The sequence below is a fragment of the Brachypodium distachyon genome, chromosome 1, assembly GCF_000005505.3.
Source record: "Brachypodium distachyon strain Bd21 chromosome 1, Brachypodium_distachyon_v3.0, whole genome shotgun sequence".
Taxonomy (NCBI): Eukaryota; Viridiplantae; Streptophyta; class Magnoliopsida; order Poales; family Poaceae; genus Brachypodium; species Brachypodium distachyon.
Genome location: NC_016131.3, coordinates 71611167 through 71750637, shown reverse-complemented (window position 1 = coordinate 71750637; position 139471 = coordinate 71611167). Strand labels below are relative to the sequence as shown.

At 46.1% G+C, this 139471-nt stretch overlaps 16 protein-coding genes, 1 non-coding gene and 1 pseudogene across 26 annotated transcripts in view; 9 read left to right on the top strand and 9 right to left on the bottom strand.

Moving 5' to 3' along the window:
• Window positions 1-8661: 8661 nt before the first annotated feature.
• On the top strand, window positions 8662-12222 carry LOC100835770 (3-ketoacyl-CoA synthase 11). Its single transcript, XM_003558706.3, has 2 exons — window positions 8662-9560; window positions 11126-12222. The coding sequence occupies exons 1-2, from the start codon at window positions 8844-8846 to the stop codon at window positions 11993-11995; spliced, it is 1587 nt and encodes a 528-aa protein (XP_003558754.1). The 5' UTR covers window positions 8662-8843; the 3' UTR covers window positions 11996-12222.
• Window positions 12223-12774: 552 nt separating this feature from the next.
• On the bottom strand, window positions 12775-15247 carry LOC104582428 (F-box/FBD/LRR-repeat protein At1g13570). Its single transcript, XM_010231961.3, has 4 exons — window positions 15113-15247; window positions 13720-14556; window positions 13457-13615; window positions 12775-13234 (listed from the first exon to the last, which is right to left on the bottom strand). Exons 1-4 carry the CDS (start codon window positions 15215-15217, stop codon window positions 12914-12916), a joined length of 1422 nt encoding a protein of 473 aa, XP_010230263.1. The 5' UTR covers window positions 15218-15247; the 3' UTR covers window positions 12775-12913.
• A 168-nt stretch (window positions 15248-15415) lies between these two features.
• LOC100823346 (probable carboxylesterase 7) lies at window positions 15416-16744 on the top strand. Its single transcript, XM_010230861.3, has one exon. The coding sequence runs from the start codon at window positions 15591-15593 to the stop codon at window positions 16572-16574; it is 984 nt and encodes a 327-aa protein (XP_010229163.1). The 5' UTR covers window positions 15416-15590; the 3' UTR covers window positions 16575-16744.
• A 147-nt stretch (window positions 16745-16891) lies between these two features.
• LOC100836385 (senescence-specific cysteine protease SAG39) lies at window positions 16892-18296 on the bottom strand. The gene is made up of 2 exons (XM_003558708.2): window positions 17747-18296; window positions 16892-17654 (listed from the first exon to the last, which is right to left on the bottom strand). The coding sequence occupies exons 1-2, from the start codon at window positions 18192-18194 to the stop codon at window positions 17062-17064; spliced, it is 1041 nt and encodes a 346-aa protein (XP_003558756.1). The 5' UTR covers window positions 18195-18296; the 3' UTR covers window positions 16892-17061.
• An 80-nt stretch (window positions 18297-18376) lies between these two features.
• On the bottom strand, window positions 18377-22287 carry LOC100823030. The gene is made up of 3 exons (XM_010231960.2): window positions 22033-22287; window positions 19608-21780; window positions 18377-19246 (listed from the first exon to the last, which is right to left on the bottom strand). Exons 2-3 carry the CDS (start codon window positions 21777-21779, stop codon window positions 18821-18823), a joined length of 2598 nt encoding a protein of 865 aa, XP_010230262.2. The 5' UTR covers window position 21780; window positions 22033-22287; the 3' UTR covers window positions 18377-18820.
• Window positions 22288-25106: 2819 nt separating this feature from the next.
• Window positions 25107-30764, bottom strand: LOC100836075 (ARF guanine-nucleotide exchange factor GNOM). Of its 2 annotated transcripts, none has more exons than XM_010230860.2 (2): window positions 29868-30764; window positions 25107-29123 (listed from the first exon to the last, which is right to left on the bottom strand). In XM_010230860.2, exons 1-2 carry the CDS (start codon window positions 30561-30563, stop codon window positions 25581-25583), a joined length of 4239 nt encoding a protein of 1412 aa, XP_010229162.1. In that variant the 5' UTR covers window positions 30564-30764; the 3' UTR covers window positions 25107-25580. The 2 variants fall into 2 exon arrangements, with proteins under 2 accessions (XP_010229162.1, XP_024312292.1); XM_024456524.1 differs by having other exon boundaries at window positions 25107-29137; window positions 29868-29977.
• Window positions 30765-33676: 2912 nt separating this feature from the next.
• On the bottom strand, window positions 33677-35972 carry LOC100822712. Its single transcript, XM_024459207.1, has 2 exons — window positions 34512-35972; window positions 33677-34117 (listed from the first exon to the last, which is right to left on the bottom strand). Exons 1-2 carry the CDS (start codon window positions 35949-35951, stop codon window positions 33677-33679), a joined length of 1881 nt encoding a protein of 626 aa, XP_024314975.1. The 5' UTR covers window positions 35952-35972.
• An 18056-nt stretch (window positions 35973-54028) lies between these two features.
• LOC100822094 lies at window positions 54029-56401 on the bottom strand (annotated as a pseudogene).
• Window positions 56402-60544: 4143 nt separating this feature from the next.
• LOC100821783 (pentatricopeptide repeat-containing protein At3g23020) lies at window positions 60545-68036 on the top strand. 4 transcript variants are annotated; one of them, XM_010230859.3, is made up of 4 exons: window positions 60545-63328; window positions 63738-63831; window positions 63971-65601; window positions 67469-68036. In XM_010230859.3, exon 1 carries the CDS (start codon window positions 60679-60681, stop codon window positions 63100-63102), a length of 2424 nt encoding a protein of 807 aa, XP_010229161.1. In that variant the 5' UTR covers window positions 60545-60678; the 3' UTR covers window positions 63103-63328; window positions 63738-63831; window positions 63971-65601; window positions 67469-68036. The 4 variants fall into 4 exon arrangements, with proteins under 4 accessions (XP_010229161.1, XP_010229159.1, XP_010229160.1 ...); XM_010230857.3 differs by having other exon boundaries at window positions 63738-63872; XM_010230858.3 differs by having other exon boundaries at window positions 63708-63872.
• A 242-nt stretch (window positions 68037-68278) lies between these two features.
• Window positions 68279-73258, top strand: LOC100834653 (glutathione reductase, chloroplastic). Its single transcript, XM_003558703.3, has 11 exons — window positions 68279-68705; window positions 69552-69777; window positions 69881-70159; window positions 70244-70420; window positions 70522-70575; window positions 70678-70826; window positions 71423-71486; window positions 71557-71727; window positions 71808-71945; window positions 72060-72117; window positions 72872-73258. The coding sequence occupies exons 1-10, from the start codon at window positions 68344-68346 to the stop codon at window positions 72093-72095; spliced, it is 1656 nt and encodes a 551-aa protein (XP_003558751.1). The 5' UTR covers window positions 68279-68343; the 3' UTR covers window positions 72096-72117; window positions 72872-73258.
• Window positions 73259-73429: 171 nt separating this feature from the next.
• Window positions 73430-77582, top strand: LOC100835266 (exocyst complex component SEC15A). Of its 2 annotated transcripts, none has more exons than XM_003558705.4 (3): window positions 73430-73837; window positions 74303-76678; window positions 77308-77582. In XM_003558705.4, the coding sequence occupies exon 2, from the start codon at window positions 74310-74312 to the stop codon at window positions 76674-76676; it is 2367 nt and encodes a 788-aa protein (XP_003558753.1). In that variant the 5' UTR covers window positions 73430-73837; window positions 74303-74309; the 3' UTR covers window positions 76677-76678; window positions 77308-77582. The 2 variants fall into 2 exon arrangements, with proteins under 2 accessions (XP_003558753.1, XP_024318250.1); XM_024462482.1 differs by having other exon boundaries at window positions 77297-77582.
• An 11250-nt stretch (window positions 77583-88832) lies between these two features.
• LOC100834138 (2-dehydro-3-deoxygluconokinase) lies at window positions 88833-92143 on the top strand. Its single transcript, XM_003558701.4, has 5 exons — window positions 88833-89201; window positions 89736-89983; window positions 90236-90527; window positions 91225-91377; window positions 91491-92143. Exons 1-5 carry the CDS (start codon window positions 88884-88886, stop codon window positions 91881-91883), a joined length of 1404 nt encoding a protein of 467 aa, XP_003558749.1. The 5' UTR covers window positions 88833-88883; the 3' UTR covers window positions 91884-92143.
• Window positions 92031-96445, bottom strand: LOC112268583 (probable myosin-binding protein 4). Its single transcript, XM_024459204.1, has 6 exons — window positions 96138-96445; window positions 95495-96046; window positions 94761-95404; window positions 94493-94683; window positions 93399-94309; window positions 92031-92896 (listed from the first exon to the last, which is right to left on the bottom strand). The coding sequence occupies exons 2-5, from the start codon at window positions 95749-95751 to the stop codon at window positions 93968-93970; spliced, it is 1434 nt and encodes a 477-aa protein (XP_024314972.1). The 5' UTR covers window positions 95752-96046; window positions 96138-96445; the 3' UTR covers window positions 92031-92896; window positions 93399-93967.
• On the bottom strand, window positions 94300-95483 carry LOC100821470. The gene is made up of 2 exons (XM_024457412.1): window positions 94761-95483; window positions 94300-94635 (listed from the first exon to the last, which is right to left on the bottom strand). Exons 1-2 carry the CDS (start codon window positions 95380-95382, stop codon window positions 94469-94471), a joined length of 789 nt encoding a protein of 262 aa, XP_024313180.1. The 5' UTR covers window positions 95383-95483; the 3' UTR covers window positions 94300-94468.
• A 2189-nt stretch (window positions 96446-98634) lies between the features above and the next one.
• MIR166D (microRNA MIR166d) lies at window positions 98635-98799 on the top strand. Its single transcript, NR_126865.1, has one exon. It is a non-coding gene; the product is annotated as a microRNA MIR166d (primary transcript).
• Window positions 98800-100601: 1802 nt separating this feature from the next.
• Window positions 100602-118981, bottom strand: LOC100833828 (DNA topoisomerase 3-alpha). 5 transcript variants are annotated; one of them, XM_010230854.3, is made up of 25 exons: window positions 115352-118981; window positions 113890-114068; window positions 113755-113827; window positions 113043-113165; window positions 112838-112959; window positions 112695-112767; window positions 112464-112580; window positions 112251-112334; window positions 111559-111738; window positions 111298-111426; window positions 110477-110551; window positions 109800-109889; window positions 109582-109686; window positions 108864-108898; window positions 108651-108780; window positions 108482-108534; window positions 108303-108399; window positions 108184-108222; window positions 102535-102613; window positions 102351-102422; window positions 102171-102254; window positions 101941-102069; window positions 101659-101823; window positions 101469-101589; window positions 100602-100980 (listed from the first exon to the last, which is right to left on the bottom strand). In XM_010230854.3, the coding sequence occupies exons 1-25, from the start codon at window positions 115652-115654 to the stop codon at window positions 100728-100730; spliced, it is 2910 nt and encodes a 969-aa protein (XP_010229156.1). In that variant the 5' UTR covers window positions 115655-118981; the 3' UTR covers window positions 100602-100727. The 5 variants fall into 5 exon arrangements, with proteins under 5 accessions (XP_010229156.1, XP_010229157.1, XP_014752846.1 ...); XM_010230855.3 differs by having other exon boundaries at window positions 113043-113130; window positions 118480-118979; XM_014897360.2 differs by having other exon boundaries at window positions 113043-113130; window positions 113890-114073; window positions 115352-115477.
• Window positions 118982-130792: 11811 nt separating this feature from the next.
• LOC100821174 (ATP-dependent DNA helicase PIF4-like) lies at window positions 130793-131524 on the top strand. The gene has a single exon (XM_010231956.1). It carries the CDS (start codon window positions 130793-130795, stop codon window positions 131522-131524), a length of 732 nt encoding a protein of 243 aa, XP_010230258.1.
• A 7192-nt stretch (window positions 131525-138716) lies between these two features.
• LOC104581868 overlaps window positions 138717-139471 on the top strand; it is a 1275-nt gene continuing 520 nt past the window's right edge. The window contains exon 1 of the mRNA XM_010230853.3: window positions 138717-139471. This exon is cut by the window's right edge and continues 40 nt beyond it. Within this exon, the coding sequence (XP_010229155.1) occupies window positions 138746-139471 (726 nt within the window). The 5' untranslated portion in view covers window positions 138717-138745.

Here is a 139471-nt window from a genome sequence, read left to right as displayed (position 1 = left end):
GAGATGACGGAACCACGGCAGGCCGAGCCTTGTGCTTCCGAACGAGAGACGGAGCGAGTCCATTATTACGGTACGGGCCAGGCGCGCCACGCATCAGAATATCAGATATTCGCATGGGCTGGATTGCTGGACCTGCCCAAGTGTGGGCCTGGAACCAGATCTCAGCCGAGTTCCAAGTCGCGCCGCCTGACATACGATTGCGCCCATGATGACAACAGATTCAGGCAGGGCCGCATGCAAACGCGCGTGGCAACGAGCATCCGTGCAAAGAGCAGCCCACGTGCTGAGAGCCCGTGACAGCGGGCCGCGCCACACCAGCACAGGCCGTTCCGCGTAAAAAACTATCGGCTCTGAGGTAAACAAAGTTGGGCCTACGGGGTGTACGTATGATTGGGCCTTGACACGAACGTCCTCTTTTCTTTTCTTTCCGTACGCGGCTGCGCATGGTTCGATCGAAAAAAAAAAGGAAAATGCAAAGCAACGGTAAATAAAAGAAAAAGAAAAATGCAAAACAGCATTCCTCCGTAGTCCGTACCAGTGGTCGCCGGTCGCCGTCGATTCAGCAATTACTCCCATTCGTTCGTTGTTAGCTGCTGCGTCAGGTCCAACTCGTACGTCTTGCCGATGGGAACACACTCGATCCAATGCTCGCAACACATAAGTGACATAGAAAGTCACATATAACGTGCACGTAAAACATGCAAACTAGCTTAGCTTGCTGCACAAAGATCATCACCCCGAAGCTAGCTAACCGTGTACCGAAAGAAAACGGGGGTGGGCACGAAGAACAAAAAAGTCACAGCACATATAACTGCCGGCAACGTACCGTACGGCAGTGCTTGGCATCGATCTCGTCAGATCCAAAGGAATTAAGACACAACTCATTAAGGCGACTGGCCGGCCGGACGGCCATTTCATTTCCAGGCTACATGCATGCATATTCATGAATTGAACATTGGTACGTTGTGCGTGTGCAAGTGCAACAGCACATGTGTTACATTACACACCCGTCTGTCATTGGTCGGATGAACCCATACGTGTCGATCCGTATACGGAGTATTAGTAGATGTCTCGACCGGCCGTTCCATCGATCCATCTTAATTAAGACGGTATCACAGGAACTACGAGAGTATATATACGTGAGCTCAGACAATGTGGATCCAGGGAGTCTGGTCAGTCGTGGGCATGCCCTGCTGCCTGCACCGCCTACAAACTCCGCATGACTACATGCATGCATCTGTAGACATCAGATGATGTGCTGCAATATGTCAACACGGAGCATGTGAACTGTGAACGGTCGATGCGAATTGCATGTGACTTGCAACTGTGTGCACGGCCGTATAAGTGGATTGTCGTCCTTTCCATCCGATCAGATCGGATTTTTGGTTTCGTTGGCTTCAAATTTTAGTTACACTACTCTAGCCATTTTATGTCGCAAATTTATTAACTGGGACACATCCCTTTTTTTCTTGCGAGGAAACTTGGACACATCCATCTCTGAGTTCAAAGTTTATTTAGTTCTGGGGCCAGACCACCCTCAACTTTATGGCGGTGCAAAAGGTCGATCCATGTGTCCTCGAGTAATGGTTCTTTATGCCTTAACCTAATCTTGACATAAAATGGCTGAACGAATCTAGACTAGATCTCATCCATCTAATCCATGTCCCGTACAATTATTCAGACACATTAATATATCCTGATTATCTGTTGGAGTGCCCCTTCTACTCCCCCAAGTCGTCTCATATTAAGTGACTTTTTATTACATGTATGTAAACATATTTTAGTATATAGATACGTCCATATTTAGACAAATTTAAGTCACTTAATATGGGATGGAGGGAGTATTTTTTTTCCCTGGCTAAGGAAATATTACTTCACTATTATTGTAGTTTTTTTTACGAATATTGAACTGCCTTGGAGTAGTTTAGATCCTCCAACATGTAATGTGAAGTCATCCCTGTTCCAATTTCCTACTCCCCCAACATGTGTACTCCACTTAATTTGTTGCTCCGAAGAAACTAGGCATAGAACACATGTTTGTGTCCTTTGCAATTTGTATGCATGTTTTACATCGAAGCACAGACCAACACGTACTGCCGTCCAACCATATCTGATTATACTTATTAAAGTCAAACCCAAAGAAAAATGCCATCAATATTATCAGTGGCGTGGAGGGATCATATCACGTCAGAAATCATATATAGCACTGAATTTGCTGCCATCAATAATATCGCCCAATGAAGAATTGGTGGTCGATCATCAATTTCCTGCCACAAGACCGGCCCAGAACCACAATTCCTGCAATTTCCTTTTAGACACTCGGCAGTTTTTTTTTATTTTTCTCCAAGATCACTTAACAGAAAAAAAATTATGTCTTTTTTTTGCGGGAAAAAAAATACGTATCTATCATTCATTCCCCGAGGTACGAAACAAACGTTTTTGCACCGATACTCCGATTGGACTGGTGTAGGCGCCTGTGCTTGGGGTGGGCTGACCGTAGGTCGCGGCCTGTAAGGAGAGAGGAGTCAGCGATAGGCGAAGCGGAGGAGTGTATCCCAATTAGTTCCAAATTCAGGGATCCGACATCCGAGATTCTGAAGATCCAGTGCACGGATTTGTCTGTCCACTCGCACATTCCCCCGATTTGACAGTGCATGTATACATATCCTACTCTTCCTTGAAAGCCTCTGAATCCCCGGCTTAACTGCACCATACAGATGCTGCCAAATCACCAACAAAGACAAAAAAAGAGTTGTTAATTAGCATACTACTCCCGCTACAGAACTCCAACCAGCTGTTACAGTAGTACTCATGTTAATTTCAGCAGTCTCAGATTTTCTTTGGCTGTCAATTAACAATCTTACTCCACATGCATGTCGTTTCAGTAGTCTGAGGCGGCCAAACACATGGACACGAAAAACTCCACTGTGGCTCCACATGTTTCAGTAGTCTCATGCAGCCAAACACATGGAGGGAAAAACTCCACTGTGATTTCTCTCCTCCTGATCCCTACCAGTCGGCCTCTTTCTTCTTCTGAAGAAGAAAATCTACTCACTGTCTCTCTCAGAGTCATGGTCGAGGATGTCAGGTGAGAACATGCTGCATTTGATATGGCAAATTCAGAGACCGGCCGGCGCGTCCATCTGGGTGATCTGGCCTGCGCATGGATGGATGCCTTGGATGGGCTGGACACAGGTGCCGTGCCTTGCCATGCGCCGACACAGTCACGCGGCCGGCGCCATATATGCTGCTGCCCGTGGCATGCCCCGGCTGGCCGGCTGGAACGAAAATACAGATAGACGTATCAGCGTCTCGGGGCGGGGGCCGTTCCTGGCTGTGTTTGAACGGTCGTTAATTCTCGGCTTCTCGCCCGAACGGCTGATATAGTCATATCCGGACCGGCGCAGCGTGCGTTACTACTCAAAATGTGATGTGCGCGCGGAGGAATGGGATGGGAGCCGTGAGCCCGTCTTGACCGTGTCCGCGCGCCCATGGATTCGACTCTCCATGGATATGGAACCGCCCGAAATTCCTCCCCATGATTGGAAGGGGTGGGTGCGCCACTGCGCCGGCCGGCCGGCAGGCTCTAGCTGCATTTACGTACGTTTACGCGCGTGCATGCACTGCATCTGCATCTGCATCGACCGGCCTGCATGCCACGCGACCTCGAGTCAATTCAATTCGAGCATGCATGGCATGGGCACAACGAGCCCGCCCGGATTAATACGCCATTTCGTTTCGCATGTTCATCGGATCAAGCTTAGGTTAGCTAGCTGTAGGATTTAGTACAAGGCCGGCTGCAGGGTCATGGCTTCATGGGTCGCGAAAACGACGTACACGGCTTGTTTAATTAGTTCGCGGTTCGGATCCATGCTGCAATCTACTTACTGATGGTCGACGACTCATCGGTCTCTTCCGGTGGAGGACAATTCGTACGCTAGCTGGAGTATGGCCGGAACGGGGGTCTGCATGCATGCAACACGGGACGGATGGACCATTGCCCAAGATGGGCGTAGAATTGAAAAGTCTACGGTCGGCTTAATTTACACGAGCGAGTAAGCATACTCCCTACCGAGTGTACTCTTAAAATTCCGGGAACCTTAATTTTGGTCCTCGATCTCGCAACGGCGTTGCATGCACCGCTAGCTGCAGGCCTGTACCGTACGTACGTACTATCACTTGTGGCATCGATCGGTCTCTCCTGTACACATTATGTCTGAAAATCAGTCGCGTTTGTTCATACTTCAATGCACGCACGCGAGCATGCATAATTAAGCTGGACACGTATACTCCTTGCACGCGGCATCAACAACAATTCTGCGGTTAACTTGTGATACACGACGGAGAGAGAGAGAGAGAGAGAGAGAGAGAGAGAGAGAGAGAGAAGATCGATACACATTGTTTAGGCCCGGAGTAGCTAGAGTGTACGATATGGCCGGCTAGCTTGCAAGCGTTTGCATGCATCCAAGTTGTTCGATCGATCGATCTACCTAGCTTTCAGCACACTCGACGTACCCAATTAAGCAAATTAAGAGCAATAGTAGCAGCTGCTAATTGAACACTGAAACGCTGGCTGGATGCTAGGGCCGGACGGTGATCCCCTATCTATCTAACAATGCGGTACGTAGGGGCCGGTCCGAGGGAGATCTAGAGACGTGTGCAGCGGGCGGCGGTAGGGGCCGGCCGGAGATGAAGCGGAAACGCGTCGCAAGCATTCAAGGCCTCTTTCTCTGGGTTCAATACTTCGATCCGGAGGAGGAGTACCACATGTGCTAGACTGCTAGCTCTTGCTCTGGCTCTCTTGCTGTCTTCCATGATATATGTACCCAAAAGGAAAGGAAATTAAGCGTGCAATGTAGTTAATCAACGACCATTTGAAAACGGGGAGCAGCTGCTTTACTGTGTGCGTGCAGATAGCTAGCGGTCCAGGGGCTCCGGCCGGTAATAACGCGCGCGGCCGCCTGCCGGCCGGCCGGCCCCCGGAGTATTAAGGTGTGAACATGTAGCATGACTCCTCCATCACCTACATGGCTACATGCAGCATGTGCCTAGGTGCCTGGAGAATTGAACATGCGTGTATGGAGATGCAGGTGTGTGGACAGTGCTGATGCTAGTACATCGATCGGTCCATATCTGCACCGAAACTTGTGTCTTGTTTAACTACTAGTAGTGTATTCCATGCACATAATATCTGCACTGAAAGTTGTGTTTTGTTTAACTAGTGTACTAATTTATTTGGAAGGAAGGGGAATTCAAGTTCATCAAGGTCTCTGGCTTCTGAAATTAAGGAGCGAGAACCACCATACGACTATATTGTAGTGCATGACAAAGTTTCTAGTGCATGCATGAGTGCGTCGCAGGATCCAATATTAATTGTGATGGGAAATTCTAAATTTGTGTACACAAAAAAAGGGAGATTTGATTGATTGGAAAGTACACACGACGTGTATTGTTTGGATGTTAGCAGGACTCAAAAGTTGCCCAATCCTCCTAACTGTCCGCGCGCAACCCGGCGCAAGATACTGAACGCGAGACGCATGAAGCTTGAAGTTTTCCTGGGCAGAGCACTTGTGATTGGTCTCTTAGCATGTTCATGTTTTCCTTGCTTACGTAGCTCTCATGACGTAGAAAAGCACACATTTCTGATATTGGGTGAATTCGTGTTTTCAGTTCTTGTGACGTGATGAATTGATTCTGGGCTAATTACTAGTACGTGTCGCCGCCAGATTAATAATCGGACTGTCAATTCATCATTTCTCTGAGACATGATGGCAATCACGATAGCGTGCATGCATGCATCCTTGATTCAAGGGAACCTCAGCAAGTAAAGACTCATAGACACTGCTCACCTTTCTTGTCTTGGTCCATCGATCGTCCATGCCAAGAAGAACGAACGGACGTGGCCAATGCGGAAAATGAGAACTTAACGCTCTTAATGTGAGGGACGGAGCCAGGATTTCAACATCTCTTATACAAATAGCTATCAAGCTTATCCTTCTGATATGCATGTATAACAATTCTGCATCATTGGTACTTAAAATTATCTTGTTTCGGACATAGGTGCATCTTTCAATAAAACGTTGACTAGATTAAAATTGAAAGGTTGTGTTTTTTCTTCCAGTTTTGCTAATTAACAGGTAAGCTGTTCTCTTTTATGTGTAACAGTCGTTTCTTCGGCCGTTGATTTGCTTCGAGCCGCACGTATCTTGACGTTTATTCCTTCAGGCCTGTATGTCACTACCGCCTTTTTTATGGATCTGCTTGGTTTCCAGCGTCCTTATTATTCTTTTGTTTTCGGGTGGTGTTTATCAGTCTCTCAGAGTCGCAACGGGGACATCATATGTAAATCAAAAGACATAGCTGATTCTGCATGTTATTACCTATATACTTCTGCGGCCGTTCTTTATGTACTCCGATGCAGAGATAAAGCATATGTAAATCAAGAATTCTTTTGTGATGAGTTGCTTACCTCATAGTCTACCACTTGAGAGGAATAGTGAAACTTGTTTGTGCCCTTGGAAAATTGTCACCTCGCTGCCATTCAATGAGTCTATGTTTGCGGCTTTGCATCACATTGTGTAATGAAATATGGGGTTCCGACTACCAAATATGGTCGTGAGATATGAATCTCGAGGACTTTGATTACTACAATTTGTGTGTGGGTGTTTGCACATTTATTACAATGTATATATATATATACACAACAACGTCATATACAACCCGATGAGCGAGGGGGCTGTGTCGCTCGGAAGCGGTGAGAGGAGTCGGGGAAAGGAGGGGTGGGACCTGCTGAGGGAGTTAGGTTTAACGTTAAATTGGAAATACATATTTATATGAGTCAACTATTTGATCAATGGACCCACATGTTAGTAATTTTTTTATTTCCCTAAATAACCGGATATCAATTTATCTCAGGGCTCCTCGAGAATCTCGCTCTCTGCCGTAGCAGTGCTCCAATCAACTAACTTTCTCAAAAACTTTTGTACAGATCTCTTCAACTACGCTAGCGAGATCTAGTAAAAATGCACATGAGAAAAATCATGAATCTAGTACAAAAATTCACGAAAAAGATATTTAGACGAAGATTACTTGTATGCAGAGATGGAGACAGGGGGGCGCTGCCCCCCCCCCCCCTTCTTAATAACTACTCCGTCCTGTTTGTGCGGATTTGTGTAAATTCCCGGATGAATCTGCATTGCATAAATGGTTGTAGATTTTGTTCATCCAATTATACAACTCAAAGATAAGGAGGGAAGAAGGAACCTTGTTACTGAATAATATATGTGCAGACGAAGAGTTGTGGGAATTTGAAAACAATGCTGATTTTAATGGGAGAAATTGCATTGGGTAGATTTGAGATAGCCCTTGATCTTTCAATCCGTTAAGAGGTGTCGGATTTTGAACTGGGCACGCCATGCTCAACTGATCTTGAGCTCTCATGATTATGATAATCTACTTGTTTATAAAAATAACTGCATAATCTATTGCGGTTGCTATCTTTGTTAAAAGGAGGTAGAAATGCCTAAAACTTCAGTTAAGTTACTAAAGCACACCGACACAATTAGTTCATAGCTTTTTCTCTACTAATCATTTTCTCTGTTCAATAGTTGAAATTCTAAAATTCGATGGCTATATTACCAGTACCACACTTGAAAGACCGTCGTCAATTGGTATATTGTTGATGCATGGTTGTGTAGTTATGCAAACTGAAAAAATTAAAGATGAGAAAGTTTGTGTCAGAATTTGTTTATCTGATTTGCCAATACTAGGAAATTGTAATCCCTGTCTACCAAACAAAATTGTGTTCGATGTCAATTGTCATTGGCCAGCTTCCATTATTTCAGTCTCTGACTCTATATGCATGTTTTCTATGCATGTCTGGCACTTTTACCACTACACCTGACAAATATAAGGTTCCGTAATAGTTCGTTTGGGCTACTATTTCCATTCATAACTTTCTTTTGATGAAGTACTAAAGAGGGAGAGATCCAGGCCCAACTTAACATGAACATATGCATTTTGGTTTCGGTTCCTAGACGGCCACACAAGAGTGCACCTAGAGTTGATGCACATGAACGCCTTCTCGTTGTACTATTTCATCTCAACGCCATTCCGCTGAAACCAATCCAGGGCAACCAGAAAGCACACCTGACACTGTCTTCACAGTCTCTACACAAATGCTGATCACAATAAAGACAAAAGCAAGTCGAGTAGTAGTCGTACTAGCTATAGTTGCACTGATGAGCAGTATTTTTTTTTGCAGCTAGGTGTTAATACTAGCTATAGTTGCTAGTAGCTTACTCAATACTCACCCAACACAGGATCATTGATCAGATCAATGGATATATGCACGCAACAATTTATATGTGCTGCCTGAAGAAACGATCAACCAATGGCCCAGCTAGCGCCCGCCCATTAACTAATCGTCTCGTCCATCAAAACGACGGGCGGCACACAACAAAGGCTCCTGCACGACCATGTACACACTCTTAATCTGTTTCTTTTGTCAATGCTGTGGTCTGGGATCTATACATGGCAAGGCAAGGTCGACGCATGCATATGGGTTGGCACCTCTTTTGCTCCATCGGTCGGTTCCTCCCTCTCCTGCTCCAACCATGGTGCATGCACTTGAACGTGCCATGGGGCCGCATTAACCCCTCTCTACCTCCTCAACCAGCCTGCCGCCATTAAACCTCCTGCAGCCCTCTCGCTCCCCCCTCGTATAAAATCCCCCGCGCTCCCCGCTGCGAATTCCAACATCAGAGAACTTAACAGTGCCTGGCTCACTCTCAGCTCTCACTGGTTTTTGGACTTTGGACGACGTAGGCATATACCGGCCGGCCATGGACAGCAGGGAGCTGCTGAGGACGGTGAAGCAGGCGTCCAGGAACCACGCCAGGCTCCTCTACCACAGCCTCCTTTCCCGTCTTCCTCACATCCTCTTCGTCACTCTCCTCCTCGTGGTGGCGCCGCCGCTGGCATCGACTCTCTCCTTGGACGCGCTCTGGCAAGAGGCGCGCGCCAACGCGGCCGCGCTAGTGGCCGCGTCCGCGGTGCTCGCCGCGGCCACGCACGCCTACGCCGCGTCCAGGCCGCGGCCCGTGTACCTCCTCGACCTGGCGGGCTACAAGCCCGGCCCGGCCCACGAGCTCACCCGCTCCCAGGCCCTGAAGCAGTTCGGGCTCGCCGGCGGGTTCGACGACGAGAGCATGGCGTTCCAGAAGCGGATGATGGAGCGGTCCGGGCTAGGAGAAGCCACGCACTTCCCGGCGTCGCTGCTCAGCGTGCCCGTCGACATGTGCCTCCGCACGGCGAGGGAGGAGTCCGAGGCCGTGGTGTTCGGCGTCGTGGATGGCTTGCTCGCCAGGACGCCCCGGGTGCGTCCTGCCGACATCGGCATCGTCATCGTGAACTCCAGCCTCTACAGCCCTACCCCGTCCTTCGCGTCGCTGGTCGTGAACCGGTATGGGCTGCGGCATGATGTGGTGAGCCATAACCTCAGTGGCATGGGCTGCAGCGCCGGGATCATCGCCATTGACCTCGCCAAGCACCTCCTTCAGGTAATAATGCTACTCCCGACGAGTAATTCCGGCCGGAGGGAGTAGTACAATTTTCATATCGCACCATAATCGATCGTTCCCGGGCCGCAAGTAGCGTATGCAAAATAAGTATCGGAGAATCACCTTAATTCTTTCTTTAATTTTATGATGTATGAACCTGCAATGCCATTAACATCGACATGGTGTGTGATGTGACACACTCACGCACGTACGTCCGATAAGGCTTGATATAGAGAACAAAATCATTCATGACAGTGTCTTCGTTGTCAAGTAGGTATGGGAATAGGAATAGGATTGCATTTCCAGCTGGGGATTTTCGGACATTGTTTAGGCAAAATCATGAAAGTATACTCCATTCCTGCTCAACGTATTTAGGCCCCGCCGTCTGGAACACTATTTTCTTCATCACACTTGTGGTGTGAAATCAATTTTCTGTTTTTAAGACATCCTAGAAATAGTTGTTTTTCAAGTGCGTACCATTTTTAAAATATGGAAAATGTAAGTCTCGGAAGTTTGCCCAGAGTGGCCTACGCAGGAATGATTGTGAACCGTCGGATCTGAGCGAATATAGTCACAATCTAGTTTTTCCTCTAAAATACTAGAGTAAAATTTGTGCCCACAGCCTGTAGGACATAGAGCTAGTACTGGTTTGGTAACTCTTGTTGGTGTCCTCTGTCCTGGAAACATCATCCCTGGCCTCCCTAATTGGCCAAATGGAGATTTCCCGTGCTAATCGAACCACCATGATCAAAGCCACGGTGCCATAAAATCACCAGGCGATATCCGTTGGAAAGCTAAGGACCGTCCTTTCATTTACTTTGAAGATGGTCCAATTAAACATACGATGGTCCAATAGAAATACTACACGGTCCAATTCAGGACAACCTATAAATCGGCTATACACTAGTACTCCGTAAACTGCACCTAGCTAGGCATCATTTGACCGTCTTAATCTCGCAAAAATTGTCATTGCCATGAACATAAACAGTTGCCATGTACTACTACGACAGTGCCCTGTTTAATTAGTTTGTGGGGATTATCCTGTGCACCCCACATTGTAGAGCACTGTGGCATTGTAACACGTATGGTGACAGACAACGTACATGTGCACCTGCTACTGCAATGCAGGGCACGGCGTGCTTAATTAGGAGTGATCGATGATAACTGCGGGCACATGCCTGTGCTATGCAGACGCAGCGCCACGTGATGCCCCTGCCTGCAGCGTACATAAACATAAACTCGACTTAGCACGGCTTTAACTGCCGTAGCAGCATTGTCCGCAACGAAGTCCGCTCCGCCGAAACCAAAGCTAGGCCCCCCCTGACCGTTGGATCGGCAGAGCAGTAAGTGACTAGTAATAACTAACTTGCAAATGCATGGCAGGCACGCAGTCCCTGCACAACCAGTGCTGCCTGCCTGCCATTGCCGATGCCGATGCCATGTTAATCACTGTGTTCCACACATGTTCAGATTCAGAAGCTGGCCATGCCATGACCTGAACTCTGAACTTTGTAATTAGCCCTGATGGAGGGTCCTTAACTGGTGAATTGGATGCATAATTGCAGGTGCACAGGGACACGTACGCGCTGGTGGTGAGCACGGAGAACATCACCCTGAACGCCTACCTGGGCAACAACCGCCCCATGCTCGTCACCAACACGCTCTTCCGGGTCGGCGGCGCCGCCGTGCTGCTCACCAACCGCCGGTCCGACCGCGCCCTCGCAAAGTACCAGCTGATCCACACCGTCCGCACCCACCGCGGCGGGGCCAGCGACCGGAGCTACGGCTGCGTGACGCAGGAGGAAGACGACACGGGGCGGCACGTCGGCGTCTCGCTCTCCAAGGAGCTCATGTCGGTCGCCGGCGACGCGCTGCGCACCAACATCACCACCCTGGGCCCGCTCGTGCTGCCGCTCTCCGAGCAGCTCCGGTTCCTGGCCACCGTGGTTCTCACGCGCGTCTTCGGCGTCCCCCGCGCCGGCATGGGCGGCAAGCCGGCGCGGGTGCCGGACTTCGCCATGGCGCTCGACCACTTCTGCATCCATGCCGGGGGGAGAGGCGTGCTGGACGAGCTGGAGCGGAGCCTGAGGCTCAGCGCGTGGCACATGGAGCCGTCCAGGATGACGCTCTACCGGTTCGGCAATACGTCGAGCAGCTCGCTGTGGTACGAGCTGGCATACTGCGAGGCCAAGGGGAGGATCAAGAAAGGGGACCGGGTGTGGCAGATCGCCTTCGGTTCCGGGTTCAAGTGCAACAGCGCCGTCTGGAAGGCGCTCAGGACCGTCGACGCCGAGGAGGTCCGCGGGAGCAGCCCCTGGGCGCAGGATCTCCACCGGCTCCCCGTGCATGTGCCCAAGGTCGGGCCCATCGACGACGACGAAGACGAAGACGGCACGTCCTGCAAAGTACCGAAACCTCAGGGCAACGGCTATTAGTTTCTGGATTCTGCTCTATGATATATAGCCATTTCAATTTCTTCTGATACCACTACGTATTGCCGTGTAAATCTGAATGTACCGGAGGATTGATTAATACTCCCTCCGTTTGGTCGACCAAGCCTTTGACCAGAAATTACTTTAGGAAGATGTGACTAATGTGATCAAAATCATAACCATAAGCAAATATCCTTGAGTAATAATATAACAGATATGAATTTATGTCATATAATTATATATTAATAGAGTAATTTGTAGTCAAAGTATTGGTCAAAGAAAAGCTAATACACCCCTTATTGTTGGACGGAGGTAGTACTACTGTCAATCTCTGTTGATGAATCGTGTGCCAGGTAATTCAAGGATTGGTCCTTTCTGAAGAAAGAGGCACGCATGGAGGAAACATGACATTTTTCTGTTACACATCTTTCCTTCGAATTTTTGAGCAACTGTGCAAAATTGGGTCAAAGTGTCAAACATACGGAGCTACATATAAAATGACTTGCTTGCAAAATGAAATAAAATCACATGACTTGCAGTTTCTGTAGAGTTCCAGAGACCGCAGGCTTAATCCTGAAAATTCCCGCGATGTGACATGGCTCTAGTTTTGTCAGCACGAGAACTTTTTTGCACTTACATATATGCACTTCTCCGGAAAATTTTGGACTCCATCTCACTTTGAATTTCAGACAACACACATTGACTTAGAAATTTCTGTGTTATATCCGTATTGGCACCAGAATGCGCACGGCACAGTGTATCCAACAATAAACATTATCATCTTCACGTTAAATACACTATCTTAATAACATAATAGCCTATCAGTTGTTAACATCACACTTGCAACTCGACACACAAGGCTGGTTTTACAATTGAAAAAAAAGCCCAACACAGCAGGAGCCAGGAGGAACCGCCATCAGGTCATCGGTGCATTGATGAAGGTGTCCTGAAAACAGTTAGGACCTCTGGAAACTGGCCAAAAAACATGTTTCCTGCCAGTAGATCCTCGAGCTGTTGCCTGACCCACACCGCACGACAAGAGCCAAAATGAGTCTTCTTCACACCGGGATCGATGACCATGCGCTCCAGAGCGGTGGCGTGCTCGAGGATATACCGAGCCAGCTCCAACTGGCCACGAACATCAGCAAATCCTGACATGTATACCCTCTCGAGATGACTAAGTTTGCGCCCTGAGGTCTTCCTCGGATAACCACCGCACCGCAGGTTAGAATTAAACAGCACCTGCAAGGGCAAAACAAAATTCTCAGTACTATGTTCGATCGCTTCCTCAAGATCAATAGATGATAACTACCACGCCCTTGATTTTCTAGGGGAAATCTATCTATTGCAGATAAGTGGAATTGTGTATACTCAAATGATCAAGTAATAAGTAACATTGCACAGAACAAAAAATCATGTCGAGTACTCATGCAACTGAAGGGAATGTAACAGTGCGTTACTCACATGCAAATTGAAAACTTCCAAAACAGGAGTTAGTTCCAAAAGGGAAGCCAAACGAAGAATCCCACTTGAACAACCTGGATTACCATCCACTAAAACCTCCATATGGAGATGCCTAAGACAAACAAAATCACATGGGTTGTTTGTCATGAACCATCGTGCCTGAAAATAAAGATGTATATTAATGAGGGTGAGAACACCGGATTTCAACAAAAATCTGTCTATCTACGCTAAAATTACTTGAAAATTTGTGAAAATTAATGTACCTCAGTTTCAATATGGAGTCTAAGAGAGATCTCCTCCACATTGGGCATAGCACTAACAAGATGACTAAACGCATAGTCTAGATCGTCAGAATCTGATAAAACTTCGATATTTGCTTTTGTCAGTTTGTGAGATTTGTCAAGCACAACCGGTATCTCCTGCTCTGAATACTCAAATACTGTGAGATTTGGTGCATGCAGTTCCATGCTTTGTAGGCTGCAATTCTGAATACAAACATACTGCAGGTGGTCTAGTGGCTCAGACATAGTGAAGGAAGTTATGAAACAGTCTGTCAGGCTTAAACACTCAAGAACAGTACAGTGTGAGAGCATGCGGTGGAGGCCCTTTGATACATAAACTCTATGCAATTTGAGCGATCGAAGGTTCGCAAAGCCACCAAAGTTGGGAATTGGCCTTAGGCACACTAGGGCAAGTCGGAGGGACTGGACAGAGGAGCTGTTTTGATCATCAAAAAGATGCAGAGGGAAATTGTAGACGTCATTGGGGCATTTTGGTGCAGGGCGTAGATCAAGAACAACATTCCTTGCCTTCGAAAGAAGAGCATAACTGAGCCATCCATCAAGATCATCACCGTGTTCTTCAGAGAGTCCATAATTCACCTTAAAGTTGTGCACGGCAGTGCAATAGTGATGCTTCAGGATATAATTAACACAATTGACAAATTCTTGGTCCCCCTTATCCTTGCCATCAAACAATTTGACAAGACTGAAGATTAGATCTGGGTGGTATCTCCAGATTTGTTTCCACTCACTTGACAGCGTGCTAATCCGCGTAGCCTCCTTCAGAGTCAAGCGCGATATTATGTTTTGTATTACATCCTGTAGAATACAGTATAGATGAGAAAACAGTGCTCTGAATAACAAAATTTCAGCAAACTGGGAATCGTGCGACAACAGAATTGGTAACACTACACCCTTCTCCCTAAAAGATACATGTCCTACATAAGAATTCAGATGGAAAATACCTAGAAATAGCTTATTCTTAAAGTAACAACATAGTCTGAAGTTAACGACATTTGGATGAAAAACCTTGATCATTCATACTTCCAAAAGAGTAGATTCGTGGTTTAAGAAAGGATACAGAAATATGAAAATATGAGCTCCCGTTCGTAAAATTTTGTACAAAATGCCGACTCATTCGTAGCATCAGTCATTTGCTCTAATCCGAGGCACAAACAAAGACCATTTTACCATGCAGATTCTGGGTCTGTCATTCCAATTTTACCATGCAGATCTTATCGATTTACTGTATTTTCTTATTCAAGGGCATCAAGATTTTGCAGATCAAACCAATGTCAGGTAGGTGACCATTTTTCTCAGCATTGTAACACCTTAATCGACCTATCGTACCACAGGCAAGCAAGCAAAGCCATACCTCCGGGAGATCGTGCAGCGGCGTCTTTGGTCTGCCGTTGAGGCGTCGGAGCTTGAATGTACATGCTTCTTCAGGGCTCATCTCCGTAACCCATCTCTTGCCCATTGGATATCTAGATTACTGACCAATCTGATTGCCGGACGGGGTTCAGACAGACAGCAGCCCCTCGCCGAGTCAGGCAGCGAGGCGTTGACGTAGAACGGGAGCGGCGACGACGAAGGTCGGGGTGCGGGGGGCTACAGGATGGAGTATTTCAGATCCACGTTAGGTCGGATTGGAGCTCCGATTTGGGTAGGTCAGGAGTCAGGATCCCGGGGAGGAAGAGAAAAGGGTGACCGTATCTCTGATTCCCACTTCAGACAGTCAGACTCTGGCCCCTGTGGGTAGGTAGCTCTCCTCCTCGCTGCGCTTGCTGCTTTGACCTTCCACCTCTCGATCCACCGGAGCCAGAAGGCCGCCGCAGTCTTCCGAAGCCGCCATGGACCCAGCCTCCGAGGTCGAGTACGAGATCCCCACCATGCTGCGCGTGCACAAGAGCGGCCGCGTCGAGCGCCTCGACGGCACCGAGACAGTCCCGCCTTCCCCCTCCGGCGACCCGGCCACTGGCGTCGCCTCCAAGGACGTCGTCCTCGACCCCGCTTCCAACCTCTCCGCCCGCCTCTACCTCCCCACCGCCGCCGCAGTCGCGGCGGGGGAGAAGAAGCTCCCAGTCGTCGTCTTCTTCCACGGCGGCGCCTTCATGATCCAGAACGCCGCGTCCCCGCTCTACCACCCGTACGCGGCCTCCCTCGCCGCCGCCGCGCCCGCGCTCGTCGTCTCCGTCGACTACCGCCTCGCGCCGGAGCACCCGCTCCCGGCCGCCTACGACGACGCCTTCGCCGCCCTCAAGGCGGTCGTCGACGCGCTCCTCCGCCCGGGCGCCGACGCCGAGCTCAGCTGGCTGGCCGCGCACGGCGACGCCTCCCGCGTCGTCATGGCCGGCGACAGCGCCGGCGCGAACATGGCGCACAACACCGCCATCAGGCTGCGGAAGGAAGGCGGCATCCATGGCTACGGCGACAAGGTCAGCGGGCTCGCGCTCCTGCACGCCTACTTCTGGGGAAAAGAGCCCGTGGGCGGGGAGCCCGCGGACGCCGGGTACCGTGGCGGGATCGAGCAGGTGTGGGAGCGCGCCTGCGGCGGCAGCTTCGGCCACGACCACCCGCACATCAACCCGGCGGCGGCGCCGGAGGAGTGGAGGCGGATCGGGTGCGGCCGCGTGCTGGTGGCCACGGCGGAGCTCTGCTTCTTCGCGGAGAGGGCGCGGGCTTACGCGGAGGGGATCAAGAACTGTGGATGGGAGGGCGAGGTCGAATTTTACGAGACCAAGGGCGAGGGGCACGTCTACTTCCTGTTCAAGCCCGGCTGCGACGACGCCGTCAGGGAGCTCGCCGTCGTCGCCGACTTCGTAAGGCGCTGCTGATGATCCAGGTTTCACTAGTACTCCTATATACTCCGCAATAAGGGAAGGAACAACATGTACACTTTCTTGTGATCTTTTGATGGACAAGTGCAAAATTCGATCGAGAAATGATGCAATGATCTTGTTGATCCTGAATTTCTGATCAAGATCGCTAAAGAATTCTGAACCTACTGATCTTTTGAGCATCTTCTGTAGCTGCAAGGTCCTACTTGCGTTGCGTCCCAGGCCTTTTGATCGGATCTTATCATTTACAGACAGTGCTGAGCTTAACTGAACCAAGTGGATCTTAATTCAACACTACTCCGTGCAATGAAACATTCAAGTAAAAAGTTGACGACCCTTTCTTCATCCAACTGTGATATTTACATGATGTTCAAGAGTTTACAGAATGATAAACATAATAGTATTGTGCACAACGGAATACTTCCATAAGAAGATTATTTGATGACGTGGACAAGTTTGTGGTAGTACTGTACTTTTTGTAATACTACTCCGTGGGGTAGGAAGGCTTCATGGCGAGGCCACACATGCCCCTCTTGTCGGGGATGTCCTTCGCCATCCTCAGGAACCCTTTCTCGCCCCATGTTGTCCCCCATGAGTTCTTCATCAGCCAGTATTTGGTTCCGTTGCTCGTCGCGCCATACCCTATCGCCGCGATCCCATGGTCCATCTCAACTCCACACGAGCCCGTCATCACTCCACCGGCGTAGAGCTGGAATGTCATGTCACCTCCGTCCACGACCACCGAGACAGGTTGGTGCGCGACGGCCTTCATCAGGGCAGACTCGTCGTTGGCCGGCACATCCTCGTACCCCTTGATGGTGGCGGCGACATTGACGGTCTCGTTGCTCTTGCACTTGTCATCTTCTCCGGTGTACGGGTAGTTGGCTTCGGTGGTGAGGCCGCCGTTTTTGATGATGAACTTGAAGGCGTCGTCCATCCAGCCACCCATGCAGCCCTGGTCCACGCCATGGACGTCGCAGTCAACGAGCTCTTGCTCCGACAACGAGACAAGCTTACCGGTGCTCAGTTTTACCACGCCTTCTGTTGCAGCCACGGCTGAAAACGCCCAGCAGGAGCCTGCGCAACCATGCATGTTCAATGTATATATGAACACCATTAATCATACAATCATGCATAGAATTGAACAAGATGTGGATAAATATGCTTACCACATTGCCCTTGGTTCTTGATAGGAGTGACGGCTCCTTTGGTCCTCCAGTCAACGCTCGCCGGAAGCGCATCGATGCTGACATCGCTGTACTTGAACCCCGTAGGAGCGTCTCTAACTCCACCTTGTTTGATGCCTTTGTTGGTCTTGCTGGCCCTGAACTCGTCGTTAGTAAGGTCAGCAAACTGGTTGGCACCGAGCCAGAACTCATGGTTTTCAGCATTGAAGGACTCAATGAAGGCGACGTTGGCCTTGAACACCTCCAGCCGGTGAGCCTTCTCTGCCGGGTCCTTGTACACGCGGCCGAATTGCGCCATCCACTGCTCGTGCCTCGCCGCCATGGCGTTGTCGGCGTCGCCGAGCTCCCGAGCCGCTAGAACAGCAGTGCTGCAGAGGCAGAGGCAGCCCACGATTGCAACAAGGAGCAAATTAGCCTTGCCATCCGCCATGGTCGATCTGATAGGTGCTTATTACTTGTACACTTTGTAGTTCTGCTAGCTCGTGTCTGCTGTGTAATGATCAGTGGATCGGGTCCTTATATAGCTAGCTAGTCCTGCACATATATATTATGCATGTAATGTACGTAGCAGATACGGTGGTTCGATCGGCCAGTATATATGATTGTTTTTTTTTTGTGGAATAGCGTAGCCGTGAAGGTAGTTCATCACCAGATATATAGAACACAAATTTCTCGATCGTACAGGTGCATTAGCTTCCCGCTGAAAGGAATTAAGGAAGAAGACGTACGTTATGTTCATGAAAGCAATATATAGCTGAGTTGAGTATTAAGCTGGTTCAGGTTTTTTTTTTCCCTCACGGACAAGCAGATCTATTGCAGGAAGAAATTAAGCACGATGTGCTCGGTACAGTACTATATTTGACATGGGCCGAACTAAAAGAAAATGAAAACAGACTTGGCACAAGCCCACTCCACCCACAGGGCCTATGTGAAAGCAGCGTTTCTGGAGCAATTACGAGAAGGAGGTTGTGCTGCTGTATCATTTCTCTGCTCAAGTTGAGAAGCGGCTGCGGGCTCAATGGGCGCACATTTTCAAGGCACACCGCTGATGCCTTATTACAGCCACCCACGGCCCATCAGTTCTTTAGCCCTCGCCACAAGAGCAGGGAGTGGTACGTTGTGCTCCATGACTCCTGCATCATCCAATAAAAACCTATAGTTTTCAGCCCTCGAGGGTGTACGCTCCACCATTAACAGTGTTTCCATCATCTCACATTGTTCGAAACAACTGGTGTAGCTATGATTTCCTTCCATCATGGATATGGCGTGTTCAACAACCACCCTCCTAATTCCAGGACATTGAGACGTGGGTATGGCAGTTGCATTAAGTACATCGACAAGCCTCTGTATAAATGTTTCCTTAATCTGATAATGTTCTAGTTCTTGGGAAAAGTAGTCAGGAAGGACATTGCATATTTGTGAACTAAGGCCAACAAGGATCTCTAGTTCTGCCCCTTCTGTATCCATTATTCCTTCCCACACCTACAATGGAAACAGTAAGTGATCATGTTCACGCGAGCTGTGATAGAAGAAAGAAGATTTATGAACATCAATTTCATTTGCGCTTACTTAGTCAAGTGGTAGTGTAGGATGATTTCCATCTATTTATTTTATTGTGTTATATACATCAATTCTTTTACGCAGGCCTTAACTTAAAATTGCCATAAATATTATTCATGTGTACATGCAGGAAAGGTCCATAATTAGAAGAAAAATGTATTACATTTCCTTAACAATTTCTTTGGGATAAAGGAAATGTTGCATGAGCATCTAAAGATAATACGTTATTACTATATCCACCTCTAATAGTGTACATCATTTAACTTAATTTTTTTGGACTCACCTTTGGCAAAATTTGTGAGAGGTCCTTCAAATCTGAGCTGGTGAGCTGAGGTCGAGCATGGACACACATATACCGCAACAGGCTTGCTGCTATGTATTTGTACCTCTCACTGTGGATCATAATTGTGAGTTCCTTGATGAACACATAATCAGGTCCAGCTAACATAACCAAACAATTATTGGTATTCTCCATTGCCAGCAATGCTAGCGCTTGCCCGGCGATCTTCCCTAGCAGATGATCTGAATTTGTACTAGAGGGTCCACCTTTGCTGATAAATGCATGCATCAACCTGCTAATGATATTTCGGATGTGTCCAATCTCTGCCCTTGTATTTCCATCCATGGCAAGGTTTCTAAGGATTTCTGCCGTTAGTTCCTTATGCTCTCGGCTACTGCAGCTATCATCCAAAATCTGTGCAAGGTTACTCAGTAGGAAGGGATGCTCTGAAATCTTTTGTCGCAAAGTTACACCAAACTTCCCTTTAGTGCCCACAAGTGTTCTCAATAACTTCAATGAGGAACCTTTCAACATTATTTGTTGTGCCTCATCAATATTTTTCATTTCAGTTCGGCTTCTTGTGTAGTCTATGATCTTCGAAATAAGGCCAGTTGCTCTACTGATTTCCATGCAGTTCTCAAGGTCAAAGCTAGCAAGCTTGTCAAGAATTGACATGGCCAGTACAGGAAGGAGATCCTGATTTGTCGATGGATTTTCCTTTGGAATGGACCAACATTTGGCTATCCACTTCCAGCATCTGTGCATATAGGAGTTTGGTTCATCCCTATTAGATGAGTGACGATCCTCTGTTGGAATCAAGCAATATATTGCCAACTGTTTCCACCATGTAAGCATCATAAATTTGTGCTTCTCCTTCCCAACTGGTTGGCTCGACGTATCTTTTTCTGCCTCTGGGATATCAATGTCCAGAAGAGGATCAATTATTTTCTGTCGGTGACCAATGTCCAGAAGTGAAGCTATGAGTTGCATTGCCCCAGGGATAGAGACAATTCGCAGGCTATCAGCTATTTCAGCCATAACCTTTGTGGCATAAGATCTTATATCTTTGTCCCCTTCACTTGTCCGACCCAACATGTTGAACAAGGAGGTCATTGTCTTCATGGAATTGGTGAGTCTTGAGATTGCTTTAGTCTTGAATGGTTCATTTTTCAGAAGGTTGTGCAATATTTGAACCCCATGGAGTTGCATCTTGGGTGAGTCTGACTTCATAGAATCCATAGCAAACCTGATGAGACCGATCTTCTCTGGAGTAAGCATGGCCCCTCGCATGCATTTCTCGAAGGCATATGCATAGTACAAATTGACATGTTCAACTCCCATGCGACCTCTAAATTCAGCACGACGGACTAGGGATCGCCGGGGGATGAATGAAAAGACCTCGAGGATGCAGGCAGCAATGTACAATATTCCTTGAGCAAGCACCATTGCATAGAAGATATTAAGAGATGGCACAAGGTTTATCTTCTCAGGTACCATTTGATCATCATCACCAAGGTAGTTATTGTCTCTAATGCGTGACAACGCAAGTCCGATGCGCAATCCGGCTGCTGGAATCTGAAGGTTCCCAAATGACACTACCACTAATGCAAGTACTTGGAATATGATAATCCCATATTGAAATCCAGTACCAGAAGTGAACACCAACGTCACCATGGCAGCAAGCATGCACAATCTTATAATGACTCGACGCCAAGGTAATAATTTGTCGCCTAGAGTAGAATCTACTAGTTTGACGATACCTGGGAACTGCAGCCTGCTGAGTGTCACTAGGAGCACAACCACAAGTAGTATCATGTGTGTCGTCAATACGATATTGCGTCTTAGAATCCAGGAATCATCATCCAAGTTATATATTAGTGTGGGAGCCATAAACATCGACACCAGGATTGCAAAAATGGGGCTCCATAAAGATATTCCATGCTGTAGCAGATCGCATAAGAGTAGTCTTGCAACTTCTACACATATACATGGGCTAACGAGTAATAGTCCTATTAACTGTGGTACCCAATCTGATTGTGATGAGGTGAGCAACCAAACCAAACAATTGGAAACACATATGATTAAGACTAATCCATTCCAGCCAATGGACCTAAAAGCACCTCTAGTGCGGAAGAACAGTTGGTAATCTAGTCTGTTGTTGTCGCGGCTGAACATCCTGAAGAAGTATATACATATATGTATAAGGTTTAGTTAAACAAAAAGGGTAGCATGGCATCCAAAAAAAATAAGGGATCGTGTGCAACATATAATAGGTTTTCAAATTTTCTTCTTCCGAAATTATGTCAATTATTTTGGTAGGAAATGGTTTTGCCCAAACAAAATGCGGTAACAATCTTATGTTCAATGTCGCTATTTAAAAAAAAAATGATGAACCAAAAAAAGAGAGCTAGTGGCATACTACTAGTACCTGGCAGCTTCGAGGAACACTATGGTTGTGGCAAACCAAAAATCATTGTTAGGATGGAGCACCGTGGGGTAGCCGCCGAGCAGGACGACGGACGCCCATGTGAAGGCCAGCGTGCCCAGGGCGTTGCCCAGCTTCTCCACCAGAGTGATGAAGTGGACGAAGCTATTCAGCCACTTCTCCGGCGGAGCGGCCTTATTCTTGCCGCCGCCTGGACATACTATCTCTATCTGTATATCTGGTGCTCCGACACGTCCACGGCGGCGCTGTTCGCCATCGGCGCACGGAGAAAATGCAAATGACATGACTCCGGGCTCCGGATGTCCGTTTAACCAAAGGGCATATATATTTATTCATCGATCGCTAGCAGAAAGACTTTGGTGCTTGGACTCCGCTACCATTCCGAGGCGTAAGTGTAACCGGCCGGCCATTTGAGTGAAAACGACGACAGCATATTCTAGACACTCGTTTGAATAAATCTCTAGCGTCCAAATGGCCACATGATGGAGGCTCTGCGTCATATTCCCTCCATTCCATGATATAAGGCACACACGTATTTTAAGATTTTGTTTTGACCACCAGTTAGAGCAACAAAATGTGAACTATATCTTATAAAAATTATACCGCCGGAAACTTTTTTCAGATATGAATCTATTGGTATAATTTTTATAACACATAATTTACATTTTGTTAATCTAATTGATGGTCAAAGTTGGACCTCGAAATACGTGGACGCCTTATATTATGAATCAGAGAAGACTAAAATTTCCTGCCATGTTCTGTACTTACTTTGTTGGCATGATTCCACTCCATCAACGTACAAGGGAGTCATGCCAAAGCAATTACTACTCGCATGATTCCACTCCCTGGGCCCTGGGGAACGAAAATAACTCGCATATATTAGCTCCTCTCGGAGAGGCAACATTCCTCGCCCAAAGCAACAACCAACTGTACGATATACTTTAGATTTGCCATCGGTGAGATCAACATCTAGACAGAAGTAGAGATTGCCTTTGTTATATTATTCATGTACTGGCAATCATCTAAAACATCACACCCATTTATTTATAAACATTTGTATACATACAGTTAACCATCTACGGTAAACCATTTAAAAAAAAATCCAACGGAGTCCCTCAGAAAATTTTCGTACTTTTGTTGCCCTCCAGCTTTCAAAACCGGACACTTTTCGCCCTCCCGTCGATGTCCACCTGACGGATTTTACTTACCGGGTTGACACGCTGACTTTCTTTTCCACTGTTTCACCTTCTTCCAATCCGGCAAAGTCGCTGCCGCTGCTCTCCTTTCCACTGTCTAGCTTAAGAGGAAGTAGCAACGTGCAGTGAAATATCAGTGCCACGGTCCATTTACAACAATATCATGGGTTAGCACACTTGCATAATTTGACTTTACCCCCAGTTCAAAAATAATAATAATTTGACTTTACCCAGCGTGAGCAGGCTGCCATTAGAGGCAAGCAAAGCTAAATGGACAACTGCCGATAGCAGCTCGTGCTGTAAACAGTACATGAGGAAACGCAATGATCTGTCCTCAGGAGCAAAGATTAGCCAACCGGAAGGAAAAAAAAACTGTCTCAACTCTGCCCCTGTATCTTTTGACACAAGGATTTGTTGCTCGCTATAAAAAGATGTTGTTAGTTACAGTAGTTTGGATCATTGCTCATTTCGCTGTCTCTGCTGGCCTGCTGGGGGAAGTTGGGGTTCTGCATCTGATTCTGCTGGTTCTGAAGGTCCACCATGCCCTGCTGTTGCAAGTTCTCACCACCTCCTTGCATGTTTCCATACACCCCTTGGCCCTTGCTTCTGTTGCTGCTGCTGCTGCTGCATTCCCGTCATGCTGCTAGAAATTTGTGGATCCCATACCAAACACTGCAGCAGGAAGCATGAATTGCCCAGAATGATGTGATTGAAAATTAATCCCCACGTATCCTATCCTTATGTATAGTGACTAATATGCGGTTTGTAGAACACCAAGTAGTTTCCCTAGCAGTAGTCCAATATACATATCTTGTGATTTTAGCACCAACTATCCTAGGAATGGCAAAAGTACAACATATAGCGGTACCCAGAATAATATATCTCGATTTCATGACATGTAGAAGTACATTTTCATCCATTTAACAATGATGAAAGCTTAAAAGAGCAGGAAAAATTACATACTTTTGGTCATTCATCATTTGGGTCGGATGACTGAGGATGCCCACGGGTCAAACCAAACTGATTAACAATCATAAGAAAACAGCATTACAAATACAACAAAAGATTTCATATGATAAATGTGCAAAGAATAAGGCATAGCAGAAACGAAATGGCAAAGGGAATAAATTACGAATTCTTCATGCCATGCTGCAGAGCATTATCATACTGAAAGTTGTGTGAAACATGGTGAATCTCTGTTGCCAGTCCAATTTACTGTCCATGAGCACTGGCCTTATCATCCAAGAGCCCAAGCCAATCAATTATGTGTTGTATTTGCAAAATTTGTCTGGGGGTCTAGGTCTAGCCTGCTTCTGACAATCAGTAAGATGAACCAAGGAAGTAACAAAAAGAATCACATCTAAGATTTACAAGGGAAAAAAATTACTATATATGTGTGATTAAATGGTGATTATAGTACACCATCGTGTTTCAACAAACATAACTGTAGACAAAGCAACTTGGGATAATGAAAAAGAAAGGCAGTGACCTGCATTTGCGGCAAGATTGACTGTGATTGCAGTGATTGCATTGTCCCAGGTATGTTTGCCATATAAAATGAAAACACAGGCAATTTAATCAACCACAAAGTACGTTCAAAATATCCAGCAGATAGATTGACCCCTGAAAAACTTGAACCTTTCTTCATGAGCTCATGAATGCATGTACCCTGAGTCGAATTATCTTCTCAGAACAAGAAACTTATTTTTATTTTTACACTACTAGAAAGAAAGGCATTATCTAACCAATTGCGAGTTTGAAGATGCCTGTGCAGCAGTAAACATTGCACTGTTTTACTACTTGGGAGAACATCAGAATTCAGATGGCATGTGTATCTCCCAGCAAGCAAACAAGTCTCACTCAACTCGAGTATGTTCCAATCCAATTCACTCACAAGGCAGTCCAAGGATTGTACAGAATGATCTTTTGTTTCACTACTCATTACAGCTTGCAATGGATACAGAAAATAGTTCACATGCATCCACACCTGCACAGTATAAAGCCATGGTGCCTTGCTACCTCATCACCTATTCACATCTGTAACAAATGTAACAATGTGGTGTTGGGGGTAATGTTGTGTAACTGTTGCCACATCTTACCTATGATACAACTTAGAATTTGCAATAATAAAGCACAAAGGCAACAACCTTGTCAATATAACCCAAAAAAAGCAATTATTGTAAACTAGAAAAATTACAATGTACCAGCTTGCTCTCCCTCCCTAATGTCCACCAAGAGCATAGCCAGTCATTTTTGTATAGCTCCGGCAAAAGATTGCTGAAAGATCTGGTCATCCGGCTTTCTCACCCAGGTAATTGTAGATTGTATCACGACCTATTGCACAGCAATTTGGCCCTCCTGTGCTGGACTATCCGACATGCTTTGCTCGCCTTTCGCTGCGGCTTCGCCCTCATTGTCAGGGAAAACTTCTGACTGCAGCGATGGTGCAATCTTGTTGACTTGAAGCCATGTTGCTTCCCACAAAGTGTTCTCCCCACTGGCACTCGTATTCGACAGGACACCACTTGCTTTCATCACCAGCAGTATGTTCTTGAGTAGCTCCGGGATAGCCTCATGGAGTTTCTCGGTCCTCCTCCCTCTCAGTCTGACTTTCGCGTACTTCTCTATCATGTCAAGGACTTCCAACCACAGCTTACTGAAACTGCTCTGTGCAGACAAGTCTTTCAGCGACTGCAAGAACACCTTGCACAACAGTTTTACGGCATGCAAGAGGGACACTTCCATGTTTCTGAAATCCTTTGGTGAGTAACTCTGAGAAATCTCCAACAACTCATCAAGCAACTGGAAAACAATATCAAATGACATCAACCATGCTGAAGAAGAAACTGATATCCCATCAACTACTAAGCATCTGTGTAAAGATAACAGGGCATGGTTCCTCACTTCCTCCCTCTGATCCGTGCACACCTTCCGTAGTGCCTGCACTAGCCGCAACCACATCTCTGCAATTCCTTCCAATATCCTGTCTGCCTCGCCACCGGCTTCCTTGACCTCACGTGACCAACGTGTAAGACAATTCACCGAATCAGACATTAGGTTCAAAGCATGGATGGATCTTTCTGCAGACCCAAGCCGAGATTCTGCAAACTGCCTTGAGGCCTCCACTGAAAGGATGAAGTTGGCAGGTGAGAGGTGTGCTCCCTCAGACATGATGAAAACCAGCGCTTCAAAACCAGCATCAGAAGCATCAGGATGGCGAGCTGTGATGCAGAGCAAGGAGATAATAGTCCGCCAACCCATCTGAGATTTGATATGGGTTGCATTGGCCTTCACAAGCCGTGTGACCTCCAAGGTGATGTTCTCACAGTAAGCATCAGCTACACGGGCATCAAGTTTCAAAATTAGCTGCAGTGATCTCAGTAAATCATCTACCAGATTCTCCTTATAAGGAAGCAATCTCTGACAGATGTGCAGGAGCCCGAAAACAGCCTTTTCCACCAGATTGCAGGGCATTACTGTGGACTGAACAATATGGGTTATGTGCTCATAAACACCCTGCCACAAAAGCACAATCCTGTCCCTGTTGTTTAAGGTGACAGTAATTAGCAGCTCTAAACAAAAGACTGATGTGCCTTCGTCATCAAGTGAGCTGGTAATCCTCTGAGGTCGACCTGCTGCCTGAACGAGGGCTCTTGCTAGATTTGAGAGCGAGTCGGCTTGTAAGAATTTGCTCTCGGTGAAGATAGTACCTATTTGGCACTTCTTTACGGTCTCCGAAGCATTCCTCTGAGCTGCAAGTTGCTCCTCAGTTGGCTGAGACCCTGGTACATCCGTGTCTAAATACAGCAGTTGGCTGAACCTCCCCATCAGCCCATATGTTTTTTTAGTAGTGTTGATTCGTACAAGTTGAGGTACGACTGCAAGCTTGCTAGGCAATGAATCTGAAGAGGACTCTTGATCATCACCTGTATCACCAGTGAGGCGACCCGGAAGAAGGCCTATCTTGTGCAATCTTAAAATGCAATCTACTACATTTCTCCATCCGCTCAGTATGTGATCACCATACGTAGTTGCAATAGTGAAAACAGCCTCTGTTGCCATTCTAGCCTTGGTATCCTCCCCAAAAGCTATTACAGGATCATCGCTGTTAGAAGTGTTCAACAAAGTGGTGAACTTACATAGTGCCACAACAAGGTCATTCAATACATCATCCAGATGATAGAATGCAGCCAGTTTTGCTACTGACAGAAAACCATCAATGCAACCAGTAAGAACCTCCTCATGCTCAACATTATCAAAAACCACTGAGATAGCAGCAACTGATGGTCCGGCCATGATAGGAAATATGTCATTATCAAGAAAAGGGTAGGAGTCACAAGCAATGTACGTTGATGTCCTCTTTGACTTCCACATCAGATCAACCCAACGGCTATAAGACATCTCCGAACATCCAGCTCCTTGCTCAGGAATGGTTTTTATTTCGTTCCGACATATAGAGTAATACAGCTCCGCCAAGAACTCCCTTGGAAGATCATTCCCACCATTGATACGGCGGTTGTTCCTAATAAAATCTTCTTCAGTCATCTTCTTCTTTACCCTTACATTGTGTTGATCTGTGTTGAGCATGATTACTGAATATGACAGCACCAGAGCAGCATCTCTGTTTACAAACATGTGTGGCGACTGTTCATAATACCTCTCAGAGAAGGCCTCAAGAATCCGCTGTATCTTCTGTGACTCACCAGGCAGACGAAAAGTTTCCAAGAAGAGTCTTAGGGCAGCATCCAAGTTCATCTCCTTGAAGTCAAACGTTTTAGCAAATTCATGAAGTACTAGAATTGAGAACTCATCATGATTCCCCAGATAGTCCCCAAGAAGGTTCTTGTCCAACCCAGGTGTGTACCGAAAGAACAGAGCAACACTACATGGATCAAGTTTTTCAGGCAATAGGTGAACACCTTGCAGGTACTCAAAACCCTTCTTTTTATCCCTATTGAAATGTTCAACACCAACCATTAGCTTCCTCTTGATGCCTTTTTGCTGGTGAACAAATCTAACCCATTGATCAGGATCATCACTGCTCTCACACTTCAACTGCCAGAACGGAAAATATTCACTTATTTCTGGAACTGCTTGATCATGGTGCTGATGTGCATTATCTGTCCTCTCTGCTATTGCCTGAATGACAGCAACCAACCCATCCAATGCAAGCACATTCAAGGCAGACAAAGGACTGTTCACAGGGAACGCACTTTTAGACAGAAGGTTAGCTAGGTCTTCAAAAACATTAGAGCACTGTAGATCGCAGTCCATGTTGGCATACATCTCAGCCATAAATTCTTTCTGCCGACAGAAATCCACTAGAGCCTCCAGGGCAACTTCCTGCTGCTGATAACTAGCTCCATATCTACCCTGGGCTAATCTTAGGATCACACACGAGAAGAAAGCCTCGACTTGCAACTTAAGTTCCTGACGTAAGTGGTAGAAGAGCGTAAAAACAGTACTGCACACTGTTGACAGAATCAATGGGCTCATTGACAGGCCAAACTGCATTAGATTGCGGAACAGCTCATCCTGTACAAAAGACATCAACTTTGGGTGCCTGTGTATGGACGAAGCCGACAGCTCAATAGCAGAATTGATCAACCCCAGAGCAAAGAGTGGCACGTCCTCATCAAAATCAATAGGATTCATCCTTTGGCTCACATCCATGTCTTCGGCTATATTCAAGAGGGAGCACAAGAACTGCAATATCTCCACCATGCACAGAACCCCAAATGGCTCCATCATGGCCTTATCTTGCACAACACTAAGTCCACCTCCGACCTCATCGCCGGAGCTATTCAAACAAACGTAATCACTCTTCCCATTCCCCATCTCCCCAGCACCCAAAGCTTGGTTCTTGCTACCAGCAATCTGCAGGACAAATGCTACAACCACATTAATGAACCAAACTTAGTAGACCACCAAAACACTTCTTTCCAAGCTAGCATCATACAAATTGCAATAGTGTTTCAGTGTGCGCAAGGTCAAATTGTTGGAGTGATAGCATTTAGAACTAAGAAGCCAATTAACTCTCCAATAAAAAACAGACATGTTTAACCTACATGAGCACTCATATTGAGTGAAGGCAGTGGCGGAGCGCCCAGTATGGCGAGGTGTGGCCCTCGCCACACCTTAATCCTGGCGCAAGCATCTTAATCTATACTTCAATTAACGAATTAATTAGCATAATCCTTTATTCAAGCAATCACCTGGACATCTGGTGCGACGCCAACGGAACAGCCCCAGTGTTTTGTATCTTTGGACAGGACTCAGGAGACTAACTAGGTTCGAGTTACGTTCTTTTGTGGGATATATGGACCTTTTTCCTTGTAGAATCATAGTGATAAGTTTTCCCTTGTACTATTCACTAATATGGATTTTTTATGTTCTAAATATTCTTTTGTCATGAAAATACAGATTAGATCATATAATACACTTGGTTTTACATCTTCAAAATCCACACTACTCTTGTTAACAAGTCCGCCACACCAAAATTTTGTTCCGTCCTCCGCCACTGAGTGCAGGAAAAAAAATGGCGGCAATAGCTATGACTATGATCATGTACACAACTAAGCAGATAATTCAGTAAGCTGGAACCGTGAGAAACAATCCTACCTGCTCATTGACAATCGTGATGGCATCAATATCAGGAAGGCGGCTGAAGACACAACGGATAACCTCCTGCATGGTCTGGCGAGAGACGCGTTGTAGCAGCTCCCCCTTGGTGCCAGCCTGCTGCACGACACGGAAGCACGTGCTGACGATGGCGCAGACATGGCGGTTGTCGAGCGCGGTGGCAGCGCGGCCACGCACGCAGGCGAGCAGCACCTGCAGGACCCTGGCGAGGACGGCCTCCTCGGACGCCGGGTCGGTGACCTCGAAGCGGCAGCCCGTCACGGCGTCCACGACGGCGCCCATGGCCTCGGCGACGTTGGGCGCGCCGGGCGGCACGAGGTCCAGGGAGAGGATCTTGTGCAGGGACGAGAGCGCGGCGCCCGTGATGGGCGCGCCGGTCTCGTCGGAGCGGACGACGTCGAGGAAGGGGCGGAGGTAGAGGAGCGGGTCGACCCCGCCGACAGGCCAGCCGTTGCCCCAGGAGGCGGCGGCGCGGCGGAGCGACTTGAGCCCCGCGATGAGCGGGTGGTCGACGTGCTCCTCGTCGTTCCCGCCGTAGCGGACGCCCGCCCAGCGGACGTTGCGGCGCATGACGGCCAGCACGGTCGCGATCTCCGATGCCACCACGCACGCCATCGCCACGCGCGGCGGAGGAGGGCTGGGCCGCGTCGGCGACGCTGCCCTGAGGCCGCCCATGGAGGCGGCGGGTGCGGGGCGGGGCGGCAGCTACGACGAGGGCATTCGGGAATTGGGATCTGATCTGCGAGACGAGATTGTTGGTGGTGAGATCTGGTTTTGGTCTTCGGGGTGTTGCTGTTGCAGGGGGGTTGGGCTCTCCTGGATCTGGAACCAAAGCTCAGCTCCCCTCCCCTGCTACGACTACGAAGAGTACGAGGGAATGAGTTTGGGTGGGTTTTGTTTGGTCCCTCCCGTCTGGTTTCTCAAATTTGTGAGCCTCGTCGATGCAATTGACCTTGGAATCCAACTTCCTTGTGTCAAATTTCTACAAATCAAATCAAAGAGGCTCGAATTCATTCATGCCGTAAAGTGGTGGCGTATATGTTATTATGATGATATAAAAGGTGTTGAGAGTACATTAGACATGCGAAACACTTTGAACGACTATTCTAGTACACTCTTCGGTTCTAAATGTAAAAAGTCATAACTTTGTCCTAAATCAAACTTAATTTCTATAAAGCTGGTCAAACTTTAAAAAGTTAGTGCTTCTTACATTAAGAAAAGAAGGGAGGTATACCTATGTTGTTTGCGGAAACAACTTAGTCAAAACTCTATCTTAACAGAAGCATGAGATATTCACAAAAGCCGTGGGTGAAACTGGGTTGGTATGGCCATTGGCGATTCAATTGTCGATCCCGTCACACAGGATGATAAATGTGTCGTATTTTTTTGTGTGTGATAAATATGTCGTTGAGTAATTAGTCGGTCATAAGTGACCATTCACTTGAGAACGCTTCCCAAAACAGGGGTCGAGAGATGTAAATTTTCCATTTTTGCTCGATTTGTCTTCATTGTATGTGAAAGAAGATTAAAGTACCAAGCACAATCTTCATGTTCTTTTCAATCATGTGAAAAATGCAAGACTGGCCATGTTTTCTCTCGCAAAGAGAAATGTAACTTTGTTTGCCATTTAGTTGGAACAATTCTAAGAAAACTCCTATTAGGCTATTACCGAACTAGTGCGTCAATATTTCAGAACTATGAGGGCATGTAGTTGATGCATTTTCGATAGACACGAAACTTGGTCAGTTGGGTGCACCACATTTCGAACCGTCTTGAAACTTGGATAGTCAGGTACACCAAATTTGGAATTGTCTTTCAAAAGTATGCTCATTTGGTTAGATTCTTTGTGATGGAACATACCAAGATCTACTTCATCAACCCCAAGATCCGTCGGCGCGGGTAGGATGTCCGTACGCGCGTCGATAAAGTAGGATGTCCTTACGCGCGTCCATAAAGCTGAATGTGCATATGTGTTTTGTGAGTGTCTATAACGCGTTTAAAGTTCACAATTTCCATGATCCCATCTGATGATATTAGCTAAAAAGACAGGGTAAAACTTTGCAACACAATTTTTTATTAGGTTTGATCAGAAAGAAGAACTTGTTTCGGTGCAAATGAAGCGTCACATTGTCTATAGCTAGCGGTTGGAGAATGATGGTTGACCATCAAAGTTGTTGGACAAGCAGAATAAAAAGCATTTGAGGACTGGGAACAGGAAAACGAGGCAAGCTTGGTGCTACCAATACTGTATTTACAAGTAATGGTCAGCCATGGCCCCGGTCACCACCAGTCGATCGGATCGAGTACTGCTGACGGGAAGAGGCAATGTCGAGCGTACTGAACATGGGATAGCCCTGCACGCACTTGGACACTCACAGGCCAATCAAAATACGGTGCTTCTCCTCTCAAAATCAAAATAAAAATAAAAATAAAAATACGGTGCTTCTTTTTTTTTGCGAAGAAAATACGGTGCTTCGATCGGCCAGTATGTATGCATGATTGTGTGGACAGTGTAGCCGTGAAGTTAGTTAATCGCCAGATAGAATAACAAATTCCACGATCGATCGTAGAGGTATGTTAACTTTCCTGCAAAAAAAAAAACTTCCCGCTGAAAGGAAGTATGTTTCATGAAAGCAATAGCTGATCGAGTTGAGTATTAGTAAGTTCGTTCAAATCTCTTCGATTTCAGCTTGCAACTATATTTTTCTTCTTCTCCTGCACGCAGATTTTTTTTTTTTGAGAACTCTCCTACACGCAGATAGGATACTGCAGGAAGAAATTACGCACGATGTGCACGGTACTGTATTTTACATGGGCTGAAAAGAAAATTAAAACAGACTTGGAACGAAGGGCCTGCTTGGACGACCGTTTTCGGCCTGTTTACCGGGGCAACATTGGGGGCCCATTATTTTTCCGACCAAGGTCCAGAAACACACTTGGACGGTTGTTTCCGTAAAGGAAACCCCTCGTTTTGATCCCCGAATGATACGCCGGAAAAAAGAAAACACACCGAGGGGTTGGAAATCGATCGAGAGAACCCATGGATAGCAGGGAAATCGATCGGCGGGGAACCGGCGCGTCGACGAGTGGGCGGCTGGAACCACGCGTCGAGGGGACATCATCGATGGGAACTGCGCGTCGAGGTGACCGCACATCGAGGCGACGGCGGCGGCGGCGATGCGGAGCACTGAGGCGGCAGCGACGACGGGAATCAGCTGCACAAGGTCAGCGCAGCCACCTTCTTTCTCCGGCTCTTCTTGCCGCCGGTGTCTCGTCGGTGTCCAAACAGTTCATATACCTTGCCATCCAAACAACACTTCACAACCTCAAAGGAATACTCCGCTTGTAAAGTTGTAATCAAGGGTTTTGTGGGGGCTAGTAAAATCGAATACCTCAGGATGTGATTACTGGGTAAATATTTCCAGGATTCTCTAGCGGGGCCTTATAGAGATAAGTGACGCGCGCTTCCAACTTCACCTCGCGCTGGCCTTTGGCCTGTTCTGAATACTCCTATAACAAATGCAGAGCTGCTACTTTTCGTCCAAAATCTTACAAGACTAATATAACCATCATTTGTGTTCCTCTCAAGTCTCACCATGGCGCACATTGCCATCTACACCAAGCAATTGTTCCATATCAGCTCCAATGAGTCTAGATTCATGGAATCTCCTTCTTGGATTGCAGTGAACAACTCACTACTGTGGCATGGACATTGAGCATGCTTGTGAATGATGAATCCCAGCATAGACTAGTAGTCCAATATACCAACTAAAAGTCTAAATACACTTTCAAGCCACACTGTTGATGCCTTGGCCCATCAGTTCTTTAGCTCTTGCAACAAGAGTAGGGAGCGGTATGTTCTGCTCCAAGAACCCTGCATCACCCAAGAAAAACCTGTAGTTTTCAGCCCTTGAGCATGTACGCTCCACCATGAACAGTGCTTCCATCATCTGACATTGTTTGAAACAACTGGTGTAGTTAGGATTTCCCTCCATCATGTATATGGCGTGTTCAACTACCACCCTCCTGATTCCAGGCCATTGAGAGGTGGAAATGGCATTTGCATCAAGTACATTGACAAGCCTCCGTATAAATGTTTCCTTGATCTGGATGTGCTCTAGTTCCTGGGAAAAGTATTCAGGAAGGACATTGCATATTTGTGAACTAAGGCCAACAAGGATCTCTAGTTCTGCCCCTTCTGTATCCATATCCATTATTCCTCCCAACACCTCTAATGGAAACAGTAAGTCATGCTCATGCAAGCTGTGATAAACAAGATTTATGAACATCAATTACATTTGTACTTGCTTAGTCAAGTGGTAGTGTAGGATGATTTCCATCTATTTATTTTATTGTGTTATATACATCAATATTTTTTTACGCATGCCTTAACTTAAATTTTTCCATAAATACCATTCATATGTACGTGCAAGAAAGGTCCACAATTAGAAGAAAAAATTATTACACTTAAAGGAAATGTTGCAGGAGCATCTAAAGACAATAAGTTACCTCCTCCGTCCCATAATTCTTGTCGCTATTTTAGTTCAAATTATGGGACGGAGGGACCGAGGGAGTACTATATATCCACCTCAAATAGTGTACTTGTAATTTTTTAGGACTCACCTTTGGCAAGATTTGTGAGAGGTCTTTCAACTCTGAGCTGGTGAGCTGTGGTCGAGCATGCACACACATATTCCGCAACAGGCTTGCTGCTACATATTTGTACCTCTCACTGTGGATCATCATTGTGAGTTCCTTGATGAACACATACTCAGGTTCAGCTAACATAACCAAGCAGTTATGTGTATTCTCCATTGCCAACAATGCCAGCACTTGGCCGGTGATTTTCCGTAGCAGATGTTCTGAATTTGTACTGGAAGGTCCACCTTTGCTGATAAATGCATGCATCAACCTGCTAATGATATTTCTTATCTGTCCAATCTCTGCCCCTGTATTTCCATCCATGGCAAGGTTTCTAAGGATTTCTGCTGTTAGTTCCTTATGCTCTTGGGTACTGCAGTTATCATCCAAAATATGTGCCAGGTTGCTCAGTAGGAAGGGATGCTCTGAAATCTTTTGTCGCAGAGTTACACCAAACTTCCCTTTAGTGCCTGCAAGTCTTCTCAATAACTTCAATGAAGAACCTTTCAACAGTATTTGTTGTGCCTCATCAATATTTTTCATGTCAGTTCGGCTGCTTGTGTAGTCTACGATCTTCGAGATAAGGCCAGTTGCTCTACTGATTTCCATGTTCTCAAGGTCAAAGCTAGCAAGCTTGTCAAGAATTGACATGGCTAGTACAGGAAGGGGATCCTGGTTTGTCAATGGATTTTCCTTTGGAATAGACCAACATTTGGTTATGCACTTGCAGCATCTGAGAATATAGGAGTTTGGTTCATCCCTATTAGATGACTGACGATCGTCTGTTGGAATCAAGCAATATATTGCCATCTGTTTCCAACATTCAAGCATCATAAATTTGTGCTTGCCTTTGCCCACTCGTTGGCTCGAGGTATCTTCTTTTGCATCTGGGCTATCAATGTCCAGAAGAGGATCCATTGTTTTCAGTCGGTGACCAGTGTCTAGAAGTGAACCTATGAGTTGCATTGCCCCAGGGATAGAGACGATTCGGAGGCTATCAACAATTTCAGCCATAACCTTTGTGGCATAAGATCTGATATCTTTGTCCCCTTCATTTGTCCGACCCAACATGTTGAACAAGGAGGTCATTGTGTTCATGGAATTGGTGAGTTTTGAGATGGCTTTAGTCTTGAATGGTTCCTTTTTCAGAAGGTTGTGCAACATTTGAACCCCATGGAGTTGCATCTTGGGTGAGTCTGACTTCATAGAATCCATAGCAAACCTGATGAGACCGATCTTCTCTGGAGTAAGCATGGCCCCTCGCATGCATTTCTCGAAGGCATATGCATAGTACAAATTGACATGTTCAACTCCCATGCGACCTCTAAATTCAGCACGACAGACTAGGGATCGCCGGGGGATGAATGAAAAGACCTCGAGGATGCAGGCAGCAATGTACAATATTCCTTGAGCAAGCACCATCGCATAGAAGATATTAAGAGATGGCACAAGGTTTATCTTCGTCTCAGGTACTATTTTGCCATCATCACCAAGGTAGTTGTGGTAGTTGTTGTCTCTAAGGCGGAACAACGCAAGTCCGATGCGCAATCCGGCTACTGGAATCTGAAGGTTGCCAAACGACACTACCACTAATGCAAATACTTGGAATATGATAATCAGAACTCGATCAATATAATCAAAAGTGAAGACCAACATCACCATGGCAGCAAGCATGCACAATCTTATAATTACTCGGTGCCAAGGTAATACTTTGTGGCCTCGAGTAGAATCTACTAGTTTGACGATACGTGGGAACTGCAGCCTGCTGAGTGTCACTAGGAGCACAACCACAAGTAGTACCAGGTACATCATCAGTAGGACATTGTGTCTTTGAATCTGGGAATGAAAATCGAAGTCATATAGTAGTGCAGGACCCGTCAACAGAGACACCAGGACTGCAAACATGGGGCTCCATAATGATATTCCATGTTTTATCGGACCACATAAGACTAGTCTTGCAACTTCTACACATATATATGGGCCAATCAGAAGTAACCCTGTTAACTCTGGTATCCAAGGTGATTTGGAGGTGAGCAACCAAACCAAACAATTGGAAACACATATGATTAAGACTAGTCCATCCCAGACAAGGGACCTAAATGCACCTCTAGTGCGGAAAAACAGTTGATAATCTAGTCTGTTGTTGTCGCGGCTGAACATCCTGGAGAAGTATATACATATAAAGTTTAGGCAAACAAAAACGGTAGCATGCCATCCCATTAAACAAAAGATACCAGACATGCAAAACAAGCATTTTAAGTACAATTCTAGATGCTTTTAAAACACGGTTACTTAATACTGCCTAGGATGAAATGAAATGGAATATGAAAATATATGTTTGATTTAGTTATCTTTTTTACCCACGGTATCATATAGTAATGAGATCTAGCACCTGACATATATTTGAAAAGGCTAATGGCATATATACCTCGCAGCCTCAAGGAAAACTATGGTTGTGGCGAACCAGAAATCATTGTTAGGATGGAGCACCGTGGGGTAGCCGCCGAGCAGGACGACGGTCACCCACGTGAAGGCCAGCGTGCCGAGGGCGTTGCCCAGCTTCTCCACCAAGGTGATGAAGTGCACGAAGCTATTCAGCCACTTCTCCGGCGCCGCCGCCTTATTCTTGCCGGCTGGAGCTGCTATCTGTATGCAGTGCTCCGGGACGTCGACGGCAGCACTGTTCGCCATAGCTCCAATGCAAACTAATGACACTAATTTCGTGAAGAGAATGTCCGTTTAAACAAAGGGCACATATATTCATCCATCGCTAGCATAGCAGAAGGTTTTAGTGCTTGGACTCCGCGACCTTTCCGAGGCGTAGGCATATAACCGGCCGGCCATTCGAGTGAAAACGACGACAGCATAATCTAGACCCTCGTTCGGGATAAATCTCTAGCGTCCAAGTGGCCACATGATGGAGGCTCTGCGTCATATCAATCAGACTGAGATTTCCTGCATTGTTCTGTACTTGCTTTGTTGGCATGATTCCACTCCCTCAACGTACAAGGGAGTCCCCCCCGGGGATGAACGAAAATAACTTGCATCTACTAGCTCCTCTCGGAGAGGCAGCATTCCTCGCCCAAAGCAACAACCAACTGTACGACATACTTTAGATTTAACATCGGTGAGATCAACATCTAGACAGAGGTAGAGATTGCCCTTTGCTATATTTTAATGGTGCTGATTCATGTATTGGCAATCATCCGAAACATCACAACCATTGATTTATAAACATTTGTATATATACAGTTAACCATCTACGGTAAACCATCTAAAAAATAAATCTAACGGACCAAATCTCTACTGGATAAAATGAGTAGTATTTTTTTTTAGAAAAGTCCTTTTTCCTTTCCTCAATTTGTTGAATAGTTTGTTTCGTCCCTTAGAAAAATTTCGTACTTTTTTAGCCCTCCAACTTTCATGACTTTCTTTTCCACTGTGTCACCTTCTTCCAATTCGGCAAAGTCGCTGCCGCTGCTCTCCTTTCCATTGTCTAGCTTAAGAGGAAGCAGCAGCGTGTAGTGAAATATCAGTACCACGGTCCATTTACAACAATATCATGGATTGCCACACTTGCATAAGTTGACTTTACCCAGCGTGAGCAGGCTGTTACTAGAGGCAAGCAAAGCTAAATGGACAACTGCCGATAGCAGCTCGTGCTGTAAACAGTACATGAGGAAATGCAATGATCTGTCCACAGGAGCAAAGATTAGCCAACAGAAAAAAAAAGCTGTCTCAACTCTGCCCCTGTATCTTTTGACATAAGGATTTGTTGCTCGCTATATGAAGATGTTGTTAGTTAGTTTGGACCATTGTTGATTTCGCTGTCTCTGCTGGGGGAAGTTGGTATTCTGCATCTGATTCTGCAACTGATTCTGCTGGTTCTGAAGGCCCACCATGCCCTGTTGTTGCAAGTTCTGAAAACGACGAAAGCATAATCTAGACCCTCGTTCGGGATAAATCTCTAGCGTCCAAGTGGCCACATGATGGAGGCTCCGCGTTGTGTTAGACTATGAAATTTCATGTGTTGTTCTGTACTCGCACGTAGTTTGTGACTTTGTTATGTACTCCAACCCCAGCTCCACTACAGAAACCGATCGAGATCATTACATGGGCAAAACAAAAAAGAGCAAAGGAAAGGAGAAGTGCGTGTGAACAATGAACAATCACAGCAGGAACGGGAACAGAGCAGTGTCAGAGGTTACTGAAGGAACAGAGCACAATCTGTGTACTGTCCCTGCAATCTCTCTCAGTAATTCTTCCTTCCGGTGTTTGTTGGGCTCGCCTGACTGCCGCCAGAGCTAAAAAATAAAGCCATCTTGTCGCACCAGTGGCACCGGGATACCACCGTTGCTTGACGCGTGGGCCACCTCGCTTGCTTTCCCGAAGGACCGCACTCTGGGCAGCACTGCAGGAGCTGCCCGGCAAGTCACCAACCCCGAAGAACTAGCGGGGCTGCGGGGATCGCCCTGGAGGGCAGCAAGGGAATTCCTGCCTGGGCGCTCCCCGGGAGGCTCCTTGCCGGGAGGGGGCTCCCGGGCGCAGGCGCCCTTACAGGAGCGGGACCGAGCGGGCAGGACAGCGGCGCCACGTGGCTGCTCGGCGGACTCCTTGTGCGCAGGGTTCGTCAGGACGAAGAGTGAAGCACACGCGAGCATTTAATGCACCGACAGAAAGGGGATTCTCCGTCCAGTCAGCCTACAGTGACTAGCCGGGTGTAATTTTTAGGCGCTTAGGCCCCTAGTTGCAGGGCTACTCCTTGTGCATGTAAGCAGCACACCGAGGGGGAGCTGGACTAGCTCCCTGCTCACCATTTGTCACCCATGCACCGTGGCACCTGTGGTATCCCCTTCGGTATAAAAGGAGGACCCCCGCCAACGGTCAAAGGGTCGGGTTGGGTTCGGGTTGGTTCGTTCGGATCCACACTAGCTTTAGCCAAGAATAGCAAGTAGCACTTAGCTAGAAAGAGAGAGCACCCGGGGACTCCCCCCTGGCACCTTGTAAACCCTTGTTCACTAGTTAGTAGAAAGGCTTAGAAGCAGGACGTAGGGTTTTACACCGCAGCGTGGCCCGAACCTGGGTAAAAACGTTCTCGTGTTCTTTGTGCTTTCATGCCTCGCATTGGCCTCGTCGGCAATCACCGAAGCGATCCCCGTCGCCCTCTGCCAAACCTAAAGGAGGTGCTTGCTCATCCCCGGTGTCCGAGCCCCGTGCTACGATAATCTGGCGCACCAGGTAGGGAGCACGTGAGGAGAGCTCGCCGGTGACCGCCGGTGCCGTCGACTACAACTGCATCGGCTCCATCTTCCCCGACAGCCGAACCGGCCATCATGCCCCCCAAGCGGGCTGGTGACTCGAGGATCGACCCGCGTGGCGCCCCGGCGGCGCGCACGCGGTCGCACGACGTGCAGCGCACGTCGCAGGATCAGGGCGATCCTGAGCCTGCCCGGGTGCAGCAGCCGCAGTCGCAGCTGCCACCACCACCCCCTCGGCCGTCGGCGGACAACCGGCTGAGGGGGCCGGCGGCTCCTAGCGCCGGAGCCAGTCGCGCGAGCGGCCACAATGCCGCACGCGCCGGGCAGCGAGCACTCTCGTGGGCTGACGACCCGCAGCCACAGTTGCGCCAGGAACACGGCGCGTCGTGTGCGACGACTACCGATTCGCGCCCTACTCACCCGAGGGCGCCGGGGGACAGGGTGGAGGGCAGCCGCTCCGAGAACCGGCAGCGTCCCGCTCAAATCCCGGCGGAGGCAATCATCGCCGCGCGTGTCATGGTGCGCTACGAGCCGCCGTAGGGCACGCCGGCGCACGAGGCATGGAGTGCGGAGCTGGAGGCGCTCCTTGCGCTCGCCGCCCAGCAGCCGCAAGGCGAGGGCGCCCTGGCTGGCTCAAGCCGCAGGCAGAACCCGGGATGTGGAGACGCGGCCCGTGCCTCGGGGCAGGGAGAAAACCCTCCCCCGCAGGGAGGGCAAGGAGGCGGGGATCCTGAGGGGTCATCGGATTCGTCACCAACCGTCACACGGGGTGATGCGCGCGGCGTCCTGAACGCCCGCCAACAGGAGGATCTCCGCCAGCGCCTAGAGCACCAGCGCTGGCGCGAGGCAGAGCACCGGCGCTGGCGCGAGGCAGAGCACCGGCGCTGGCGCGAGGCAGAGCACCGGCGCTGGCGCGAGGCAGAGCACCGGCGCTGGCGCGAGGCAGAGCGCCAGCGCCCGGAGGAGCAGGAGGATGCTCCCATGGGCACCGAGGACGGCTGCACCGCGTTCACCCGCGAGCTGCGCCGGGTAACATGGCCCCGCAAGTTTCGAGCGCCGGCGCTTGGGACGTACGACGGGACTATGAACCCGAAGGATTTTCTCCTAACCTACACGTTGGGGATGCACGCCATCAGCGCCGACGACAAGGTCAGGGCTAACTGGTTCTCGATGGTCCTCAAGGGATCAGTGAGAACGTGGCTGCTCAACCTGCCTGCCGGGTCCATAGCCACCTGGGCGGACCTGCACGAGCAGTTCGTGAGCGCGTTCCAGCGCGGCTACAAACGCCCGGGAACCATGTCGGAGCTACACACCGTGGTGCAGAAGTCGGGAGAGACGTTGCGAAGCTTCGTCAACTACTTTTTCAGCCTTTCCTACTCCATCCCGGAGGCGGAGGCCGCCGCCATCGTTAACACCTTCACCATCAACGTCCGCGACCCCAAGATGCGGGAGAAGCTGAGCACTCACCCTGTGCATTTGGTTTTTCGGTTCGGTTCGGTTCGGTTAATACGGTTTTTCGGTTAATACGGTTTGTATAATTCGGTTTAATACGGTTACGTATAAAAATACGGTTCGGTTTCGGTTATAACCATTTGATTTCGGTTTGGTTTCGGTTATAACCCAATTAACCAAAGTTGACGCGAATTTTTGAGCGACACATAAATTTTTGGCATGACCTATACTAAAATTACCACAAATGGACAAGTCATAATTCATAACACAAATACACAATTCAGTTCAAGGCTTCAAGCACACACAGCCACACACATAGTTCACTAGTTCAGCACCCAGCCGACAGCCACACACACAGACATAGTTCAGCACAGTAGTCAGTAGCACACAGCCACACTCAGTTCATAATAAAGGTTACATGGAGCAGCAGCAGCAGTCACCCAGCCGGTCACCCTAGATGGCCAGATCAGTCTAGAGAGATTATGTCATTGCCATCAACTTGGAGGCATCCAAGTTCTACAATTACACAGAAAAAAAAGACAAATTGTACGAAAAGTTACATGATCAACAAAATAATGAAAATACACAACCGTTTATTTTAGTACCTTCCTCTAGTTTGGTCAACTCCGCAAGATTAGCTTCAATGTTGATACACTTACGGCACAACAATCTTGCGTACATATCAAGGCTTGGAGTGTCATTGGTGTCAAAGAGCTTCTAAAGTCATCTAGAATACACCCACTAGTACTGAAAGCTGATTCAGAAGCAACCGTTGAGATTGGTATTGCTAGTATGTCACGGGCCAATTTTGAAAGGACCGAAAAGCGAGCGGAATTAGCCTTCCGCCAAGAAAGAATGTCAAAAATCAGAAGATAGCTCCTCTGTATCCTCCGCTAAGTACTTGTCTAATTCAGTTCTGGTATTTGTACTAGAATCTCTATTACCAACTCGCATTCTCTTGTTGTACCGTGATCTCATAAGAGAATTTTCAGATGCATTTACACTAGCTTGAGATTGTGATATTGATTCACTAGCACTAGCAGTAGCAGTACCATATATTGCTTTGTATTCTTCAAACAAAGAGACAAATTCTTTGTGTGATACTGCCGTACGTGTCTTCAATTAGGCCCCTAAAGAAATGAGATTCCTTGGTCCTTGCATCAATAATTAAGAGAATCAAACTGAAGTTAGAGCCTTAGAGGGCATTAAGAACAGCAGATATATAGATATTGACAAAAGAGGTAACAATTTAATACCTAGGATCAAGGATGGTAGCAATGAATATATACTTGTTCATCTTCTCCGGATCACCCCAATACTTCTCATACTTATCTTTCATCTTGGTAGCCATGTTTTTAAAGATTATATCATCACCATAGATCACACGATCACTCCATTCACCCAACAGAAAATTCACAGCAGCAATCTCTTCCAAGAAGGTATTTGCTGTAATGTACTTGGTGCCAGAAACCTTATTCGTGAGATCATAGAAGTGTTGAAGGAATTCTTTAAACTCACGAATATACACTCAATCATCATAAGTTGGAGGACCCCGCTCGTCAGGAGCACCACTACCAGCCTTAGGTCCTGGACCAAACTTTTCTAACTCAGTTTTGTAGTTGGGATCATGAAGTGCATATTGCTCAAATGCCCTCTCAAATTTCTCAGCGGTGTTTAGCATTACAAATGTAGAGTTCCATCTAGTGGACACATCAACATTAAGCAAACATTTGCTGTCTACCTTACTGAGTTCAACACACTTCTTAAATACTTTCAGCCTCATTGGGGAGGCTCTCACATACTTGATAGCATTTCTAATTCTGTTTACAGGATGGCACATTATCTTTAGCCCATCTTGGACCACAAGATTAACAATATGTGCCACACACCTCATGTGAAGATGCTGACCTCTTGCAACAGTACAACCCCTATTGGTCAAAGACCTCTTCATGTAGGCTAAGCAAGTGTCATTAGAGCTTGCATTATCTACGATAATAGTGCAGACTCTATCAATACCCCAGTCAATCAGCAGTTTATCTAATGCTTTCCCAATTTCATCCCCTTTGTGTCCATCTACCAAGACAAAGCTAAGATTTTTTTTCTTAAGCCTCCACTTTGAATCAATGTAATGTGCAGTAAGAACCATGAAGCTTTGCTGTTTTTTTTATGTCCATGTATCAGTGGTGAGGCAAACAGTTTGATGAGAATCCCTGAAATATTTTCTAAGCTTAGTTTTCTCAGCTTCATAGAGTGCAATGATATCTCTATACATTGTTGTCCTAGATGGGACAACAAACCTAGGGCAAGCTTTCGACATGAAGTGCCTAAAACCTTCTTTTTCTGCAAATATGAATGGCAGCTCATCCACCACTATCATGCGAGCAAATGCTTCCCTAACCTCTTTCTCATTATATTGCCAAGGAACCAAAGAAGCAGAATTACCATCAGGACTAACTTGGAAGTTAAGCTCAGTTTGGTTGCGAAGTGACTTCACATGATTTTTTGGCAACTCTTGAAATGGTTATTTAAAGTAGCCGTACCAGCATTTGTGGAGTTGCAGCCCAGTTCTTTATTGCAGTACTTGCAGTTAGCATGATCTGGATTATCTTCCTGAACTTTGAAGTGCTTCCATATCTTCGGCCTCTTGATCCTTGCTTTCGTGACAGCCTTACTCTCAGGTGTAACATCAGGTGCAGGTTGAGAAGCTCCATTGCTTGCATCAGTACCAGTGGCACCGGCACTATGTGGTATGTTGTTAGTCTCGGACATCTGAAAAAACACAAAAATGTACATGCTTGTGGTCAAGTGTCCACTCTCAGTCTTATGCAAATTAGATCCTAAACATTAAACAAGAAAGGAAGAGATTACATTGCAAGATTCAACCGATTCCGTCTTGCTTGCACAGGTTCCACGCTGCCCAGTTGCCGCGCCTGGCTAGGACTCGGCGGCGCCTCCCGGTCGCCGCGTCTGGCGCTGGGGCTGGTGGCGGCGGCTCGGTGGGAGAGAGGGAGTGGACTGGGCCACTGGGTGCTTGGGTTTGGTGGCGGGCGGCGGTGGCTCGTTGGGAGAGAGAGAGAGGGAGTGGACAAGCGCAGGAGTGCAAAAATTTCATCAAGCAAGAAGTGGACAAACTCAAAGCTGTGGGAACTATAAGGGAAGTACCGTACCCCACTTGGTTAGCCAATCCTGTAGTAGTACCCAAGGGGGAGGATAAACTTCGCATGTGTGTGGATTTTACTGATCTAAACCGAGCGTGTCCTAAAGATCCTTTTCCTGTACCTCGCATTGATCAAATAGTAGATTCCACTGCCGGTTGTGATTTGCTGTGTTTTTTGTATGCTTTTTCTGGCTACCATCAAATTAAGATGGCAGCTGAAGACGAAGAAAAAACGGCGTTCATCACCCCGGTTGGCTGCTACTGCTACACGTGCATGCCTTTCGGGTTGAAGAATGCAGACTCAACATTCCAGCGTGCATTGCACGAGTGTTTGGGGCCCCAGCTAGGCCGGAATGTAGAGGCCTAGATGGACGACATCATCATCAAATCAAGCGCGGGGACTCGTTGATTGATGACCTGCGGGAGACGTTTGATAACCTCTGCAGGATCAAGCTCAAGTTGAACCCTGAGAAATGCACCTTTGGTGTGGACTCGGGTCAGCTTCTGGATTTCTTGGTTTCGCACAGGGGGATTCAAGCCAATCCAAAGAGGATAGAGGTTATCGAGAAAATGGAGGCTCCCCGCAAGGTGAAGGACGTTCAACGCCTCAACGGCTGCATTGCCGCGCTGGGGCGCTTCATCTCGAGGCTGGGCGAACGCGCCCTGCCCTTCTTCAAGGTGATGAAGAAGAAGGGCCCGATCGATTGGACCCTCGAGGCTGAGGTGGCATTCCAGGATCTCAAGCAGTACCTGAAGTCACTGCCCATCCTCGTCACCCCCAAGCCGGGCGAGCCGCTGCTACTCTACCTAGCGGCGACTGACCAAGTGGTCAGCTCGGTGCTGGTTGCCGAGAGGGAAGAAGACCACCCGGGGGCTGAGGTTGCGGGGCAGGGGGCGGAGTGGCCCTCGGCAACTGCCTCGGACCCATGGATCGCCGCTGAGCCCGCGGCATCAGCACCGCGCAAGCGGCTCGTGCCGCACCCTGTGTACATCGTCAGCACGGTGCTGCGCGACGCCCGCACGCGATACCCACAAGTGCAGAAGCTCTTGCTGGGGATTCTGCTTGCATCACGCAAGCTGCGCCATTACTTCTAGGCGCACCGCGTCACGGTGGTGTCGGGGTTCTGCCTCGAGCGGGCCCTCACCAACCGTGAAACCACCGGAAGGGTGGCCGAGTGGAGGATGGAGTTGTCAGAGTTCGATCTGCACTTCACCAACACGAAGAGCATCAAGAGTGTGGCTATGGCCGATTTCGTTGCGGAGTGGACTTCGACGGGTATAGAAGAAGAGGAGCCGGAGACCAGCCTGCCCGGCAAGCTGGACGAAGGCCACTGGGTCCTGTACTTCGACGGTGCGTTCAGCCTGCAGGGGGCTGGCGCCGGGGTCGTCATCGAGTCGCCCACGGGCGATCAGCTGAAGTTCGCCATTCAGCTCGACTTCCCCAACTCCACCAACAACACGGCCGAGTATGAAGGGCTGCTCGCCGGGTTGCGGGCGGCGGTCGCCCTGGATATCAAGCGCATGGTTGTTCGCAGGGACTCCCAACTCGTGATCAACCAGGTTAACAAGGACTACGACTGCCCGCTGATGGCAGCGTACGTGGATGAGGTCCGCAAGCTGGAACGCAAGTTTAAGGGCCTGCGATTCGAGCACGTCAAGTGCGGGGATAACTTCGCGGCTGACGAGCTGTCAAAATTGGCAGCAGAGCGCCGGAGGGTTCCGGCGGGGGTGTTCTGGCACAGACAGACTGCGCCTTCGGTTGCCCCCAAGCCGGCTGCCGGGGAAGCCCCTCCGGCAACCGAAGGAAACCCCACAACGGCGGAGGTCCATGCCGCTGATGTAGCGGCATGCATGAGCAGGGAAACCCTGCCTTGGGCGATGGATATCGCCCACTACCTGAAGGGGAAAGCCCTCTCGGAAGATGACCGTGCTGCAGAACGCGTAGCCCGGCAAGCCAAGATGACGCCCTGGTGCACGGGGACCTCTTCCGGAGACGTGCAAATGGAGTGAAGCTCCTCTGCGTGCCCCAAGACGAAGGGTGCACGCTTCTGGAAGAGATACACCGAGGCACATGTTCCCACCATGTGGCCTCCCGGGCTCTGGCTGGCAAGGCTTTCCGGCACGGCTTCTACTGGCCTACGGCACTAGCCGATGTTGAGCAGCTAGTCAAGACATGCAAGGCGTGCCAGTTCCATGCAAAGAAGAGTAATTAGTCGGCGCAGGCCCTGCAAGTCATTCCATCCTCCTGGCCGTTTGCAGTCTGGGGGCTGGACATCGTCGGCAAGTTGCCAAGGGCGGCTGGCGGCTACGAGTACTTGCTCATGGCCATCGACAAGTTCTCCAAGTGGGTGGAAGTGGAGCCAGTGCGGAAGGTGACCGCTCAGGCAGAAAGGCATTGTGTGCCGGTTTGGTGTGCCTAACGGCATCATCACCGGCAACGGCACACCGTGTTCCAAGGTTACTGCGAGGACATGGGCACCAAGATCGGCTTCGCTTCCGTTGCTCAGCCGAGGAGCAACGGACAGGTGGAGTGAGCCAATGCAGAGGTGCTGCGGGGGCTCAAGACGAGAACCTTTGACAAGCTCAAAGGCCACGGGAAGCACTGGGTCGAAGAACTCCAGCCCGTGCTGTGGTCGATAAGGACTACACCTAGCCGGGCAACGGGTGAGACTCCTTTCGCCCTTGTCTACGAGGCAAAAGTGGTGCTGCCCCTTGAGCTCAAGCATGGATCCCCTTGAGTACGCGCGTACAACAACTATAGCCAACACGAGCAGAGGGTTGACGATCTAAGCTTCATCGAAGAACTTCGATGCCGGGCTGTTGTGCGGGCTGCACGCAACCAGCAAGGACTCCGCAGTTACCATGACAGGTGGGTCCGTTCCCGGGAGCTCGAGATCGGAGACCTTGTCCTCGTCGGATACAAGGCACGAAGGCCGGGAACAAGCTGGCTCCGAAATGAGAGAGCCCCTTCCGGGTAGTGCAGGTAACCAGGCCGGGGGCTGTCCGGCTAGAAACCGAAGAAGGCTTGCCGGTGCAAAATAGTTGGAACCTTGAGCACTTGCGTAAGTTCTACCCATGAAGCGGCGGAGCCCGACCCACAAGTGATGCTCCGGCAGCATGCCTCTCGAGCTAGTGTAGTCGGGCAACCCCCCGATTGTAAACCACTAGCTTTTATGAATAAAGATAAGTACTTTCCTCTGGATTTCAAGCTGCCTCGATTATTTGCATGTTTTTTCTCCTTCTGTCTCCTGCTTTAGGTGCACAGAAGTCTCTTTCCATCCTTGGTTGTGAGCAGGGGGCTGCCGGAGCCTCGAAAACGAAAACCCCGCTGCCAGATTACTCCGGCACGGGGCCATGCCGTTGCCGGGCTCCCCGCAATGCGCATCACGCAAGAGCTGCGTCCAGGAACAGAAAGGTGCTCACACCCAAGTTTGGTATCGACCCTTCTGTGCCCGGGGGCTGGGAGGCAGGAGGGTTACCCGTGCTTTACCCATGTTGCGTCTTTTTTCGTGTATTTCGAAAAAAAATTGCAGTATCTGGGGCGCGGCAAGAATCTGACATGCAGGGCAAGGACGGAGTTGTGCGCACTGTAATGCTCATGGGTCGCTCACGGTCTGTGTCATTTAGCGGTGTCCGGTTGTGCGTAGCAACTGCACTTTGAGGTTCTCACTGCAGTCCGAGGTTCCTGCAGTGGGAGGGAGCCGCCAAGTGTGCTGCGGCAACTTGGCGCGTGCGGTGGTAGGGCCCTTACCGCACTTCAAGGAGTGTGGCACCACGGGTGCCGCGGTGGCTCGGCGCACATGGTGGCAAGATTCTTCACCGCGGCTATAAAAGGGCGCGGTGGCCAAGGAGCAGCTCAGAGCGAAGCCAAGAAGGTGGCTACAAAGGCGAGGGAGGCCGCAGAGATGCGATGGTGGTGCATGCCATCAGCGCTCAGTGCCGACGGGTGCACTACCATCGCGTCCTTTTCGCATCCCTCCACCGGGCAGTTTCGAGGCGAGGGTTGCCGCGGAGACGCTGTGGGGGTGCATTCCATCAGTGCTCACTGCCGATGGGTGCACTGCCACAGCGTCCCTGCCGTACCCCTCCAGAGGGCGTCTCCAGGGCGAGGGTTGCCGCGGAGACACTGTGGTGGCGCCGCCACCGGTGCTTGGCGCCGGCGGCGGCCCCGCCACAGCGTTCCTGCCGTATCCCTCAAGCAGGCGGGTCCAAGGCGTGGGCTGCTGCGGCGGTGCTCTTGTGGTGCATGCCATCAGTGCCTAGCGCCGATGGGTGCACTGCCATAGCGTCCTTGCCGCACCCCTCCGGCAGGCATTCCGAGCGCAAGAACGAACAGCTAAGTGCATGATCTTGGACGCTTCTTTCTGATGCTTAACGTTGGCTCGCTGGTGTGGCTCGAGCCCTCCGTGTGGCTGGGGTGTTAGAAGGACGCTTGCGGGGCGAGTGTGCTCCTCGTGCGGCTTGCGGGTCCGCCCCGTGAGCACATGCTTGGGAGTAGCTATCCCGCGAGCGGAGTGGCTCGCCGCTGCCGCTTGACCCCAGGTCGGCACTGCGGGTCCGTCCCGAGTCCCTGGTCCGGTTAAGTGGGTGGCGTGCGAGTCCCCGGCAGCACAAGACATAACACACGAAGGCCGGGAGATCCACCCCGCGAGTCAACCCCGGGAACAAGAAACAAGCACCAAGTAGAACCAAAGAACAAAATTCATAAAGGCAGCCAACAATTACATGAACTAATAAAACTTGTTTGAACGGCGCCAAGCGCGAAACTTGCAGGAATCAAAGACAAAAATACGAAGATAAAACGAGGACCGGCAGAGGGCAGCAGCGACTAGGTGCCGGCGTCTTCCGCTGGGGGCTTTGGCTCCGGCTCGGGCTCCGGCTTCCTCTGCATCCGGTCCACCACCTCGTCGACGAACCTGCGCACTGCCTGGCAGTGGGTGGGGCCGTCCTCGCTGTCAGACCAGGTGTCCAACAGTGTCTCGAAGGGGAAGTCCGGGTGGCGGAGGTGCACCCGAGGAAGGATCGTCCCGGCAATATCCCTAGCACACGTGGCGATCTCCTCGTCGCAGAACTTGGAGATCCACACGTCGAGCGCCCCGAGCTTCCCCACCATGTCGGAGAAGAACAGTATCAGCGTGCTGACGTCCGTGCCGTCCACCTGCGCGGCCTGCAGCTCGAATCGCGGTAGCAGGTCGCACACTGCCTTGGCGATCTCGAGCAGCTTCAGGGACTCCCTCCGGTGCTGCTCCACCAGCGTGGCATGGTTGCTGCACGCCAGCACCACAGCGTGCTTAGATTTGCGGAGAAGGTCCGCCTGCCGCACGATCTCTTTGGCCTTGGCCACGTTGTCCTCGCCTGCCTTGACGAGCTCCTCCCAGGCGGCGGCCAACTCGGACTCAAGCTGGGCGCTCTTCTCCTTGGCGGAGTTGAGCTCCTTCTCCCGCCGTACCGACGCCGCTGCCGTGTCTTCCGCAGCCTTAGCTTGATCCTCCAGCTTGGTGTGCAGCCCCTGGAGTTGGGAGAGGTAGCTGCAGACCAACTCGCTCTTCTCATTGAGGCGAGTCTAGGCCGTAGTGAGCACCTCCTCGTGCTCCTTCCCAGCCTTTGCGTGCGCCGCGACCAGCAAGACTAAAGCTTGCGGGGGCTCAGCGCGCTGGGCCTCCAGGTGCCAGTGGAGCTCCGCCTCGGGGACGACCGACGCTGCGGCTTCGTCCCTGGCCTGCCGAGCCAGGCGCGCCTCTTCCCGCAGCGGAAGAGCTCTTGCCGCTCCCTCTCAACAGCCTGCCGCCCCTAGCCAAGCCGGCCCTTCGTGAGCTCATGGCGCTCCCTCACTTGGTTGAAGGAGGTGATGAACGCCAGCTGCTGCTCCTTGATCGCGTCAAGGAACTGGTGTCCCTGGCCGTAGATGCTTGGGTCCCAGGTGATCGGGTCCCAAGTTGGCCTGGCAAGGATGCCGAAGTCCGGGCCGAAGGCAGCAGTATACGACGACGAGGCCCCCGCCGCAACTATTTGGCCGGGAGGGGCGTCGTCTACTTGCGGCAGAGCCTCCTGCTGCTCCCCTGCCGCAGCCTCCTCCATGCCCGCGCCCATGGGTTGCGGGGGTGGCAGAGTTGCCGTACCCCCGACAGGAGGCGCCTCCTGCTGGGTGACCACGGAATCCGCGTCCCCGGCCCGTGCGGCCCGGAACGCGCCGCCGAGCTCCCCCTCGGTAGCGACGGCAGGCGCCGCCACCGTTTTGTCTGCCGCGGAGGAGCTGGGCGCAGGAGCCTCTTCCGGCTCCTCCCTCATCTCCGCGTCCTCGGCGTAGGAGCCGAGGTCAACCACCACGTCGCCCGCTCCCGTTGTGAGCACAGTCGGGACTGCGACAAAGAATGAAATTAGAATCTGGAAATAAGATGAGTTGCCCAGCGGTGAACGCAAGGAAGCTCTGAATGAGTACCTTGCGGGGGGCCCGAGCTTGCGGGGGGAGCTTCCTCCTCTTCCGTCCCGGGCGCTGTTGCCGGGCGGCCTGCCGCGGGTTGGACTTCGCCTGCGAGTCAAGAAGGCGGCACGGTTGCAAGTCAGCAGGCGGGACTAACACGTGCAATGGGGTCAAGGGAGGGTCAGTACCTGTTGCCGGCTCCTCCACTGGGATTGGGTCGGCGGCGGGCGCAGTGGCGGCGTCACCGGCCCCCGCGCCGGCTGGGTCGGTGCGGGTGCTGGCCCAGATGCGCGTCCTCTTGCACGGCGCGGCGGGCAGCGAATCGGCTCTCCCCCTCTTGCCGGCTCCGACGGGGCGCCGTCCTTCGGAGGGTTGAGCTTGAACTCGAAGCCCTGGAAGAGCCCCCGCTTAGGCGGGGCCGTGGGCGCCCGAAGGGTTGCCGCGCCCCTGGTCGCCGTGGAAGTCGCCGCGGAGCAGGCGCCCTTGATCTTCGCACGATCAGGGGCGCGTCGTCTTCGTCGTCCTCCTCCTCCGCCGCCGGGAGAAGGACCGCTCGGACCCCGGCAACCTGGCCCGCCTCATCGCCGGAGGACTCTAGGTCGGGCCAGCTGAGCTCCGATTCTCCCCCACTCTCCACGAGCGCCCGCTTCCAACGGGTTGCGGGGCCCGGGCAGGGGAGTCGGACATCAGCCCCCACTCGTCGCAGGGGGGTAGGAGTTGATGATCTTGTGCAGCCCCAGACGCCGGCATGGAGGGAGGGAGCCCCTGGCGGCACCTCCGTGACGGGGGAGTTCTCGCCGGTGATCCCCTTCACCCACGCCTGGATGGCCTCCGGGGCCACGTCCTCGTGCTGGAGGCGGGTGGTGTCCCCGGACCCCGTGTACATCCACGCGGGGCGGGAGCGCAGCTACAGCGGCGCTATACGCCGGCCAATGTAGGTGCGCACCATGTCGAGGTCGGTGAGTCCCGCTAGCCGCAGGGCCTTGATCCGCTCGACGATGGGGAGGAGTTCGGCGTCGCGGCTGTAGCGGTTCTGCCAGGTGTCGTTGGGCACCGGAACCTCGGTGGGCGTGAAGATGAACTCCTCCGGCTCCTCAACGTGGACCCAGCACCAGTCCGCGCGCCACTCCTTCTCGATCTTCTTCTCCGACCGGACGATGAACTCCGATTTCATCCGGTCGCGGGCGCGGAACACCACCCCCGAAGACATCGCCCCCGCCTGCTCGACGCACGGGTAAAAGTACTGCCGGAATAATGCCACCAATGGCATTACCCCGACGAATACCTCGCAGAGGAATTGGAAGACAGCGAGGAGAAAGAGGGAGGTGGGGTGGAGCTGCGCCACCCGGAGCTGGTATGCCTCCTTGAGCGCGTGGAGGAACAGAGAGTACGGAGGCACCAACCCGGCGAGGATGAAGCGCGCGAACACCCGGAAGTTGTTTTCCTGGTGGTCGGCGCCGGCGGGGAAGATGAGGGTCTCCCCGTACTCATTGAACCGCGAGGCGACGACGTGCCGGACCTTGTCCAGCGCCTCGCCGTTGTAGCCGGGCCGGAAGAAGGCGCACGTGGCCCTCAGCTCCCTCCTCTTCTGGTCCTTCTCCGAGGCGGGCTTCTGGGGAGCCGTCTCGCTCCTGCTGGCCGCGGGCCTCTTGGAGCCTTTCCCTTTCTTGGGAGCGAGGGGTGCCATGAGGAATGCGGGCGGAAGCTGGCCGGAGTCAGGGGCGCGAGGAAGATTGGAGATGAAGGGGAAAAGCTGGGGGGCTAAGTATTTGCTCCCCAACACAGCGGCGGGGTCTTATAACACCCCGGCGCTAAGCAACGGTCGCATCCGCACCCTACGAGTGCGCTGGGATAACTACGCTCCAAAAGGGTAGTGCGGAGCGTGGCCTTAACCACCCTTGTTTAAGGGGAGGTTACGGCGGAAATCTCCCGACCACCACTCCGCCCGTAACGGTAGAGTCCTTGAAGCGGCGGAAAGACGGGGGCCCGAAACGGCTCGGGACCCACGCGTCGGTTAAGGGCGTACCCCAGCAACCGACCAGGGAAGGTTCCATCCGGGAGCAGGCATTGCCGGCCCACGCCTGGGGGCTGCAGTCGCACCAGTGGCACCCGGGGTACCACCGTTGCTTGACGCGTGGGCCACCTCGCTTGCTTTCCCGAAGGACCGCACTCTGGGCAGCACTGCAGGAGCTGCCCGGCAAGTCACCAACCCCGAAGAACTAGCGGGGCTGCGGGGATCGCCCTGGAGGGCAGCAAGGGAATTCCCGCCTGGGCGCTCCCCGGGAGGCTCCTTGCTAGGAGGGGGGTTCCCGGGCGCAGGCGCCCGTTACAGGAGCGGGACCGAGCGGGCAGGATAGCGGTGCCACGTGGCTGCTCGGCGGACTCCCTGTGCGCAGGGTTCGTCAGGACGAAGAGTGAAGCACACGCGAGCATTTAATGCACCGACAGAAAGGGGATTCCCCGTCCAGTTAGCCTACAGTGACTGGCCGGGTGTAATTTTTAGGCGCTTAGGCCCCTAGTTGCAGGGCTACTCCTTGTGCATGTAAGCCAGCACACCGAGGGGGAGCTGGACTAGCTCCCTGCTCGCCATTTGTCACCCATGCACCGTGGCACCTGTGGTATCCCCTTCGGTATAAAAGGAGGACGCCCGTCAACGGTCAAAATGTTGGGTTGGGTTTGGGTTGGTTCGTTCGGATCCACACTAGCTCTAGCCAAGAATAGCAAGTAGCACTTAGCTAGAGAGAGAACACCCGGGGACTCCCCCCCCCCCAGCAACTTGTAAACCCTTGTTCACTGGTTAGTAGAAAGGCTCAGAAGCAGAACGTAGGGTTTTACACCGCAGGGTGGCCCGAACCTGGGTAAAAAATGTTCTCGTGTTCTTTGTGCTTTCACGCCTCGCATTGGCCTCGTCGGCGATCGCCGGAGCGATCCCCGTCGCCCTCCGCCGAACCTAAAGGGGGTGCTCGCTCATCCCCGGTGTCTGAGCCCCGTGCTACGACACATCTGTACGTCATTTTGCCGATGATAATACTTAGGCAACTACATTGTACTCTCTCCGATCCTAAATTAGTACTAAACTTATTCTATGATCTACTGTGAGAAAATACAAACGAAAACAGGCAAATATTGGTTGGCCAAACGGAGAAATATACAACAACTGACTGAAAAAACTGCATTGTCATAACCCACCTCCATGCCAAACTCACCCTTATAACACAAGTTACACAATCATCATTTATGTTAATCACAATCGTGGCATACAACATCAACATGCACATGCGATAACAAAGCAATTGTCTAAATATACAGACAAATTAATTGTATTAAATACACACACAAAGCAATTGTCTTAAATACACACACATAAATCCACGGGGTCTCCCCTTCTTGGACTACAAAGAATAACTCACTACTAATGTACGCAAACTGAGTGTTTTGCAAGTCCCACACCATAGGTTAGTACTCGGTAGTCCTGTACCATGCATTCAGGTCTTGGCCACTCACGACACACCCATCAGTTCTTTTGCTTTTGCCACGAGAGCAGATAAAGGTATGCTGTGCTCCATGAGTCCTGCATCACTGGAGAAGAATCTGTAGTTTTCAGCCCTCGCGGTGTGCACTCTACCATTAGCAGTGCTTCCGTCAGCCGCCATCTGTTGAAAGAGGCGGCGTAGCTTGGATTGCACTCCAACATGAATATAACTTGTTCAACTATCACTCTCCTGATTCCTGGGCAGCAAGCTGTGGGTATCATATTTGCATTAAGTCCATCGACAAGCCTTTGTATAAATGGTTCCTTTATCCCACCATACTCTAGTTCTTGGGCGAATTCTTCAGGAATAACATTACATATTGATGAACTAAGGCCAAGAAGGACCTCTAGTTCTGCCCCTTCGGCGACAATTATTCTTTTCAATAACTGCAATGGAAATAATCCATGATTAGTAAGTTTAACTTACATTTTCCCTCTATGTTCTAGAAATCCAGGAGGATTAATTGCATCTACTGATCACTATGCTACGCACAATTAATAGTTGTTGTCATAATTTATAGAGAGATTACTCCATCGTATGACAAAAACATAGGATGGCAAGCAACTAAGAGAAAAGTGCATACACAAGTACGAAAATGGAGAAAAGAAAGAATTGTGTAAGTTGTAAATTACAACATCCATTTGCATTTGTAAATTAAGTTTACAGAGCTCACCTCCTGCAATATGCTTGAGAGATCCTTCAGGTTGTAACTGGTGAGTTTGGGTCGAGCATGGACAGATATATTGCACAAAAGGCTCGCTGTTATGTACCTGAACCTATCTCCATGGATCATATTTGTGAGCTCCTTGATTATTAAATACCTTGGTTCTGCTAACATAACCACACAATTATTTGCACACCCCATTGCCAGTACTGCCAATGCTTGCCCAGCTATTTTTCGTAGCATTTGATCGGAATCTGTACTTGAAGATTCATCTCGGTTGAGAAATGCATCAATCAACCTACTAATGATGCCATGGATGTTCCCAATCTCCTCCCTCATGTTTCCATCCAAGGCAAGGTTTTTAAGGATTTCTACTGCTAGTTCCCTATGTTCTTTGCAGGTTCTGCTATCACCCAAAATATCTGCGAGATTACTTAACAGGAAATGATGTTCTGAAATCTTCTGTCGCAGTGTTACACCAATATTCCCTTTAGTGCTTGCAAGTCTTCTCAACACCTTCAATGATGAACCTTTCAACAATATCTGGTGTGCTTCTTTAATGTTTGTGATATTATTTGTGTTGCTTGTAAATTCTATGATCTTGGATATGAGGCCTGATGCTCTGCTGATTTCCATACAGTTTTCAACATCAAAGCCACCGAGCCTATCAAGAATTGACATGCCCACTACAGGAAGAAGATCCTGGTCCATAGGGAGATCCTCGTCTGAAAGCTCATTGTCTGGAATAGAGCAACATTTTGTAACTTCCCTGCAGCATCTGCTGAGTATACAACATCTTTTTTCATCCATGTTAGGGTCCTCCTCCATCGGAATCAAGCAATACATTGCCATCTTCTTCCACCATTCAAGCGTCGGAAAATTCTGCCTGACCCGACTAACTTGTTGAATCAGAACATCTTGTCTTGCCTCTTGGATATCAATATCCAGAAGAGGATCCTTTACTACTAGTTGGTGAGCAGTTCCCAATAGTGAGGCTATGAGTTGCATAGCCCCAGGGATAGGAGCAACTCGGAGGCTTCTAGAAAGCTCTGTCATGACCTTCGCGGCAAATGATCTAACATATATATCTTCTTCACTTGTCCTGCCCAACATGCTGAACAATGAGGCCATAATCTCATGTGAATTGTTGAGTTTTGAGATGGCTTTGCTCCTGAAGGACTCCATTTTCAGAAAGCTATGCAACATCTGAAGTCCATGGAGCTGCATCGACGGTGAGTCCAACTTCAAGGAATCCATGGCAAATGTGACGAGGCTGATATTTTTTTGAGCAAACACAGACCCTCCCATGCATTTCTCGAAGGCGTATGCATAGTAAATGTTGACATATTCCATCCCCATATGACCTCTAAATCCTGCACAACGGATGAGCGATCTCCGGAGGAAAAACGAGAAGGCTTCAAGGATACATGCAACAATATAGAGTATTCCTTGGCCAAGCACCATCCAATAGAAGATACTAAGCGATGGCACAAGGTTTGTCGTCCCGAGGTCCGCATGACCACTAATGTAGTCATGTCGTTTAAGGCGCACTGCGGCCAACACGACATGCAGTACTGCTGCTGGGAACTGGAGGTTGCCAAATGACACCATCAATAACAAACACACTTCAAATGCGAAGACGGAAAAACCATAAAGAAAAAATAAAGTGACCACCATGATCACCATGGCAGCACACATGCACCAGTTTAGAATAACTCGGCGCCGAGGCACTAGTTTGCGACCCAAAGCAGAATCCAATAGTTTGATGATACTTGGGAACCGCAGTCTGCTGATTGTTGGTGGGAGCACAAACAAAAGCAGTACCAAGTATATCGGCAGGAATGCTTTACCCCATTGTCGTAGTGAGGGAGCCATTAATAAGATTGCAACCACGGGACTCCATAGTGATATCCCATGTCGTAGCGGACTGCATATGAGTAATCTTGCAACTTCTGGACATAGAAATGGGCTGATTGCAAGTATTGCCATTAATATTATGATTGCACTTACTATCCCAGACCCAGAAGAATTCAAGGATAGCCACCACGCCATAAGAGCGGAAACATAAATGATCAAGACCAGTCCATGCAAGCCTGTGGACCTAAAAGCACCTCTCGTGCGGAAGAACAATTGGTAGTCCGAACTGTTATTGTCACAGCTGAACATCCTAAAAAAAGGGAAGCATGCAAAGATATATTTCAGATAATGAGAGTGAGAAGGGAAGGGAACAAAACTCAAATTCAGCCCGAGCGTGGAGTTGGAAAGAGAAAAGACCATCTCTCGATTCAAGGTGTGCTTCTAGTCATGTTTTGTTTCATTTCGCTTTAGTTTCTGCTCCAGGGTGTATGGGCGTCCCCAATGTATGAGAAAAGTGGGTCTTAAGCAAATGCATGGACCTTATGACCCACCCTTCTACATTGGGTTTTAAGGAAAAAAATTCTTAAGAGTTAAGATCCACCCCATAGCACTAATGCTAGGCCCATAAGCCAATAAAATATAATAAACTAACATTGTACATATCTATGACATGTGGACGAGGTCTAAAAACGGTATGATAGATTGGACCCATCTTAAAACTCAACATGGGTCAAGCGCTTGTAGAGATTTTAGTTTGCTATAGTACATAAAGTGGGACCCACCTTATGACCTAGTTGTGAAATAAGGATCGGAGATATACCTAAGGGCACCTGGTGTCTTCGTCAATAAATGGTCTTCGAGATTTGGGTTTGAAAGATATATATGTGTGAAAGAGTGTAATCTTGTTAACTTTTGAAGAAGCCAACATAACATTTCGCCCAAATCCGATCTGAGAAGAGCGAGACCACTGAACAAAATAATGTGCTATTTAATTGAGCAGGATATTGGCTAGTTGACAAGCCATCCAAGTTACTCCCCAAATCCATTTTCAGGTGATGCACAAGCCTTTCGACCGAGGTTTAACTTTGACCATCGACTAAATCGTTACATCTTAAAAAAAAGCTGTTGATTTATATTATGTGACAAAATGGTACTTCCTCCGTCTCATATTAAGTGACTCAAATTTGTACAAATATGGATGTATCTATGCCTAAAAAGCGTCTAGATACATGTAATAGAAAGTCACTTAATTTGGGACGGAGGGAGTAAAATATTAGGTGTTCTCTGGTGCCCGGGCTTCATGTTTTCAAATGCACAAATTGAAAGCAAATCTGTATAATTTTTGAAACATACTTTTGGTATATAGCCAAATGGAAAACATAACACTGAAAAAAATTAAATTATTTGGATATGGTTGAATCACATATCCTGAAATCTGTATCTGGTGTTCCATACTCATTGACCTATACTGCAGTATTTCATCCGTTTCATAGTTTTTGTCGAAATATTACATGGATCTAGACGTTATTGAAAAATAGATACATATATTTTTTTGACAAATTTGAGACAAGAATCATGTAACGGAGGGAATACTGTATATGAGCGGGAGTAATTAGCACTCTTATTAGTCGCGTACCTTGCGGCTTCCAGGAAAACAATGGCCGTGGCGAACCAAAAGTCATTTTGAGAACTGAGCACCGTCGGGTATCCACCGAGCAGGATAACGGTCGCCCACGTGAAGGCCAACGTGCCCAGCGCGTTCCCCGTCCTCTCGATCAACGCCACCAAGTGCACGAAGCAATTCAGCTTCCTTTCCGGCGCGGCCGTGGCCTTGCCGGCGCCGGCGGGGGCTGACGGCATTTGCAAGCGGTGCTCTGCCGCGAGTACATTATTCGCCATTGCTTAAACTAACCTCACAGCAGCACGCCGTCGTAGGGAGTAGGGGCAGCATCATCCAGTTCTGTTCTGCTCATCTATTTAAGGCTAACGCAAGCCCGGTAGTCGCGGGAGGCATGAGCACTGTGCACGCAAAGACACGATTCCTCGTGCTGTTTTACGCGAGCCAGAATGAAGAAAAGGCCGACGGTGTGGCTCCGATTCCATTGCAAGTCTTTTTTTGAGGGACCGATTCCATTGCAGGGAATGCATCAAGTTTGCTCAGGTTCCTAGGGACCTCCTGGCTGAGATTCCTGCTGGCTTGGCCTCCCCATGAAATTAGTTTCTTTCGACGGAGGGAACGGTTTTATTCCCACCGCTGGGTCCGCTACCATCCTTGGAAAATACTACCCCACGTGACATGAAAAGCAGGACACATGGCTCATGGCTCACAAAAAATGTACTCGCTTCCATACATGATAAGTGTTGATGATTTACTATAATTCTAGTATAAAGTGTACTAAATTAGCGATATTTATTATGAATCGGAGTGAGCAGTTGATTTCTATAGTGATGAGCACAAGGGTTTCAAACTTTAGGCACACAAATATTTCGGTAACCATAAACATATTTGATTTTTAGGAATTTTGAAAAATCATGAATTTTATTGAATGACCAAGTCTAAGTTTAATATGAATTTAGCGTGCATCTAGTGTTCCCTTGTATTTTTTTATAGGGCGTAGATTGTTCCGCGAAGACAAGTCATCGATGAATAATTACATTATTAATGTAATATGTGTGCCGTAAAATTGAAGTCATAATTTTAGTGATTTTGTATCACATAAACCACATACTTCCTGAGTAATTGGTGGTGAATGGTTTGTGTTAAAAAAAATTACACTAGATAAAAGGAACATATGAGCACATATTTTTGAGGTAATTTTTATTCGCTACACACTAAAATTACCAAAATTTTAAGCCATGATGGTTGCTTCGAGGTGGATTAGATATTTTCTACTCCCTCCGTCCCGAAATAAGTGACATGGATTTGTAAGCGACGTGGATTTGTATAATAATCTATACAAATTCACATCACTTATTTCACTCATTTTGTGACGGAGGGAGTATCATTTCTCAAAGGCAGATGCTCATTTTCTCACGTCTTGTCGTTGTTGGAGCTAGCTAGTCACGGACAACGTGCAACTCGACACGTGTAGCGATAACCTCGTGTTGTTGGTCCCATAAGCAATAACATATAGGATAACAATTAGGAAGAACACCACTTTGAGATAACTAGATGGATATGTCGTAAGGCACACCAGTTCTAGGGTTGGCCACACCGCGTTTGGGTGCTTCTTCTTCCTCCCATTCCTTCTCGTCGAAAGCATTTTTTTGCCCTATTTATGTTAAATTTTGCATATCTTTGTGTTGAAAGTGATGGTCTATTTTGCATATATTTTTTCTTGTATCCAAAAACGCTGGTAGATCCTTTCTTATTATTTTTATCGGTTTTGCTATTGAGAAGTCACCTGTTTTTTAGTTAGAGATCAGTTGACGGGTTTGACCGTCAGATCTTAATCCAATGACAATATGTGAAAAAGACAAGAGTGAAATGACATTTTGATCTCAATCCAACGGCTATGATGAGTCGACTGATATACCAATTTGCTTAGCAAGGCGTGTGACATATAGTCACATTCTATTTTTATTCCTCATAAATTATAAGACAAAAATACCAATAAGCTGTACACTGTCTGGCAACGTACAGTGAAAGATTAGCGCCATCGTGCAGTTCACTTCTCACGCAGTCACGCTCCATTCTCTAGTCTTATCTCAGCGCGAAGCCACCTCTCCCAAATCGCCGCCGCCACCAACCTCTCACCTCTCTGAAACCGCCGCGCCCCTTCATCTCAACCGAGCCCCCAGCACCCCATGGCCTCTCCACCTGCCCCTCCCCTTCCCAGCACGCGACCGAGCCCCCCCAAACTAACCCTACACCGCCGCCCCTCCCCTGCACCGCCGCAGCTCCATCTCTCCTCGCCCCGTCGGAAGGACCGACCAGGAGATGGTCCACCGGCGGAAACCTATCCCAGTGCGGTGGTTCAATACGCTGTTCCCAGACAGCATGCCCAAGGGAAGAAGAACAAAGGCAAGCCAATCCACTACGGCGGGTCGATTCCGGCAATGTTGGACGCACTGGAGCGTGTCCAGGACATCGGGGAGGCGCTCTGGCCTTGGAAGGACACGCTGAACAGCCGGGAGAGAACCATTATCCTCAAGGAGCAGAAGGATTGGAGGCGAGCGGTTGAAATCTTTGACTGGTTTCGCAGGGAGAGGTGCCATGAGCTCAATGTGATTCACTACAATGTTGTGCTCTGTGTGGTTGGGCGGGCGACGAGATGGGACCTTGTCGTCGGCCTATGGCATCAGATGCATTCTTGCGGTGTGGTGCCTGAAAATGCAACGTACGGTACGCTGATTGATGTGTATTGCAAAGGGGGTCGAGAGAGGGCCGCATTGCTGTGGCTAGGGGACATGTGCAAGCGAGGTTTGGTGCCTGATGAGGTTACTATGAGCACTGTCCTTCAGGCATATAAGAAAGCTGGAGAGTATGAAAAAGCCGAACTTTTCTTCAGAAGATGGTCGTCGGAATCCCATAAAAGAAAGGAAGGACATCGTTGCTATAACCTCTATACTTATAACACCTTGATTGATACTTATGGTAAGGCTGGCCAGCTTGAGAAAGTATCAGATGCGTTCAGCCAAATGTTGAGAGAAGGTGTTGTGCCGGATATTTTTACATTCAACACACTGATTCATGTTTGGGGTAAACACCATAGAATGGAGCAAGTGTCTTCCTTGGTGAGGATGATGGAGGAGTTCCAGTGCCTTCCTGACACTAGGACTTACAATATACTTATCTCACTGTATAGAGAAATCGATGAAATTGATGTTGCAGAGTTCTATTTTTGTAAGATGAAAGCTGAAAATTTAGTACCAGATACCGTGAGCTGCCGCACACTCTTGTATGGATACTCTACCAGGGGCATGGTCACTAAAGCAGAAGCCCTTATTAAAGAGATGGACGAGAGTGGCCTGGTGATCGATGAATACACACAGTCAGCTCTGACTAGGATGTATGTAAATACTGGGATGCTTGAACGATCGTGGCGTTGGTTTGAGAGGTTTTGTCATCAGATGGGCTCTGAGTGCTTTTCTGCAAATATTGATGCATTTGGGGAGAAAGGGTGCATAATCCTTGCAGAGAAGGCTTTTATGTGTTGCTTGGAGAGGAAGATGCTTTGTGTTTCTGTGTGCAATGTTATGATCAAGGCATATGGGTTAGTAGAGAAGCTCGATGAGGCGTGTGAGGTAGCTGACTGCATGGAGAGGTATGGCGTATTACCTGATTACTTGACTTACAGTTCTCTCATTCAACTTCTGTCAACTGCTAAACTGCCAGAGAAAGCTCTCTACTACTTGAGAAAGATGCATGCAGCTGAACTGCCGATTGATTGTGTTCCATATTCTGTGATTATTAGTAGCTTTGCTAAGAAGGACAATTTACACATGGTTGAGTGTCTATTTAGAGAAATGGCCACCTCAGGGATCTGTGCTGATGCATATGTTTACTCTATCTTAATTGATGCATATGCTGAAGTTGGAAATGTCCATCAAGCTGCTGCATATTTTGGTTTAGTTACAAAAGCTGGTTTATGTGAGAGTTCTACGATCTACAATTCTTTGATCAAGCTCTACACGAAAGCAGGGTATCTTGCAGAGGCTCATGAAACATACAAGCTTCTGAAATCATTAGATACTGACACCAACCTTTATGCATCGAACTGCATGATTAGTCTATACAGTGATCATTGTATGGTGAACGAAGCACGCGAAATTTTTGAGAGTTTAAAGGCCAGCGGATGTGCAAATGAATTTTCACATGCGATGATGGTATGCTTGTACAAGAAAGTTGCTCGCTATGATGAAGCTCACAGGATCTCTAAGGAAATGCAAGCTTTAGGACTTCTAACTCAAGTATTAAGCTATAATTCTGTGATTCAAATGTACATATCTTGTGGAAAAACGGAGGAGGCTGTGAAAATATTTCAGAACATGTTGGCATCTAGCACACCACCAAATGATGCAACTTTCAAGGCACTAAAAGTGATTCTAGTGAAAGAAGGAGTTTCAAATATTGAGATTACGAAGTTAGAATCTCTCAGAAGGAGTAACACTCATGATTGCTTGAATCAATGGTACAAGGTACTATGTTTGGTTGTAAGATCAGATGGTAGTATGTCTCGATGTATTGTTGATCATTCTGGTACAAGGATAAATTCCTTTTTACATTGACAATTTCTAGAGTAGCTGAAGGATGCCAGAAAGCCAGTATCCAGTATGGATTTTAACTGGTTGTAAATCTTTGTTGATACACCACAGTGATGATCCATCTGTATACTGTACAAGGAAGCTAAGTCATCGCTATTCGCTAAAACGAAAACTTGATTGCTGATTGATGCACTGCAACTTTGTGGAAATATAGTCCAACATGGATCCCACTACATTGCTTCAGATGCAGGTCAGTGTTGTTATTTTTTAATGTAATGTACACACTTTTCCAATATCAAGGTTTTATGCTATTAGATGGAACCTCTACAGATTTTCTGACTACTGCATTCATCTGCAACACTGTAGTGGCTCATGTAACCATGAGTCGTGTTACATTTCCTTTTTTTATCATTATGCCACAAATTACTTGCAGTGACTAGTATTTTCTATGATGGTATTGCTTCTTGAAGTGTCCTATGCATAACATAACTTGGGCGATGGAATCAGTAATTTCTCTTATTGTATTAGAGATTCTTAAGTTTTTGTTCGTGTGGTGGTGTTCCTTGAGATTTCTACATAACTTCTTTCTTTCCTGGTGGATTTTAGACTGTTTATTTGCATCTTCACAGGTCCTAAACTGTCGATTTACTTCTTCACAGGCCCTAAACTGAAGATTTGCATCTTCACAGGCCCTAATTTGCATTTTGAAATGCCGTACCGTGGATGGTTTCCAGTATTTTTGTGATAACCAAGGTTATTGTCAATGTCTGCTTTCAGCAACATCTGCACATGGGGTATTACAGCCTTTTTTGTTTACCAATTCTTAGAGGCCCTATCTGCAGATGGTACCATTTAGATATCTTGTGTTTACCATCTAGCTTGCTTCCTGCAGGCATGGAGTATACCTCCATTTTCTCTTCTTCAATTTCATCAAGAACATGGATTGCATTGGAAATGGACAGCGACCACCTCAGGTTAGTCAACAAGCTCGGCAGCTGTGTGGAGGAAGCACTGCATTTTCAATGCAGCATTTTGGACGTCCTAGGTACTGGCAAAGTGCAAGTTATTGGCATGCTTGACAATCAAGAGGAAATGCTTGAGAATCATTTGGGCAAGAAGCACTAGCCTGGATACGTCACTGGTCAAATTTCACACCAGGCAGCACCGCATCAAAACATTCGGGCACCTTCTGATGAAATACCATTACCATCTGAGATGCTTTATTCTTGTCTTTGATCAGGAAGAAACCAGTAACCCTGTCGTTGAAGAAACCACACAGCTAGTCCTGAATCTTTAGTGGCAGCGTCTGCCCGATTACAGCAACAAGAAAACATTTTCAGAACTTCTGGAAATAAACTGGGAAGTCCTTGTGAGATCATCTGGCATGTATGTTGACAAACTGCGCAACCGGTGGATTGCAGCATTTGTGTCCCTTGTCGCCTGTTGTTATCATGAGCTGTAAATCTTTTTCGCACGCCCTTCTCTTCTTGATCTCCTCTGCGAGTTATCCATCCAAAAAGTCATTAAAGCGCAAGCAAGATTGCCTCTCCTGACTTGTAAATATTTATTGCTCTCTTCTTAATGAAAAGTCAGTGCTTCTGCCGGTTTCTAAAAAAAAAAACAGATTGCCTCTCCTGTACTTCAACAATGCCAGTGACATATAATTCCTGCATGCTCTTGATTGCCTATCTATTTGTATAACAAGAACGTCTGCGCCATCACGCTAGCAGCAGGCAGAGAAAGAAGAGCAGGGGAAGGAAGGAGGCATCATTGCTGCCTTGCTGGCCTGGTTCTCACGATCACATCAATGATGGCTTCTTGGAAGCTATCCATACGGATGGGTGATGAATGCTCTGCCACCTCCCACGTCAAGCTGACCTCCCTTGCTTCTGCTCGGCGCCATCCAGCAGAGCTTCAAATCATCACGAGCAGTGGCAGAAGAAGCAGTAAACCCGAGACGAGACGTGGCCTGGCCCGGCTAGCCGGCGGCGCCTGGAAATTACCCTTCTGCCCCCCCTCCCCCCGTGTGGCACGTCCCGTCGTTTCGCGGAGGGGCAGGAGGGTAAAATCATGGCGCCGCGTTCGCGCGGGAAATCCGGAACGCAAGCAAGGCAAGGGCAGTAGCACTGCTCTGCCTCTGCTGCGGGGTACCCTGCGGCTGCGAGTGCCAGCCGGGTAGCACTAGCGCGTCGTCCTCCCGTCTCAAAACGTTTTAATACTGTACTGCTGCCATTGCATTTTCTTTCTTGTGCAGGGGTTAGGGTTTCGTGGGGGCGTGCGTGCCCTCGCCTCGCTCCGGGCCGGGGGGAAGGGACGGCCGCCTCTTGCTCGCTCGCTCGCTTGCTGCTGTCCGATCACACGCCGGCACGCCGCCGCTTGCTCGCAGCTCGGTTCCAGATCCGATCGGGTCTCGCCGACCACGCCGTGGGCCCAGGTGCTCCCGATTGGGTCGGCGCCGGGCCTTCCTCCTCGCCGTTGACATCTCCGGCCGGCTCGCGCTTGCAGGATGCGATCGGTTCCGAGGTATGTATGTGAAGTACCTACCTTCTCGCACTGCCGTGTGTTGCTTCCTCTTTTAGGGGTCCTCCGGAATGTTCGTATCCGTGTGCTTATTTGAGGGTGGTTTCGTATTCGTGGTGCCGTGCGGGTGGTTTTGGGGGCCGTGTGCTTTGCAATGAACTTTCGAGTCGAGTGGTAGAATCTTCCATTCCTGCAAGTTAGATACCAGGGAGCTGCCACGTTCGTTTCAGAGAATGTTGGTGCTCTGATGGTACTTGGGCGATAATAAGCAACTCGAGCTCGTTTGTAGCAGCTGGATTTGTGGCACATGCTTGTCTCTGTAGTGAGTTCTTAAGTTCCTAACAGAGCTGCTGCAACTAGTGTTTTTTAGTGATCCGTGAGCTATACTAGCAGTGGATTATAACGTCACAAACTGCCAGTTGTTGAGTTTGGACATGTTCATTTTGCAATGCACTCCTCCTAGGAGGTGGTGCGCTGTGGATATGTTTGTTTGGGGAACAAAACTGATGTTTGCCTTATTATAATCCGGTAAAACCAAGCTTCCAAAATGGGGCTTGCAAAGTCCTGCCAGTTTTTGTGAGTAAATATGTCATATGAGCAGGGTGTACTCTTGCTGTCTCTGCTTTGCTGAGATTCCGTAGGATGTGCATCAGAGGCTTATGTTGTCCTGAACTACTGACGCATAATTCTAGTGCTGGTTCCACGAGCGTACTCTGAAGTCTGAACCTCCCTGTGTTGTATGGATCTATAGCACTTCGTGACACCATCTCACTTAGGTTCGTATCTGATATGTGTAGTTAAGTAGGTCAGCAAGGTGGTTCACATGATTGTTTCTTGGTGATGGTGGTTGGTGTTGGTCAACCAACCATCAAGGCCAATCTTGCTTATTGTTCCTATCTGAGATAAGGTAGCATCATATGGCCTTCGGTACACTTGCCTCTGATAGTTTATTGCAATCTCACAAGTTAAACAGGCACTAGACTGGGATGGGTGGGATTGATGATGCAATTGTAAAACATTACAAGCAATTGGCCTTTGTTAATGGTAAACGTTATAAAGCAGATCATGAGACTTGAAGAGAAACAAACAAGTGGTTAACTTTTATTTCCGTAATCATAAATACAAGCGACACATATGTCAACATTTATTTCTACTCTATTTGCATTATGATGATGAGAGTTAAAGCAAGTACTAGTAACACCAGCCTTGTTCCCATGTGAATCATGTTGCATTTAACCATCCACTTGGCAATTCCAAACTAGAGTAAGAAATGAGGTTTAAATTAGGCCATTATCCACTAAGAACCTAGCCCTTACCTTATAGTGAGTTGTTGAACTTTTTGATTGATCGCATGGCGTGGGATCCTTGCAAGTCTTGTGAAGTGATAAATGGTGAACTTAACAAGTGAATTTCTCAGGCCATGCTTTTCTCCTGGACCTTGGCTAAGTTTGATACTGTTAGTTGTTACACTGACTGTTTGCCTGATTTTGCAATAGCAGCAGAGTCTCTCTGTTACTCTATGCTGACTCACATTTGCAGATGAGGTTACTTCCTTAAGCTTCATAAGAACTTTGTCCGTGTGCTGTCCATGTATCATACAGTCCAAACTATCATGATGCCTTTCAGATTCCAATAGCACAAATATAATCATGATCACTTTGACTGTCAGCATAAGTGGCCTCAAGTCCATCAGAATTTCTTCTATCCCTGCCTTTGAATTATGTGTACCTGCTTATGTATCCTTGTGTATCAACATTATTCCTGGAGCTGCATATTGCAATTGTTGTGCCGATTATGTTTTTGCACTAGAATTGCTTGCTATAGTCTTTTACCGACACCATTGTGTTAAGACATATCTGCTGTCTTGCAGGATAGGGCAATGGAGAATGGAACCAAGGCTGCTGATGATGTTAGGGAAGGGCAATTCAAGCTCATGGAGCAATATCGTGCCGCAACAAGCCCAGCCTTTGTACATACTGCTCTTCTCTCTGGCTTGGCGGACATAACCTGAGGCTCCTCAGGCCAAGCCTCTGCGCAGCGACTCCTTGTAAGAGGAAGCATTCGTCTGCACGTGCCCATCAACAACTCCTGCAACTGTTCTCCACTCTTGAACACCGATGACCTTGTCCGGGTGCTACCCAGTCCTGGATGAGCTATGGTGATACGAGTACTTACCCTAAGTAGTAGTAGTAGTAGTACTATATAGCACTAATCTTGTCTCCCTTGGCTCTATTCCATCTTTACTGGGTTTATTTGTTGCTCCCTTCTGCCAAGGTGCATTGCTGTTGAATGCTACTATGTCAAGGTTCATTTTGGTTGTCTGATGTGAACAGATTTCGGCTCTTTTGCAGCTGCAAGTTGTGTACTTGCATTGTTGTAGCAAGTGAAGTTATTTGCTGCCATATGAGGATTGCCGATTATCTTTGTTGTGAACCTAAGAATTTGTGATGCCTGTGTTGAAAGGATTTATGCTACGACTAGGAAGGATTACACTTACACCCCGCCATTGCCATTGGCTTTCGAACTCCTATTTTGAGAAATGCCAAAAAAAATGCGTGTTATACACATCTACTGTTCGTTTACGTAAACATGGAAGTACGCCTTCAGTCGGCTGTGTGCATGGTTCTCATCAGTACGCCTTTCCAGCAAAAGGAAGACGAATCAAAACAAACTCGTCCTCCACATATCATCCATCGTCTCTCCCCTCCCCACACTCGGAACTCGAGACCTCGGAGGAAGAGAGCCATGGCGACCACCGCGGCGCTCCCCTTCTCCTGCTCCGCCACCCTCCAAACCCTAACCCGCACCCTCTCCCCGCGGCACCGCCTCCTCGTCCACCGCCGCCGCTTCCACCGCCTCCCCTCCCTCGCCGCCTTCCCGTCCCCACCGGACCCTCCCCGCCTTCGCCGCCCCGTCTCAGCGTCCGCCGCGCCCAACGGATCCTCCTCCGCTGGGGAGTACGACTACGACCTCTTCACCATCGGCGCCGGGAGCGGCGGCGTGCGGGCCTCGCGCTTCGCCTCCACCCTCTACGGCGCCCGCGCCGCCATCTGCGAGATGCCCTTCGCCACCATAGCCACCGACGATCTCGGCGGCCTCGGGGGCACGTAAGTGGACTCTTCTCCTGCAGTCCTGCTCCTATGGTTCGTTTATCCGCAGGAATGTTTGGTTGGGTTGTGCGTTGCTGAATACGTGGGCTTCGCCTTTTGCTTGCACCACTTGCTCAGTTTCATGAGGCGTCTCGTGGGATAAAAGGGACTAACGAGGAATGTGCAGCACAGTTATGTCACTTGCTGGATTGGATCGTTATTGATGTTTGGCGGGGGGTACTGTATCTCTGTAGCTGCCAACTGGAATGGCTTTGGTAAACGTTTTTTTTGTTTTTGTTTTTTGGAGAACTGCATTACTGCGAACCACCTTTTGGGGATAGCTAGATTGCTGCTATCTTAGGATATTGATCTGGGTGCTTAGAGTGAAGATTCATAATAGGCAGATAGCACTCAGTCACATTAGCATGGAGTGGAATTTTTGCCATTTAGGGATGAGAGACTGCAACCTTTTGCGGATGTTTGTTCCTGGTGATGTTATTGTTACATGAGTGGTTCTGTCTGGACAGCTGCTCGAAGCTTTTTGGTTTCTAATTTAGTGCTAGTGGTGGAATTTGACCGCACACAAGTTGTGTACTGTTTCATGATGCACCAGCACAATGCCTATTTCAGTATTGCACCATCATTTACAGTTTGATTGATTATGCTCATTAGAAACTTTGAACTGTGCCCATGTGTTTGAGTTACCTCAAGTTAAATCTAGGACTCTTTAGCACATGACAGTCAGCACCAGTTTTGCCCTTCAAAGTGTGCAAATGCTTGTTCATTTTGTTATGTATATGGAATTCCTACCTTGCCTCAATGTTCAAATGCACCCATAAGAACTCTTATCTGTTTGTATCACAGATGTGTGCTTCGTGGGTGTGTTCCAAAGAAATTGTTGGTGTATGCATCCAAGTTCTCTCATGAGTTTGAAGAGTCTCATGGTTTTGGGTGGACATATGAGACTGATCCAAAACATGACTGGAGCACTCTGATAGCCAACAAAAATACAGAGCTGCAACGCCTAGTCGGTATCTACAAAAATATTTTAAACAACGCAGGAGTTGATCTAATTGAAGGCCGTGGAAAGGTTGGGTGATGTTTATAAACCAGGTTAAAGTTGGATAGGCTGTTTCCAAAATTAATGATGTCGGAAGGTGCAATTACTGATATTTTTTGTTCACTTAGTACAGGTGGTCGATCCGCATACTGTTAGCGTGGATGGCAAGCTTTACACTGCCAAGAACATACTTATAGCCGTTGGTGGTCGACCGTCAATGCCAACTATCCCAGGAATAGATCATGTTATAGATTCTGATGCTGCACTAGATCTACCTTCAAAACCTGAGAAAATTGCAATAGTGGGAGGTGGATATATTGCTTTGGAGTTTGCTGGCATTTTCAATGGCTTAAAAAGTGACGTTCATGTTTTTATTCGGCAACCCAAAGTTCTAAGAGGGTTTGATGAGGAAGTGAGCAGATATTAAGAAATACTAACAAATAGTAGCATTTACACAGATGAGCAGAGTTATTCTGACACTTGCTGTGGGTTTCAGGTCAGAGATTTCCTTGCTGAACAGATGTCCTTAAGGGGCATCACATTTCATACTGAACAAAGTCCTCAAGCTGTAACCAAATCAAGTGATGGTTTGCTATCACTGAAGACAAACAAAGAAACTATTGGTGGGTTCTCACATGTAATGTTTGCAACAGGTCGCAAACCAAATACGAAGGTTAGTACCACCTGAACCTTTTGTTTTTGCTTAGTTACGTATTGCATTCTATTTACCAATCCATGAAACATAGATTCCTAAAATTGTTGTTGCTCTTGTAGAACCTTGGGCTAGAAGAGGTTGGGGTCAAAATGGACAGGAACGGTGCGATAGTGGTACGTAAAATAATACATTGATTTCAAGTTCCTCTGTCTTTTATTGTCACCATAATACTATATGACGTCTGGAGCCTTTTGTTATAACTTTGTGCTTGCTAGGTCGATGAGTATTCTCGAACCTCAGTGGATTCAATTTGGGCTGTTGGAGATGTTACTGATAGGATCAATCTGACGCCAGTTGCACTGATGGAAGGTGGGGCATTTGCGAAAACTTTATTCGGTGATGAACCTACCAAACCAGATTACAGGTATTCAAAAATTTATCAAGTCATTATCAGGGGTCTTGAAAACCATTTTTGAGGGAATAGTTGTTGTAGAAACACTGTATATTTGTTATTCTACCATGAGTGGTTGGTTGCGCCTGGTGCATCTTAGCGGAGAAAAGGGGGACTCAGCTTGAGCTGTGGGAAAACTTTTGTTAGTAGTTACTTTGTGATATCCTTATGATAGCTCGCAGGAGTTAAGTTTGATTTATTGTTTCTTTACTGCCAACTCAATCTCTATTTCCTTGTTCGACACCATGCAGAAATTTCTGTATAATTTTAGAATTATGGTAGCCTATTTGGCTAATTGGCTATAATGTTGAGGAGTAACTTTCATGTATGATCTCAAACAAGTTCATAGGATTATTGGGTTATCTGGGTCCTCTTGTCATTTGTCACTTTGCTGTTTTGATCTTCTCATTTTCTGATTCACCAGCCTAACAAGCTCCTGAAGGCTGAAACTGTCATATTTACTGAATTCATAATTCAATTTCATCGTTGCTTAAATATCTTTTTCTCTGGGAGACTGGATATTGTTGTGTTGCTGAATTCTCTTTCATTGTGAAATGTTTTTTTGACAGAGCTGTACCAGCTGCTGTCTTCTCCCAACCACCAATTGGGCAAGTTGGTCTTACGGAGGAGCAGGTGATAATATATGGCATGCATCAAATTTTGTAGCACACGAGGAAGGTTGCTTAAATGCATATTTGTGCAGGCTATTGAAGAGTATGGGGATGTTGATGTCTTCTTATCAAACTTTAGACCTCTCAGGGCAACTCTTTCTGGATTACCTGATCGTGTACTGATGAAGGTTATTGTGTCTGCTGCTACAAACAAAGTTGTAGGAGTGCATATGTGTGGTGATGATGCTCCTGAGATAATCCAGGTTTGCATGCTTTTGTTATTCTTCACCATTGTTGCTTCATTCCAGACTATTTTGTTATGTTTTCTACAACTTTGTGGCAGGGAATTGCGATTGCTGTTAAAGCTGGCTTAACAAAGCAAGATTTTGATGCCACTGTTGGCGTTCACCCAACATCAGCAGAGGAATTTGTCACAATGAGGAATGCAACTAGAAAAATCCGAAGGAGTACAGCAGCTGAGGTCTGCCACAATGCTATCCTTTTAATTTCATTCCTGCCTTTGTTCTCAACTAAAATTGCCTGTGTTCTATGTTTTACTCTGTGCAAAATTTAAAACTTCTACTTATTATTCCAGGTAGAATCGAAGGATGAGATCGTCACTCAGCAGTAGGTCTTGCCGTTGTACATAGAAGGTAAGCGATTTCTATTCTTTTGAACCTGCTATTCTAAGTTATAGTATTTACTTAGCATGTAAATTTATGATGAAGCAATGGTACTGGCACTGTCCTCTTAAGCTTGATTGATCAAATTAACAACAATAGCTGGCACCTCATCACTGTTTAATTAATTAGCATCGTAGTGGTGATAAGGATTCAATGCTTCATGGCTGGTTAATTTGAGATACTAGATGATGCCCCGCTCGTTGTTGCGGAAATTTTTAATTAAGATACGTGAGTAACGAAATTGAGTAGTAACGAAATAGTATCCAAGATTGAAAACATATGGGTAATGAAATTGTATTGTAGATTCTTCACTTACTGGGGATAGCTTGATGAAAGATGAGTGTCTCACTAAATAGGTGTGAGCAAATTAATGATGTGATGATGTGGCATGCTTGCATGTTGAGAAAAATCAAGTAGTGGGGTTCTCCTAAGATATAGAAGATTGGGCCCTTTCAAATGCCACTAACTGCAGCTTTCAGGTACAACAGAACTCACTCGAATATTGTCTTGAGCACATCTTGAGGGGGAAAAAACGTCATCTTGACTAATTGACGCTCTTTTTGAGTATTTATTTATTTATTCCTGCTTGTCTGAATATTAGATATCATGGTTGCAGTTTAGTGATTCACATGGATTTTTAACTCGCACATGCTGCCTGTTAGTAAGAAAATACTATGGTCAGGGTTGTCATTATCCGTCTGGTTCTTATTTGGTTCTACTGCAGGCATATTCTTGAGAACATATCCCTGCTACCGGACTAAACCTGACTGGAACTGCACCATGGTCTGCATTATCTTAGCAACGTATCACCATCACAGGGAGACCACCGAAGAAGTTTTCTGGGGGAAGAAATGGAACACTGAAGATGTACCACGGCTGTCTCTGTTTTTCCCTCCCTTCGCGTCTTTCTTTCATGCTTGAGGCTTGAGCACACTGATAGTTGAGTTATTTTTCTTAATCTGCTATTGGCAAAAACAAATTTCGCTTCCACGGGCATCCTTAGCCTAGAATTATCAGAAGGAATCCAGTGTAGAGTTAATTACTGACCTGGACGTTTCCGAGTGTATTTTGTCGTAAACCTTTTTGTAGCATTCGATCCAACTTTAGCTCAGTGATCAATCATCAGTCCGTTCTTCCTGGGTTCCACCGCCTCTCCACTTCATTCTTCCAACCTGTAACTGACACGGCACTACATGTTCTCATCCCAATAACAACTCGTGTATTCGCGCACCCGCACACACGTGGAACAAGCACATCGCGAGTTGAACACAACGAGAAGTCTCCGGGAAATGAGATTACCAGACAAAAATACTAGTACTACCATTGTTTTTGAATTTAATCCACCAATGAACAAAAATGAGCCTGAAATTAGGGGATATCGTTGCGCCCACCTACACTAGGCGGTTTGTATATGGGCCAAGAAAGCGGGGGCGCTGAGCTGAGATAGCGAAGGGCCAGGGCATGGCGCATGCAATCACCCGATCCATCTCCATGCCCGTCTGTTCCACCTCTATCTCCCTCCCTCTCAACCGATCTCCCCCCTCTCCACCCCCAAATCGCACAGCCCTAACAGGAACTAATCTCTCCCAAATCCCAGCCCTAGCAATTGCCTCCCAATGGTGGCAGCAGCCCAAGCGTGAAGCGGCAGGCCTGATCGACCTTCTCCCAAAACTTGCTCTCGCTCCTCCAGGTACATGTTTCCCGGTTCCATGCCTGTGCATCTCGAATATATATTTTTCCAATCATTTAACAAAAACCTTTCTCATCTGTATACGAGTACCAATTCAATTCAATTCAATTCCATTTTTACCAAACTCCAGTCGATTCAATTCAGATCACATTTTGATCGAAACATCTATATACTAAAAGCACGTCACGGGTTAACTAGAAAGAAAAAAAAGGATTGACATCTACAAAATCCCACAAAAAATACAAAACTTTTTGCCTTTGATTTGATCAATCTCAATTACTACATGTGTATTAGGAGAGGATTATAATAAATAAGCTTTGTGCTTTAGCATTTTGGTTTATATGTATCTTCGTGCAAACTACCACTGCCATAAACTCATTTGCTTCTAATTTCAAAACTTATAATTCTAGATATGCATCTTACTGCAATATCTGCACTCAAATTTTATGTCTGATATTTTTACAGTTAAATCATGACTGCGCAGCCAAAGAAGAAAACTGTAGTGGAAAGTGGTGATGGAGGTCTTGGTCTGGGCCTCGCTGCGTTTATTGCCAATGGCGAGGATTTGGGTCCCATCATCCGGCACGGATTCGAGTCTGGCAAACCTGAAGCCCTCACACATAACCTCAAAAATATCGGGAAGAAGAAAGAAGTTGAGATCGAAGAGCTATGCAGGCTTCACTATGAGGATTTCATCCTTGCCGTCGACGAATTGCGTGGTGTGTTGGTCGATGCCGAGGAGCTAAAGAGCTTGTTGTCTGGTGAGAACTCCCACCTACAGGATGTTTCTACTGCCCTGCTGCTGAAGCTTGACGAGCTCCTTGAGTTATATTCAGTTAAGAAAAATGTAGGCGAGGCCATGACGAAATTGAAGATATGTGTCAAGGTCATTGGCCTGTGCATTGAATGCAACGGTTACATCGCAGAGGCTAAGTTTCGTCCTGCACTCAAGACTTTGGACTTGATTAAGGGCTGCCTGCAAAATATTCCTGTCAAGCTTCTTAAAAAGGTAGTTGGGAGACAGATACCGTTGATAAAGTTGCACATTGAGAAGAAAGTTTGTAGCGAGTTCAATGATTGGCTTGTTCATATCAGAAGAATGGCTAAGCAGATCGGGCAGGTCTCAATAGGCCAGGCCTCTTTGGCTCGCCAAAAAGATGAGGGAATGCGTGCTCGGCAGAGGGAGGCTGAAGAACATAGCCATGCTGGACCAGATGAGCATATGTATACCTTGGATGTGGAGAATACGGATGAGGAAACAACACTAGATTTTGATCTCACGCCTGTGTATCGAGCACACCACATTCACATATGTCTCGGTATTGGAGAGAAGTTTCGGGATTATTACTACAAGAACAGGCTCATGCAACTCAACCTGGACATGCAAAGTTCCACTTCACAGCCCTTCCTTGAGTCTCATCAGCCCTTTCTTGCACAGGTAGCTGGGTTTTTTATCGTTGAAGAACGTGTCCTGCGAACTGCAGATGGAATGCTGACTGAGAGCCAAGTCGAGTCAACATGGGAGACGGCCATTGCTAAGATTACAGCTATATTAGAGAACCAGTTTTCTCGCATGGTTATGGCCAGCCACCTCCTCCTGATAAAAGATTATATCACTCTTCTAGCTGCAGTTCTAAAGAAGTATGGTTATCAAACCTTGCAACTGATTGAAGTTCTTGATAAAAGCAGGAACAAATACCACCAACTGCTTCTTGCTGAGTGTCGGAAGCAGGTAGATGAGGTCCTTGCTAATGATTCATATGAGCAGATGGTTATAAAGAAGGAATACGAGTACAACATGAATGTCACAGCATTTCATCTAGAGCCAAGTGAAGTGACCCCAGACTTCCCATACGTGGCACCATTCTCCGCCTCTGTTCCGGATGTCTGTCGTATCGTCCGGTCCTTCGTTGAGGATTCAGTCAACTACTTGTCCTATGGTGGTGACATGAACCTCTATGACGTGGTGAAAGGTTACCTAGACAGGCTACTGATTGAGGTATTAAATGACTGTCTTCTGAACAGGATGTATGCTCGCTCATTGGCCATGTCACAGATGATGCAACTCGCAGGAAATATAGCTGTTCTGGAGCAGGCTTGTGATTTGTTCCTCTTACACTGTGCCCAACAGTGTGGCATTCCCAAGCGCATTGCTGAGAGGTCTCGTGCTAGTTTAACCGCTCGAGCTGTCCTTAAAGCTTCCCAGAATGCAGCATATAATGCTTTAATAAACATGGCCAACTCCAAGATCGATGAGTTTATGATGCTCTTGGACGACGTCAACTGGATAGTAGAGGAAGCCCCAGACAATGCAAATGACTATATGAATGAGGTTCTTATTTATCTTGAAACACTAGTATCAACAGCTCAGGAGATTTTACCACTAGAAGCTCTATACAAGGTTGTTTCTGGTGCAGTGAGCCACATCTCGGACTCTATAATGACAACCCTTCTCAATGACGGTGTGAAAAGGTTCACTGCAAGTGCAGTTGTAGGCCTCGACATGGACTTGAATTTGTTGGAGGCATTTGCAGATGAAAAATTTCACGTCACCGGGTTGGCAGATTTGGGAAAGGAAACGACATTCAGAGATTGCGTGGTTGAGATAAGGCAGCTTGTGAATCTTCTGCTCAGCAGCCAGCCTGAGAACTTCATGAATCCAGTGATACGGGGGAAGAACTATGGATCATTGGACTACAAGAAGCTTGCAATCATCTGTGACAAGTTCAAGGACTCTGCAGACGGGCTGTTTGGGAGTCTTTCCAACCGTAACACAAAGCAGAGCGCTCGCAAGAAGTCTTTGGATGTTTTGAAGAGAAGGCTGAAGGATTTTGGCTAAAGGTTAGCTCTGCTGCATTTTTGCAAATCAATTGCTGATATGCTGCTCCAACATTCATGTTCAATGTCCATCTCTTTTCTTCATCTCCCTCCTCACTTTCTGATTAAAAATAATGATTAAGAACCGATGATAAGACATGTCTGTTGGTTCAGGTTGTCTAGGTCATGTTTTGACTATATGTCACTTATAGTAGTGTCCTCATATAATTATTTGTCAGTTATAGTGGTACCCTCAAATGATTATCATTTTCCTCTGGTCAAAGTCCTACGCTACAATCACACAAATGTTAAAACGTAGGGTTGTAATGTCATGTCTGGAATCCTACATGATGATAAGGAATTAAGGATTCAATCCTTTATGGCTGATTAATTGGAGGTATTAGGCCTTTTCAAATAGCACTAGCTGCAGCATCTAGGTACAGCAGAACTCACCCAAAAATTGTCTTGATCACATTCTGAGGGGAAAAAAACCATCTTGACTAATTGACTTGTTCTTTTGAGTCGGTTATGTTTTAATTCGAGCTTGTTTGAAATTACGGTTTTAACACGCACATGCTGTCTGTTTACAAACAAGGAAATGCTTTGGTCAGGGTTTTCATTATTTCCCTGGTTCTTATTTAGTTCTCATGCAGGCATTCTTGATCGAGAACGCATCCCTGCTACCCTGACTGGAAGTGCACCATCCCCGGCAAGAATCTCACATTCACAGGGGAAACCACCGAAGAAGTTTTCTTGGAAAAGAAAAGGAACACTGAAGATGTAGCATGGCTTTCTCTGTTTTTTCTCTCCTTTTGTTTTCCTTTATCTGATATTCGCAAAAAATAAATGCCGCTTCCGCGGGCAGTAATCTTAACCTGGAAATATCATAAAACAGTGATTAGTTATTGAATCCGTATGGTTTCGTGAATCTGAATATGTCTACTTGGGTTTTTCCCCTGCTATGGAGTAGTAGCAGCTCCTAGCTTGACCGTTCAATCTAACACCAAGCTAAATTTGTTTCCTTGTGTATTTTTTTTTTGCGGGGACGTTCCCTTGTGTAATTGTAACTAATGCTTTCCTGTTGACAAAAACTGCTTAAAAAAATCATTGACGGTATGTGTATAACTAAGAGTTTGTTGATTAGAGGCTGCGGGTCAGCCTGTGTGGAAAGATTTCCACAGCATACACATGACTCTGCTTCAATTTTGAGTTAATTGCGTCGAGGCCGGGTTTGTTACGAGTTATGAGTAGGATGATATCGTTGATCAGGTCCATATGCTGTTGCAGTACTTGACACGTACAATCGCTGAATCTTGTTCGAGGAATTGAATCAAGGTCATCCCTTTGACGTATCGTCGGTGCTAGCAAGCTAGAGTGCAACTGAATATTACTAATGTTTTTTATTACTTTAGTCACTCTGACTGCACGTCTGAATTGGATTCGTCAGACAGCGTGGACAGTCTAGTTCGAAGGCAGGCATGCATGCCATGAATTCTTCAATTCAAAAATCTATGCTCTTTTATTCAAGGCATGTGCGCAGTCAAGTTGTTTTAGCTCGATTACACTACACCTAGGGCAGCTACAAAGACTGCATGCAGAGACCAGAATATTTTTTTCTCTCATCATTTTTGTATATTACACAAATTTTAAAAATCTAATGTTGCTAGCACTTGACAAGCTATTCACGGGATTAGCATGAGCGAAACATTTTTAACAATTGTGGCAGAGAATATCCTACTGGCGAGAGAGATCAAATGATCAATTAATCGGGCAGAACATTTTGACTCGGTAGCAGAGTCTAAGTTATATATCTCGATTCAGTCAAAGAGTACCTACCTAGTACTGTATGCTGGATCACATGATGTGCTGAAAGGAATAAAATCTACTCCCTCCGTCCAACAAAAAATGTCTCAAGTTTGTCAAAATTTAGATGTATCTAGACATGACTTAGTGTATAGATGCATTTAAATTTGATCAAAGTTGGGAGTACATCCTTTGTTGTTGGACAGAGGGTATGACCACCACTGTAATTTGTAATCCTACGTTCGTGCTGTGTGTATATAATTATGTAAGACTTCATACAAACCCTCGCCAATTAGTATTTTTCTTATTTTTGCTGTGGCCGCGGTTCGGACTTTTCCGTTGTTGTTCAAGTCCAAGTCCAACCATGAAAGGTCAATCATGCATCCTTCAAAGAAACACAATGAAAGGTCAAGCATGCATGCATGCGTTTAGACCCGTACGTTGGGTTAGTATTGGATTAGCTCTTCGGTGACGATACGTTTTTTCTAAATGCACGGTGTAACACTGCGATGCGAATTCCATTTGAACGTTTTTTTTCTCAAATAAATATTTCGGTCATAAACGAATAAAAAGTTGTGGATCTTTTATACAACTTGGTTACACATGATCTACGTCAGAGCTAGGAGACTGCTTTATTACATACATCTGAGCTAGGGTACTAAAACTAAAAACTAACTAAAACTCGATCGACCAGGCTTTCCATGGCTCCATTTTGTGCATGTACTGCCGGGGGCCCTATAGCTAAAGAATGAATTGGATGAAGGAATCAATATATGAACAATTTCTGAATTGATCAGGCTTTCGAGCTCTCTCCCGGCCGGCGGCTATATAGCTTAGGGGCATGGCGCGCCCGGGGTGTGTTTGGGGTTGTTGGTGCACCCGCTGGCTTGCCCGCCGCCGCCGACGCCGCCGCCCTTTGCCAGGACCTGCACGATGAGCTCCCCGCCGTGCAGCCAGCCGCTGTCTCCTTCAAGCAGCCTCGCCGCGAGCACCACGTTGCAGCATTGCACCAGCAGGATGGCCACAAGCGCCGCCCTCGCCATCGTCCAACCCATGTAGCCCATCCTTGATTTAAAACACGCAAGTACGTGAGTACTTTAAGAGATTGTATGTATTGGTCGAGACTTGGGAGCTGCGTTGGATCGAATGGAGATGTTGTTGGAGGAGGGACAAGATAGTGGGATCCTTTTATAGGTTGCTCCTCTGCATCTGCATGCGAAACAGAGAATTGGCAAAAAGGATGGACCTGGTCTAGTGGTCGCTGTTCTTCGGATTCAATATTTTTACGTGCGCGCTACCTTTTTTCTCTGGTCCAGGCCATCGGCAGGGTCGGACACGCGCCGCGCTCTCTCTACGCGGTATTCAGATTCAGCGCGCCGGTCCTTGTCCTGGGTCGAGGTTGAACATTCAATTATTCAAATCCCATGGTGTACTTGGAGATCAATTAAAGGTCAGTCGATCAAATTAGGCCAGGTGCAACCGCATTTTTTAATTATTTTTGTGTGCAGGAAGTACAACGTCCGACGACGTTGCTGAATGTAAAACTGTGATCTAGTAAAAGATTTGCTACTCTAGCAGCAGTTTTCACAGAAAATACACAGTATGTCATTATAAATGCTTGATACTAAGTAATACTTCCTACGTTTTCAAATATAAAATGTTTACTCCCTCCGACTCATATCACTTGTCCCAGATTTAGCAAATAATTTGGGCCAGAGGGAATAGCTTTGTTCCAAGTAAAAGAAAAAAGTTTGACTGAGTTTATAGAGAAATCTACCATCATTTACAAATTACGACTATGAACTAGTTTTATTAAATCTGCCATATGTATTTCCGTAAATAATACTCTCTCCATTTCACAAAGGTTGGCGTATTTTGTTTCGTTAAGACAATGCTTTGATCAATGTAAACTCTATTGATATGTGTTTTTTCATACATGAAATTCATATCAATGCATTCTTCTTTAAAAGTTCTTGCTAATGATCATGGTTTCGTATCATATAACTTACATATTAATAGAGTAATTCTTGGTCAAAAGTTTGTCTTAACGAAACAAAATAAGCCAACCTTTGTGAAATGGAGGGAGTAGTACAGTTTCTCATGGCCAAACTATAAGAAGTTTAATTTAGGAAAAGTTAGAAAATCATTTAGAAAATTAATAATGTGATCGATATTTAAAGTAATAATTCTGTGCAATTTACAAGTAAATGACTAAATGTACGTCCGTACGTGTTTAACACTTTAACCTGACTGGGTTTAACATTCTCATGTTTGCTCAGCCGGAACCAGCTAGCACTTCGGGTCATTGGGTGCCGGTTGAAACGTCTCTGTATGCATGTCAGCATGTGTCAATTCTCTCGGTCGGTATATTTGCGTGCATACGGTCTAGCCGATGGAGCGATTGGACCATGGCATGTATGCATGCTGCTTTACTTACGTACGTGCTCGTCCTGCCTGTTAGGCCGATCTGAGCTTATTTGGTCCGTGTTCAATGAGTTAGCACTCCGTATATACCCTCTGTCTCACCTTCTGTTTTCTCTTATACAACCCTTCCGATTGACCTACACTTCTCGCATTTGCTTCTCAGCACAACGGTTTTTCCACCACAGCCAACCCACATCCGCTTTTGTAATGGTTGCAGCTCAAACAAACAGAGTCAAATTCCGGTTGAAAAGGCTAAATTATTCCTACCGTTGGTGTCACCAGTTCGAAAAGCAATTCACAAAACCGTTTTTATTTTGCCAAAACAATCGGAGAATGACCGCTACACAAACACATACTCCCTCCGATCATAAATTGTTGTCGAAATATTACATGTATCTAGACGCTTTTTAAGAATAGATACATCCATATTTGAGTCAAAAATTTAGATTTTTTTTTCCTTAGTTTGTTGGAATATGTGAAATTTACACACCTTTGTAAGTGGAACTAGGACCAGTGGGATCCACTTGTCACTAGAACAAATCACTCTGACCCTGCAGGAATCAACTGTTCCACTAGCGAGCGATCCTAGATCCATGGCAACGAAAGATCGATGCATAGTTTTGTGATGGTACAATGCACGGTGAAATCTGTGCTTCTCTGGTAGTGTTTCTGCGAAATTTATATGTGTGGTTCAGCAACAGCTCGATATTACCACCACGCGTTAAACCAAAAGAACTAGACATGTTTAGCACAATTGATATGTCATACCGAGAATGCAACCATGCAGGGCAATTCGTGCCATTTCAAATTCCTACTTACCCTTCCCGCAAAAAAAAAATACTTACCCAAAAAATAAACTTAAAATCTTCTTGCATTACTCTGATAAATTGACATCTCTGTATATATACAACTTGGTTACAAGACGTACGTACGTCTATATCTCCGAAAGATACCTTCGATGCATTATGTTCTACATGCATATTTCTATGCTCTAAAGTCAACTGGTACTAAAAGTGCTCAATTAGTCGATTAGCACGGAAGCCCTTAAACTGCTGCAAACTACTCTCTCCGTCCCATATTAAGTGACTCAAATTTACCCAAACATGGATGTATCTATGCCTAAAAAGCGTCTAGATACATGTAATAGAAATTCACTTAATATGGGACGGAGGGAGTACGAACAGACGGGATGTCCATGTGTACGAACGAATGAACAATTACAATTAAAGAATGACTAAATTGCACAAAGACACACACGTATATATAGTGGCTCTTGTAACAAAAAAAACCACGAACTCAAAGACTTTTAACTGATACCCACTAATTGTATGCTAATGAATAACAAAAAAACCCGAAAATGCCCGGTTTGCCCAAGTTAATCGACCGTGACCAACATGTCATACAAAGGAGCCTAATTTCTGAATCAAGTGCAGAGATACAAGCCGAGCCGACCTAGTCTATCCTCTTCCCAGCCAGAAGACTCAGACGCGATGAACGCCGCACCCGTCTTCATCTCCAGGAACGAGGGAATCTTCCCCATGTCCGAGGCTCCGAGCACATGACCCTCTCCTTCCCTCTCCCTCTCTGTCTCTCTCGGGAACGCGAGAGAGCAACGCAGTGGCGTGCTGCCGCCGCCACTTCTGCCGTCGTCGGAGGAGGAGCAGGAGGAACCCGGCACGTCCTCGGCGGCCGGCGGCTGGTACACCGGCAGAGGCGGAGGCAGGCCAGTACTGGGACGTCGGCGGTTGCGGTTGCACCGGCTCCAGTCGGTGCACAGTTCTGGTACGCCGGCGGTGGCGGAGGTGGGGCGGAGGAGGATGCGATGTGTGCGCAGATCTCGGCGAAGACGGGGCGCGTTGAGGGCAAGCAGGCGGCGGAGCATGCTGCGGAGGCCGTCCCAGTCGCATCCTATGAAGGGGATTTACTCATCCCATCTTTCTCCTCCGCCCTTGCTGTCCCCTGACAAGGCAGACGCACTACCAGGCCCCCACACGAACCATGGCCCAAACGAAGAGAGCAACCCGCGTGATTTACTGCTCGCTGTGATTTGTACACTAAATTGCAATTCCTCCAAAATCTGAACGGGCCCACGAAGGCTGCTGTGATTTACTCTGCAAGCTCGGGAATGAGCCGTGGATGACGGCGGGGGCACTCACCAGAGCTGGGGAAGATAAACCGGGAGTGAGGAGTGAGAGAAGAACGAGCTGCCGGTAATGAGCCGGCTCGAGCCGTGAGCCGAAAAACTGGCTCCTCCTCTGTATGACATGTGGGTCATGAAGGTTAACCAGTCACTTCCGAGTTTTTTGTTATTCATTAGTCTTCGTGTTTTTTTTACGAGAGCCGGTACATACGTGTTTTTGTGCAATTTACTCTTGAAGAATGGACGAAGGAATCAATATGAACAAATTCTCCAGGCATATATGCTAATAGTAGCCGAGCTCGCAGCCGGCGCGGCTAGCTTAATTAGGGGCATGGCGCGCCGGGCGCGTGTTTGGGGTTGTTGGTGCAGCCGCTGGCTAGCTTGGCCGCCGCCCTTGGCCAGGACCTGCACGATGCCCTGCTGCAGCCAGGCGCCGCCCCCTTCCAGCAGCCTCGCCCCAAGCACCACGTTGCAGCATTGTATCAGCAGGATTGCCACCAGCGCCGCCCTAGCCATCGTCCAAGCAATGTAGCCCATCCTTGATCAGTAACTCACTAGCTCGGATCTCAAGCTAGCACGTAAGTGCTCCAAGAGATTGTATTGGTTGAGAGCTGCGTTATTGATTGAATGCCAATGGATGGATGGATGTTGCAGGAGAGACAAGATGGTGGAATCCTTTTATAGGTTGCTCCTCTGCACTGCACGTAGCTAGTACGGAGTATCTGTGTTTGGAAACGAAAAGGTATTAGCAAAATGATGGACCTGGTCTAGCTAGTGGTCTCTGTTCTTCGGATCAATACTTTTACGCGCGCTAGCATTTTCTCTGGTCCAGGCCATGCATGCTCCCTACGCGGTATTAATTCAGCGCGCCGGTCCATCTCCTATTCTCCTGGGTTCAGGTTGAACATTCCATGCTGTACGTAGGTACTTCAAGACCAAGATCAAAGTAGGCCAGACAGAACGCCGTTTCTTTAATTTATCTTTCTGGGACACGGCAGGAAAGTACAACGTTAACGACATTACTGAGTCTAGTTGATCTGAAAAACATTACTGAGTCTAAAAGATGTGCAGTTCTCGCAAGGAAATACGTACTAGCACGTGTGAAACGGTCTCTTGATGCGTACGTGCCCTCTCTACGTGCCCTTGCCGTTGGGGCACATGTCAATTCTAGCTCGGTCGGTATATTTGCATGCACGCGGTCCAGTCGTACGTTGGAGCGAGCGATTGGACCGTGACATGTATACATGCTCTGCTTTTCCCTCAAAAATACACACGGGCACTCCGCTTTAATTACTCGTCCTGCCGGCCTGTTAGGCCGTGAGGTCATTTGGTCGTGGTTAGGGAGTCGACCGTGGCAGCTGGTTTTTGATCTAACCGGAACCTAAGTGTACTCCGCGCATGTTATTTCTCTGGTTCACTTATGATAGATGAACTTCGGTATGACCAATTCCGTTTATATTTTATAATTTGCCACAGAAAATTAAAATCTGGGAGTTGGTTAGTCAAATGATAAAATAGAGAAAATCTATCTGGTTTACTTTTTAATTTATTATAGATTTTTAACTCTTAGTCAAATGATAAAATAGAAAAAATCTGGTTAAAAAACTAAATCAATCAGAATCACCATTTAAAGAAACTAAATGGCCCCTCAATTTTTTTCATATACTTTTCGTCCCTCATTTGTTGAATCCGGATAACAATTATTCTCCTCTCGTCGAAGTGGTATTAGTGCTGATGTGTCGTACTTTTGGTCTCAAAATTAAAACACCGTTTCTTTTAGCGGAAACAAATTGACTCGAGGGATAAACGAAAAGTGCCACCAATTTGACATGCCAACATGACAATTCTTGGGCCAAAACAATGATATGATGACACTAATAATATCATTTTGGATGAGGCGACGACGGGCCATGAGTGTCCAGTTTCAACGGTCAGATGATGAAAGATATCGAAAAAGCATTTCTAGCTCGTACATACCGGCACCGCTAGAATCGCCGCTTTGGAAAAATATGCTTAAAAAATCGAGAGACCATTTGCGTACTTTTCGACAACTTGAGAGACGAAAAATATACGTTTTCTCTTTTTGAAAAGGAGGGTGTTTCCCCGGGCTCTTACAATAACATATACCACCACCAATATAAAGAACTAAGCCGAAAGAATTTTTGTTTAAAAAACCACAAAAGAATTGGACATATGCGGTAGCGCAATATTGATACATAGATAGAATGCAACCATGTATGACACAATCGTGCCATTTGAAATTCCGACTTACCCAAAAGTAAACTTAAAATCTTTCTCACATTACTTTGGTAAACGATCTCTGTATATACAACTTGGTTACAAGATGTACTTACGTACGTCTATGAATGTCTCAAAAACACAGCTTTATTGCATTAATCCTGTTTCTATGCTCTAATGTTAACTACTAAAAGTGATCGATACGATTAATTAGCTTCCAAGACTCCTATTTGGGCATGGAAGCCCTTAAACTGCAAACTACTAACAAACCGAATGAATGAACAGATCTCAAATCTACACTTGTACATGGAGAAGCTAGCCTGGCAATCTTGCCGACGGCGGCTAGTCACTCATGGCACGCAGCTGCTTCCTGCCGGGGGCGGGTGGGCGGGGTTTTGCTCGCACGGGTTGGTTGCTCCGGGCGGCGAGCCGCCCTTAAGGACCTGCATGATTAAGGGCAGCAGCCACCCTCCGCCGGCAGCCCTGTCAGCTTCGAGCAGCCTCGCCGCCACGATCGCGTTGCAGCATTGCGCCAACACGACGATGGCCACCACCAGCACCGCCATCGCCTTCGACGCCATCCTTCACTAAGAGCTTAGCTAGAGATGATATCTTATACAGTATCTTGTTAATTTTTTGACAGGAAGATCGAGCTAGCTAGAGAAGGAAAGTTCAGTCAAGTGATCGCAGAACTGAATGTTGTCTGAATGTGTGTCTGCTCGAACTTCTCTGGTTGTTGTTGGATGAGGGACGAATAGGGAGTGCAGGTTTCCTTTTATATGCTTTCCTTCCTGCGTATATGTCGTACGTACGTATCGATCCATGCCCATGTTTATAATTATAACCGTCAAAGGAAAGAATAACTTAGGACCGGACCCGGTCTAGTTTATAAAATCAGGTCCCACGCGGTTTTCAGAGGTACTGGAGCTGACCGAGAGTGGTAAACTGTTATTAACCGATCCATCTAAGTCAGGCACGTCGTGCGCTCGAGTAGTCTGGTGTCTAAAAGCACACAAGTAAATATATAAACCAAGATTGTTGTAAAATTTTACAACTTAAGATATACAGACATATGAATTTTTTTGCATTTCCGAAGCGTCTGATGAGCGGGTTGCAAGCCAGACACTCAACACTTCTAACTCTTGGCCTCTTGGGCACTAATTTCTTCTTATTCGATCATGGAGATGCCGAGATGGAGCAACCAAGACATGAGGTCGCGCGTTTGACATGTAACACGACATCCTGTGGAGTACCACTGACTTTGAATCCGGTCAGTTCTTTGACAGTTTGACACAATTTGTTCCTCGGTATTAACGGCCGGGTCGCACTCGCACATCGGCCGGCGCTCTCGCAGAAATAGGCTCGGTAAGTTACCTACCGTACGGCGTGAGCTGGTTGATCCATGCAGCCGCTGGGATCCGTATCTCAATCGACGTAGGCGAAGTATCCGGTCAAAACCATCGCTACGGTGCAAACTGTGAAAACTTTATCGTTTTTTTCAAAAAATTGTTTCTTAGGACGGAAATAATGCTTGATACTCCAGTATACAGTTGAACCGATCCATGCTATACTGTTGATTACGTTCAGTTTGGGGACAGGAAATTCGCAGTCTGGTCCTGTTCAACGATCAAGTTTTCAGGAGCCGCAGCTGCATGTTGGGACTTCAATATCGACCGATCGATCTGCCGTCCCAAACTCTCGCAACAGCGCTTCCAAGAAAGTGGTGACGCGAGACCGGCGACTATCTGTACAACTGACCGGTCGATCGGTCATTCGGTCCTGTGCCCTTTTGCTGTGACAAGCAAACTCAACGTGGTTTGACTTTTAATTTGCTCTGTTTAACAGATGGTTTGTATTTAATTAATCTGGTCTAACTTTGTTAGGCAGCTTTCAGTAAGTAAGTTTTTTTAATACGATTTCGCGGTCACGAACTAGGCCCTCTTTGTGTTTGACATGTAAGCATGCATGTTCCGTGAGACTAAAACTGGCCAAGGAGGTCTCTCGGGCATCTACTTTCACCAGCTAAAAAAACAAAACAAATAGACTATGACTATAGGAAGTATATTCTGAGGGGCTGCAATTCCCAAAATAAAAAGGGTTGGTGGCCTCTCTGGTTGATCGATTAGACTTGTTATAGTATGGAGTAACTTAGAGCATTAACATGCATATGTTACTAGTTTAAGTTATTATCTTCATAGTGGGTAATAACTTATGTGTGGTGTCATGAATTGTGTCATTAATTGTCTTGTAGATTCATCCTGTCTTGATTTGTGTGATGTTATGGTAACATATCTAGTTTTCACCTCACTCTCTTTCTTCATTTATTGTCATGTCATGTCACCAAAATGTCTAGTTGGCATCTATGTTACTATCCGATTTACTTGCACTTTGACCAGTCTTAGGTAGATTTCTTCGTAGAAAACCCGAAATCTATTTTGCGGGTTGCTTCTCCGATGATTAGCATTCGAATGAAGTCCCAACACAATTCAATCTTTTTTTTTAAAAGCACAACGTGTTTTTTATTATATGTCAAAGGAGGACGACCGACGTCGATCATGGGAGAAAACAAGGGTCAGAAATACAAAACTGAAGAAAGAGAAAAACAAAAGAGGACTAACAAAAGAGGAGTAAAAAACTCAAACTCAAAGAACGTTGTCAGATCCTGATAGCAATGCACCAATGCCCTTGCCATCAATTAGACGTCACATTTCAGTCTAATCATTAACATTAAAACACTTTTACAAATGGTCAAAGTATGACACTTATCACCCACGTGGGTTCTAGACAAAAGGCATCCCATCCTCTTTATATGTGAAGCCAGAGATGGCATTATTGTCAAGTCGCTATCATTTTGCACACATAAAAACACCATCACAGATGATCCCAAATCATCTTATCACATAATATCCATGCAGTATATGTACTATCATTCCTCCTAGTCTCATCTCTCTCCATGTCTCACATATCTTCCATGTCCCCTCTCTTATCCACATGAACAAACATAGCTTCTCATCCGACCAACGTTCTTGGTTCTTTTATCCTTGTTCCTCCTTCACAGCGGCGAGGGTGAGTCATCATTCGTTCACACTTCGTTGTCGTGCTCCGTAACTTTCTACATGAAACTTCTCTCTTTATCACTGACATGTCATTTTTAATTCTATCTCATAAACCCACAACCATTACCGAACCGGTAAACACCACTGACGAGCATGAAACCCCGTTAGTAGTACCACTTACTACTGACGGCAACCAAAACCCATTAACGATGACTCAAAAAAGGTCACATCCGAGCGAAAAAAAGCACCTTAGGGATATCATCATCCAAAACCGTCTTAGGTTGTATTTGTAATGATTTCAAGAATCGAAAGTGCCCAACGTCTGATTTTATGTTCGAGATAACTACAATTCTTTAAATTATACTACTCCATACTCCATAAGCTTTTAGAGAGCGGATGCATGTTTCAATTGCATTTCTTAGTCGAATAGATTCGGATTGGAAATGATAACGAATAAAAGGATGCAACTTTGAGCTATTCCATTCGCATGATCGCATCTCTCGAGCTCACCACATCCCTTTCCAATTTTGCAGTTCCCTCCCTCCATCTCCGCCACTCCTTTCTCCGGATGGCTCTCCAAACCCTAAACCCCGCCTCCGTCTCCCGCGCCCCGCTCCCGCGGCGCCACCCGCCGCTGTCCTTCCCTCACCTCCCTCCCCGCCGCCGCACCGCCGGGCCGCGCGCCATCGCCGTCGCCGTCTCCGGCGCGGTCAACGAGGCCAGGAGGCGGCCGCCGCACGGGGGCGGGGATGGGAAGGAGACGGATCTCGCCACGCTCGGCAACCTCTGCGTCGACGTCGTGCTCAGCGTGCCCTGCCTCCCGCCGGCGCCGCGCGACGAGCGCGAGGCCTACATGGAGAGCCTGGCCGCCTCGCCGCCCGACCAGGTCGAGCTCCACCCCGCTCGCTCGTTGTGGTGCGGGAATCTCTGTATTTTCCCCTAGAATTGCTATCCTGGAGTTCAAAATTTAGGGTTTATTTGCTGTTCAATCCTCAGGATTTTGTCGTTAGAAATGGTGTTGGCCGAGAATTGTCCAAGCTTTAGATTCTCGACCTCATGCTGTGATTGTAGAATTTGCAACACTTTTGCTTTATTATGCCTGGCGGTAAACTCGGTCAATGGAGGGAAGTGAGACTCTCAGTGATAACTGAAAGATTAGATGCTAAATTATATACATTCTATTTGTGTCTGTATTTATTGTATTGTGGTGGAACCGTGGAAATGTGAACGTGTGATGAAAATTGTAGATATTCAGTCACTACTGCTGATGTTTATCTGCGGGAATGTGGAGAACTGGGTGTCAGTCTGATAAAGTGAATCCACTAGGATTCATGGTTCACTTCATTAGTGATTATTGTTTTATTATGCAATATCAATTTGTTAGCTTTTCTGAATAATTTGTCTGTTACCACCATAACAGAAATATTGGGAGGCTGGTGGAAACTGCAACTTGGCCTTTGCGGCAGCTAGGCTAGGGCTGCGCTGTTCTACACTGGGACATGTAGGAGAGGAAGTTTATGGAAAGTTTCTCCTTGATGTGCTTGAGGCGGAGGGGATTAGTGTCTTTGGGATGCTTGAAAATACTGATACTAGTGCATGTCGACATGCCTATGGGACGCTTCTTTGCTGGGTTCTTGTAGACCCATTTCAGAAACATGGATTTTGCAGGTTAGTTTCTCATGAATTCCTTCTAACTGTGTTTCCTCTATGATTTAAAATTTAGTTACTCCCTCCGATCCATCTTACTTGTCGAAATATTACATGTATCTAGACGCTTTTTAAACATAGATACATCCATATTTGGCCAAATTTGAGTCAAGTAATATGGGTCGGAGGGAGTAACTAATGTTCTTGCTGATGTGATTTTTGTGTTAATTACTTATTTAATATCCGTCAGTGTTTCTATCTTTGCAATGCCAGCCGTGCAGACTTTAGTAAAGAGCCAGCTTTCAGTTGGATACATAAACTTCCAGCAGAAACCAAGACAGCTATTCGTCACTCTAAAATATTGTTTTGCAACGGATATGCTTTTGATGAATTTCCTCCTGATGTGATCGCATCTGCTATTGACTGTGCAATTGATGCGGGAACAGCAGTATTCTTCGATCCCGGGCCTCGTGGAAAATCTCTCTTACACGGGAACCTGGATGAACAGAGAGCACTTGAGCACGCTCTGAGGCTCAGTGATGTTCTCCTTTTGACATCAGATGAGGTTAGTTCACGTATATATAAGCCCCATAGATGGCTGAGTTTGCAGTATTATGGCTGATTTACAATTTAGTTATGTATGCCACCTGGGCACATCTTTTATATTCTATTTCTGTGTGCTGACTTAGTGATCTGGTTACCTTCATAGACATTTGTATTCTATTTCTGTGTGCTGACTTGAACTGACTTTGCATGCCTTCCTGAAAAGTTGGGTATATCTTCTGTTTACAAAAGAAAAAGAGAGATCATGTATCCAATTAAATATCTTGTAATGACATTCATTTGCTTAATGGGCTTCTCTAGTAAAAAAAATCAACTATTAATAGCATCATTCCATGATTCTTTTTCGGTTGGTAGGGTTCCAGATTTTGTTACTCATGTTTGCGAGTCCCTGCATAACTCTATTGTTGACGGTCAGTAATATATGGGTTGTGCCTTTATTTCTAACAACAATGATAATATTCTGGTTGGCACACTCTTTTGTCTGAAGTTCTACATTTGCCTATGATTCAATCAAAACTGCAAATACGTGCCCCAAAATAAGATTAAAATATACTGCACCAGCAATAAAAAATTGGGCCTGTAAAGATTTTATTTACTGAATCTGGCCTGACCTAAGAGGGCAGTGACTCCAATGTATGTATCTTGGCCTCTTGGGTTCCTTGTCATTTCTCACATGTTCTTGTTTATGTGTTTGACAGGCAGAGTCACTAACAAACATCAGAAACCCAATCGAGTCAGGGCAAGAGTTGCTAAGGAGAGGAATCCACACAAAATGGGTTGTCATCAAAATGGGTTCCAAGGGATCAATCATGATCACTGGAAGTGCCGTTTCATGTGCACCTTCTTTTAAGGTACTTGCTGTGCTGATAGAGGATCTTCATTTGTGGATCGTGTCAAAAGTAATCAAAGTTATTTCCTTGAACTGTCAAATTCTTAGTATTCACAATACTCTGCATTTCCATAGATTCACGTTGTGGACACAGTTGGATGCGGAGACAGCTTTACTGCTGCTATAGCTTTCGGGTTCCTCCACAATTTGCCGGCAATTAGCACATTAACACTAGCAAATGCAGTGGGTGCTGCAACTGCCACCGGATGTGGAGCTGGTAGGAATGTTGCTCGCCTAGATAAAGTACTACATCTCTTGAGAGAATGCGACCTGAACGAGGACAACACAACATGGAGCGAGCTGGTTGAAGGATGCTCAGCCTGTCCTGAAGTCTCAATCCTGTTCGATGCAGCAACCAATGGCTTCAATGACCGCCGCCTTGCGAATGTTGTTCCTATTAGGGCCGTGGTTTCCAACCTTCTGTCAATGTTAGAGGCGGTGCCGGAGCGAAGCACTGTCCAGGCTTAATGTCGTGCTGAATAGTAGATTGCTGTATTTTTGACACCCGTATAGATCCTTTACTGGTTTGTCATGCTGTTCTCAGGTGATGAATGATAGTTGGAGGCCATGCTCCAGTCAAAGCTATCTGTTGATAAGAATGTCAGCTTGGAAGCCTTTTATTTTTGCCCTTGTGTGCGGGATTTGGAAGTTACTCTCGCAGTGGACCATCTCACCTTTTGTTCTAACTTGACAAAGATTTGTCACTATACAGTGCCTCCTTTAGCTAACCAGATGTTTTGATTTGTTACTCCTGGAGATTTTTGTTTAGTGTTGTAGCTCGATGTAGCGTTTAGCCTGCAATATAGTCATATAGTATTGTGGTTTATGATGAATCGATGATTTGTAGGTTCATCCTGTCCTATGCACATTTTGATATAACACGTTCTATCTAGTCTAGATTAAGTGCAGTACTGGACATGCAGGCCTGGTCTTGGCCCTGATAAATAGTAAGTAAATAGTAGGAGTAGAAGCGCTGCGGGCTCTGGAAGGGGAACAGGATTATAGCATCGACAGGGCAATCTGATTGTTAACGAAGCTCTTCAGAGAGGAAGATGGATGAAAGGTCTCTATCGCATTCAGACACTGGCACAGCTTGATCAATTTCTGGTGATTTGGACGGGCGTTTAGGTCAGACTGCAGGAGGACTGGAGGAGCCTGATGCTCTTCATTGGAAGCTTAAAAAAGGTGCAAAGCTTGCGCCCCAGGTGCAGTAACAAGAGCTAACTGGATATTCATTTCATACGAACTATTGCTGATTTCCTAGCTTAACTTCGCAAGAGCTGGAAACTTTTGAAGTACACGGACAAAATTGCTCCTAACAACAATGTACAGGAGAGTGGTTTAACTATACACCAAGACATCACGTTAACTGAGGAAATATACAAACTTGGATGACTGACCATGACACATCAGAAATTCATACTTGCTGCCCTCCATGTTTAGCAAGGTCACAGAGATCACCACCATGACAGAGATCTCCACTGTAAAATGTAATATGTCAATAAACATCATGACTAGCTAGGCCTTTGGTTATTTAAGAACTACTGGAAAATAACTACGTAGTAGTATTATATGTTCCATCATGACACGCAAATTCAAACTAAGAGCAGGCGTGGGTTTGGGTTTTAAAGATTACAAAAGAGGAACTGTAAGTTCAAATGACCATGCTGTTTCGATATAGTTGAGTGAGAGTCATTTCTGTAGATTACAACGAAATTGTAAAATAATATACAACGCTAAGTGACTGAAAGATACACAGCTCTTATAATTTGGTGAGCTGCGTCCTGTGTGACATAAATAATTATGAACCTACCTTGATGGAAACTTAAACCTAAGGCTACAGTTTCAATAATATTTGCAGTACATTTGGAAGACATGTTACAATGCATATAGTCTTCTCAACATCAACCTATACTGATAAGTGTCCGATAGACTAAGTGATTACTCATTGCCAACAGATGAACTACAACTATCTATCAGTACCTTCTAAATGCTGGATAATTTTGAGCTCACAAAACTGTCCTATCTCTCTGTTCAGTCATCATCCTTCGCAGCTGCCGCAAATGACTAGTTATCTCCTGCATATATTGTAGTCCGTCACTGCTACATTTAAGAGAACCCAATATCTGCTTGAGAAATTTCTGATCTGCTTCAAGCGCCTTGAATCTACTATTCAAGAGTGAAATTTCTTGTCTAATGCTTGTTATAGAACTAATTTGGTCATCATCTAAGCGTGAAGAATCAAAATCTTTTTCGCTCTCAGAAGATTGATTTTCAACATTTCGTTGAGAAGGGACTGATGTCACTGGTTCATCATTCAAGTGTTCCCCAAGCAACTGTGAACACTGAGATTCCAGTTCTGAGTTTTCTACATATTGGCCATCACCAGTTGGGTGATCTCTCAGGGTCCCATTCTGTAGATTATCATTTGTGCCACCCATATCAAATCTGTTTGTGGAGGGCATGCCAAGTGTTTCCTCCAATCTGCTTAAGGATTCCAAAATTTTGGCCTTTTCAGCTTCAAAATAGAAAATGGTATTCCTCACGAAATCTTAGCTATCCAAGGCTTCAAATGCCACGTCTCCATCAGTAGCATCAAATTTTCTGACATCAAATGATTCATCACTGTACTTGATCTGGTAATTGTCTAGTTCAGCTTCTAGATCAAGTATTTCTTTCTCTCTTTCTGTGAGCAAGTCATTTAGCTTTTCAATTGCTTCTTGGTCATGGTCAGCCTGCTCTTCCATCATCCTGAGATACTGCATTGCCTCCATGTGCATTGCAGCCTTATCCTGTTGCAGCCTATTGATCATAGCCATCGCTTCACTTGCTGCAACAGCTGAAGCACTCCGTTCTGCCTCAACTCTTTGTAGAGGACACTCAATTTTTTCTTGCTAAGCTCAAGGGAGATTTCACCTTCATCTTCGCTTGTAACATGAGCATCAGTTGGTTCCAGATCAAGAAACTGCCTGCTACCAGTGGCATCAGATTGACTGTACTCATCAATCTGTATGCTGATTCTGGGGCTAGCAGACACCTCACTCCAAGGACCATCAAAGCATCGCGCAGAAGACAACTGGGACAGGAATGTCTTCTTCCTGTGTTCTTGAATTGGTATTCTTGATGCTGTTGTTGCAGTCGATACGAGGATCTGCAGTTGAACTTGTCCCATCATATGCAGAAGTGGCAAAAATCTTTGTAGCTTCCTCGTCAGGGCTTCCTGAAACACTCTCTGAATCATTGAGTTCCTCAATACCAACCAGAAAAGCTATAGTACAAATTTGACATGCTCAGAAATAGTTTGAGTTAGATAAGGAGTATGGCATTTTGGTTAACGATACATACTTTTCTCTTTCTGTAGCTCCTGACAATCTTGCTCAGGCACAGTGTTCAACTGCACATCAAGGTTGTTGTTACTCACATTGGGCTGACCCCAGTTGATTTCCTCCAAACCATCGCCAATAGCAGGGTCTGAAGATTTTGCAGCATTGGTTGTACCTTCTGCAGTATCCAATGGAACTAGAGGAGTGATGCTCATAAACTTTGTCTGATCAGTACTCTCAGAAGGAGACGGTGATAAGGTGTTAGTGCTGGTTATCATAGGTTGCAGCCACGCATCAGCACATGGTTTATCTCTGGTTCGCTGTTTGGCTTCATAAACCATTGCAAGACAACCATCATCGTCATCTGAGATGCGAATCTCGGACTCGGAATCATGGTCAGCACTTAGCTTTCTGTAACATCCATGAGGCAATTGATCAACATCGTCATCTGAAGAACACCCAACACTTGCCATGGCTATGCTTCTCTCCTTCACTTTGCTCATACTATCATCTAGAAACATGTCACTCACCTCCTCAGATAGCCGGTGTGCGTCACGTTTCTTCTTGAATGGCTTTGAACAGCAAGAACATAGTTCTGTGTGCCTAAACCTCAACCGAGAATTCACCTTTTCCTTAACACTCATGTTTTTCAGGTTGCCTGGCTTTCTTACAGATTCAGAGCATGAAAGGAAGAACTTTTCACATAGATCATCAGAGTGTGCGAGCTTGCTGTGAATCTGGCAATGCAACAATCACACAATTTCCAACCTGTGTGCAGCACAAATCGATTCTTCAGAAAACCAGGCCTTGCCATGTAGAACCTGGTCTAATCTGGAGCACAGCATGCAAGGTGACCGGATCCTACAGATGTGAGCGAACTTTGTAGCAGTATACGACACCACAGCAACCACGAGGAGCATCACGATGAGGAAGCACTCGCTGAGGGCATGGCGCAGCACAGACCAGAATTGCCGCGAAAATTCTCGCGACCTCGCACGAGCTTTCACTGCCATGAAAGACTAGCGCACCCTCAGTTTGCATGTATGTGGGTTGTTTGAAAAATCCACTTTAACTATAGAGTTCCCATTAGTGCGGCACAAAGATACTCAAATCACACCTAATTGTATCTGATGAGACAGCAATCCTGCAATCTTGGTTACTCATGGCAATGTCTGTTTCCAGTTGCCCCAAGAAAACTTCTTTTTTTTTTGTGCAAGTATGCTCCAAGAAAACTTCAACGGTGCGGCAAAGGTTTGCAATAATCACCAACCTATATAGCAACCTGGAGCACCGGATCTAATCCGTCCTCTGCAAGAGAATCGCACCAATTTAGCATCCAGGGTTTCATATGCACACCATATATCATGCAGATCCAAACAAGATTGTGCTTGGAACATACCGGTGCTGAGATTCTTCAATCAAAGAGTGGCAGATTCTCCAAATCAACAACAAATTGGGCGGCTGTGGAGAGGGGTGTGTGGCGGAATCAGATAGAGAGCCCACAAATGTGCGGGCAAAATCCCCAAAATAAATTGGGGGGGAAAACGGTTCTTGGTTGCGAAGAGGAGGAGAAATGACTCGCTCCCATTCTCTGTAGGATTGGTGAGGAGAGAGAGGTAACAGGTGCCCGCCGTTTCTTCCCCAAACCCCGGATTTCTCTCTCTAACCTTTGCATGTGGTGAGAGATTGAGAGATTTAAGCATAGCCTCACGTTAAACAATGCTGGAAAACAAAATGCGCTTGTTTTGAGCAGCATTCATAACTTAGGTAATTATATGTCACGGAGATTTGGTTATATCAATTTCTATTTTTATATGGTGAAATCGTATTTTTAGCACTAAAATTTAATACTGTGAACATCCCTGTAAGTTTTCCAGCTATTTCGCAACCTTTGAAGCGAGTGAGTGAGAGAGAGAGAGTGTGGGGAACATCTACTTTCTACAACACACTAACCTTCATTTGTTTTCTCATAATGCAGGTTCACACATCATGCAACACTACGTATCTAAAAATAAAATGTTTTTCTTTATAAATTCATAAGTATAACTTTTGTTTTTTTCTATAACAGCAGATATGCATAATCTAAGGTGGCACTACACCCCATATTCGATCACTTTTCGTATTACCCTTTTCTTTTGTCCAAAAATAAATAAATTGCACCCATAAATTATTTAAAAAAAATTAACCTTAGAAAATGGTTTTTTATGAGAGATATTGTGAAAACTAGTTTACACATGATCCGCTTCCTACCCTAAAATGTCTCCCCATGAGTACTAGTAGTGTTGTAAGAAAAAAAAAAGACGCTAACTACTTCCTCCGTGTAACAAAGGATGTCTCAATTTTGACTAAATTTGAATGCATCTATACATTACGTCATGTTTAGATACATTTAAATTCAAACTTGAGACATCTTTTATTGGACGGAGGAAGCAATAAAGTCTGACTTAACACCATTCCATCGTTCACACGCCCACGGCCCATCTCATCTGCAGAAACAAAAGCAACAGACAAGAGCACCGGTAGTCCAGTTGGAATTTGGAAACCAGGAAGCCGAAAGGAAAAAAAGATTACGGCAGATTGCACCTCAAAAAAACCCCAACACGGCAACACATGAGTCACTTGTTCTGACTGATTGATTCTTAATCGCTTCCCCCGCCAACACATTCCTGGTTAGTACAAAAGAGGACCCCAGAGTGCAGCTGTGTTGTCGCAGAGGTGCATGGCCGGCCGGTTTCTTAAATGCTAAGCCTGGAATCAAAACAGCGTGCAACTTGGCAGCTGGGAGACGTGCAGCGGTGCAAAGCAGAAAAGAAATCAATCCTTTGCTTGGGAATAAGACCCATGTAGTAGTACATCATTACCGTTGCATGCATGCATCGTCAAAGTACTACGTAACGCGAGGATTTGAAAAAGAAAATGTGGTACATGCTAGCTTTGTACAGCGATATACTCCGCAAAAGATTACGAGAATTCACTGCGATACCAAGCGGTCCTAGTAATCTGATTCACAGCTTTTGGTTCAGGCCATCCAGGGTGATGAGTATGACTTTGCTGTTAATGGAGTGTTTCGTACTGTACTTGGACTTGTAATAAGGTTGGTGTTGGTGCGACTCTTGGTGACCAGCCCCAAGCCGTATGGTGCTTCAGAGTTCCTACATGATTTCATGGCGAGCGATTTAGCTGTGCACACAGGCACACAGCATATATAATGAAGTTGCTGTTCCATCTCAAAATGAAAAAAATTTGGCCCTGGTATCGTGATTATTGAGGGCTTGGGAAATTAAGAAAAAAGAGGCCTGGATCCGCTTGCTTTTTTTTTTTACTTTTTTGACAATGGGAGGAGGCCTCGGCCCGCTTGGTTAATCATTACCGCTAACTGTGTACGCCTAATGATGACGAAAGTTCCGGTGCACGTTTGACCAGCCGGCCAGCCGGCCGATTGAGAACTTAACTAATGACCAGACTAATCCATTGGCATGTTCTTCGTCATTAATGGAGTACTAGTAGTCATGAACTCATGATAGCTCTGACGTACATTACCAAGCTAGTGTACGAGGAGTCGACATACTATATATGGCTAGTTTGACTTTGGGGATCGATTAATACCGATGGATTAAGAAGTAAAGCAGCAAGTACAGTACGGTCTAATTAACAAGCTAGGTTGGGTCTCCATGACGATGATGATGCAAGATGCAGGTGGCCGGGATGTGTGAAAGCAAACAAGAGCAGCGAATCAAAGAAGCATGTAGCTAGAGTGCTAGACTCGTGTGCCATACATAAAGGCTGTGGAAAGCCACTCGTTAACTATAGCTGCCCCTCGCGCTATATGATCAGAGAGTACTGCTGCTCTATCTTTCTTTCTTTACATGCCTCTGATCTCTCTCCCATCTCTTGTTTCGCTGGTGCATGTATGGCGCAGTTGAGGGGAATGTTGTCTGGTTGGAGACCTAGCTAGCAGCTAGCACGGATCATCCATAGATCGATTCGACGCTGCATATGCGCGCGGTTTCGGACCAGGCTTCATTCCCCCCAACTCTCAACTCGATCGATCTTCTTCGCTCCATCCATCTCTCGGCTTCCCGTAACGGAGACGTTTCGTGCTCTCTCCTGCTTGCGATCTCTGAGCGCGCCTCTCTCTTTCTGGTGTTTGTTTGGCGCAACACAGCTTCGTATGCGCGCCTGTTTCCTTTCAGGTAAGCATTCAACTGTTCTTCCTGCCATTTTTAATACTGTATGGAGTAGTATATATTGTTGCATATAGTCGATATATAGACGTCACGGCGGCCTTGGACATGAAGCCGTGATCGATGTTTAAATACCTAAGCCGTTGTTGGTCGGTCGATCGAGATCCGTTGCCACTTAATTCTTTCCTGTGTGGTTTTGATCGGTTGTTGGAAATTTGACCGAGTTTCAGTAGCAGACTAGAAGCACCACCACTGAAGCATGCATGCACAATTGGTGTTTTTATAAGTCGTCAGCTATACTAATTTTATCTCCAATTTTAAACTTCGGGCAAAAACCAAAAAAATAAATAAATACTCCTGTCTTGTAGTAACCTTGAACATTGGAGTACGAGTTAACCTTGAACATGAAGCCCCTGTCTTTGCGTGATGAAAGACAGAGCAACTTAAAGCCTCCTTTGGTAGTAACACAATGATAGCAGCTTGTAGTAACACCACATGCAGAGGAATGCACAGTAACAACAAAAGGTATCATAAGGACCAATGCAGCAGCAGCATATATGCTTAGCTAATGTCGCATCGCATATAGAGCAATGATGGTCTCACAAAATTAAAGCTAGCCATGCATGCACAGGCCAAGCGATCGGTGGTTATATATATTCGTGCGTCGCGTCCTCGTTACGAATCTTTTCCGATCATGGAAACATCGCTTCCAAGTATTTTCTCAGGCAGCTTCTCAAGTGGTACTGCGTACGCACGTATGGCTAGCTAGCATCCTATATACACATGCATGTGTGTGGTGTGGCAACTGGCAACCGAAGCATCTCTGAAAAGCTACATATATGCCGCTTGCCGACACCGTTAGGTGTGTGGTGGAACAGCTGAGGCATATTGCAATTTGTTCAAAGCGGCACCGTCGTCCGTATCTCTGTCGACTGTGAAGATCTTGACATATGCCTGTCTCACTCACTGGCTAGCTCGACCAAAAGCTTATTAGCGCGAAACTGGATTCTATTTTTCTTAATGTTTGCAGATTAACTCAAAGTCTTCGAAGCAGGTGAGATATACGACATCAGAATGATTGGCAAGTCAGAAAGGGAAACAAACGGCAGCACCTAACAACCAGGATCATCATTTTACATTGCTCTCTCAAAGTTGAAACTGCCACAAATTGAGTGATCCCATCAGCTGGAAGCACATTTCCCTTTTTATCGCGTCGCCTTTATGCGATCGGTTGATCTTGCGAGTGATGTTTCAGCTCTTGTGGGTGTTGCTGAGAGAAAAAGGTTAGCGTCCGGTGAATGCTCTAGTCACACATCAAGAAAGCGGCCTGGCCAAAATAGTGGCTGGCGATGGTAATAGGGCAAGGGGAAAAGGCGGTGGCATGATCCATTTTTTCCGCTTCACTTTTGACTATGACTTTTTTTTGTGGTTGATAGCAGCAGTTGGAACCGTTGGAAAGAGCTTTTACATGGATTGCATTGCTTACGTGCACTGCGGTTCACCATGGGTACATCACATCTCCAAGGTACCGGGCATCATTTAGTCATCTCATGGAAGCATTCGTGTTTTTTTTTTTGACATTTTTAAGCTTCAAGGTTGAGCAAGGTACCTTTCCTTCTCGCATAATGATCCCCCAGCTTGCACGTGCATGTTTGCGGAAAAATATGGCACGGTTCACCAGCAGCACCCTCACATGCATGTTCTGAATTGGCTATATAAGTAATAATGCATATTCACCACGTTGAATTAAGCAAGAATATGCACAATTGCATATTGCCGCGCCATGCCGACGTTTCTAAGCTGTGCTATCTCCCGCGATTCGGGCAGGCGTTGGCGAAATGGGAAGGGTCGCCGCAGGCGAAGCAACAGCCGTGGACGGTGTCGCCGGTCGCCGAGACGAACGTCATGCCGTTGGCGTCCGCATTCCGGCCCCGCCCCCTCCGGCCTCGCCCTTGCGTGCCGCCTCTCCGCCCTGCAGATGCCGATGCTTGCCTGCCGCCGCCACGCCCGCCGCGCCCACGGCCCCTGGGAACCACGTTCTCCAGCTCGTCTTCCCACCTGCATCGCAGATTCTCAGGCATGAGAAATTCCCTGGCCATTTAACTTGACGCAAACTAGCCTTTGTTAACTAACCAAGTAACCATTAGAGACCATTAAGAGAAATGAAGGAGGCAAGTGTTAACCCATGGGAGTTACTGATGAAAATGGCACAGCAAGTGCAACATAACTACTAGTCAGAGAATGAAAAAGGTTTGAGACCGTCAACAATGTGAAATGGACACAAATAAATGTGAAAGAAAAACATTTTGTCTTGTTCAAAAATGGGATGATATTTGTTCAGCTTCATATATGCAAACAAGCTATGTGTAAGAACTATCCTTACTGATTTGAGCTAGTTGCATAAACAGGGGCTGCTACATGCATCGACCGACGGTTTCAAGTAGATAGATAGATCAACTGAATTTACTTTGTGACTAATTTTGTAACAAATGCATATGCATGCTGAGATCAAAACAATGCACAATAAAGGGTTAAACATATCATACGCAAAGAAGCCGCATCCCGAATCTTGACATTTGTAGAACTTCCTCCCCCTGTTTGCCTCAGTATTAGCAGTTCGCGATATGCAGGCTTCTCCACATGTAGTACAGAGTACCTGACCTGGATCTGAAGATAACTGAAGATTAAGGCACCAGCTTGCTTTGGATATGAAAAGGGAATGAGTACCTAAGATACCTGATGCATTTCTTGAGTTTTGGGTATGTGTTGAACGGAAACCTTGGGGGTTCACGACAGGCGTGTGGCCGTTGGCAAATTGCCCTGCCGGACGAAAACCAGGATGTAAATCCTGCCTTGGAGCTCCCTGTCTTACACCACTTGGAGTCTGGCTTTGGCCTCTTGCTGCGAAGTCATATGATCATAATAATAATAAGCCTCTATAAATGACGGTTATAGTCATGTCTTGGAAAAGAAAAATATGTGGATACTTCAGCTTTGGGTAATGAGTTGAACAGAAACCTTGGGGATTCACAACTGGTGTGTGCTCGTTAGTAAATTGCCCCGTCGAACGAAAACCAGTATGTAAATCTTGCCTTGGAGCCCCCTGCCTTGCACCACTTGTGGTCTGAGTCTGGTTTTGGCCTCTTGCTGATAAGTAATATAATCATAAAAATAAGTATTTATTAAATTATAGCCGTGTGTTCAAAAAGAAATATGAAACAGAAAACAGGGGAGAGCATCCATCATACCTGGTGTTGTAGTCTGGTTATGATTTACAAATCTAGTTATCTCTATAAGCTCTTTGAGTACATCGTCACATCCACCAATGCAACCTATCAGGGTAAAGAAGATATATCTCAAGCACTGATAAGTTATATCACCCTAATTAAAATGGGTATAAAGCTACAACTGGAATTAACATAATATACCTAGGTGATCAACATCAAAATTGGGCGGGATATCCCTTCGGTTAAACTTAAATTGAATCTTATAAACAGGACCTGTAAATATGATGCATTATCATATCACTGAGGGAAACAACAATATAATATTCAAGCCATAAAAATGTAAGTTAGACAGTGGCATATCATAAAAGGGGGACTAAATGGCCACCTGGAACACAGGTAGGACAAATTTGTTCCGTCACAGCAGCTTCTGAAAGAGATCCTGGAAGCCATACTACATTTCTACACTGAAATCAGACAGGACTATTCATAAAATATGTCATCAAAGTGAAAGTACTGCCACCATAGTTAAGAGGCCTGGAAATAAACTTCATTTGGCAGAGAAAATAAACTCCTGAATTGGGCTAGACATAGTTAAGAGACTTGAACCCACATGATCCAATAACTCAGATCTAGTGCATACGACTAGACCACGTATATATTTGCAGATAGCCAATGGTTATGTGGTTTGAATTGATTATAGGTTTACAATATGACCAGCTCAACTCTTAAGGTGACTGTCACGTGCTTGGGGAATTTGGGAATTAGAGGAAGATCGCAGGAAGTAAGGGTGCTCTACGGGAGGACGAGGCTTGTAACCTCGTCGCCCCGTGGCAGGAAATTGGGGCGCCCAGGGCGCAGGGGAAGATAGGGTTTGGGTTTTTTGATTGCTTGCTTTATTGATTGACTAGGGGGGACTATAAATAGCCCTTACAGACTTGGGGATCAAGCTAGACTCTTACAGAATTGGAATAGAACTCCTAATCAGATTGGAAACAGTAGGGAAAACCTTCTACGGGACGAAACCTTTCTATCTCCAATCTGGACTCTTAATTACTAAAATTAACTAAGCTGACCCAGATGTTGGGTCCTTCTCTGCCCTAGGTGGCCGCCGCCTATACGTGCGCCCCCACATGACATCTCCCCCTCCATTCTGAAACAGCTCGTCCTCGAGCTGAAAATCTGGGTAGCGCTCCCTGAAGACGGGAACATCCTCCCAAGAAGCTGCTGAAGCCTGCTGTCCTGCCCACTGGATGAGGACTTGCTGTACACCGCGGGCAAGGCGAGCACGCAAGGCTTTAGCCGGCGTAGGCTGGACGCGTCCTTGAAACATGGCGGGCAGAATAGGCGGCGCATCCGGGGGAGGCCCATGGTATTTCTTCAAAACACCAACATGGAAGACATTATGGATACGAGCACGAGGTGGCAGCTCCAAGCGATAAGCCACTGAATCAATCTTGCCAATGACCTTGTAGGGACCATAAAATTTAGGTGCCAACTTGCCCTTTGCACCTGCGCCGAGGAAGGCTGCTGGTCTGTGGTGTAAGCGCAGCCAAGCCCATTTGCCAACGTCGAAGGAAAGCAACCGATGCTTGCCATCATAATAATGCTTGTAGTGCTGGGCAGCCTGGACCAGACGCTCACGGATGTCAATCAAAAACTGGTCACGGTCGACGATGTTGCGTTCCACAGCTTGATTGCGGATTTTGCCCGATGTATATGTCCGTAAAGACAGAGGATCACGTCCATAGACCACATGGAAAGGCGTGTCCTTCAGGGCAGTGTGGAAGGAGGTGTTGTAGCAATACTCTGCCCAAGGGAGCCAATGAAGCCACTGCCGAGGACGGTCGCCCGTGAAGCAGCGCAAATACATGGCAATGACTCAATTGACAGCCTTTGACTGGCCATCCATCTGCGGGTGGAATGCTGAACTCATATGCAGGCGAGAGCCAGAAGCTGCAAAGAGAGCTTTCCAAAACCTGGAAGTGAAAACCACATCGCGGTCAGAGACGATGGAGGCTGGAACGCCATGGAGGCGAACAATGTCGGCGAAGAAGGCCTTGGTCACCGACTCCGCAGTGTAGGAATGCGCCAGCGGAATAAAGTGGGCATACTTGGAGAAGCGATCAACGACAGTGAGGATGACGCTTTTGCCACCCACCTTTGGCAGCCCTTCGATGAAGTCCATGGAGATATCTTCCCAAACATGAGACGGCACGGCCAAAGGCTGAAGTAGACCAGCCGGATGGAGCTGCTCGGTCTTGTTGCGCTGACACACCATGCAAACCCGAATGTAGTCCTGGAGAGCAGCACGGGCTTGCGAAAGGTGGAAGTCGGGGCGAAGCCGATGAAGTGATTTTTGAATGCCTTCATGGCCCTCGTCGTGAGCGGCCAGTAGGACATCCGCCACCAATGGAGATGATGGGGGCACGTACGCACGGCGCTTGAAGGTGACAAGGCCATCCAACCTCCAACTGCTCACGCAATGTGACGAGAGCAGGGTCAGTGTGGGCTGCTTGGCGAAGAGCGTCGAAGAGGTCGAAGGCGGGACCCGTGATTGCACAGGCACAGGCGTCAGGGAAGTCGTGTCGAGAGAGAGCGTCGGCCACCGTGTTAAGGTGGCCAGGTTTATACTCCCTCGTGAAGTCGAACCCCAAAAGTTTGCCAACCCAATGATGTTGGGGTATTGTCGCCAGGCACTGGTCGAGGAGGAACTTGAGGCTGTAGTGGTCCGTCTTGACAATGAAGGAGCGACCCCATAGGTACGGCCGCCAGTGCCGTACTGCCTGGACCAGGCCAATGAGCTCGCGCTCGTAGGCTGCCAGGGGCGCATGGCGAGGAGCGATCGGGCGACTGAAGTAGGCGATAGGACCCGTGCCTTGGTGCAGCACGGCGCCAAACCCTGAGCCTAAAGCGTCACACTCCATGGTGAACGGGAGGGAGGGTGAAGTCGGGAAGCTGCAACACGGGTGCCGTGGTGAGCGTGGTCTTCAGCTGAAGGAACGCCCGGTCAGCCTCCTCTGACCAGAGGAACCCGTCTTTCTTCAGCAAGGCAGTGAGGGGCGCAACCATGACGCCGAAGTCGCGGATGAACTTGCGGTAATAGCCTGCCAATCCCAGGAAGCCGCGGACTGCACGGACAGATCGTGGCGTGGCCCAGTCGATGATGGCCATCACCTTCTGGCTGTCCATGGCGACGCCATCCGCGGAGATAACATGGCCGAGGTACGCCACTGATTCCTCCCCAAAGGCACACTTGGAGCGCTTGAGATAGAGTTGGTGTTGCTGCATGAGCTCCAGGACAACCTTGACGTGACGGATGTGGTCTGACCAAGATGAGTTGTACACCAAAATATCATCAAAAAAGACCAGCACAAATTGATGTAGAAAGGGACGAAGAACGTCATTCATTAAGGCCTGGAAGGTTGCCTGAGCGTTCGTGAGGCCAAAGGCCATGACGAGAAACTCGAAGAGGCCTTCATGGGTGCGGAACGCGGTCTTGTGTACGTCCTCCGGGCACATGCGCACTTGGTGATAGCCAGAGCGCAGATCCAGCTTGGTGAAGAAGCGGGCGCCCTTAAGCTCATCGAGTAGTTCGTCGACGACGGGGATGGGAAACTTGTCTTTGACCGTGTTGGTGTTGAGGGCGCGGTAGTCGACGCAGAAACGCCAAGACCCGTCGCTCTTTCGGACGAGGAGCACCGGGGAAGAGAACTCCGAGGTGCTGCGTCGAATCAGCCCACGTTCCAGCATGTCTGCACATTGCCTCTCAAGCTCGTCCTTCTGGGCAGCAGGGTAGCGGTATGGGCGGACAGCTACCGAAGCGGCTCCCGGCACCAAACGAATGCGGTGGTCGTGGGTGCGTGATGGCGGCAGCCCCTTGGGCTCGGCGAAAACATCCGAGAAGTTGGCGAGGAGGTTGTCGAGGAGGTCACGAGCTGTGCTGACTTGGACATGGTGGAGGTGGCCCGTGGCTGAGAGGCCGTACCACTCGACGCGGTGATCTGTCCGCCAGAAGGACATGTAGAGCCGCTCAAAATCCCATAGGATGGGTCCAAGAGTCTTGAGCCAGCGAGTACCCAAGACGACGTCGAAGCCGCCCAATGGGATGGCATAAAGGTCCACCACAAAGCTCTCTTGACCGATGGCGATGGCGGTGTGTCGAAGCAGCCCGCCGCAGGTGACGTGGTCTCCATTGGCGACGGTCACCCGAAGGCGACGACCAGTAGAGAACGGGGCGCCAACGTGTGCTGCTAACTCCTTGCTGATGAAGTTGTCGGTGCTGCCCGAGTCGAGGAGGGCGAGGAGCTCACGCTCCCCAACCCGCACCACCAGTTGCATGGTGTCGCTGGTGCGGACGCCGGTGATGGCGAGGAGTGAGATTTGGAGGTTCTCCTCCTCCTCCTCCTCCTCGTCGGCGACCTCGATATAAAATAAGCGCTTGCAGCGATGCCCACGGACAAATTTCTCATCACAATTGAAGCACAGCCCCTTGGCCCGCCGTTCCTCCATCTCGGCGGCGCTCAGCTTCTTGAAGACGGGTGCTGCTCCTGGGATCACGTCGGTAGCGACAACCTAGGCAGTATTGGGCGGACGCGGTGGCCTGTTCGGGCGTGTGGGGCATGCTGCTGCAGTTACGGAGGCAAGATGCTCGAAGGAGACAGCCATGTCCATGGCAGCCTCGAGAGTGGTCGGGCAAAGCATCTCGACCTGGGTTTTGAGAGGCTCGCCGAGGTTGTTGGTGAATATGTTGCGCTCCGCTTCGTCTGGAATCAGCTTGACACGGGACACCAATTGTAGGAACTGCCGGGTGTAGTCAGCCACCGAGCCGGTGCGCCTTAGGGAAATCAGCTCGCCGAAGGGGTTGGCACGTGTAGGAGGCCCGAAGTGCTGGGAGATGAGGTCGACGAATTCTGTCCAAGAAGGCCGCCCCATCTTCTCTTCCAGATGCCGTACCAAAGGGCAGCGACATCCGTGAGGTGGTAGGACGCCAGCCAGGTCTTGTCAGTGGCAAGAGTTCGCTGTCCGATGAAGAAGAGATTGCATCTCGTCGGCTAGGGTCAAGGGTCACTCGTGCCGTCGTAGGTGGGGAAATCGAGCTTGTAGAGGCGAGGTGGCCGGTCTTCTCCTGCCCCGAGTGGAGCTGTCGGGCGGCGGAAGGGGCCATGATGCATGGCTGCCCGCGGCGAATCCTCCGCGTCGAGGGAGGGACCACCATGGCTGGCACGTTCCAGCCGGGTGATGGCCAAATTTTGCGCCCGTTGCTGCTGAGATAGATCGTCGTAGTTCAGTTGCATCTTCCGCAGAGTTTCTTCGAGGGCATCAAGGGTCGTTGTAACGTCTTTGCGAAGGAGTTCGATGCCATCGGCGACTTCGCCAAGGCTCTGAGTAACGCCCTCAAAATCTTCGTGCTCCTTGGCGATGAGTTCCTCTAGGGTTTTGGGTGGATTGGGCTGTTTGGGGCTGGTCGACATGGCTTCAGGTGCAGCGGAGATCGACTGCTCTGATACCAAATCGTCACGTGCTTGGGGAATTTGGGAATTAGAGGAAGATCGCAGGAAGTAAGGGTGCTCTACGGGAGGACGAGGCTTGTAACCTCGTCGCCCCGTGGCAGGGAATTGGGGCGCCCATGGCGCAGGGGAAGATAGGGTTTGGGTTTTTTGATTGCTTGCTTTATTGATTGACTAGGGGGGACTATAAATAGCCCTTACAGACTTAGGGATCAAGCTAGACTCTTACAGAATTGGAATAGGACTCCTAATCAAATTGGAAACAGTAGGGAAAACCTTCTACGGGACGAAACCTTTCTATCTCCAATCTGGACTCTTAATTACTCAAATTAACTAAGCTGACCCAGATGTTGGGTCCTTCTCTGCCCTAGGTGGCCGGCGCCTATACGTGCGCCCCCACATTACAGTGACTTTCTAGGTGCACAACTACATGCCCTTTTCTAGGAAGATAGGTTCTTTCCTGTTTCATTTTCATTCATGACCATAATTTTTTTTGGTAATTAAGTAAATGACCACAAGTTACTTACTTGAGGAAAGCTCCGACAGCCAACCATAAAACCACCATTCTGGGTGAAGAAAAGCAAAGATCAAGCATGAACATAGTGTGACATCCAAATTTGAAAAGATGCATTGGAAGACAATTTACCGGCTTTCGCTTCAGCAACATTTCAGAGTCGTTGCATGCACCACAGGGCCTTACAACTTCCATGGGATTTTGTGTCTCATTGAGAGGTCTATTTGACCTAGATAAAAATAAAATCAAAGTGAAGCTATAATGTGTAGCTAGAAAGGAAAGCTACAGGGATCCAAGCCAAGTTACCAAACCTAGCAAAGAATGTTCCCATTGCATCAAGAAGCTTCACCTTGTTTGACCTTGCCTGTATTGCACCAATGATCACCATGTGGTCAACTTACAAAATACAAATTCAGAGCAATTGAGTGGAACTGTAGTTAACTAAATTGATGACAAGAATTGCATGAAACTACAACTTACATCAAGAAAACAAGCCTTCATCTGCTGCAAACAACCCTCAAGTACTTCCAATTTACTCTTTGTACCAATGCTAACTGCTTTCATGTCAGCTTCCATCATTGCTCTTAAATAAGGTTTCCAAAGTTCGTACCTAAAATTTTCAGTTTCTTTGAGGAATTGGGATTTCATCATATATAATTTCAGAAATTGCATAGATTTAAGAATTTAGCTCACCCCATTTCATCATAACCCATTACCAACGCCTCCCCCTGCATTTTACACACAAATAAATGAGAAAATAACTGGCTTAAGAACTGTCCTTTCTGCACACTGGAGAATGGCTATCATACAGCCCACTTTCAGTTTTTTTTTTCTTAGAAAACACTCTTAAATAAAACATTGACACCTCATCAATCATCAGCCGTTGATGTGTATCAATCTCAGAACCTAAATGAAATAAAACAGAAGATATGCCATTTGCAGTACATGAACTGGATTGACACTTCCAGCTATCTAGTCAAAATTATGCATGCGTTACATAAGCAAAAATGTATAAGCATCTTACTTTCACAGATCAAAGTGTCAGATAAAGCACACATGATGATAGGAGTGGTTTCTATAAAAGACAATGGAGTTGCCATGGCAACGTATGCATCTGGATGGCACTATTAAGGGTCCTAGTCAAAGAATCACGAATATTTTCTATTTTGAGTTTCCAATATATCTTCGAAGAGCTGCGGCATAAATAAGAAGACAAATCACTAAGAAATCACATATTGCAAGCAAAGACTTCTTAAGCAGACTTCTTCTGGGTTGCTAAACATGCTAAAATTCACTTGTTGCTACAATGTAAGTATACAAACACAATTTTAGCCGTGGCCATAATTTAAATTAACAGAATTATACTACATGCAATGGGATAAGAGGAGCTTTCATCTGGCATGATACACACAAGATTTGTTGGGGAGAAACGTGAATTTGCATCTTTGGTTGCATAACAACGGTCAAGTAGCTTCTTTATATGTTCATGCATGGTTGCGTCAGTGCCGATGCCTGCCTGGAAATAGCACCATTGGGAGTCAGGTATTTGCACAACTCAGCAATTTTAGATACATAAGATATTTCAACAGAAAAGAGTTATAACATAGATAACAAGAAGAAGTTGTGTACCTTATCCATGCAGCTAAGGAGGTCAGCTTCAGCAAGAAGAGGAGGTGGTCGAGTCACTCCTGAATCAAGCGTTAAAGTTGTCGGAACGAACTGCAAGGTTTTGTATTGAAGTTTGGATTATTGTCGCATTAGATTTAAAAGGATCTAAAATGATCATGGTCATATTGATCAAGAAAGTATCCATTCACACTATATTCACTTATATTGACTGATATGCTTCGTCCTTATCGAACAATTAAGAAAGGTTCAGAAATATCGATCAATTAATCCATTCACATTATATTGACTGCTCTATAAGGCACATTATATTCGATAAGTATCCATTCACATTATATTGGCAACTAAGTCTCTAATATATCTAAAATGGCGAGGTCATATTAATCAAGAAAGTCTCTAGAATGGATGATTATTGTCACGTTAGACTTAGAGTTGTCAAATATCGAACAATTAATCCATTCACATTATATTGACTGATATGCTTCCATATTTATTGCTAACTTTGCGTATACATCATCCATGTTGACAACAAATCAAAAGAATGGAGAGTTCAACTCCAAATATGTTTTCTAGAAGATCAGTCCCCAATTGGACTATTTCATCTCTGCTTGCACACAAGGCACAATAATACCATAAAAGAAAGGTTTAAGAAATAAAGATGGAGAATGAATGCAGCAAACCTGCTGTCCAATGGTGTATGTTGGAAGTAATGAACCACCCCATGAGTCATAGCGATAAACATCCAGGTAATTTTTCTACAGATAAAATATGAATCGTTTTTATTAGATGGAGCATTTCTACATCCCAGATGTAAAATAGAATGGAAGACTCTTTCTGCACCAAAAATCTTGGTGACAGATGATAAATCTAGTAATATCTAAAAATTTCTTGCTGCATTTGCTGGGCAGAGCATTTCTTCTTTACTGCAACAAGGCTGGTTTGCTAACTAAGCTACCTAAGTACAAACCAATGTCAGGAGAGCAACTATTTGTCACATATTTATTATTAAATTACATATTAGCTATCTGATCCACTTCGACACACATGATCCCCCTTCCAGAAGTTAAAGCATTGATGAGTTTTTCCAGCTCCAGGCTCATATATTAGAAACAATCTGGCCGTAATAGCAGTCGCAACATCAAAGAAATCAACTAGCACTACATCAGCTCTGTACATGGAGTAAAGTTTCTTTATTACTGATGATATATTATTCTGGACCAGAGAATGAGGAGATATGACAAGTTCCTATTTCTTGAATGAGGAGATACATTAATCTGCTCTCGTTTCCAAGATATATGTTAGTGCAACTAATTGTCAGAACCAGGGAATGAGGAAATGTGGCAGTTAAATCATCTCTGTACATTGGGTAACGTTGCTTTGATACTGATAAATAACATTCCGGACCAAAGAATGGGGAGATATGGAAAGTTCCATGTTTCTTGAAGTATGGACAAAAGATTATTAGATGTGGAAGATGACAACAACATATGAGGGTGCTCACAGCAAGTACGACACGCCCTGATGCATTGAACTGTTCGCCAGCAATGTCAATCTCCACAGTTGTCTCTGCTCCAACTGCAGGTTGGGAGCAACAAGCAAGAAAATGGCGAACAACAAGCTCATACACTTTCTGGACACCAGAAAACAGGTATGCAAAATATTATTAGATTTGTGGAGCAACAAAACAACGAAATTGAAAAGGTGCGATAAAACTGATGTGAGCCTGATAAACATTTCTAAGCTCTTTAGGTATGCTACGTACATGGTGGTCTTGGGACCAGTTGGATTCACCAGCTGTAAATTTTGTTGGATGAATAGGAGGATGTGCCTTGTCATCATGACCACCATTGCTGGGGTTTCTCCAGAGTCTTTCTTCAGGATTCAAAAGTCGCTGAGCATATGATCCCCAGACAGGATGCGGCACTTGTTCATGTGCAATCGCCTAAGTTGAAGGGAGTTAATCATGTCAGCGCAATCATGATCTGGTGAACAAATGAAAATTAATACAAAGAGTAAAGAAATGGTTTATTTATTGCAAGTATGAATTGGATTGTAGGAGATGCCTTTTACAGTTTACTAGTGGTTTTTCAGCAATGAAGATTATCAGGTGTCGGGAAAAAAAACTTTTTAAAACATACATTCACAAGAGAAATTGTTTGATAACATGTTTGTTGTCACTTATCAGAGTTAAATTACATAATTGGGCTTCCTCATGGAACACAACGTCAAAGTATAATCAGAAAAAAAATCGTGAACATACATCCAAATGTGTGTCATTTTGTATTAGAAGAGCATCCAGATGACCCGAACCCTCCAACTCAAGGCAAAGCATAAAAAGACCAAAAGTCTACACCACTGAAACCACGAGGAAAGCAAAATACAGAACCAAAACTGTATGAAGACAAAAAAAAATAAGAACACGGACGAGACACACTAGTAAATTTCAAAACTTACATGTAGATCGGTGTTTGGAGAGAAATTGTCAGTCTCTGTCCTGGGGTAACTAATGAATCCAGCTTGATAAAGTTCTTCCGCCACCTAATATGGATTGGACAAGAGTCCAGCAAACGCAAGTACAAAACAATCAGGACACTAAGCTATAGAATTATTAGTTCGCAAACCTGTTAAGGAAAAATAAGAGCCAAAAGGATGTTAGTTTTTATATACCTTCATTGTGTGCTCCGAACTCATTCTGCAGCACCTAGAAGCACGTTTTTGAAGCTCCAAGGTACTTAGTGGATATGGGGGATATTTTAGTTTCTCCTGATTCCTTACATTTTGTACCTGCATGAAACAAAATGAAACCGCTAAAAATAGGTACCTCTGATGTGTCATTAAAGATGTACACCTTTATAATTCTGTAACTCTGGTGTTCAAATAAAAGATGTGAGGGCTCACTGTTGCCATTGGCTCTTGAACACACATTTCATAGATCACAATAGCGGATGAGTAGTCAAACAAATGGCCACGTCTGTAAAACAACATAAAAGTCACAACTTTTGTAATGAGAGTATGAGGAAAACTTCTAAAGTGTATCTTACATCCAACCAAAAGATGCAGTGCCTTCATCTGATGTATGAGAACAGTTTATTGTCCAAAACTCTTCAGGTTCATGAGCTTGTATCTCCCAGAAACGTTCAACAATAAACCCTAGGGTTGGAAACTGGAAGGAAATGAAAATTTTAGACCGAAATCAGAACTGAATACGCATTTAGTACCTTTGGTTCAAACTTTATTGTGAAGTACCTGACAAGGACCATAGCTCAGAACCATATTCCTTTCTTCTCCACTGACATCAAGGACAAATGCATCTTTTAGCAGCATTGTCTGAAACCTAGTGAAGGAGGCACCTATGCGAAGGTCAATTTCCTGTACAAAATTTGTTATTATTTATCTGTCCTTTTCAAGACAGTAAGAAGGTGCAACCAAATGCATATTCATTTGAGAAGAGGAAGATTCTTATTTTAGGGTTTTTCAATTCCAATAGTAAACAAGGCGACAGCATTAGCCGAAACATGTGGCAGAATACTTTCATGGTGCTCAGTTTGCTAGCACTGTAGTAGTATAGTATTTGTGTCATAAACTAGATTCATGACATGGGGGATAATGGCTCTAGGGCCTGCACGGGGTGACCCTGGATCAAAGAGGTGTGGCAGCTCTATGAAGGTAGCCACACCATCTCAAGGGCAAGGAGGAAGTGGATGGGATAATTAGATTTATATATTCTTGGCTTTCCTCATTACGATTACAGGGCGGGGGGGGGGGGGCTTTTATGGGGAAGACTCGACTTGACATCCAAGAAACTAATCTCTACTTTCCTAACAAACCATATCTTAATATTCATATCTTATCTCTTGCCTAAATAATTTAGAAGATACTACTGGAGTATCGTCCCTTATTTGGTTGCAACAGAAGAGAATTAAGCACCAGTGACCAGTCAGTGTAAACTGAAACAAACCTGTCTTGCATCCACAGCATCAGCAAATAGCTTGTTGGGTCTGCCAAGATGTTGCACAGCTTCATGTATTTCCCTGCAGTTCATTTTTTTTAAGACAATCGCAATCAGACACTAAAAAATCCAGAGCCATCATACCTATCAATCAAAGCTGAGAATCGAGCTCTCCAGATGTTGAGACAGTGGTTCACGCCTGCACATATCTCAACCACTTCATATGCGATATTCTCGCCCTCTCTATCACAATCAAGCCATAACACAAGCCACTGACATGTCCTTGCTTCTTCTTCTAATGTTCTTTTTATGTCCAGCTTATCCTGCACTTCAAGAAACAAAAATTATGAATAGATCTCAACTGCAAAAAAAATCTGAATGTGCACTAAGATCATGCTCATGCTATCCCCAATCATACAATTGAACAAAAACTCAAGGTAATGCTGATCATGTTGGACAAATATAGACAACTGAACATTTTCAGTTTAGACAGACGATATTTGAATGTTCCTTGATGAATTCAGGAGAGAAGAATTTCCCAAGAACAAACTGATAATAAATAGATGATGCATTCAATGAATGAAGAACACCAAACAAAAACATGCTCGCATGCCCTCAGGCCTCAGCATCCAAGTTTCACTTATACATAACGTGCTTTCCCTGTTTGGGCGTGAAGCAGTGTCCATATCATCCAGCAAAGCTTAAGCAGCTGTGCCTGACAAGTGACAACCAAGAGGCAGTATCAAATCCCTTGATGCTGGAATGGAAGAATGAAGAACAAGCTGGAGGAGAGGACACCCAGAAGACTGGTGTGAACCATTGAGTTTCATTTTAGTAGGTTTACTTTGCTCAGCTTCCACACTGTACTAAACGTGCTGCAGGTTTTAATATATGGAAATATTGCTCTAAAACCCTCTGGGGGCTAGAAGTTACATTATGGTGAAAATTAACTTTTTATGTCCGTGTAACCTGTTTTCTGAATGAATGAGAACTATATCTGCCAAGGGGGGTGATTACACTTTCCAGTAACAACTGTGCAAGTGCCAAGTTATGTCGGTAATCACAAGTTTAGCCTTCAGTATCTAGTATCCCCTCCTAGTGTAATGATGACTTCAAATATCACTGCTCCCATAGTGCATTGCATCCACGTGTTATAGGATTGGAAACAGTTTGATGCTGCTGGCAAACAGTACAGATGATCCCACTGATCAATACCAAGTCGCCCCTGTGTAACTCCTAGATAGAATCTCTTGGTGTGGGGTTGAATAAACTTATTTACAAGCAATAACATGAACAAAACCGCCATAGGCATCCATTGCCACTATAACTTAGGCACTTTCAGTATAGCATGCCCACAGACATTATAGGAATCAAGTACAACACCCCGCACATCCACTGGTCGACGAAATTTCCATGAGGCATATTTCATATGTGCCGAAAGCAACCAACTCCATACACGCTGGCACTAAAATATCACGAAACACCGTACGAACGTGCATGGGCCAAACGAAATCAACGCCACAGACCACCATTTCACAGGTCATGTTTCCGCGCGCACAAACTGTTCGGCGAAATGGGCGAGAGAGGGAGGCAGAGAGCTGTTTACCTGGGGGACGGCCTTGCGGACGGGGGCGTGGAAGAGCTCCACGGGGTCGCAGGAGTACCAGCGGCGGTAGCGGTCGTCGAAGTCGAGCTCCATGAGGTGGCCCGTGACGGAGGTGACGAGCATGTGGCAGGCCTGGCCGCCAATGGCGTAGTTGAACTCGAAGATGCGGTTGTACCTGGACCGGCCCGGCCGCGACTGCATCGCCCTGCGCGACAGGATCTCCGCCACGGACTTGGCAACTGACGGCTTCTCTGCGACGTTCAGCACGCGGATCGCGCCGCCGCCGCCGCCGCTCGGATGCATCGCGAGAGGAGGAGTCTCGAGCCTCGAGGGTTGGAGGGGGCACGGGGAAAGGGCGGGAGGTTTCGGCTTTTCGGGATTGGTTTTTGAAAATTTTGGGTCGGCGGAGGGGCTCCAACGCTCCAGACAATTGGATTTTTTGGGTCGGAAATTTTCTCCTTTAGTTTTAAGCGGAAAAAAAAATTTAGTACTCCCTCCGACCCATATTACTTGTCTCAAATTTGCCTAAATTTGAATATATCTATTTTTAAGGACCAGACTAGGCAGCGGCGTTCCCCACGTAAGCCGCTGCAGCGGCGCCCGCTACCCCGCCCACTCACGCTGCCCTCGCCCCTCGTCTTCCAATTCCCATGCGAGGGCGTCTCCCGCCTCGATCCAGCTCGACGCGCACGTGTAACCAGCAGTTAGCAAACCCAAACCCAAGACGAGAAGGCCCATCTCAGCTTAATCTAATGTGATGAAGTAGCAGCCCAAGTCTAAGTTAATAATCAGCAGAGCGCCACCGGCCCGACTCCAGCTAGTCAGTCTATAAAAATTTGACCGGCTCTAATATGCGAATAAAAATTTGACCGGCTCTAATATGCGAAATTCCTCGTTACAAATGAGAGCCCTCCTAAAATATCAGTGTCATGTCACTTCACATACTTGCCAGGTTAGGTACTTGGGAATTTAAATGTGTCTAGATGCTGAGATTATCCGCACACACTTACCGGCTTATCCTACCTAATTTTCAGGTAACGTATGTCTACTAGTCAAGTTGATTATGTCTACTTGACATGTACATTATGCTTAATTGCCAAATTAACTATGTCTACTTGTCAAGTTAACAATGCATACTTGCGAGATTAACTCTTCCTACTTGTCAAGTTAATCATGCATACATACTTGTCAGGTTAACTCTTCCTAATTGCTAGATTAGAAATGCATACTTGTCAGATTAGCAACGTCTACTTGTCAGGTTAATTATGCCTACCTGTAAGGTAAACTTAACTCTGCATACTTGCCAGATTAACAATACCTACTTACCAGGTTAATTCTTCCTACTTGCCAGGTTAACTCTTCCTACTTGCCAGGTTAACTCTTCCTACTTTTGAGATTAACCATGCATACTTACCAAGTTAATTTTTCGTACTTGCCAGGTTAAATCTTTTTATGCCAGATTAAATATGCATACTTGCCAGATTAGCAATGTCTACTTGCCAGATTAGCAATGCCTACTCGCCAAGTTAACCATGCATACTTGCCATATTAACTTTTCCTACTTGCCAGATTAACCATGCATACTTGCCAGATTAGCAATGGCTACTTGCCAGGTTAATCATACCTACTTGCCAGGTTAATGTGCCAACTTGACAGGTTAATATGCCTACTTTCCAGGTTAGCTCTTCTTACTTGCCAGAGTAACTATGCATATTTGCCAGACTAGAGATGCCCACTTAACATGCCTACTTACCAGTTTAACTATGCATACTTGCCGGGTTAACTCTTCCTACTTATCAAATTAGTGATGCCTACTTGCCAGGCTCACCATGTATATTTGTCATGTTAACTTTTCCTACTTGCCAGGTTAACTCTTCCTACTTGCCAGATTAGCAACGGCTACTTGCCAGGTTAATTATGCACACTTGCCAGGTTAACCATCCATACTTGCCAGGTTAACTCCTCTTGCTTGTCAGATTAACCATGCATACTTACCAAGTAATGCCTACTTGCCATGTTAACTATGCATATTTGTCAGATTATACGCACCTACTTGCTGCCTTTCCACACCTATTTGCCATGTTAAATGTGCATGCTTGCGGGTTATTCGTACGTATACATATACTCGTAGTTAACATTAACAATCAATTTGTCCACTCACGAGATGACGACAACGACAACAACCAATTTGATCCAAAGATGGTGGAGGAGTTGGGCATAGCAGCAGCAAAGGACGACGTCCTTAGTTCAATATGCGGCTACCTGGTCAAGGACAACAACCAATTTTTTTGAAACGGGAAAATAAACTCAATTAACTGGAATATGGTCCGGATTACAAGAATGAGAGGTTTCATCCTGCTCCATAAACGGAGGTAAACCAGCTGAACTTCCCGTAGAGTTAGAATCTCTAGCAAACTGGGCCATGCAATGAGCAGTAGTGTTGGCGGATCTATGTGTCCAGCAGAACATGCAAGACACAAAACGAGAAGCCAGTATGCGAATCTCGCGTAGAAGAAAGCACATCTCAAAGCGATTTATATTGCAATTTGATCCAAAGAAAACACAATACAGCTAAATGACCTTTTGGAACTTGAAGTTTAATTGTGTCCCTATTATATGGTGAATTATTTTGCAAGACTGCTCTCACTAAACTCAACATTGGTGAGTTATATTGGTCACCATGCTAGTCTGTCACACTACAAGTCCCTAATTCAAACCTGGGATTCCAGTTGTGTTTTTTCTTTACTTTGCAAAGACTTTCTTTTCACTGACTTCTAAAACTTGATCCATGACAGACACAGACATGGGATTCATATTGTTGGTACCAAATGAGCAATTCTAAGGCAGGAACACAATACTGGAACAAGGAGCGGTGGATCATATAGTCTGTCAGAGTTTAGAACAGCACGGGTTGACAAAATGAATTCAGATGCAAAATGTTGATCTCATTCCCCATTAGAAAGGGGCAACGTATGCAGTGAAAATAAGGACGCATGGAAGCACCACACAACTGAGTATCCGTTGAGTAAAAGTAGAACTAGGCAATCCACCCAATTCAGCTAAGGAGTTTAAAACCCAAGCTAAAGAGTAAGATGGACGAGTAATTTCACCGAACAGCTAGCGTGCACCTCTCAGCCGACGCCGTGGCCGCGCCGTGCTCTAGCTCCGCCGACGCCAACGCGCCTTGCTCCGTCGTTGCTCCGCCTCCGCGGCCGAATCCCAGCTCTGAGGATGCTCCGCCTCCACGGCCGAGCCACTGCTCGGACGACGCTCCGCCGCCGCCGACGCGCCGTGCTGTGCCACCGCTCCGCCGACGCCGACGCGCCCTGCTCCGTTGTCGCTCCGCCTCCGCGGCCGAATCCCAGCTCTGAGGACGCTCCGCCTCCGCGGCCGAGCCCCTGCTCCGATGAAGCTCCGCCGCCGCCGCCGCGCCGTGCTGTGCCACCGCTCCGCCGACGCGCCCTGCTCTGCCTCTGTGGCCCCGCGCCCCTGCTCTGGATTTGAATCCTGCCACCGCGACCTGCTCGAAGCCAGAGGAAACCGAGAGAAAGAGTTGCTATCGGGAAACGAGAGGTAGATGGAGAGGGGATCGAGAGGCAATCGGGAGAGAATTTGATCGAACGGATCAACGCGCGCGCCGTATGGCGAAACCAAGAGGGGCAGGTGTCCTACTTAGATTGTCCGTTTTAAAATATGTATTGATACATGCCGAAGTATTCGGTGAAAACACTTATTCGGTGTAAATCGTGCAAACTTCATAAAAATCATGTTTAAAAGTTTTAAAAAAAATCTACAAAAATACCATATGTTGGGAGTGTGATGTTTTACAAACCTGCAAAATTTCAAGTTCAGAATCAAAAGCATTTGGAAGTAATTAAAAAGAGAAACTTACAATGAATAGTGTCAAACACTCAAAGATCACTATTCATGTAGAATTTGTTTTTTTTCGCTTTACCAAAGGAAATTGAGTTTGGACTTGAAATTTTACACATATTTCTAGCATCACTTTTTTAACATATGTGATTTTTTTGAGAATTTTTTGAACTTTTTTTGGTGGAGTTTTCACGGTTTGCACCGAATGAGGGTTTTCACCTAGATACATATTTCGACAAGTAATTCCAGCAGGAGTGAGTAGTAACAATTGTTTGTCCTTTGGTTCCAGCCTAAATAGATAACACAGAGTACATGAAAATTATCTAAACCCAACAAATTTTCAAACACTCTTAAATAAAATTTATGTGATCGGGAATCTCAAATGCACCGCAATATACGTGATAAAATGTCCGGCGAACTTCTTCCATCATTGGGGAGGCCTTATGCCCATCTCTACTACCATAAACACACAGTTTACCCATTGCTCACCGTCCACTCACTATGCACCGTCGGATCACTATGGGACGTCCCAGATCGTTCATCCCCCCGCACAGAACAGCGAACGAAAAAGAAAAGAAAAAGACCACGCCCGCTCCTCTTCGTCCACGCTCCTCTTATCTCCCTCTTCGTTCCTCCGCCGCCGCCGGCGTCCGCCCGGCCACCTCCTCCCCACGCCGCTTCCTCCCACAGCTGCTGCTCCCCCGGATCCAACGCTCTTCCTCCTCCTTCGCTGAAGTCCGCCCGTCAGCCCCCCCGCCCCCCCCGCGCCGCCTCCTCCCACAGCCGCTGCTCCGTCGGATCCCATGCTGGTCAACTCGGAGCCTCCGCCGTTGCAGCCGTGGAGGGGATGAGCCGCTGCACCATCGGACCCCACGCTGCTGGTGAATTCGGAGCCTCCACCGCTGCGCTTGTGGAGGAGATGAAGTGGGCAGATGGAGGGGCGATCGCCACATGCGCGTCTCTCCTCCAGGCTCCAGCAAGGAGGGGGGTTCCTCTCCTTCGGCACGGTGGCCGCCTTGTGATGGCGCTTCAGGCGAGGCGGTGGTCCCGTGCGGGGGCGCGGTTCCGGCAACTTGCGTCGAGCGTGGAACGGGCGGTTGCAAGTTCGTGCGTGTGCACAACCTCGGTCAGCTATGGTCAGCCCCGTAGACTAGAACTGCCCCACTTCCCCCCACTTCCGGTGTTTAAATTCCTTCTACGGCTACAAAAAGGCCAAATACGAGCTCTGCAGCTCAGTCTCCTCTCCGCTGCTCTTCTCTTCCGACATTTGTGGTAATTGTTAATTTCTATAGTTTCTCCTCCGTCGTCGTGTTAATGGCATTCTTCCGTCTCAGTTGTTCTGTCTTATCGAATTGTAGAACTCAGAAAACAAGTGAAGCGAGGAGACCTGGAGGAGTCCCGGTGAGCTACGGGTTAGTTCTCTTCCTCTCTTCTTCGGGCAAATTTCTACAGTTTCTCCTCCATCGTCGTGCTAATGGAATTTATTCCTTCTCAGTTGTTCTGTCCTGTCGATTTGTAGAACTCGGACGAGGAGAGCTGAAGGAGTTCCGGTGAGCTACGGTTTCAACTGGTTTTTGTGCTTGAGAACTTGAGTCATTTCTGATATGTGTATTACTGGTTCCTTCGAAATTTTAAGGGATATATAGGACCGAGAATCAAACAATAAATGTAAGTTGTGTATCTGGAAAAAAATGTCTTGCTTGGTGCCTGTAGGTGCCTAAGTTTCAGCCTTTCAGGTGTGCTTTACCTTCTTATGAATCTCTTGTTTGTGCAAACCGTATGAATCTTTATTCTCATTTTTATTTGCTTCTTTTACATGGAGTAGTCTTATGTTGCATGCACTTTGTTGCTTCATATCCATTTCTTATTTGCCATGTCAGGTTCATAATTCATATGTCGGACAACTAGGAAAAAAATAGTTTTCCTTCGGGCATTGCTGTTTAGCTAATACTGGTAGCGTAACCTATGTAAGTTTAGTTCTCTTCCTCTCTTCTTCGGGCATTGCTGTTTCTTTGCAATATTATACAGTTTCTCCTCCCTATTCAATTCAATATTAATTTCTGTCCTTGTATTTGATTGATTCATTAATTTCTGTCCTTGGTCCTCCAGGTGCTGCCACTAGATTAGCTTTCTGTGTCTCCTAGGTTCAGCTATATTTCAGTTTTAGTTCTAAGTGTTAAATACTTGAAATTAACTAGGAGGGTTCAGGTTCAGTTTCAATTTAAGTTTCTCTTTTCTTATTTGATTTTCAGGAATAATTTTCAGTTCGAATTTAAGTTTCAGTTTCATTTGAATTTTTTCTAAGAAGGGCTGTACACTGTTTGATGCTCAGTTTGTTTATACAAGAAGAGGGGATATCAATAGTAGGGGGCTGATGCTTGTGCTTTCTTGTGTTAGCTTCCTTTTCAGCTCAATAGTTCAGGAAGCAAAAAACTGACTGAGACCCAAAAAATATTTCAAGTAGCTGAGAATTAGTCTCTCCCTTTAGCTTTTACTATTTCCTGGCTACCCAGTATGAATAGTACAAGTACCAGATTGGCATCTTCAACAAATAATAACTATAATACACGAATTAGTATCTATTTGCTGTTTCTGTAAGATATTGTACCAAGCTTTGCTCTGCCATGTGATCTAGATAGTTAGGAAAATCATGTCTCATTTCAGATTATTAGAGTTGATCTTATTTTTTTCCGAACAGTAGGAGGACGAAGAGGAGGAGGTGCTGGAGCTTGTTGGTCACCACTACATCCATCAAAACTTCCTTCGGTGGTATTTATTTCTCTTTCTTAACTTTTTTTGTGTCATGTGTGCTATGATACATGAGATCTCAGTATTTCTAAATAGCATTTCAGCTTATGTGTGTTATGTGTTCTACAGTACATGATGTTTGAATATTACATAACATGTTTGGTTAGGTTTTCTGAACCACTTAGTATCTCTCTACTTCCTTACCGTAAAATACTTCTAAAAGAACATAATAAAAGATGTCCTGTTGCGATTACCAATACTAACTTTTATCAATATATAGATATATATGGCACCATTAAACCTTACACGCAAGCGCAAATATGCGGATTTTGCAACACCCCCGCCGCCACCTATGTAAGTTTAGCGTAACCTTCCTCTCAGAATAAACAAATACTGGTAGCTAATATTACTAGCTACATTATGCTCTTTTTTATCTCGACTATAGGTTTAAAGACTTCGATGACATTGCGATGGACGATGTCTTCACAAACGCAAAATTTAGCATTTGTGTCAGGGTAATTGTAAAATTTCCTGCGAATAGATATGGTGACGACATGCACTTCATTCTGATGGACAAGCCCGTAAGTACCAACAATCCCTGAACTGAAACATGAAACATGTATTCACAAACTAACATTTTGTTTTGTACATAATACATATAAAGGGGGCCAAAATTGAAGCAATCGTGGCGGGAAATGAACAAGTGAACCGATTTAAGGACATCCTTGAATCGGGGAAAAATTATACAATACACAATGTTACTTCCTGTCTTAACGCTGAAGATATAATCTTTCGAAACATAGGCCACACATTTGAGTGCGCCTTTGATCGCAAGACAAATGTTATCAACTGCACTATGGGAATTCCGTTTCCATTGTACCCAAAGGAGTTCACACCCTATCAGGAAGTTCATGCCTGCCCAAACAAAACGTTCGTAGGTATGTACAATACACTTGGGTTCAACATTGCAAATTCTCAACAAATTCACATGTGTTCTCTATAATCAAATTTCACTAATGCTGCTTGAATACAGACATAGTCGCTATTGTCATTTATTATGGTGATCTTGAGATCGTTGGAAGATACCCATATGCTGAACAATATAGAGAGGTCATCTTCATGGATTTAAGGTACAATAATTTGTAAATAGTATTGGTAGATTATATATAAATTTCAGCTAATCATATTTTTCCATTCAATATGTAGTGGAAAACTTCTGACCGTCGGCATTTGGGGGCGGGGGGGGGGGGGGGGGGAGTCTGATCTAGCATACATATCGTTGGTCAACTTCCCAAGCCAATAAACCAATTGTTATTGCAACGATGCTTCAAAAAAATCGCAGATTTGGTAATTAAATCTATATCTGTCCACATGCATTGATTTTAAAGAAATCTCATTTGATTCATTGATCAGCTAAATACTTTATGGTTCAATTTATTAACAGGCTGTCTAGATACATCAGAGCACACCACCATTGCATGGAACCCAGATCACACTGCAGCTGCTGCACTTCAGCGTGAGTATAAGTCACTAGCAATACATACAAATATTTACCTATTAAGTGGAGAGATTGACCTGAAGTTTGTCCGGAGGTTTCTTGAGCAAAGAAGGGCTTATCTGGCAACCGCTGTCAAAGCTACGAATCATGCTCAACGCCAGTCATTGCCATAGTTAGGGTGTTTACTTATAATCGCCTCTCTAATGGATGTTGATCTGTAAATATTAGCATGGAGTTGTGCCCCATGATGACGTTTATCTTTCTGTATGTGGATGTATAAGGTTATGAAACATTCCTTGTTTGGATGCAGTATGTATATATGATTGTGATACATATTAAGTGACGTGCTACTTTATCTGTCACACTGTGTTTGCCATGTTCAGATCTGTCCTAATTTAAGCTCTGCAAATCTTCCAATAGTTGTTTGTGATATTGTTCCATTTGTCAGTTATATGTTACTACTTCTCTTGATCAATCACCAAATACTTGACTGCTTAGAATTGTTCCATTTGTCAGTTATATGTTACTACTTCTCTTGATCAGTCACCAAATACTTGACTGCTTTGAATTAAGGTGGTGTCATTTTATGTGTGTATATGCTCTAGTTGTGTGATTGTTCATAAGAACAGATCTGTAGTGTGGCAGCAGACTTATAATTTTTGTGTATGTTCAAGTTTCTATATAAGTACATGGCTGTCTAGACAATCTTATTCTTTCAAGAAATATTTCACCTGGACGCAAGGACACAACTGTTTATGTGTGTTTCTGTTTGCTGACATGTTTAGATAACAGAGGAGTTATATCTAGAAACCAATTCATAATAGACTAAAATTGTTTGTGATGGTTGCTCTGTGCATGTACGTATTGTTTTGTTTGTTTAATCCCTTATTTACTCTTCTTTTGCATTAGACATGACCTGTCCTCTTCTGATTTCATAAATGCAGCACACGTTAAACTCTGTTATAAAGATGTCGCCTCAACCAAACCAATCATCACGGAAAGGAAAGGAAGGTTGGAGTTCGTAGAATAATTAAACTTAGTAGAGATGTAAAATTTTATGTACTAAATGATAGAAATGTGTCTTGTTTTAACAGTTGTGGAAGAAGTACATGCTTCTAAGCGATCTCGTACCAGCAATGTGGCAAGTGCCCCTACTGCATTGAGAATTCGTCAACCTTGCAATGCTCCCGGGTTTTCATCGTCAGATGATGAAGAGGATCAAAATGAATTTCATACTCCATGTACACTTCCAATTCAAAGCACCCTTACTAATACCGTGTTGCTCGGAGGCGAAGGTTCCAATGGTACATCCTATTTCCACTGATACACTCTGTACAATTTCGAATATGGTTGCACACCTAATTGCTTTTCTGAATGATGTATACTCTTTAGGTAGGAGAGATGAACAAGATGTTGTCACAGGTATTACAATGGAGCATAGTGAACCAACTTGTGATCAACCAAATAGTATCAACACGAGCAATACACCCGAGCATGTTATGGCAAGGCGTGCACGTCGTAGAACACGATACGCAAGCAGAACTCCAGAACAAGTCACACATGATCAAGAGCGCACAAGAGCACGCTATGCAAGTAGGACGCCAGAGCAAATTGAGAATGACCGAGAACGCCGCAGAGCACGATATGCAATGAGGACACAAGAGCAAATGCAAACCAGCATGAATATAATAGATCACGTGATGCAAGCATGACACCCGAACAGAGGGAAGCGAGGCGTGGTCAAAGAAATTCAAGAAATGCCTCTAGACGTAACACCCCCAGTCAATGCTCATTTGTGGGTTCCAACAACGTCGAAGAACAAGACTTTGTCTATCGGAATCTTCCTGATTCTACTCACATGTTGAAACCGCAGGGAGATTGTCGTCACTGTGGTGCAAAAAGGTTCGAGTATGAAACTCAAGGATTTTGCTGCCAAATGAATAAAATCAACTTGTCCACTTCGGAACCTCCTCCAGAGCTCCAGATGTTGTACACGAGCTCTGATTCCAATGCAAAACATTTTCGGGGTAGCATCAGGTATTTCAATAGCCATTTCTCATTCACCACCCTTGTCGTGAATCTTGACAACAAGTACACAAGCATGACAAGTGGAGTGTACACATTCAGAGCCCATGGTCAAATTTACCACAACATACATTCATTTGGTCCGAGTGATGATGGTTTGGACCATTTGGAACTCTATTTCTATGATGACGATCCTACTCTACAACATAGGTTACGCCTGTGCCAAGACAAGAGCAAGATGGACAAGGACCAATATGTCATCCGAAAGTTGGTTCATATCCTTAAGGATAATCCATATTCCCAGACATTTCGGAGTTTAGGAGGAGTCCAAGACCTTGACGAGTATCGTGTAACACTGAACATTGACGTGTGGTTAGACCAGCGAACCTATAATACACCAATTACTTCTGAGGTGGCGGCTGGTTGGGTGGAGGGTAATGAGATGCATAGGCGCTTTGACCGTGATATCACACTTTTTGGAAACAATAACACAAGATATTCTATTAGGCCTCACTACGGCTGCTATGATCCATTGTCCTACCCTCTCTTCCTCCCACGAGGTGAACTTGGTTGGCATCCTGAAATCCCAAAGCGGGGCGTGAATCTTGATCTGATCATACAATCACGTCAAAACAATCACCATGACCCGGGCAAGCCGTATGATATTTTATCAAAAAGCAAGCCATATGATATCCTCTGTTTAATCTTAATAGGCACTGTTCAACTTTCTTCACTAACATTTCCCATGCAAAATATTTTTTACAGATACAAAAAATCGTCTTTGTGTCTCTGTGCGAGAATACTATTGCTACAAGTTCCAAAAGCGCCCAGGAATATTCAATCACATCCTATATGGGCAACGCTTGTTCCAACAATATGCGGTTGATATGTATGTCAAGGTCAAAACTACACGGTTGAATTGGATACTTGGTCACCAAAAAGAGCTGAGGGCTGACCTGTACCAAGGTGTGATGGATAGCATTTCCACCGGTGAAAACCGTGGAAGGGCCGTAGGGCAGCTATTCTGAAGCGATCCCCCCCCCCCCTTACAGGGTTCGATCTCTGTGCTTACTGTGCTAGTCCCTGGATCGACTCGCTAGCACACACAGTTTCAAGATGTAATATCAAGATACAAAGGTCAAAAATATATTACATCGCATTGATCCAGAATTTAGTACTAACTTACATATTGCATAACCTCATGGGTTATCTCAAAAGAAAATAAAATCTTGCAGCGGAAGACAGAAGATACATGAGTCCCATAACAACTCCACAGTCGAAACATGTTGGAATGTAAACTCGCAACCATAACAATTCGTACCTCACTCTTCACCTGGTTCACCTGCAACATTTAAACGTTGCAGCCGCTAGGGGGTCAATACATTGAATGTATTGGCAAGTTCACCAAAGGGTTATAACAGATCCTATCAAGTATATGCAGTATTTGGCAAGGTGGAGTTCAGGCTTTTTGTCGTGGTAGCAGAACATAGTTTACCCTACTACAATTGAATGTTACAGTAATGTTAACTAATAGACACCGGGTAGAAACACCGATGCTCTTATTAATCTATGGACATTGAGTAGACACACCAATGCTCATATCCCAAGTTCAAACCATTCATTTTATTAAGAAGTTGGAATGAGTGAGACTTTCCTTACAGCCCCCATATCTAGTTGCTCATGATTGTCCGTAACCGGGAACACGGCTAAGTACTTAGTTTGACACTCTCGAGAGGTTGTACACATTCTTCACAGAAATCGACGTGTTAATCCCTTGCTGTCCTCAGGGTAGAGTAGCAACGGCATCGATTACAGGAATTTTCAGACCATAATCACCCAGACCACCTGAGGGACCTACGTTCCCACCTACACGGCAACATCTGCACAATCCCTCGGATCCAGGATCATATGTCTTACATCCATCCTGGCAGAGCCCATATTACCATGTGGTTGTACTGGAAGCTACTAAACAGGAAACTAGTCCAGTCCCTGATACCCCAGGTGGCATTCCACATTTGCGACGCAAGCGCTCCTCGAATCCACGGGGAGACGTCCATGGACGATCCGCCCCCGAATCCATGGGACTCGACTCAGAGGTACCTATAGAAATGGACCTGACGTCGCATAACATCTCGAATCCTCAAAGCCGTCCACCCAGGATGATTTGTTAGGGTTGTTTTGCCAAGTTTCCAAAATTACTCCACATTATCGGTTTCACAGTGATTGAGATTCCCTCCCACATATACTATCATAGCATGGCTAAGCAACACTAATCACGATGGCTATTGTTGGAGGATTCATGGCAAAGGTAACCCTATCGCTAGTAGGTCAAATCATAGCTAGCATAAGTACGAGTAATAATCCTATCAATGCATTACTACAAGCAACACTAATGCATAAGTATTTTAAAAACAATAATAATACGATATGATCAAAGTGAACTTGCCTTGGTAGCAGTTGGAGTTTAAACACTCGTCACAATCACACTGATCGCTCTTCGAGAAAACTATACGAGCAAACAAACATACGAAAACATAAACACACAATTCACAACACGACAAAAATAAGATATGCTATGATGCAATGCAACATGTGACATGATTTGGTTCATTTTATCTAGGTGATCAACTGATCCTAAGCATTGGTAATTAAAACAAAGCAATAGGGTTTTAACCAAAAAGGAAAAAACAATTGATTAAAACCCTAAATTATAGTTTCATTGGCATCAGCCAAATAATTTAATTCAAAATATTTATTTATCTGTCCTAATGGACAGAGGACAATAAAACAAATTTTTGGGCACTGGTTTCAATTAAAAAGGATTTTTAAATAATTAGTTATGAATTAAAAGGCATTAAATCCTATTCTGTAAATTGGCTGTGATTCAAAAATTCAAATTTAAATTTCAACAGTGCCAAAAGATTCTACAGGTTGAGAGCTTTCCAAAAAGGTAAAGTTTGTCAAATTTGGCCAAAGGGTATAAAAGTTATAAGCATTTGAAGTTACAAGGGTGTTTCTGCAAAAGTGCCATTTAATTTAAACCGGGATTAAGTTTGTATTAAAAAGAGGTGACACATGGCGGCTTCCTATTGGTTGGTACCGGTTTGTTTAAAATCATAACCAGGATCTAATCCTAGCCCTTGGATCTGGATCGGACAGACGGGAGGAGGTCGGGCTCACCTCCGGAAACCCTAGGGTTCCGGCGACAGAGTCCCGCGGCGGCGCGGCACGGGCGGGGCGGCGGCGGGGTGTTCGGGCGGAGCGGGCGGCTCGGGGAAGCACGCGGGGGGTGCGGCTCGTCGAGGCGGGGACGAAGACGGGGTCGGCGAGGCTCGGGGACGGCGGGATCCTTGCCTAGGACGACTTGACCATGGCGGCGGGCGGCGGAGCTTCGGTCGTCGGCGGCGACGAGCTGCGGTGCGCCAAACGCGAAGAGAAACGCGTCAGGAGATGCGAGAGAGAGAGGAGAAGAAAGGTGCAAGCGGCTTCGAGAATTACTCACGGAGCTCGTCGGCGGTGACCAAAGATCGCGGCGGCGAGCGTGCGGCTCCGGCGAGAAATTCCGACGGCGTGGGTGCGTGCGAGCGAGGGCAAACAGAGGGGAAGAAGAGAGGGGAGGCGGGGCTTTAAAAGGATGTGCTCGGGCAACTTCGGGAAAGCCAGAATCAACGGGCGCGGGCATCACGGCGGCGACGGCGTGGCGCAGGGATCGTGCGCGTGACCGGCGGCTCTTTCCTTCGGGGAAGACGCAGCTGACAGGTGGGCCCCACCTGTCAGCAGCTGCGGGCATGCGCGCAGCTGCAGACTTGCTGGGCGGCGGCGCGCGGCAGGTAAGTGGGCCGGTTCGGCCCAATTCGGCCGGGCCGGTCCGTTTCTCCCTTTTTTTTTCTTTAACCCTTTTTCTTTTTTTTTCTTTTTCTGTAAATCCTTTGTAACTTTTGATTTTGAACTCCAAATTGGTCCAAATAAATTCCAGAAAATTTGTAAAATCATATTATAATATGATTCAACTTTTGGGACTATTTTCCCTTCCAAATAAAATATATAAAAATACATTTGCTCTATAAATGCCTTTAGGGCTATATAACTATTTAAACAAAATAGTTTTTCAACTCCAAATAATTATCCAAAAATTATGAGATAGCTTATTTATGCAATAAACCCCTTTTATAGATAAACCCTATTGGTTTAAAGATTCAAAGCTCAAATGGGTGAAACCCTAGGGTTTGAAATGAAATAAAACCTTTTTTTAAGCCTTTTGAGATTCAAATTTGAATTCAAATATGCAATTGTGGCATGATGCTCATGGATGCAATGCATATGAAAAGTTTTGGAATTTTGGGATTTTACAGATTCATCCTGCCGGCAACATTTAATGGTGGTGGGAGGAACATGAAAAAGAGATACTATGACGCTACAGCTTTGGTGCAGAAGTTTGGTAAGCCGATATATTCCTAACTATGACATGCAACCTGAATTGGGATGAAATAACCAATGAACTTGAGCCCGGTCAGACCCCTCAAGACCGACCTGATCTCGTTGTGCGAGTGTTTCGAACCAAGCTAGAAGACCCAAAGAAAAAGTTCCTCTACAAATATATTTACAAGGGGCATGGCAGGGCTTCTGTAAATGTGAATGGTGCGGAAAACAGTGGTGGCCTTGATGAGATTGCAGCGTACAGGGAGGCGAGATGGATCACACCTCCAGAAGCATTGTGGAGGATCTTCGACTTCGATCTATATGGAATCTCTCCATCGGTGTTACAGCTACAACTACATCTCCCAAATATGCATCTTGTCTCCTTTAGTGAGAATGTAGATTTTCATGAAGTTCTAGGTTGGCAAGGTGCTTTCGAGACCATGCTCACCGCCTATTTTAAGGCAAATCGAGACTATGAGTGGGCAAGAAACACCTTGTACAGAGATTTCCCGCTGATCGCCAGATGGTTGCCAGGAACAAAGACATGGATAGAAAGACAACAGCGCCCACAAGTTGGGAGAATTGTGTCTGCCCACCCAGCTGAAGGTGAGCGGTACTATCTAAGGGTTCTTCTAAACCACGTGACCGGTGCTACATCATTTGAAGACCTAAAGACCGTCAACAATGTTCATTGTCGAACCTTTCAAGAGGCTGCTGAAAAAAGGGGTCTTATCGAGGCTGACAGTACACTTGATGATTGCCTTACAGAAGCTGAGCTATTCCAGATGCCGCCGTCTCTCCGGAGATTGTTCGCCACAATATTGGTTTTTTGTGAGCCGAGACATGTTCGCACACTCTAGAACAAACACCTTGAAGCAATGTCAGATGACTACCGCCGAACCCAAGGAAGTCAGCATGCAGTTGAGCAGTTGGTGTTGTTGGATATTAGAAATATGCTCCGATCAAGGGGGAAGGACATAAGGTCATTCCCTTTGCCTGACATTGATGAGTCGTATGACAACTCAGGTGGAGTGGACAGAGAGATCATCGAGGAGACCTCGGTTGAGGCAGACCAGGATCATGCCTCACTATTATTATCTCTTAATCCTGAGCAAAAGTATGCTTACGAGAAAATACTGAGCTCAATTGACAATCGTGATGGAGGTTTATTCTTTGTTGATGGCCCAGGAGGGACCGGAAAAACGTTCCTATATAGAACATTGCTTACAAAGGTCCGGGGTGAGGGGAAAATAGCAATTGCTACCGCGACATCAGGAGTAGCTGCTTCTATCATGCCTGGAGGTAGGACCGCACACTCTAGATTCGAAATCCCCCTGAACATACAAGAAGGTGGCGTTTGTAACTTCACCAAGCAGAGTGGGACGGCCAAACTTCTTCAAAAGGCATCGCTCATAATATGGGATGAAGTCCCAATGACAAAGAGACAAGCAGTGGAGGCCCTTGACAAGAGCATGAAGGACATCATGGGCCAACCATATGTGCCATTTGGAGGAAAGACAATCGTGTTCGGAGGAGATTTTAGGCGGGTGCTCCCTGTCGTGAGAAAGCGGTCTAGAGGGCAAATCACAAATGCAACTGTCAAATCATAGGTGATGTGTAACATTGGCAAGTGTTTTAGATGAAACATTGATGTGGATACTTTGGATAATATGGATATTTATGTGATGATATGTATCTTGTTCGGACTTAGTGCTTTGCTAGTGGTGTGTTGATCCATTAGTTTTTTATGTGAAAACATGGCGTGAGTTGTGTGGAACTTACCCTGAGTCAAGTCGTGGACTTGTGCTCGTACTGGTTATTTGTGTGTTCGTTTTCAGGTGTTGCCGGAGCTAGAGGAACGTGGTCGATGACGAGATCGAGGGACGAAACTTGGGAGAAGCTAAGGTCGGGGATCAAGGTCATGCGGGACGTTCGTGCGAAGAAACAATGGAAGTGAAGGCTACGATGATCCGGGAGGGCACCGGTTTGTCGTACGTTGTTTATACCGGATATGTACGGTATTGGAGATATTTGATACGTGATGGTCGAGTTTTGAAGACATCACAAGAAGAGTTGATGGCATGAAGTGGCATCGACGTGAAGATATGTAGGTCCAGCCGTGGCTGGATAAGAGCTGTTTAAAGATTAAATAGTAGAGTCATCAGGATGACGTCGGATGGAAAAGTGGTCCACATGAAAGTCGTGCGCGTCGTCGAGACGAACAACTTTGCTTTTGGAGTCATCTCAATCCGAGGTCGTATGCGGGCCCCACGGGAAAAATACCGACCAGGACAGAGGAGTTCGTGTTGGATTCGGACTCGGTTTAGGGTCGCGAATTTTCTCTTATAAATAGAGGGCATCCTAGCTAGGGTTTTAGCAAGGACGTGAGGGAACTCAAAACTTTGGATCTAGATCAATTCTTGGAGAGTTCTTGGATGCATGGTTGCATCTTTTGTAATCGATCGACATCGTTGCAATAAAGTGATTCGTTGGCGGTGTCATCTCTGTTCTTCTCGGATCTTCGTGAAATCTTCGTGCTAGATCTTTCTAATACTTTGGTGCAGGTTCATCACAAGTTCATAATACTTTGCTGCAGGTTTATCACGAGATCAAGAGAAGATTGCGATTAATTCATCTTTCTTGTTATTCCTCGAAATTGGTTTTAGATTAATCCTCGTAACTTTCTGTCACCTGTTACTATTTTGATCATATCTTTTGATTGGTTAGTCCGATTGATCTGATTCTTGTTGCTTTTGTTAGATAATTTCAATACCTTTCTTTTTCATACTCATACGTATTTTTTAGTTCATCCAATCAAAAGTTACGTCTGTTTTACTATCACGGACAGAAAGGTGATTTAGGGTTTGAACTTTCGGGAAAAGTTTTAATTTGCTTCCACGCAATCATTCACCCCCCCTCTGATTGCCTATCTCGATCTCACAATTGGTATCAGAGCAAGGTCTCTCTAATCTATCTTAACCGGTTAATTAGACTTGCTAGATATGGATAGGTATTCTACCAAACCCTGTGTGTTCGATGGTGTTGATTTTCAGTTTTGGAAGGCGAAGATGAAGGCATACATCATGGCACAAAGCTACGCCATATGGGAGAAGATCGCCAAACCCTATGAGCTTCCCGCGGACAATGCGATCACACCAACAAACTTGATCCACGTGGAGAACAACTACAAGGCGAGGAACTACATCATCCAAGGTCTACAACGAAGTGACTTCGACCGTGTCGCTCACCTTGCATCCGCTCATGAGGTATGGAACGCACTTTATAGTTATCATGAAGGATCAAACTCTGTTAAGGAGGTGCGTCAGGACATGTACAAAAAGGAGTACATGAGATTTGAGATGAATACAGGTGAATCTTTGGATGAATTCTTTGCACGCTTTAATAAGATTCTCAGCAACTTACGTGCATTAGGTGTTACTTATACTGATGCTGATGCTTCTAGGCAACTTTTGAGTGCATTAGATATGTCCATATGGGAGATGAAAGTTACATCTATTAGAGAATCTACTGTCATGAGCACACTTACACTTGATATTCTGTACTCAAAATTGAAAACTCATGAATTAGATATTCTTGTTAGGAGAACCGGTTCCAAATCAATTGCACTTGTTACTAACCCTGGCAGCTCTAATGATGGTACTTCTACATATTGCTATGCTCTGTCTTCTTTGTCTCAACTAACAGATGAACAGCTAGAGCAATATCCGGAGGAAGAATTGGCACACCTCACCTCTCGTTTTACACATGCCCTGCAAAATGTTCGTTCAAGGAAGAGAGGTGGGAACAATGCTCCAAGGTGCTTTGAATGTGGTGATCCAAATCACTTTCGCCAAAATTTTCCTAAATTCTTATCCAAGATGGCGAAAGAAGAAAATGGGGAGGACAAGAAGAAGAAGCGCTCCTTCAACATCAAGAATAAAAAGAGGGGCGACTTTGCTCGAGCGGTGGCTCACAGTATTTTCTCTGTAATCAATGAATATGGTGAACCATGCTTGAGTGATGTGGATATCGAGTCTGATGAAGATGATGCATCCAAAGGCAAGCGCGACATTAATGGGATGTGTCTTATGGCTAGCAACAAGAGTGTTACCTCCTGCGACGACTACGACAGTGACAACAACAATGAGGTAGAACTTTCTTATGATGAATTACTTAAAAGTGCTAGTAAATTGAGTTCCTTGCTTGATCATGCTACTAAAAGAATTAAGAAATATGACTTGAAAATTGCATCCTTGAATTCTGAAATTACTAAACTTAAGTCTATGATTCCTGATGATGATTCCTGCAAGTCTTGTGATTCTATATATTCTGAGCTTACCTCTTTGCGTTCTATTCATGATGATACTCTTGATAAGCTTAGAGTTGCATTACAAAACAATGAGAAACCTATTGTGCATAAACGTAAACAAATTAATGATGCTAGCATGGATACTTCTGATTTGACAGATTCAATTTCTTGTAATAATTGTCATATTCTTGAATTGAAGTTGAAAGATGCAAATGCTAGGGTTTCTCATGTTGAAAATGCTTTACACATCCATGAGGTTTCTTTGTGCGCTAATTGTAAAAGTGGAAAACAAATCATGGATAGTGCTTGTGATAATTGTATTGCCCTGTCTCACCAAGTTAATTATTTACAAGCATCTTTGCAGAAATTTTCTAGTGGGCACAAAAATCTGAATATGATCTTAGATAAGTCTAAAATGAGTAACAACAAGACCGGACTTGGTTTTAATGCATATGGTCATTTTAATGCTAATCCACCCACTATAGTTAAGTCACTTGGCAATGGAATTTTTGAAACATCTAACAAGCCAACCAATGTGATTTTTAGATCTGCTGGCATCATGTCTAATGATACATCAACAAGTGCAAATGTAGGTCATACATCACATGCTAAACCTGGAAGTAGGTACACTTGCACTTATTGTAATAAACCTGGACATGCTGTAGGTTCTTGTTTTAGACTAGCTAGAGTAATTAAAAAGAAAAGAAAACAAGCTAGATCTAATTTCTTCAGGGCACATTATGCTCATGATAAAACTATTACTCCCCGTTATGTGCCTAGGGTGAATGTTTCACCCTCTGTTTCAACTTGCACGAGACACGTACAATCTGTCCCAATGTATAAGGAAACTCGTGCTTTGCCTACTCGTCGTGTATCTCAGTACTGGATACCTAAAAGTTTTTTATCTAACCCCAGTACGGAGATCTCGGCATGTGTTTGTTGTTTGTAGGCACTTCACTTGAGGAAGGGGAACATATGGCTAGTGGATTCCAGTTGTTCTCGTGACATGACCGGTGATAAAATTGGTTCTCCTCCCTCACACGTGCATCTCGGGCTGAAAGTATAATTGATGGAGATGCTTGTACCTCTACTATTGTGGCGAAAGTCCTCTTATTCGTAATGCAGGAACATATGTTCAGGGGGAGGAAATATTTTTAGAGGTCATACCCTTATTGGTGCACGTTGGGTATTATGTTATTTTTCGCAACAAGGCTAGGTTTGAAGCTTCCCCACGCGCATCACATCTACAAGTTGTCAAAAGGATTTTCAGGTATCTACATGGCACCCTATGTTTTGGCATTAGGCTTCTACTTGCTCTAGTATTATATTGCGTGCATTTACGGATGCTGATTTTGGAGGTTGTAGAATTGATAGAAAGAGTACATCTGATACATGCTTATATTTGGTGATTCTTTAGTACTTTGTTCTTCTAAGAAATAAAGTTTTGTTGCACAATCTACTGCTGAAAGTGAATATGTAGCTGTTGCTTGCTGTTGCTTACAGATTTTATGGATAATAGCTATAATGAAAGGTTATGGGGTTACTTTAGAAAGTGTACCACTTTATTGTGATAACACTAGTGCTATATGTATTGCTAAAAACCCGGTGCAACAATCAAGAACTAAGTACATAAATATAAGATATCATTTTCTTAGAGATCATGTTAAAAAAGAAAATGTTGTGCTCAATTTAATATATACTGAATGTCAATTGGCAGACATTTTTACTAAACCATTGGATTTTTCTCGGTTTGCTTTTCTTCGAGGTGAACTTGGAGTAATCAAACCATACGGGATGGTTTGAGGGGGAGTTTGTTCTTCGTGTACGATACTTGCTTCTTTTTCGTTCTTTTATCTTGAATAAATAAAAAATCTGAAAAAGTAATGAGCATTGTATTCCATCCTGAAATGACATTTTTGCAACCACGTTTATGTTTTGAGGACATTGTCATTTTATATGTATCCTCGTATGAAATAGTCTATCACATGATTTCTAATACGAATGATAACTTGAACTAAATCTTGTCATGGTTAAACTTTGTTAGCTATTTTGGTCTTGGATACTTAATTACTAGCAATGATGAAAATATAATGGTATCAAGGTTCCAAATATACAAAGACACGTGGTGTCAAGCAATTGTTACTAAATAAATATGCCAATGTCGCACTACATCTTCACGAGACTGCTTACCATTGCACTTTGGTATGAACTTGAAAGTTGCTGTGTTTATTGAAACCTTTGTCTTAAGCTTCTGATTGCTTACCATTTGCCTTAAACTTCTGATTGTTAATCATTGCACTTTGGACATAGGCTTGGCATGGTGTTTTAAATATAGGCTTGACAAGGTTGAATTGACTTGGTATATAAATTCAATGAAAATAAATATTATGCTTTTATAAAGTGCTATGTTTAATGTAATGTGTTGCAAGCTATTTTGTATTCAAGTATTGATGTAGTTGACAAGGGAAGACCATGTCTTGCAATAAATCGTAACAATACTTGATTGTTAGTCATGTGTAGATTACATCATACTTATATACATGTCGAGTACAACTACTTTTTACATGACTTGGATGCACAATTATCATGTTCATGATGTTTCATAATGCTCATTACAAGAAAAAAAATCGCTTTTAGTTTTAAAAAAAAAATTGAAGCGGGGGAAATATTTTTGTGTGGTTTTGATGAAATTCATTGTCAAAGGGGGAGAGATTTCAACACATATACATAACATATTTTACCTTTATTGGTGTTTCTCCAACTTTTTGAGGTTTTTCATTTTCTTTTCAAAACCTTGAAAATCTGAGAGTTAAGTGAATGTGTATGCCAATCAATGTTCAATGTCACACTTCATAAGTCTTACTTGTGGGATAGTATGCACCAGTTGAAGCTTGTCCGTAACATGAGGGCTCAATCAGACCAATGGTTTTCAGACTATCTTCTACGTATCGGGAATGGCACTGATCAACTCATGGATGAAGACCGTGTGGAGCTTCCTGACGAGATATGTGTGCCGTACACTGGTGCGGACTCTTAACATTGGTGATCTCATCGATCATATCTTTCCGATGTTGGCTGCAAACACCTGCAATACGGATTACATTACTTCTCGGGCTATTCTATCAACAAGGAATGGGTATGTTGATAAAATAAACATGCAACTGATTGAACGCTTTCCAGGGGATGAAGTGATATATCATAGTTTTGATCGTGCGGAGGATGATCCTCACAATAACTACCCTTCAGAATTTTTGAATTCTCTCACACCCAATGGCTTGCCTCCCCATGTGCTCAAGCTGAAGGTCAATTGCCCCGTGATCTTGCTGCGAAACCTGGATCCAGCTAATGGTTTGTGTAACGGAACGAGGTTGGTAGTCCGTGCATTCCAGAGAAATGCCATAGATGCCGAAATTGTGATCGGACAACATGCAAGAAAGAGAGTATTTCTACCTCGAATACCGTTGTGCCCGTCAGATGATGAAATGTTTCCTTTTAGGTTCAAGAGGAAACAGTTTCCTATCAGGCTATGCTTTGCTATGACCATAAATAAGGCACAAGGGCAAACGATACCAAATGTAGGAGTCTACCTCCCTCGTCCTGTGTTTTCCCATGGACAGCTGCTGTATGTCGCTCTGTCTCGTGCTACATCCAGAAACAATCTTAAAGTTCTCGCTGCACCGTTAAATGATGATGATGATAGCTCTATTACTGTCAGGATAGTTACCAAGAATATTGTGTACAAAGATGTATTCACATCGTAGATCTGTTGTGTAGTCTGAAAGAGTTATTGTTCTTTTTCTGCTCATATGAGACGAAGACCGATCGAAGAAAACTTGTTTTCCTGTTATTGTTATTTATGTACCACATCCTATGTATGAACCAGGTTTCCATTCTTGACCTATCATATTATTTATCATCGTTTTTCATTATATACTCACATTCTATGTATGAACCAATTAGGTATGGTCATGTTACGAATTCTGTCGCAAAGCACAAACACATTGTTTTCAATTTCGTATTTTGGTATTGTCGATTGTTGTTTATCTTACACTGATGTTATATATTTCGTCACAAAGCACAAACACCTTATTTTCGATTTTTGTTTTCCTCACATGTTGGACATCAGGATGTTTTGTGATCGAGCACGGCCACCCTGCTAGTCTTATTAAAAACAATAGAAGATACAAACTCTTCAAGGACTTGCCCGAAGCATACAGCCCGCTCTTTCTTAGGTGTAAGCCATCATAATTAGAAAAAGGAAAGAAAATAGATTTGCAAATGTGTCGAATGTGGAGATCGATACGTCAAGAAAGCCAATAACAGAAAGTGGCATAATACTAACACGCTTCGTCACGTACGACACCCCACCTAAACTTTTTGATCCTCATCCTCGTGACTCATCTTACTCATGTTAGGTGTAAAACCCACGGAAACAAAGAGAGATCTCTGCTTCTCCATTTTCTTTTATACAAACATACCTAGCACCCCGCACACACCATTTCGCTTGGATCTCATTTTCCAAATGGGGCGAAACAAGCGCAATCCCCCACCGAACCGTACTCTGGCTCCACCGCCGCCTGCCGACGCCCCTGTCCGGCTCCCCGTTGTGACGGTAGAAGAGGGCGGCGACATCGCCGCCATTCGTGCTTACTGCGAAAAGGCCCTCGTATGCCTCCAGCGGGGCAACGAGCCCAAGGCGTTGCGGCTCATGAAGGAGGCCCTCGCTCACCACGGTGAGGGGTCGCCACTTCTCCTCCGTGCGCATGCCACAGTGCATGCATGCGCCGCTGACGTCCTCAGTGACCCCGCAGCCCGCGCCCGCCACCACCAAGCCACGCTCCAAGCCACCCATCGCGCCATCAATCTCGCACCAGATTCTGTTGAGCTCGCCCACTTCCATGCCACACTCCTCTTTGAAACCGCCTCCAATTCTCACGACTACGAGAAATCGGCTGCCGAGTGCAAGCGTGGTCTCAATATTGAGGCGCCCTCTGACCCGGCATCCCACTCCCTGCTGCTTCCAGCCCGCAACATTGAGCAGATCAGATCTCAGCTCAACACACTAATGGAGAAGGCCCATGTGGCATCCGTGTCTAAGTGGCTCAAATCCATCGGTGAGGATGACAAGTTGGCGCAGCTTTGCCTGGCTGACAAAACCATTGAGCCCGACCTTGCCCCTGTGGGAACCAGTGAGGATATAAAGACTCTTCACGAATACTTCACCGAGAAGGTCGATTTGCTAGCTGCT

Coding starts and splice junctions, on each gene's coding strand:
- LOC100835770 (XM_003558706.3), top strand. CDS start 8,844: ATGGACAGCAGGGAGCTGCTGAGGACGGTGAAGCAGGCGTCCAGGAAC. Junction 9,561..11,125: donor TCGCCAAGCACCTCCTTCAG/GTAATAATGCTA, acceptor GCATAATTGCAG/GTGCACAGGGACACGTACGC.
- LOC104582428 (XM_010231961.3), bottom strand. CDS start 15,217: ATGGGCAAGAGATGGGTTACGGAGATGAGCCCTGAAGAAGCATGTACA. Junction 13,616..13,719: donor GACTCCATATTGAAACTGAG/GTACATTAATTT, acceptor CTTTATTTTCAG/GCACGATGGTTCATGACAAA. Junction 13,235..13,456: donor TGGAAGTTTTCAATTTGCAT/GTGAGTAACGCA, acceptor TTGCCCTTGCAG/GTGCTGTTTAATTCTAACCT.
- LOC100823346 (XM_010230861.3), top strand. CDS start 15,591: ATGGACCCAGCCTCCGAGGTCGAGTACGAGATCCCCACCATGCTGCGC.
- LOC100836385 (XM_003558708.2), bottom strand. CDS start 18,194: ATGGCGGATGGCAAGGCTAATTTGCTCCTTGTTGCAATCGTGGGCTGC. Junction 17,655..17,746: donor CAAGAACCAAGGGCAATGTG/GTAAGCATATTT, acceptor ATGGTTGCGCAG/GCTCCTGCTGGGCGTTTTCA.
- LOC100823030 (XM_010231960.2), bottom strand. CDS start 21,779: ATGTTCAGCCGCGACAACAACAGACTAGATTACCAACTGTTCTTCCGC. Junction 19,247..19,607: donor TCTCACAAATTTTGCCAAAG/GTGAGTCCAAAA, acceptor TTTCCATTGTAG/GTGTGGGAAGGAATAATGGA.
- LOC100836075 (XM_010230860.2), bottom strand. CDS start 30,563: ATGGGCGGCCTCAGGGCAGCGTCGCCGACGCGGCCCAGCCCTCCTCCG. Junction 29,124..29,867: donor TCACGATTGTCAATGAGCAG/GTAGGATTGTTT, acceptor TTTGTCCTGCAG/ATTGCTGGTAGCAAGAACCA.
- LOC100822712 (XM_024459207.1), bottom strand. CDS start 35,951: ATGGTGCTTGCTCAAGGAATATTGTACATTGCTGCCTGCATCCTCGAG. Junction 34,118..34,511: donor TCTCACAAATCTTGCCAAAG/GTGAGTCCTAAA, acceptor TTTCCATTAGAG/GTGTTGGGAGGAATAATGGA.
- LOC100821783 (XM_003561989.4), top strand. CDS start 60,679: ATGGCCTCTCCACCTGCCCCTCCCCTTCCCAGCACGCGACCGAGCCCC.
- LOC100834653 (XM_003558703.3), top strand. CDS start 68,344: ATGGCGACCACCGCGGCGCTCCCCTTCTCCTGCTCCGCCACCCTCCAA. Junction 69,778..69,880: donor TAATTGAAGGCCGTGGAAAG/GTTGGGTGATGT, acceptor CACTTAGTACAG/GTGGTCGATCCGCATACTGT. Junction 70,827..71,422: donor CCTACCAAACCAGATTACAG/GTATTCAAAAAT, acceptor TTTTTTTGACAG/AGCTGTACCAGCTGCTGTCT.
- LOC100835266 (XM_003558705.4), top strand. CDS start 74,310: ATGACTGCGCAGCCAAAGAAGAAAACTGTAGTGGAAAGTGGTGATGGA.
- LOC100834138 (XM_003558701.4), top strand. CDS start 88,884: ATGGCTCTCCAAACCCTAAACCCCGCCTCCGTCTCCCGCGCCCCGCTC. Junction 89,984..90,235: donor CAGAAACATGGATTTTGCAG/GTTAGTTTCTCA, acceptor TTGCAATGCCAG/CCGTGCAGACTTTAGTAAAG. Junction 90,528..91,224: donor TCCTTTTGACATCAGATGAG/GTTAGTTCACGT, acceptor TGTGTTTGACAG/GCAGAGTCACTAACAAACAT.
- LOC100821470 (XM_024457412.1), bottom strand. CDS start 95,382: ATGAGTGTTAAGGAAAAGGTGAATTCTCGGTTGAGGTTTAGGCACACA. Junction 94,636..94,760: donor GGAGCTACAGAAAGAGAAAA/GTATGTATCGTT, acceptor AGAGTGTTTCAG/GAAGCCCTGACGAGGAAGCT.
- LOC112268583 (XM_024459204.1), bottom strand. CDS start 95,751: ATGGCAGTGAAAGCTCGTGCGAGGTCGCGAGAATTTTCGCGGCAATTC. Junction 95,405..95,494: donor GCACACAGGTTGGAAATTGT/GTGATTGTTGCA, acceptor TGAATCTGTAAG/AAAGCCAGGCAACCTGAAAA. Junction 94,310..94,492: donor AAGAAGACATTCCTGTCCCA/GTTGTCTTCTGC, acceptor CCTTGAGCTTAG/CAAGAAAAAATTGAGTGTCC.
- LOC100833828 (XM_010230854.3), bottom strand. CDS start 115,654: ATGCATCCGAGCGGCGGCGGCGGCGGCGCGATCCGCGTGCTGAACGTC. Junction 112,960..113,042: donor TGAGCTATGGTCCTTGTCAG/GTACTTCACAAT, acceptor ATTTCCTTCCAG/TTTCCAACCCTAGGGTTTAT. Junction 101,824..101,940: donor ACCAGTTGTGAATCCCCAAG/GTTTCTGTTCAA, acceptor ATGACTTCGCAG/CAAGAGGCCAAAGCCAGACT.
- LOC100821174 (XM_010231956.1), top strand. CDS start 130,793: ATGTCAGATGACTACCGCCGAACCCAAGGAAGTCAGCATGCAGTTGAG.